The 135,674-nt window shown below is 53.2% G+C and overlaps 36 protein-coding genes across 36 annotated transcripts; 19 read left to right on the forward strand and 17 right to left on the reverse strand.

Annotated features, from left to right (window-relative positions):
- Window positions 1-3,499: 3,499 nt before the first annotated feature.
- CTRU02_213684 (binuclear zinc transcription factor) lies at window positions 3,500-6,440 on the forward strand (the record flags this gene model as incomplete). Its single annotated transcript, XM_036729980.2, has 6 exons — window positions 3,500-3,722; window positions 3,772-4,069; window positions 4,120-4,336; window positions 4,390-4,692; window positions 4,738-5,223; window positions 5,277-6,440. 6 exons carry the CDS (start codon window positions 3,500-3,502, stop codon window positions 6,438-6,440), a joined length of 2,691 nt encoding a protein of 896 aa, XP_036578241.2.
- An 810-nt stretch (window positions 6,441-7,250) lies between these two features.
- Window positions 7,251-9,760, forward strand: CTRU02_213685 (uncharacterized protein; the record flags this gene model as incomplete). Its single annotated transcript, XM_070206104.1, has 5 exons — window positions 7,251-7,364; window positions 7,842-8,167; window positions 8,225-8,662; window positions 8,712-8,968; window positions 9,018-9,760. 5 exons carry the CDS (start codon window positions 7,251-7,253, stop codon window positions 9,758-9,760), a joined length of 1,878 nt encoding a protein of 625 aa, XP_070060136.1.
- Window positions 9,761-10,025: 265 nt separating this feature from the next.
- On the reverse strand, window positions 10,026-10,769 carry CTRU02_213686 (uncharacterized protein; the record flags this gene model as incomplete). The annotated part of the gene is made up of 3 exons (XM_036729979.1): window positions 10,026-10,192; window positions 10,247-10,413; window positions 10,471-10,769. The coding sequence occupies 3 exons, from the start codon at window positions 10,767-10,769 to the stop codon at window positions 10,026-10,028; spliced, it is 633 nt and encodes a 210-aa protein (XP_036578240.1).
- Window positions 10,770-14,621: 3,852 nt separating this feature from the next.
- CTRU02_213687 (uncharacterized protein) lies at window positions 14,622-16,552 on the forward strand (the record flags this gene model as incomplete). Its single annotated transcript, XM_036729978.1, has 2 exons — window positions 14,622-15,523; window positions 15,577-16,552. The coding sequence occupies 2 exons, from the start codon at window positions 14,622-14,624 to the stop codon at window positions 16,550-16,552; spliced, it is 1,878 nt and encodes a 625-aa protein (XP_036578239.1).
- Window positions 16,553-17,860: 1,308 nt separating this feature from the next.
- Window positions 17,861-18,097, reverse strand: CTRU02_213688 (uncharacterized protein; the record flags this gene model as incomplete). Its single annotated transcript, XM_036729977.1, has 1 exon — window positions 17,861-18,097. The coding sequence occupies one exon, from the start codon at window positions 18,095-18,097 to the stop codon at window positions 17,861-17,863; it is 237 nt and encodes a 78-aa protein (XP_036578238.1).
- Window positions 18,098-23,054: 4,957 nt separating this feature from the next.
- CTRU02_213689 (AIG2 family protein) lies at window positions 23,055-23,690 on the forward strand (the record flags this gene model as incomplete). Its single annotated transcript, XM_036729976.1, has 1 exon — window positions 23,055-23,690. One exon carries the CDS (start codon window positions 23,055-23,057, stop codon window positions 23,688-23,690), a length of 636 nt encoding a protein of 211 aa, XP_036578237.1.
- A 735-nt stretch (window positions 23,691-24,425) lies between these two features.
- Window positions 24,426-25,880, reverse strand: CTRU02_213690 (eukaryotic aspartyl protease; the record flags this gene model as incomplete). The annotated part of the gene is made up of 2 exons (XM_036729975.1): window positions 24,426-25,637; window positions 25,689-25,880. The coding sequence occupies 2 exons, from the start codon at window positions 25,878-25,880 to the stop codon at window positions 24,426-24,428; spliced, it is 1,404 nt and encodes a 467-aa protein (XP_036578236.1).
- A 2,960-nt stretch (window positions 25,881-28,840) lies between these two features.
- CTRU02_213691 (vacuolar ATP synthase 16 kda proteolipid subunit) lies at window positions 28,841-29,366 on the forward strand (the record flags this gene model as incomplete). Its single annotated transcript, XM_036729974.1, has 2 exons — window positions 28,841-29,147; window positions 29,230-29,366. 2 exons carry the CDS (start codon window positions 28,841-28,843, stop codon window positions 29,364-29,366), a joined length of 444 nt encoding a protein of 147 aa, XP_036578235.1.
- Window positions 29,367-29,571: 205 nt separating this feature from the next.
- Window positions 29,572-32,571, reverse strand: CTRU02_213692 (pep3 vps18 deep orange family protein; the record flags this gene model as incomplete). The annotated part of the gene is made up of 3 exons (XM_036729973.1): window positions 29,572-29,656; window positions 29,718-32,298; window positions 32,355-32,571. The coding sequence occupies 3 exons, from the start codon at window positions 32,569-32,571 to the stop codon at window positions 29,572-29,574; spliced, it is 2,883 nt and encodes a 960-aa protein (XP_036578234.1).
- A 675-nt stretch (window positions 32,572-33,246) lies between these two features.
- On the reverse strand, window positions 33,247-34,708 carry CTRU02_213693 (methyltransferase; the record flags this gene model as incomplete). The annotated part of the gene is made up of 2 exons (XM_036729972.1): window positions 33,247-34,285; window positions 34,344-34,708. 2 exons carry the CDS (start codon window positions 34,706-34,708, stop codon window positions 33,247-33,249), a joined length of 1,404 nt encoding a protein of 467 aa, XP_036578233.1.
- A 3,022-nt stretch (window positions 34,709-37,730) lies between these two features.
- Window positions 37,731-39,167, reverse strand: CTRU02_213694 (dtdp-glucose -dehydratase; the record flags this gene model as incomplete). The annotated part of the gene is made up of 4 exons (XM_036729971.1): window positions 37,731-38,302; window positions 38,349-38,884; window positions 38,938-39,073; window positions 39,131-39,167. The coding sequence occupies 4 exons, from the start codon at window positions 39,165-39,167 to the stop codon at window positions 37,731-37,733; spliced, it is 1,281 nt and encodes a 426-aa protein (XP_036578232.1).
- A 1,894-nt stretch (window positions 39,168-41,061) lies between these two features.
- On the forward strand, window positions 41,062-41,343 carry CTRU02_213695 (uncharacterized protein; the record flags this gene model as incomplete). Its single annotated transcript, XM_036729970.1, has 1 exon — window positions 41,062-41,343. The coding sequence occupies one exon, from the start codon at window positions 41,062-41,064 to the stop codon at window positions 41,341-41,343; it is 282 nt and encodes a 93-aa protein (XP_036578231.1).
- A 510-nt stretch (window positions 41,344-41,853) lies between these two features.
- CTRU02_213696 (uncharacterized protein) lies at window positions 41,854-42,084 on the reverse strand (the record flags this gene model as incomplete). The annotated part of the gene is made up of 1 exon (XM_036729969.1): window positions 41,854-42,084. The coding sequence occupies one exon, from the start codon at window positions 42,082-42,084 to the stop codon at window positions 41,854-41,856; it is 231 nt and encodes a 76-aa protein (XP_036578230.1).
- Window positions 42,085-44,428: 2,344 nt separating this feature from the next.
- On the forward strand, window positions 44,429-45,709 carry CTRU02_213697 (uncharacterized protein; the record flags this gene model as incomplete). The annotated part of the gene is made up of 4 exons (XM_036729967.2): window positions 44,429-44,686; window positions 44,740-45,369; window positions 45,420-45,610; window positions 45,661-45,709. The coding sequence occupies 4 exons, from the start codon at window positions 44,429-44,431 to the stop codon at window positions 45,707-45,709; spliced, it is 1,128 nt and encodes a 375-aa protein (XP_036578229.2).
- Window positions 45,710-46,070: 361 nt separating this feature from the next.
- On the reverse strand, window positions 46,071-47,348 carry CTRU02_213698 (RNA processing factor 1; the record flags this gene model as incomplete). The annotated part of the gene is made up of 1 exon (XM_036729968.1): window positions 46,071-47,348. The coding sequence occupies one exon, from the start codon at window positions 47,346-47,348 to the stop codon at window positions 46,071-46,073; it is 1,278 nt and encodes a 425-aa protein (XP_036578228.1).
- Window positions 47,349-47,978: 630 nt separating this feature from the next.
- CTRU02_213699 (glycyl-tRNA synthetase) lies at window positions 47,979-50,294 on the forward strand (the record flags this gene model as incomplete). The annotated part of the gene is made up of 2 exons (XM_036729966.1): window positions 47,979-49,814; window positions 49,899-50,294. 2 exons carry the CDS (start codon window positions 47,979-47,981, stop codon window positions 50,292-50,294), a joined length of 2,232 nt encoding a protein of 743 aa, XP_036578227.1.
- Window positions 50,295-56,150: 5,856 nt separating this feature from the next.
- Window positions 56,151-58,809, forward strand: CTRU02_213700 (ste ste20 paka protein kinase; the record flags this gene model as incomplete). Its single annotated transcript, XM_036729965.1, has 3 exons — window positions 56,151-58,199; window positions 58,251-58,350; window positions 58,400-58,809. The coding sequence occupies 3 exons, from the start codon at window positions 56,151-56,153 to the stop codon at window positions 58,807-58,809; spliced, it is 2,559 nt and encodes an 852-aa protein (XP_036578226.1).
- Window positions 58,810-59,803: 994 nt separating this feature from the next.
- Window positions 59,804-61,360, forward strand: CTRU02_213701 (C6 zinc finger protein; the record flags this gene model as incomplete). Its single annotated transcript, XM_036729964.1, has 3 exons — window positions 59,804-60,040; window positions 60,197-60,713; window positions 60,771-61,360. The coding sequence occupies 3 exons, from the start codon at window positions 59,804-59,806 to the stop codon at window positions 61,358-61,360; spliced, it is 1,344 nt and encodes a 447-aa protein (XP_036578225.1).
- Window positions 61,361-63,492: 2,132 nt separating this feature from the next.
- CTRU02_213702 (uncharacterized protein) lies at window positions 63,493-64,849 on the reverse strand (the record flags this gene model as incomplete). The annotated part of the gene is made up of 3 exons (XM_070206105.1): window positions 63,493-63,963; window positions 64,016-64,681; window positions 64,709-64,849. The coding sequence occupies 3 exons, from the start codon at window positions 64,847-64,849 to the stop codon at window positions 63,493-63,495; spliced, it is 1,278 nt and encodes a 425-aa protein (XP_070060137.1).
- Window positions 64,850-66,433: 1,584 nt separating this feature from the next.
- Window positions 66,434-67,750, forward strand: CTRU02_213703 (carboxymethylenebutenolidase; the record flags this gene model as incomplete). Its single annotated transcript, XM_070206106.1, has 4 exons — window positions 66,434-66,701; window positions 66,758-67,152; window positions 67,202-67,389; window positions 67,441-67,750. The coding sequence occupies 4 exons, from the start codon at window positions 66,434-66,436 to the stop codon at window positions 67,748-67,750; spliced, it is 1,161 nt and encodes a 386-aa protein (XP_070060138.1).
- Window positions 67,751-67,891: 141 nt separating this feature from the next.
- CTRU02_213704 (uncharacterized protein) lies at window positions 67,892-69,294 on the reverse strand (the record flags this gene model as incomplete). The annotated part of the gene is made up of 5 exons (XM_070206107.1): window positions 67,892-68,370; window positions 68,417-68,481; window positions 68,530-68,971; window positions 69,027-69,063; window positions 69,121-69,294. The coding sequence occupies 5 exons, from the start codon at window positions 69,292-69,294 to the stop codon at window positions 67,892-67,894; spliced, it is 1,197 nt and encodes a 398-aa protein (XP_070060139.1).
- Window positions 69,295-70,136: 842 nt separating this feature from the next.
- CTRU02_213705 (uncharacterized protein) lies at window positions 70,137-71,097 on the forward strand (the record flags this gene model as incomplete). Its single annotated transcript, XM_070206108.1, has 2 exons — window positions 70,137-70,610; window positions 70,747-71,097. The coding sequence occupies 2 exons, from the start codon at window positions 70,137-70,139 to the stop codon at window positions 71,095-71,097; spliced, it is 825 nt and encodes a 274-aa protein (XP_070060140.1).
- Window positions 71,098-74,702: 3,605 nt separating this feature from the next.
- Window positions 74,703-77,458, reverse strand: CTRU02_213706 (MAP kinase kinase kinase ste11; the record flags this gene model as incomplete). The annotated part of the gene is made up of 2 exons (XM_036729959.1): window positions 74,703-76,991; window positions 77,042-77,458. 2 exons carry the CDS (start codon window positions 77,456-77,458, stop codon window positions 74,703-74,705), a joined length of 2,706 nt encoding a protein of 901 aa, XP_036578220.1.
- Window positions 77,459-83,877: 6,419 nt separating this feature from the next.
- Window positions 83,878-85,067, forward strand: CTRU02_213707 (chorismate mutase prephenate dehydratase; the record flags this gene model as incomplete). The annotated part of the gene is made up of 3 exons (XM_036729958.1): window positions 83,878-83,970; window positions 84,039-84,099; window positions 84,196-85,067. The coding sequence occupies 3 exons, from the start codon at window positions 83,878-83,880 to the stop codon at window positions 85,065-85,067; spliced, it is 1,026 nt and encodes a 341-aa protein (XP_036578219.1).
- A 3,201-nt stretch (window positions 85,068-88,268) lies between these two features.
- Window positions 88,269-89,808, forward strand: CTRU02_213708 (uncharacterized protein; the record flags this gene model as incomplete). Its single annotated transcript, XM_036729957.1, has 3 exons — window positions 88,269-88,445; window positions 88,964-89,497; window positions 89,668-89,808. The coding sequence occupies 3 exons, from the start codon at window positions 88,269-88,271 to the stop codon at window positions 89,806-89,808; spliced, it is 852 nt and encodes a 283-aa protein (XP_036578218.1).
- Window positions 89,809-90,213: 405 nt separating this feature from the next.
- Window positions 90,214-91,310, reverse strand: CTRU02_213709 (mitochondrial 54S ribosomal protein mL67; the record flags this gene model as incomplete). The annotated part of the gene is made up of 2 exons (XM_036729956.1): window positions 90,214-90,966; window positions 91,107-91,310. 2 exons carry the CDS (start codon window positions 91,308-91,310, stop codon window positions 90,214-90,216), a joined length of 957 nt encoding a protein of 318 aa, XP_036578217.1.
- A 651-nt stretch (window positions 91,311-91,961) lies between these two features.
- CTRU02_213710 (heat shock protein hsp98) lies at window positions 91,962-94,733 on the forward strand (the record flags this gene model as incomplete). The annotated part of the gene is made up of 1 exon (XM_036729954.1): window positions 91,962-94,733. One exon carries the CDS (start codon window positions 91,962-91,964, stop codon window positions 94,731-94,733), a length of 2,772 nt encoding a protein of 923 aa, XP_036578216.1.
- A 6,965-nt stretch (window positions 94,734-101,698) lies between these two features.
- CTRU02_213711 (uncharacterized protein) lies at window positions 101,699-105,329 on the forward strand (the record flags this gene model as incomplete). Its single annotated transcript, XM_036729953.1, has 2 exons — window positions 101,699-101,943; window positions 102,011-105,329. 2 exons carry the CDS (start codon window positions 101,699-101,701, stop codon window positions 105,327-105,329), a joined length of 3,564 nt encoding a protein of 1,187 aa, XP_036578214.1.
- Window positions 105,330-107,372: 2,043 nt separating this feature from the next.
- CTRU02_213712 (PHD-finger domain-containing protein) lies at window positions 107,373-111,620 on the reverse strand (the record flags this gene model as incomplete). The annotated part of the gene is made up of 7 exons (XM_070206109.1): window positions 107,373-107,783; window positions 107,833-108,016; window positions 108,071-108,511; window positions 108,601-108,929; window positions 109,214-109,307; window positions 109,537-111,548; window positions 111,600-111,620. The coding sequence occupies 7 exons, from the start codon at window positions 111,618-111,620 to the stop codon at window positions 107,373-107,375; spliced, it is 3,492 nt and encodes a 1,163-aa protein (XP_070060141.1).
- A 1,246-nt stretch (window positions 111,621-112,866) lies between these two features.
- CTRU02_213713 (curved dna-binding protein (42 kda protein)) lies at window positions 112,867-114,454 on the reverse strand (the record flags this gene model as incomplete). The annotated part of the gene is made up of 4 exons (XM_070206110.1): window positions 112,867-113,084; window positions 113,144-113,956; window positions 114,017-114,205; window positions 114,433-114,454. 4 exons carry the CDS (start codon window positions 114,452-114,454, stop codon window positions 112,867-112,869), a joined length of 1,242 nt encoding a protein of 413 aa, XP_070060142.1.
- A 1,436-nt stretch (window positions 114,455-115,890) lies between these two features.
- On the forward strand, window positions 115,891-118,159 carry CTRU02_213714 (swi-snf complex subunit; the record flags this gene model as incomplete). The annotated part of the gene is made up of 2 exons (XM_036729950.1): window positions 115,891-117,753; window positions 117,824-118,159. The coding sequence occupies 2 exons, from the start codon at window positions 115,891-115,893 to the stop codon at window positions 118,157-118,159; spliced, it is 2,199 nt and encodes a 732-aa protein (XP_036578211.1).
- A 1,652-nt stretch (window positions 118,160-119,811) lies between these two features.
- Window positions 119,812-120,741, forward strand: CTRU02_213715 (uncharacterized protein; the record flags this gene model as incomplete). Its single annotated transcript, XM_036729949.1, has 3 exons — window positions 119,812-120,360; window positions 120,455-120,677; window positions 120,734-120,741. 3 exons carry the CDS (start codon window positions 119,812-119,814, stop codon window positions 120,739-120,741), a joined length of 780 nt encoding a protein of 259 aa, XP_036578210.1.
- A 407-nt stretch (window positions 120,742-121,148) lies between these two features.
- Window positions 121,149-121,712, reverse strand: CTRU02_213716 (uncharacterized protein; the record flags this gene model as incomplete). Its single annotated transcript, XM_036729948.1, has 1 exon — window positions 121,149-121,712. The coding sequence occupies one exon, from the start codon at window positions 121,710-121,712 to the stop codon at window positions 121,149-121,151; it is 564 nt and encodes a 187-aa protein (XP_036578209.1).
- Window positions 121,713-122,717: 1,005 nt separating this feature from the next.
- On the reverse strand, window positions 122,718-123,223 carry CTRU02_213717 (uncharacterized protein; the record flags this gene model as incomplete). Its single annotated transcript, XM_070206111.1, has 2 exons — window positions 122,718-122,934; window positions 122,988-123,223. 2 exons carry the CDS (start codon window positions 123,221-123,223, stop codon window positions 122,718-122,720), a joined length of 453 nt encoding a protein of 150 aa, XP_070060143.1.
- Window positions 123,224-126,088: 2,865 nt separating this feature from the next.
- On the forward strand, window positions 126,089-131,501 carry CTRU02_213718 (chromatin modification-like protein VID21; the record flags this gene model as incomplete). Its single annotated transcript, XM_070206112.1, has 4 exons — window positions 126,089-126,150; window positions 126,228-126,380; window positions 126,473-129,728; window positions 129,783-131,501. 4 exons carry the CDS (start codon window positions 126,089-126,091, stop codon window positions 131,499-131,501), a joined length of 5,190 nt encoding a protein of 1,729 aa, XP_070060144.1.
- An 852-nt stretch (window positions 131,502-132,353) lies between these two features.
- Window positions 132,354-134,573, reverse strand: CTRU02_213719 (sodium hydrogen exchanger; the record flags this gene model as incomplete). The annotated part of the gene is made up of 5 exons (XM_036729945.2): window positions 132,354-133,453; window positions 133,509-134,168; window positions 134,223-134,369; window positions 134,437-134,466; window positions 134,528-134,573. The coding sequence occupies 5 exons, from the start codon at window positions 134,571-134,573 to the stop codon at window positions 132,354-132,356; spliced, it is 1,983 nt and encodes a 660-aa protein (XP_036578206.2).
- Between the last annotated feature and the right edge of the window lie 1,101 nt (window positions 134,574-135,674).

Below are 135,674 nucleotides of genomic sequence, written 5' to 3' on the forward strand. Positions count from 1 at the left end.
TCTTGCCAGTTGAGGCTGCCAAGACCCCTCTTTTTCCGCCTATCACCTACTATTTACACTACATTACACGAAGCCATAGTACATAGTGAGGCTAAGGCCTGGTCACGAAGATACGTACTTTGTACTTACTACGGCTTGCCAAGTTGCGCTCTCCTGCCCCGGAGTTGTGGATTTTTTCCACAATTGCTTCAAGCAACTCCCTCGTTCATACAGCACGACATCATGTCCACCGGAGTGTTTTTCCACCAGCCGCACTTTTCAGTGGGTTCAGCCACAGCAGGGAAACATTTTCACTTTATGTGCTCGAATGCAGGCTATCCTACCTATTCACATCCCAGTGCTTGGTCCGGGTATGATATGACTGCATTCCTAGCTCAAGGCACATCGTGTATCCGAGACTAGCTGCAGCTGCCTCCGCAGTAAGACCTCTCCACTGGGTCACTGAAGGCCTCAAAACTGTTCGACTTGATGAAAGAACGCATACTGCAGCGAGGCATGTACGTGTCGCCGCAGCTGGGTAATGTAAGGCAATGCAACGCTAATTCCCAGTCGTACATAGGATGCCCTGTTGGCAGCTCGCTAGTTTGCCTGTACATGCACAGAGTTGTGCTGTCTCCACGGACAATTACTCGACAGTAAGGAGCCTTCAAACTATCAGTGCTGTTGTTGTGCGTTTTGCCACAGGAATGGAGTCGTCCTCAGACCCTCCCTCAAAAGCACTGGCCAAGAGAAATCGCCGCGATGACCACAACTTGGCCGCCCTTCTGGCTACAGTTATGGCGGCTAACTTTTCTTGCAGCCAACCTTGACGGAAAAGTCGCCGCTTTACGACCACCTGGCAACGGGTTGTGGTATATCCTGGCACTACGCCATATGGTCATTACGTAGTAGGCAGGTCAAGTGCGTGACAGACCTCAAAGCTGTGAGTTGTCCATCCCACCCCTTTCAAAACATAGTTTGCCCTGACTTCCCTCCCGACTCACACCCGTCAGCCGCTGGTTCCACTCTGTTAGTACGACTGGTCATGCTTCCCCAACCTGACCAGCGCCCGGATCGTCTCTCTTCCACCAAGCTAGCGTCCAGTGAAGGGCTGCCCTGAATCGCAACGGCCGACGATCCCCGTTGCCCATCCGTTCCCCGACCTTGTAGCTGTCATCCCTCAAGTCTCATTAGCTGAGTTTTCAGTGCGAAAAGTGGCTGGATGGGCGATGTCGAGACCAAGAGGGCGCTCAGATGACAAGTCTGGTGGATAACTGGCAGCAAGCTGGGCAGCATATTTTTGGTGAAACCACCTAGCAGAGGCCCCTCTGCCCCTTTCATTCAACTTGAGTGCCGTGCCCTCGCCTGTGGTTGGGTGTACCGGTGCTGCCTGCGCACTGTCGCCGACAGCTGAGAAGGCTCTTTATCCATGCCGCAAATCTTCGAGAATGACCAGAATTACAGCTTGTCTGCGACCACGGGCCGAGAAAATCATGAGCCTGGACCGTCGTCGATCCTGATCTGCTAGTTGAGCACCAAAGACTGAATTCCCCGAGACCGGTGGGCTTGTCAAGCGTAGCTAGTGTTAACTCCCGTCAATCCCTCACGCCGAGTCTTCCTAGCCTGGATTCCCACAAGCCCACCAGCCATGCCCTTCCGAATCCACAACACCCACCGGCATCTCCTGGGTCGCGTCTGGTTCGGTTCCATGCGATGTTAGCCAAGTCATCAGGTGGCGACTAAATCCCATTCTTGTAGGGACTGAGGCTGTCGTTCAGTCAGGGTGTCATGGCCCCGTTTATGCAGTCATCAACCCCAACACTAATGTGTGTCAAATTCTCACCTGGGCCAGGCCTGATCGATCACCGGCCTTCAGCAGGAATCCCAATATTTCATCCGGCTCCCGGCGCTAGACCGGGATGCCGTCTGCAGCTGTCAATCGTCGGTGGCTGCGTGGTTTTATTTCCGAATGCTTTGCCGCATGTCCAGCTCCCCAGTCTCGCCTGATATGAATGCCGCCGTCTTCATGCTAAACAGAAGGGTTTATGAGAGTCACAGGCAAAAAGTGGACTCTGGCGCTTTCTTGAACACAACCTCTGCGCTTGTTTATGCGTTGGCTCAGAAGGGGCTAGTGACTAGTGGCAGCCTTTCAGGCGGGCTTGGAGGTCAATTTCCCGCCTTCGTTGCAAGAACCGCGTCAAGACGACTAGCAATGTGCGCTAATGGGGATTTAGCATGCTGGCCATCCCGGCGTGACACCCTCGTCAGCGGCTGCCTTTCTCTAACGACCTGTGCCGACAAGGCCGATGAGCTTCTCGTCATCCTTCGAGGACCAAAGTTTCAGACCACCAGACTCGACAAATGAGGGCCGATGCGATTACCCATTGATCATCCCACTAAGGTCTATCTGACCACCAGGGACGCTTGTCGAAGTCGCGCTGCACGCTCAGGTTGCTGCCACGGGCACAATTGGGATGGCAGTCGATCAGTACCCTGGCCTTGCCTGGGGGGTGCAGCGTGCAGAAAGTGTGCCCAGCCTTGTGGTGTCCGTTCCTGGGGGCGCCACGGAGAATTTTAGGGTTTTGACGAGTCCAACTCAAAACCTCGTCATCGACAATGCAGGATGTTTCCTCGGTTGCCACATCCACCTGATACATTAGCCCCTAGGAACACTGACAAGCCGGTTTTATGGTCCATGATTAGCTTTTGTCCTGTCGTGACAGATCATGGTGTGGCTAGGAGGAGTTGTCGTCGATCAGTCGACAGGTGCCTCAACCCCCGATAGTCTACGGGAGGCAATGTTATGATCAGCCCTGATTTACCTTGTGATCAGCGAATTGCCAAGGTTACTTGGTATGATCGTAATTCAGCAGTTCGGCCGAGACGGAACCGATATTGTCTAAAGTGATCGGACTCTCGCCGTGTCTCGGCCAGGCCATGTGGCATCCGTATGGAGTTGACGCAGACCCACAAATTCCCGGCGGCAGAGCGGAAGAACGGACGGCACATGGCCGATAAAGATCTTCAGCGGAACAACCATAGGCAAGTGAAGAAAACTTGGCGTAAGCATAACGGACATTATGTGGCTCGCGTGGGTCGCAGCTTGCTGGTTGGAATGTCCTCTATTATGGTGACTCATCATTTGCTCGTCAGCAGTGTTCAGACCAATAGGAGAAAGGCATTCGTAAGCGCAGAAACTCTCGGCCATCGGCGCAAAAACACTCCGTCTTTATCAAGACTGGGGGGGCGGACGCGCACTCCGCATTAAGACAGGCGCGACGACAGATAGGTATCTGCCTAACACTGACTTGCTGCTGCGAATGGACAAGTGACCGAAGCGGCCATCGTCAATGACTTTTACACTTCGAGTGACCTAATGTCCGTCAGTCTGCACACTGCGATTTCTTTTGCCTCTCTGTGACGAAGCTTCCCACTTTGGATGTAGGTTCGGACCTGAGACCCACTTCGGCACACTGATATCGCCTGCCGCAGTCTCGGATGCAAACTCTGGCCGCCCATCATGGATACCGACGGCGGCGAACAGGCGGAGCTGCCGGGCACTGCCGGCCAGGGGTCTGAGCCGTTAGCATGCGTCACCTGCCGTTCCCGGAAGCTCAAATGCGACCGTGTCAAACCGGCTTGCAGTCGATGCATGAAAGTAAAGGGAGAGTGCGTATATCCTGAGTCAAGGAGAAAACCTGCGTTCAAGCGGAGGAATGTGAAGGAGCTCGAGGAGAGGCTAGGTACCGCTCATGTCAAGTTCGGAAGGAGGACGTCGCTTACGATGCTTAGCCCAGGTGGAGGATCTGCTCAAAGAGGCCAGCAAGACTAATGGAGCTGGGCCAACGGCGGGAGATCTAGACAGTCGGATCAACGTCGGCATGGACGACTTTACCGTCGATGTGAACACCTTCCTTGCAATGCAGAATGGCTTAGCTGTTGAAACTCCCGACATACCGACCGGATTGCTAGGGGAACAAAATGTTCCGCCCACCGAGACTCAGGTTCCTAACCTTGGCGAGCCCTCTGGAGAGCTTATGGGGCTTGGGCTTTCAGAAGCCTTGCCCCCTTTTGAGATGATGGAGGATCTGTATGCTCAAAATGAAGCCCTTGTTATCAACGCATCTCTGACATGAGCAGTAACAAGAGTTTTTTCGAAAGGCAACAACATTTCATACCCATCATCCATCCAGGCCGGTATTTTCAGGCGTTCTATTCGGCGCCTCACAAACGACCGCCTATGTGCCTGCAGTATGCCGTTTGGGCCATGGCTTCAAATGGACACGAGAAGTACTCTCAATACCATGAGATATTTTACAAGCGGGCTCGGCAGTATGCGGATGCGGATGAGATGAGGGCGAGTGGCCATGGAAACTAAATTGAAAAGGCCAAGATGCTAACTGTGACCAGAGCTACGGCGAGCATTTCTTAACCGTCCAACACGCGCAAGCATGGGCTCTCATAGCCACAGACGAAGCGAGGTGCATGTTCTTTACAAGAGCAGCCATGAGTTCAGCAAAGTGTGTGCGTTTAGTAGAAATGATGGGTCTCCATCGAATCGATGGCGATGGCCAGGAAATGGCCCCGACACTCGCACCAGCAACGTCGTGGGTTGATTTGGAGGAGAGACGGAGGGCGTTCTGGGGTGCATACTGCATAGACTGCCATGCAAGTATCTCAACAGGTTGGCCGACTCTCATCGACCCCAATGAGGTAAGACATGTTCTCGCGTGCCCAAGGCTCATGCTGACCTGATAGATCACTACTCATCTACCGTCTTCCGAAGAAGCGTTCAACTCGGCCCGGGAAGAGAAAACTTCAAGCATGCAGGATGCTTTCAAGGGGGCATCGTATTCGACATTCGCTGGGGCTGTCATTATCTGTTACATCTTCAACATGCTTCTGAAGCACGTTCACTGGGAAAGGCCTAAGGATCGACCCGAAGACGTCGAGTATGGCGAGTTTTGGAAACGCCACAGAGATATTGACAACATGCTCTCAAGCGCCTTCATGTTCTTGCCTGAACGCTTCCGTCTGCCTCAGAGCATGAAGGATCCCACTGCGGTTCACACAAATCTCAACCTCCACGCGTCAATCATATGTTTGCACCATGCAGCGCTTGATAGGATCGAGGCGAACAGTCTTCCTGATCAACTGAAGGCTTCGTCACAACTTCGACTGCGAACTGCAGCGGAAGAGGTGGTCAGCATCGTTAAGCTGACGAGCCACATGAACTCTGGTTACGTAAGTGAACGCCCCTGGCTGATTCTGAGTCGCATGTCTGACGTCGTTTACAGAAGAGCCCTCTGGTCGCTTTGTCGCTGTACTGCGCCGCATCTGTATATGTTTACAATGCTAAATGCGACCCGCAGAACGGCCTGTCAATGACTGATTTACAAAACCTCAAATTCATCATCCAGGCAATGGAGGGCATCGGGCGCAGGCATCTCATCACGCAAGCCTTCCTCCAGCAAATTTATATGGACATTCAGCGCAACGGACTCTCGGGCATCATTGATGTGCCCAATTTGAACAATTACAAGAACACATTCGGCTGGACGTGCTCTAACATCCCGTTGCTTGCACGCAGCTCAATATCTAAACACACCGAGGTCCAGCCTCCTCTCCCTGGGAGGCTACCCCTCGGCAATCCCAGAGGGACTGCTTACGAGAACCACCCAAGGATGAACGAAAGATGGCACGGGTCAATGATACCCCAGTCGGCCTGCCCTACCTCTGCGGATTTCGCTCAGCTAGGCCATCCAGCATATCTCTCAGCAAGCGAGACCCCACCCGAGAATGCCTCCAATAAGCGGAAGCGGTCTTCGTTAACGGCGAGCCCCAGTGCAAACCATGCCAAGACTGGCGTCTTCAGCGGCACATTCTTTTCCGAGGGCAGTTCTAAAGCTGCGCCGGCGCCGACGTCAACAAGGAATGGCATCGACGGCATGGGCGGCTTCGGTACGGGGTTTCTGCGCGCCTCGGGGGTGATTCCAAAAAACGGGTCGGTGCCGCAGTTTAGCCTGCCGCACAGGACGAACTCAACATCACCATCTCCGTCTTCGGTTTTTAACAAGAGTACACCTTCACAATCGGCAGTCAGCAGCAACACTACGCCTCCTGATGAGGCAACGGGAAACAATACGCCAGATAACAGCGTCCAGAGCACCAATGGCAATATAAGAGACATGAATGGTGCAGCGAGTGGGAACGGCAGCAACGCCAATGGAAACGTGAACGAAATCATAGATATAACGAGCATCCAGACTCAACTCGCAGGCGCATCGTCGTCGACGTGGGACTCGAGGGGCCTCCAATATGCGCCTAGCATCGATCCAATTTCATTCATCGACTTTGACGCAGTAGGTGGGATCGATCCATGGAGCATGCTCACCAATATGAGCGAGATGGGTTGGGCAAATGCTGAAGGGGAAGTGACCGGTCCAGGGGCTAAGGAATGAAGAAAAGGGGTTGGTATTGTCGTAGGGGTACAAGCAGGGCATTAGGGCTTCCGGATTCTAGAGCTTATGGGATTCAGAGCATGAGGTTATTAGAAGGTTAGAGGATGGAAACGGGTATTACGGGCGGTGATGGGTGTAGGGGATGGATGGCGATGGATATGCGAGCGTACCAGTTCAGTTATTCGGGTGGTACGAATGATAGACAGCAACGTGACACGACGCATCTCACTCAGATCCAAAACACCACCAAAAAAAAAAAAAAAAAAAGTCTCACCACCATAAATCAACCTCCAACAGTGGAATGTAATTGCAGCGGCCAAGTTCAAAAGATTCATAATGATGCGAAAACCGCCGTTTTGGACAGACCAAACGTTAGCTTTGGCTCTTTGTCCCATGACAGGACCAGCGAATCCTTCGAGATGGAAGGCGCACGTGATCGGTCGAACCCATGACGACTGCTCCTGCTCCTCTTCCTACGCTCAACCCACAGCGCACCATCATATTTATCATCACTCTTTTGCCGAAACCGCACCGAGAGTTCTTACCACCCCCCATCTCTCTCCACACTTTCTCATCATCAATCACCAACACACAGTACTTGTGGCGGTAGAAACCCAACCGGAAACTGCGGAATGCAAATGAGCCGAACGATCGCGCTCAATTAATTACACAAAGAGTAATTCGATCGACTGGGTTCCTCAAGCCCCCCCCCCTGGCTCCCCGTCCGGGCGCACGCACGCGTGGGCGCACCCTACTCAGCGCGCCATCCCCCCCAAGAAAAAAAGAGAAGAAGCGGCACCAAACAAACTCATGGACCCGCCGCTCAAGAGTCCCCCGTCTGTACATGAGGACGCTTCACCGAGTCCCCCCGTGCCGAACCGGATCCGGCGCAATACAGCCTGCACGAGCTGTCGCGACTCCAAGGTGGGTTATGCTCCCCTTCTCCAAATATCCCCGTGCTTGCCTTCGTGTCTTTTTAAGTTATATTTGATGCTTGGTTTCCGGACCAAATGCTCTTCCGGGTTCGGTTCCAATTGGTCTCCTGGGCATGGTACCTTTACCACATGGTCTCAAACATTACCACCATACCGATCTACATACCCTACCTGCCTTAGTTTTGATGTTTTAATTTTCCGTATTAGACAAGTACATGGTCGCTAATTGGAGCCTTTGAACGACCACAATAGGTGAAGTGCAACGCAAGCTTGACCCCGAATAAGCCGTGTCAGCGTTGCGCGAAGCTCGGGATCCAATGTGTCATTGACAAGTCCCACAAGCGCATAACCCGGAGAAGGTGCATAAACTCCCTCCCTAATAAGAAAGAACAAAAGGTCCCCTATGAATTTTTTTAATGGATTTGTGGTCTGATTCCTTGCGTGGCATGGCAGTAAGCTGGAGCAGCTGGAGAAGGAGGTCCAGACCATCAAGAATGCGGTGAATCCCAACGCCGTCTCGGCTGCCGGCGTGGCCCCCCCGGCCGCCCTCCCGCTGCCGAGCCCAAGTACCGCTTACCCGGTAAGTGTCTTTGCGGATCGGCCGCCTCCTTCGGCCGGTCGTGTGAGTCTACCTGCTTTGTCACCTGTGCACTCCCGCCCGGCCGAGCAAGTTCCCACACCTACCCTCACTTCGCATACGACCCCGACGGGACCGGTGAGACCTCCGGCACAGCCGAGGGCGTTGGGGTCCAAAGTACTATCCAGCGAGGATATTGAGTTCTACTTTGACCAGTGAGTATCTCGCCCCCACGTCGGCCAACGTCTACTGCAGAAAACTTATGGCCATAGCTACTTTGAGCACTTCCACCCTTACTTTCCAGTTGTCCGGTCCCAAGACCCGGATAAGCTGTATAGGCTGAGCCCCATACTGTTCTGGACCATCATAGCCGTGTCATCACGGCGGTACGCCAAAGATCCCGGATTGTTCCAATTCCTGATCGACAATCTACCCAAGGAGGTTTTGTCTGCCGTGTCGAATCCGCCCATCAGCATATCGACCATCAATGCGCTGCTCGTGCTTTGTACGTGGCCGCTCCCCACCATCAGGTTTCTCAACGACCCGTCATCTTCCTATGTCGCCATTGCCCAGAATGCGGCCTTGTTGCTTGGCCTGCACACAGGGCGTGGTACCCATCCCGAGTTTTGCATCGGACCGAACCGACAGACAGATATCACGGACGAGGAAGCCTGCTTCACCTGGATGGGATACAACATCCAGGCTCAAAGGTACGGTTAACGGTTGCGTGCGGTTTATGGTTGGCTGACTCGAAAACAGGGTGGCATCGAGTAATGGATTTCCTCCACCGGCTGGCTTCTTCAACGAAGCTGTCAACAGAGCAGCTGGCGGTCGGTCGCTACCAGACGCTTTGGGATATTTCGGTCTGTTGTACGAGATGCAAAAGTTTTCGAACCGACTAAACCGTACCATGTTTTCTGTCGCTGAGGATGGCGAAGGAGTGTCGGACTCTGTTATACAGCTACTGGAGGACGAACTGAACAAACTGAGGCAGCTACAAGCTCGGCATAATACAGGTAGGCCAGTTGAATGCGAGCAAGAGAGATGCTAAGACCTTTTTCGCAGACCTTGATTTGTTCGCCATCCTGGCGGTCCAGTTCGAGCTGCAGTCGTATTATTTTATCCCCCTGTCGACTGCTGACAAGTCCACGTTCCGCCACAACGTGAACCGAGCATACAGCACGGCACAAGCCATCATAAACCTAAGTCTGCGTCTCGATAACTCCCAGCGCTTCTTGCACCACACCCCTCAGCACGCCTTTCGGACCGTGCTCGACGCCGCAGCCGTCGTCTTCGACGTGCTCATTTCCGGCTACGCGACAGATCTTGAGCTCGCCAACGCCGAGGTATCCATCAAAAACGCCCAGGAAGCGCTACGGAGGTGCTCGGTGCAAGAGGGCGATTTCGCCATGCGAATCCTGCGCATGAGCGAGTCATACTGGAGCTTACGGCATATAGTATCACCACTCGAGGCGCCGATTTCAAACTACCCCCATCGCACAGGTGCAGTCGTGTCATTCGGCACGCTGCGGCGGTGGAAGAAGGAGCTCGACCAGGCGAGGATGGGCCAGGCCCAGGCGGGCGGCGGCCAGGCGGGCGCGGCGGGGTCGACGCGTGAGTGTAGGGGAAGGGGGTTCGGCGTGAGTGTTGCTGACCTTGTGGTAGCGGCGGCGCCGGATGCGAGCGCGAACGCGAACGTCTTGCCGACGAATGATTTGCTGCAGGATATCGACTGGTCGATGCTGATGGACGACTTTGACTGGACGGCGGGCGGTGCGGGAGAACCGAACTTTTTAGGATTATCGTAACAGGCATCTGAGTTAGGGCTCATCTTTTTTTTTTTTTTCTCCCTCTTCCTTTTCTTCTTATTTTTATTTTATTTTTTATCCCAGCAGAGCCGGCGCATGGTTGGGAAGATGGCATGGCTGAAGAAGACCTGGGATGAGATGGCCGATGGGTCATTTTCATGTACATTCCCCCCGAGCAGATTGGTAAATAGGTAATTGATGGTAATGTTATTCAAATTTTAGGGAGTGGAAGACTTGGGTTAAGTGAGAAAATTAATGCGGCGACTTAGTCCTGCGTCGAGGCCATCGGCCATCTCCTTTCGCAACTTCCAACCCACAAACCCCACCCAAGTACCTTGCCTTTGACGGCCTCGGCAACTTGCTCTCTTGTTGCCCTTGCCTCCAACATCGTCCTGTCCAGGGGTTCACCCAGTGCCACAACCTCGAAGAAGTCTGCCATCGTCAGCATTCAGTCATTACTGATTTCTTGAGTGCCTCGCGACTTACACCGATGCGGGCCGTGGTTCATTAATGGCCGTGGTGGCACATATACGCCCTCTCTTCGCCCTTTCCCCCAGTGAAAGCCACCTTTGAGGAGCGATTTGGTCTCATCCTCAATTTCAAAGTCTTTCGGACTCACTTCCCTCCTACCTGACGGAATCCCACCGTATACTCTTAACCAAACGTTAGGTCCTCCCTGTAACTCAGTGACGTTTCCACGGCAAACTTACCCATGGCAGATGGGCGTTGGCAGGGGCGCATCCGGGTCCTCGGAAACAATGAGCCACTCCTTGACCTTTGAGTCGATATCTTCAGGCGCAGTCCACGAGAGTGCGGGCATCCTGCCGCCTCCCTCATTGATGTATTCCTTGCCAAGCGCGGCGGGCGACGGCCCACAATCCGGAGACGTCACGGTGATGGTCTGCTCTGCGTGTGAGACGAATGCCGGTGAAGCGTAAAAAGACTTGGAGTCATGGCCGCGGGAGCTTTTCAGGATCCGACTTAGAGTCAGCTCCACGTAAGGATGCATTGCTAACGTAGAAACTGGAGACGATGAGCTGTCGAGGTTGTTGTTGTTGGGAGCAGCTAGAAATAAGGTCGAATTCAGGGATGCCGAAGCTTGTTAAACCATTGGTTCGCAAATGGTCTCGAGTAGGCCATATTCTCTCCGGCACGGGTGCGAATCGGAATGTTGGTTTCCCGGTAGGAACTGAGAATCTGAATATCAGACGAATTGAGGAGCGAGCTCCGATAAGGCGGCGTTGCCGAGTGGTTCATGCCACGGGTGACATTGCTAGAAGTTCGCGGTTGAGCGTAAAAAGAACCTCGAAAAAAAGAAAAAAAAAAACACTTTGATTCTTGCCTTCATTATAAAATTTGATTTTACAGTGCTAAATCTGGAATTGGCTTACACAGGAAGGGAACGGGTTGCCCCCTTTCGAACACATTTGGTAGTACCTGGATCTAAACAGCACAACACTAAGACAGAGCAGTCAAACTCATAGTTTGATCAAAACAAGGTCTACGGGTGCAATGTTATACTGCCAGAACGATTGATAGCTTTGGAAGTCTTAGCCCTCCAAGTTAAGAACGCGCCAACTCTCTCACAAATCAGCTGTTTCGTTTCGAACAACTACGACTACCCATATCATGTATTGGATTCAGTGGAGTGCTTCGGGCTATGACGGCGACGGAGTTTGCCAAGCATTAAGGGTCGGACCAGGCCTGCCGGGGTCAAAGTAAAGTTTTAAACTTGCAACCTTCCGCTCTCCAGGTAACCAATTGCAAGTCGGACGGGCCAGACATCCATTGTTTTTCACTGCTACGTGGTACACATTAGATGTGTTCTAAAATAAAATACCTTTGGATAATCGCACAAACACTTTTTAGGTCGAGGTGCAATCAGCAGATTTGATTATAATGTACGAATGTCACCTAGTGTCTCAACTCTCAATCACTTCTCTCCAAAATTAGGGACTATGAATACTTCTCCAGACTCTTGAAGGGGCTTGGGGCTGGAGTCAGAGTTGAGCGGATGCAAATTCTAGATGCCTAACGGTACAGTTTAGCCAAATTGCGGAGGAGCACATAGAGCTCCTGCATCTCCCAAGGACACTACGCCACCTGTGGCTCAGCACTTCCGAATCTGGCGTTGCAGACCAAAATCGACGCCTTCTGCTCGCCTTCCTTGCCAATCAATCATTCCACCTGGTGCACACACACACTTTGACCAGTCGCCGCAATGTCGTCCTGCGGATCCAGATACTCCTTCCCCACAGTATAGGAATATTCGGGGTCCGTTGACAGGTTCTGGGATACCGGCCCTTCATATCCGCACTTTTCACTCTGGACCTCCACCATAGTCATCCGTCTTGTCCTTCATTGGCACGAATAACCATGGTGCTCCCGGGAAACGGCCGGCGCATCATGCTGACTAAATTCGCGGAGCATTGTAGCCTCGTCGACTTCCCAAGTTACCCCGGTCTCACCGCTGTCGTGGCTTGGTGTCCATGTGGGCTACGCCTCGGTCTCGGTAGACATTAAATGTGGCAGCCTGTAATGGATTTCCAGAAGTCTTGGCGAGGAGCTCGTTGCGGCTTGGGTGATGAGGAATCAACGATTATCAGTTTGCTGCTTGGCGCCTTCGATACCGACACCCCTGAAGCGATTGTGACCCGCGCAGAACATGTGGAATCCGGTTCGATAACTGTCCCTGCTGCAACTTAACCGTGGAACAGAACGTTGAACCCTAGAGAAGCCAAGACGAGCAATATCGTCTCTACTGGCAATACTTGCGATTGGTTGCGCTTATCGATGGTAGTACCAGAAAATCATCGCTGATAGACGCCAGCAAGCCGAGGCTCGTACCCAGGTCTTGGGACCGGGCATTCCTTCCACGTAATACGTGATGCCACAGGCCGTTGAGGTAACCACATATTTGGAGGCTAGGTCGGACGAAATCCGTTGAGCGGGGTCTCCTGGGATAGGTCTGCATCCCCGATGTGGAGGAGGACCCCAAGATCGTAACCCTCACCACATACTACTGACTCGGGCCGGGGTCTATGTTAAGAGAGACGATACCCATTTATGAGCGATGCTAAAACTATGGTCACGGTAGGGGTAAGCTGTCAATCGAATTAAGCACTTGGAGTCTGCCGCATTTCGGACACTGTTGATTAGCTCCTGGTATGTACTTGATGGTCTTATCTGGCTAAGCAAACTTATAATACTGAATAGATCCTAACAATGAGTAGCCTCCACCGTATTCCCAAACAACCACGCAAACACCAGCAGTCGTAACTAACAGTCTACCACCACAAAATCTAAACTTCTTTCTCTGCTGCTTGACCGAGAAGTGGACAGCATTTCGGGGGGGTTAAGTGTAAATGAAATACAATTCTTATCCGGTGGTCCTTGTGGACTGCCGTAGTAACCCTCCCAATGACACTTAATCGCCCGGGGTCAATCTTCGCTGCCTAGAGACATCCATGGTCGGGCCCACAAGGCTGTTCCCCTGACAGTTGCACCGTGTCTCGGCATCGTTAGCCAGATACCGGGAACTCTCGCCTGTTCGATTGTTGGCAGCAGCAGCCCAAGAGGATTCACCCTCATTGGTCGTCCGGAGTGAGCAGGCGGACGCAGGGTCCACGTTCAAGGACAATAAACTCAATTCGACAGATCACCTGTGCAGCACAAGTTTCGACCAAGAGACAAGACGCTTTATACCCACCCACAAGACAGACATCTGGCCCATCTACATCTCCAATACTATCGACGCAATACCGTAGCGGGGCCGGGTTGGCTCGTGTACCCGGGCCCGAGGAAGCGTGCCCTCTTCAGAACAAACAACTTTCAGACAGACGCAAGCCATAGTAGTGACGGAGATCGTGGCGAGGCGAGGAGCACCCCTCGACGATGCATGCGGCTGCGCGCTTGCAAATACGGAATTTCCATCTCAGGAGCCCTATCGCCTACATAGTCGACATTCGTCATTGCTCCAGCCACCCACGCACGAATCACCAATTCATGATAGCGAGTTGTGGGGAATGCTGGCACCGAACGGAATGGCTTCCGTCAACTGATTGACCGGCCACCATGCCGATTTGGAAATAAGAGACGAAACTTCATGACGAAAGACGGGATGTGGAGTACCAATGCCGTGTGGTGGAAGTTCCGCCAGCAAACTGGCCGACCGCCGAGCCAAGTCGGCAATAAGATACATTGCGCCTCTTGCTATGCCCAAACGCCCGACGTGCCCTAAGCAAATCTCGTGACCAGGGACGATTAGATTCTCACTGCATCGGGAACCCTGGCGATAGGGGGGGCCTGTACTACAGAATACTAGTACATGGTAAATGGCTCAACTTCGTGTTGACGGCTCTAGAACCCCGGCTCGCAGAAACCGGCCGGGGCATCAAGTTTGACCCTGGTCCACACTGGGAAACCGCAAACTAGGGTTGGGAGACGTCGAGCAGGCAGCAGCATTCTGAAAACATCAATCGATAAACTCCCCATACAAACACGATGCGTGGTTCGACAAAAACGACTTCAACCTCCCCGCACACAACCATGCATCCCGTAAGTGCAAGAATCTTTTTTACCAGGAAATCCTCCGCACGGGGCCGGAAGAGGAAACTTTTCCATTCCGGGTATAGCCGCCAGCCCTTCGGCCGTTACATGCACTATGTCCTTCACTCTGTCTTGGGTTCTCCTCCTCATTGGTCGAGCGTATTCTACTCTGTAAGTGTGTTCACATCCATTTGGGAAGTGATGCCATAAAGAGATGTTTGTACCCGTCGTGATAGAAGCCGTGTAGAGAGCCGTTTGGCGTAAAGAGATCAAAGAGAGTTTCGGCAGCTGTCCAACTGCATGCAGTTTTTCAATGTTTGTTACCAACATGGACCACTTCAACGCAACTGTCCTTAATGGGAATCTTGTCTCGATGCGGAGGGGACTGCAAGTCTGCAAGACAAAACACCAGGGCATCCAGTTTATCAATACCTCCGCCGCTTCAGACGACGCCTCGAATCCGAACGGTGCCAACTCTGCGGACCTCTCCCGGCCGCTAGAGCGGCGGATGAAGTTTGTCGGCCAGCCGAAAGAGCCGCGGAAGGGCGGATCGAAACACGGCAAGGGCTCGGCACAAGGTTCACAACACGACACAGAGCCTCGAGAACGAAGGGGGAGGTCGCCAAAAGAGCCCCAGGAGTCCGTCTTCTCCTGGGAGTCTTCCACGAGAGGGTCTCCCGAGAATGACGTATTCTATCCTGCCAGATTCGATGAGGCTTCTCGCATACCCCGAAGCCCTATTCCCTGGCTGAACTCGTGGATGGGGAAACTGTCTGAGAACGAACAGCGTCTCGTCCACCTCTATCTCAGAATCGTCCCGACAAAGATGTACCCGTACGAGCAGATCCTGGAGCACAACCCCGTTCGTAGTTCTGCGTTTCTGGAGAAACTCAAATCCAGCGATACCAGCCTCAGCTGCGTCATCATGACGGCGAGCAACGCCGAGACGTTCCTCAGAGGCGAGTGGGCATCTCCCGAACTTCTGTACTACGTTTCCAAGGTCTGCAGCCTCGTCAACGGCAGGCTGTCGGACCGCACGATGAAGAGGGAATTCGATCAGGGAATCCTCGAGTGTGTGGCCTCGATGGCCATGACGGGATGGAACGTGGGGAGATACGATCACTGGCATCTCCATATGAAGGGTCTCAAGCAGCTTATCGAACTAGAGGGGGGCATGAAGAGGGAATGGGGCTATCTCCTGAACAAAATCAGAAGGCAAGTGATCGTCCGCGCATGGAGTGAAACTTTTACTGACGCCTCAGTTGCAGGGCCGACGTGCAAGGGGCTGCCCACCTAGGTCTCCTGCCATATCTCGACTATCCCAGGTTTTTTGAGGCTCCAACGAACGCGTTGCCTTACCAGCTGCGCTCACGAATCGTCGAAGAAGTATCCGCAGTTCTTACCCCTTGCAGAATGCAGCTGTATCTCGTTAATGCAATCGCATCCGCATCTCTTTTTGCCGGTATCCTGCGGATGGCTTTTGTGAGCCCCAACAGGGAGGTGTTGCTTCATCCCGAGGCCTTCATTGAGGAGTGGCTATGGTGCGAGTACCAGCTTGTCTGGTGCTCCGGGCCTCTACGCTCCGACTGCGAAAACACCACACTTGGAGAGCCCGATGAGCTAACCACCGCCGCGGACCTGGGCAGCTCAGACGCGGTCGCGGCGGCCATGGTACGAAACCTGCACACGATAAAGCCCATTCCATCCCCAGCAGACAACCTCCTGGAGCCAGCGCTGCGTACTGCTGCGCTCGTTTACCTCGAGATTCTGGTCCCAGACGAGCCGCGCAACCCGATGTCTCACGCGGTACCCCTAAACCTCCTTTCCGCCTCGGTACGCAAGATCGTACAGAAACTACAAGAACGACAGTCACGAAAGGGACGACCCTGGGAAGATGATGACGACGACGATGAAGACAACGATGGTCTGCCTCACACAGACGCTCTCCGGCCGATAATGATATGGGTGTGTCTGGTGGGATCCGTAGTCTCGAAGCTCTGCGAGATGGACTTGGTCACGATGGGTATCGTATTCGACCGCGGCTGCTACGGACAGTGTCTTTCGATGCTCGTCGGTCCTGAACCAGAGCACGTCGACCTCCTCCCCGAACAAGATCTTGCTCTATGCAGACTCCTAGATGCGAGAGGCATGCGCCTCAGACAGCAAGACGAGCGGGTTCTCCTCAAAGATCTCCTGAGAGAGCATGCGTACGGGGTACCCCTGTTGGATTTGGCATACGTCTAAACCAACATGTACACAGCATATGGGGTGTCAAAAGTGGCTACGAGCCCTGATGTGGCGTCAGGGGGTTACGGGAAGGGGGAAGGGAATCCGGGCATACAGGACGGCGTTCTCCAGGCGTTTCACAGCACAGGTTTCTCTCTCCTTGCAAAGTAGAATAATGAAATGGGGAAGAATATATGATGACACGTGTAATGGGTACTCTTTCCGTGCAAAGTCTAGACTATCCAGGAGGAAGGTTCCATGTCGAAAAAAGACAGCGGTTCGAACTGTGCCGCCAAATGGGTGCATAATCTGGGAATTCGCGCCGCGTTCTGGCAGGGCGGCAGGCATGCTGCAGCCAGCCCACACACCCCCTCCCCCTCCCCCTCTGCCTACCTACCGTACCTACTACCTCCCCCTGAGGGGTTCACTAATGCATGTCCGGCCCTGTCAATGTCTGTGCGGGCCCTATAAGGTTGCAACCCCCGACATCCGTCGGTCGTGTTCCTCCAAAACCGGACATGGGGTCCCGGCATGAAGAAAAGACGAACAAAAAGCCGCTTATCAAGCCAGGTTCGACAAAGCTGGCAGTCGAAATGTCGCTGCCTTGAGTGTTTGTGACTTTTTTTTCTTTTTTTTTTTTGGAGGTCGGTGGCTGTCCGGACTATCTATATCGCTACCATTGATTTCAGTGGGAACAACTACTTTTACCCCTTATCCCCCCCGCCTCATGTTATAGATGTCCGCCCACTGCAATGTTGTTACCCATAGTATGAGAAATGGCAGTCGCAGGTATTGTTGTGTCTCATCTCCGTGCAGCAAAATCATTCACTATGCGAGAGAGAGGGTGTGTGAGGGAGAGAAAAGGGAGAAAGGGGACAAGATGGTGGTTCCATGGTTTGGGCTGTCTGGATTTCGCAAGCAGGCAACTTTAATTGGACGTTTGGAGAGAGGTGGTGATGGCTACTCGTCATGATGGCTACTGACGAATCAGATGCGGTGTGTGGTTAGAATCGGGCAACCAACCACAACCACTCCGAAGGAAATGGTTGGCGAATACGGCATCTAATGTTATATCTTGCTCAAAATAAAAAACCCCCAGATTAGAGGATTCAAAGTCTTGCCAGAAGTCGCAAAGTTTAACGAAAAAGAAGGAGAGACCAGAGAGATTTGGGGGTCAGAGCTGCTGTCCTTTGCTCCATGGGTGTTAGGCGAATTTGGTGGGGGGAAAGACAGGGCGGGGGAGCTCATGGGAGGTATGCTTCACCCCCGGTGCGGTTATAAGCGCTGGTCAGTGGCCCTTCCCGCCACGCCCCGAGGGCCCGGTAATCAGTTGGCAGACCGCTCTGCGTCTCTGCGGGTACGGTTCGAACCCCCGGCTCCTGCGGCCCATATGGCCTGGGGTGGTCGGTTCTCTGGTGGGTCCCCGAAGAGGAAGCCGTTGTAGGGGAAGAGGGAAGAGAAGAGCCAAGACAGCTTCCTCATGGCGATGCTGGGCCTCGAAGGATCGTGCGGTGGGATGGGATGGGGTTCATTTGTCGGGACGGCGATCATCTGTTCCCACATGTTCTCGTCCTGATGTAGCGGGCTTGTATGATCGCAGAGACTTGCGCAATGGAACTACAAAGAGTTTTGCAGGTTGATAGACCAGTTCCTTCAAAGTGGAAGGGTTTAGGTAGTTGTGTAGTTGCTGTTGGTCTAGACCGCCAAAGTCACTCTGCTAGTTCTCACTGTGATGTCTGTATACGTGCATTGCAAGGCAAACCACAACAACAAAAGACTTTCAAGTAGAGTTTCCAAAGATCGATTCTTGTTAATTACACTAGTAGCCTTATTGGACTTGCATATTCAACCTAGCCACGAGATGACTGCGCCTCGCTTGTCTTGGCTCCTCATGCATGCGGGATGTAGATATGCTGCCGGTGTACTGGCGCTAGCGATGGAACCAACAACATCATGACTGATAATACTTGCCCATTCTGAACGTTTGCAATTGCCCCTGTTCTCGGCGTGGTCTCGTGCCATTTAGAATACGGGATGTTCAGCTGCCATTTCCGGAAGCATTTCCTGAACATCGTTGCAGGTTAGAACTAGGCATGCACAAGCAAATGGTGGGCGATGCCTTGGAGCACTCTAGGGTGTGCCTGCCTAGAGCTATTGTTAGAAGCAGAATCGAGATGTCTGGAAGATGTACTTTTTATAAGCTGCAATCATCTGAGATGTTACACTAAATTATTGAGGCGATCTGTCATTACTTTTGTGCTACGGATTTTGGAGTTTAGTTACCAATCCGGGAAGGCGGCCGATATGTCAATGTTAGACGCGCGGCTGTCGCTCAACACGTCGACCTACATACACCCGCCAGCCCAGACCTCTTCTTCTGGTGGATCTGGTCTCGTATACTTTATTACTGACGTTTTAGGCTCGCCACATCACACCATCATGCATGCAACTCGACGGCGAAGGTGACTTGCGCCAAGGAACATTCCCTCCTTCGACAGGAATACTCGGGCATATATGTAGCCGAACACGACAAATATCATCAAGCTGTCTATGTATTCTCGGCCAGTCCCGAAAGGCACCCCGCTTCCCGAACTCTACCCACGACGTTGCCTATTCCTCCTCGCCCGCCTACAAGTGGGGTTTATCTCCCCGGTCCGGGGAGGCCAGAGGTATTCTCGGGCTAACATCCCGCCTTTACGGCCGTACAGTCTACTCACTAACCATAATGATTGCCCCGAATCTCGTACAAATCACTCCTAGCTCGCGGAAGTCATTCCGTTGCGGGATCCTCGAAATGCAGGTAGGAGGCCCAGCTGCCGTTTCAGGGCCGAACCCCTGCTCGAAATTCTAGGCAGACACATTTTCGCTACCCACGCATTCCCATTGGCACGATCCACCTTCCAACGTACAACACCAGTCTTCTCCCCTCACTCAAGACAGTTGTGTTGTTGATGGCTGGGATCCTGGTCTACCACCACGACGTACTAACTGAGCTTCTAGGACGGCCATCTGCATCTCTCCCATTGGGTGTTATGCTTAGGAATCATCATCATCGCCATGTATCCAACACATCTGGCTAAACACACTTCTACCGCCTAACAAGATGAAAATTCCTTCCTCAGAATCCTTAGAAGCCTGCTTGGTACGATCTCTTAGAGGGTTTTTTGTCCGCGTTGCTGCCGTCGCTGCGCCACGTGTTTGGTGGAGGAATCAAAAATCGCCGACAATGTCGCCGAAGGCACATTTTGACAATGACTCAACCAAGACGAGAACTGTTATTCATGGTTCAGTGGCTCTGATGAGAATGGACCCAGGTCGCCAGCTATTGCCCCTGCCTGACTCACTGCGAGAGCCCTATCGGAGGAAACAGCAGCTCAGTTCATGGCCATAGGAACGCATCAGTCGGGGCCACATCCAACGCATGAAGGATTATGCAATTCAAGGGATCCAAGATATATTGGAGGTTACCTTACGCAGCCGACGTAGTGTTATGCGATAGGGTGTTGGGATCGGAAGCAACATGACATCAGGGCTATACATCAGATCAAGGCCTCCAACGCTTTCGTATGCCAGGTTGCGGTTATTGATTTACCGTTGACATCTTCTGGCTCAATCTTGTGATGGTTCTAAGATAACGATGACGGCAAGCATTTTAAGAAGCACATGGAAACCGCAGCACAGCGTGATTCTGAACTCCTTAATGAATAGGGGACTAGAACATAACAGCAACATCAAAACTTGAAGCCGGTAATCCTTTCACACGAGTCCACCGAGACATGTATCCGGGAGTAAGTCAACTATCAAAGGCCAAAGTATTGCTTCCACTTAAATCAGTGCAGATCAAAGTATTGTAGGTCGTTAGTTTGACGACCGTTTTGTGAACATGAGCAGACGAAGCATGAGTCTCCCATATTCTGTCGGGAAGCCATGAAAAAAGTGTAATATTAACACTCGAACTAATGCCACCGAGCAAGTTGAGTCAAATCTAATAAATTACACAGAAAAGATGAAAAACCTCTAGTTTCTTGTGAACTATGTGAAGTCAAGCAGATAGCTTCTAATCTGTTACTTAGGCAACGTTGGTCGGGTCCTCCTCTATAGTAAGGGTTCATTGGCAACCTCATATCGGTCCACCAAGCTAGGCCTCCTCCCCTCGTATCATGGAACACATAACCCGGGTTTCTTTGACCTAAATTCCATTCTGAAATGACCGCACCAAATTTAACTCTAGCTCTTTCCGCGCGAAATTGGGTTATAAATGCGTTTTGCACAGGAAGGGTCAATTTGTTAAGTTGCGAAAACGCCGGTGTCGTCAATGTACCGTATGTCGAACTAGCCTTGGATTGACATAGACCAGGCCTCGAGCCCCTAGAAATTGAAGGGGTGTAAGCATTTGGTGGTGACCCGCAGCGAAGACATCAGTATCTCTCGTTGAACATGAATCAAGTAAATGCAAACCCAGGCACGTTGTAACGTAAGATTGATTGACATGGGAGACAAGCAATAGGGGGTCGTAAGCTGGCTGCACTTATCAACACTATCTTCGTGCTTATTCAATGAGGCTTATCCAGAAAAGGGCCAGTCCAAGCTAAGTGTGACGTACCCACGGCCGGAGGGAAGCGCCAAGAATCCGCGCCGGGCGGTGGCGTATTGCCTACTACGGAAAGTGGGGAAGTCATCAACGGCCGACGACAGGGGGGTTCGATTGACGTCTGCCGCCAATGAGTCCCCCCCTTGTCCCGGGGTGTGGCAGACGCACCTGGGACGAGCCGGCTGTGGGGCATAATTCGCTCTAGGGGCTCATGCTAAAGGTCAAGCTTTCGTGCGCTAATGTTGTGTTAATTTTGTCTGTTTTGGCCGAATCAGGCTGCCAGAGACGACGAGTGAAATTTGATACGAACTTAACCTGGAAGCGGACGATTGTGTGAAATTAGCGTGGCAAACAAAATGTGCTGTCGGGGTCCGTGATGAGCTGTGCCATAGGTCTTCCTGATGATAATTGATGTGCCGGTGCAATATCCACGAGCTTCTCCGGCTCATATTCTTACGTTCCTGCAATCTAATTTGTCCAGGCTTACGCCCCCTTTTCACAACCCCTTGTATACAGGCAAAGATTCATGGATAGCCAGTTTCCCAAGCCAGCAGTGCCAGGCTCAACGATGTTACGAGATGAAGAGGTACGAGCACCTTTTTTTTACTTATTTTTATTTTATTTTATGCAGCTCTCTGGACCGAGTTAATCCAGCACGGTGATGCGATAGATTGACGGAGGTAATGTGTGGTGTGAAGGGCTCAGCCACCAAAACGTGACAGGACGCCAATGGAGATGATTTTTCTATACACGGAATCGCCGACCTAACTTCCCAGCAGATTAAACCGTCTCTAAACAGTACTTGAATGTACTGGAAGTCGCCAACCATTGTTGAGTCGATGTTGTATGTCTGGGCGAGAAAGAAGCTGTATGTATGTTGTCGACGTCAGATTACCCTTGTCTTTTGGATCAATATGAAATTTCTTAGCTGCAATGTTTTTCTACCCGAAATCCTTCGATTGATTATTTTGAAACTCCTAGAGAAGGTGAAGGAAGCCCGGTTGGTATGTAGTCAACCATGTGCCTTCATATAGCAATGGCGGACTGGCGGGCTTTCACAGGTTTCTCCGTTGGTTGTCGACAATTTCATAGTATAACCTAAAAACCGATACCCTTAAAATTCATTGAGCCCTAGAAAAGCGATTTTGATAGGTTTGTTACGTTTTGAGGTCAATAGTTGCTTGCCATCGACGAATTCTGTTTAAGAAATCAGAGAACCATAATGCATTTAACTGTTTCATTTCCAATGAGATTAGTCGGTTTCGGACGCCATTTTGCAGAGGTAACCAATACTTGTTCATTTATATGTTTTTTTCAGCGACAAACAATGGATATGCCAAGCTGCAAAGACTGAGATGCATGGATGGTTGGAGGGTGTTGAGCATTCAAACCAGCTGAGAAGAATAACTCATCTGCCTAGCAAGCCTTTCAATTGTCATGTTGTACATGAAAGCCGTTCATGTCATCACCGTATTGCTATAAACGCAGCTTGAAAGAGATGAGCTTTTTTATCCACGAATGGTCCTTAGCCCTCGTGAAATTTTGCCTCATCGGATTTCAAACACGTCTTCCGCAAATTCAATTCTTAAATTCAAACTGCAAAAGCATGCCACCTAAAGAGAAAGAACGGGACGATAACTGTTGAAAGAGCTCAGATGCTTCCAATGCTGCCTGGCTATGCGCCTGTGGACTGCTTACAAACGTTGAAAGTCAGCATGCGCCCCGCATGAGCTCATCAACCATCTGCAGGCGTCTGACATAAACTTCTCCCTATCCACCTTCACCTCACAGTACAGTACTTGATTCACTCTACTGGACCAGGAAATTCAAACTATGAAAATCACACCCATGCCCTGGTCATCAACACCCATTGACGTCTTTTCCTAGCCTCACCACACCCATCAATCCTAACCACAACCGCCAACCATCATGTCCGAACCCCCAGTCCCCCGGCTCTACTTCGCCTACGGCTCCAACCTTTCCCCAACCCAAATGGCCCTCCGCTGTCCGTCTTCCGAACCGATCGGTCTCGCTCACCTCCCGGGGTACAACTTCATCATCAACGACCGACACTACGCCAACATCGTCCCGAGTCCGGGCCCCGCCGACCCCACCGACCCGGGCGTCTACGGCGTCGTCTACACTCTACCACCCGAAGACGAGGCCGCGCTAGACAGATGCGAAGGCGTACCCCACGCCTACCAGAAGCAAACTCTCGCCGTCGATTTGTCGGCTGTCGCCGACTTCGAGTCCGCACCGGAGCCGGCTGCCCCGCACGCGTCGGAATCCGCTGCAGATCCCACCACGGCAGCAGCAGCACCCCCGCTCCCCAAGGAAAAGAAAACGGTCAACGCACTCATCTACATCGACGGAGCCAGACAGACCCCGTCAACGCCTTACCCCGAATACATCGACCGCATGAACCGCGGCGTCCAGGAGGCGTCGTCCCGCTTCGGTCTGCCCGCATCGTACGTGGACGAGGTCATCCGGAAGTGGATACCAGCGTCAAATGCCCCCATCGTCGATGCGGGTGCCATCGAGGATCCCTTTCTGAGCAACGCTTGAGAGTTGTACCGGTTGTCGTGGGGAACAAATGCAGGAGGGCATGAATCGGACGCTGACCATCCGGTCGGGTCTCGATCTTTCTGCTCCATAATGTAGAAACTGCTCAAATCGTGAGCACGCCAAAAAAAGACCGAACCCCCCCCCCTACTCATACTCCGAATTAAACACATGGACATGATGCTCAAACGTGCAAACGACGCTCTGGAAACATACGACCTCTTGGCGCTCACCACGAGCCCATGCAGACCGAGACCTTCCTCCAGGGGTGAGCCCTCCACCGAACGCGAGACAGCAGCTGGAACCGGATCCCGTTTGGGGCTAACCCGCTTTCTGGAGGGGTCTCGGCCATCATCAGACGAAGAACTGCACTGCAGAAACAGTTAGAGTGGAAACGCGTAGAACCAAGAATAGAAGCAGATCATGAACAGGGGTTCATGGAGAATGGCGAACTGAACTGGGATAAGAAAAATCTTCTGAATTAGCCAATTATGTTGGCTCTAGGTATCTAAACTGGCAGCTGTGTCCGTTTCACCTTCTTCTTCGTCGTCTTTCGGCGCTATGCCCGCTGAGTGCTGCGCAAGTAATTCACGCTCCCCTCCTCTTGGAAAAGAAAGAAATAGGAAAAGTAAACGCCATGCTGATGCTCAGCTATGCCCTCCATTTTTGTAGTGAATTCCAACGCCGTCGCAATGCAATGCTAATGTATAATCGTAAACCCATTAAATCCTGAAATGATCAAAACAGTAGGCTGGAACCAGTGATAAATGCAGCGCCTGCTGCGAAGAGTGATGCGGCCATGGGGCCTAGTGAGGGCGCCGCGCTGGCACTGCCGCCGCCACGGGCAATTCCGGCAGTAGCAGCAACGGGGTTGGCGACGGCAACGGCGGACGGAACCGAGCCGCTGCCCTTGCCGATCTCTAACACGTTCGAGCTCGTGGCGTTGTACTTTGTCTGGGCAAGCGAGATCTCGTTGTTGTCCAGGTCGTAGACGACGTAGGCGGATCTCAAGAAGGTGTCGCCCAGAACGTTTGTGCCGTCGCCGGCGGGGGCAATGCCAAATAGGCAGGCCTCAACGCCGTTAGAGAAGGAGATGCGCTTGCCGGTGATGGGAACCAAATCCATGACCAGCTCGTCCATGGGTACCGTGATAACGGGGTCCGAGAAGGTAAAGGTCATGTTGCCGGAATTAGCAGCAGAGCACGGGATGAAAGCGACACCCTCGTCTTGCTGGTAGACAGCGCCCACCATGGAGAAAATGGTCGTTACCAGGTCATCGGGGAGGTATGTCAGCGAAGATCCAGAGTCGAGGAGGACGGCAAGCGCCATATTCTCGCTTAGCGTCTTGGAGCCCAGCGTCACTTTCGTGAGGGTGATGAGAAACTCGGAAAAGACATTGGACTGCTTCTGAACGGGAATCGTCTTGAGCTCGCCCACGTAGTGATCCGTGTCGACGCCTCCGAAAAGAATGCTGCCCGTGCTGGCGCTGAGATCGTTCAAGTACAAGCTGTAAGCATTGGATTTGATGAGCCCCTGTGCCACCATCTTGGCAGGTAGGTTGTCGTAGGGCTGAAGACCAGCGCGTCCGACTTGCACTTCGTTGACCCTGTAGCCCACACCCAAGATTCCCTGCGCGGAAGAGCTCGTGTAGCCGATACCGAACTGGAAGTCGGTAAGAGTTGACTTGCCGATGGAGAAGGTGTCGGTCGCGTAGTCGCCCGAGGCGCCGGATCCGTCGACGTATGAGATGTTAAACCAGCTGCCCACGTAGTTGTATGTCGAGGAAGAGTTGGCGCTGTAGGTGCCGGATACTGCGCATGGTGCGTTTTGTCCCTTGCATAGGTTGGAGCTGGCGGAGTTGACCCAGAGGTCGCTGCTGCCAGTGTCTAGGTGAAATCTCATCGGTTGCGCGGGTGTTCCGAGGGAACCATTAACAAAGTAGAGTGTTTCCTGAGCCTGTCAGTGACCGACATCTACATCACCAAGCGGAAGTAGACCTACCAAGTTGTCCAATGTGGCTTGCACCGTCCCTCGCTTTCTGAGCATATCCTTCTTGTTGCGGTTGTAGGGTATCGTCGTTCTGTGCAAATCTAGGCCAACCACCTTGGGCGCATCTAATTCATTCTTCCTCAAAACGAGTCCCTCCGTCGATAGCAACGAGGCCGCTAGGGCGATTAATGTTGTTGACCTCATCTTTTCCCTTTATGTTGTATACGTTTTCTTTTCGTAGGGCTGATTTGAACACGAAGGTCCAGATTGCCTGACCTACACAGGGGTGGGCCGGCCAGTATATAGCAAAGTGGGAAAAAGGATGACGGGTTTTCTGTCGTACTATGAAGTCATTGACGGCGGCACTAAGACAGTAAAAAGGAAGTTGCAAATGCAATGTTCGGCTTTCGATTCGGTCGCGGACCGGCACACGGCGGTGGGGAGAGGATTCGTCACCCACAATGGTGGCGGAGCTGCTTGTGATGATGGAGGCTTGGTCTTTTTGGGGGGCGAACTGTCACCGACCCAGACTAAGAGAGCGGAAGGAAAGGCACTGCATAAGCAGGGGGAAATCCGGCGATCCGGGGAATTTTAGTGATCGCCACCGATGAGGATTGAGTACCGTTAGTAAGGTCGGTAGAACAGAAGAAGGTTGGACGAGAAGGATGGTGCAACTGGGACATGAGATGCAGTTCCCCTATGTATCAAAGTTAAAATTCGGGGCCCAGTTCTTGGAATAGCAACAGCGCGGGCCATGCGAAAAGGCGAGAGCTGACACTGCCAAGCGCAGCATCTTGTCTAAAAGGTCTCACTTAGTCGCAGAATTGTCCATCGTCGTCATGCTCAGCGGGGCATCGGACGGTGCGCAGGCAGGGTCCGGGGTCGTGTATGTTGGGACGATGCCGGGAATGGTTGTGAAGCCACAGCAGTTGAAGACTGAGCGGAGGCGTCCACCTTAGTCACGCTTACACCGTGACACCAGCTTAAAGAAAACCTCTCTATTGGGAGGGCAGTATTTTGCCGGACGGAGCAGCGAATTAGTGCAGAGAGGCAGGGCAAGCAGGGGGAAAGCCCGAGAGGCTCCAGCTAAGATAACTGGGACGACCCCAGCGTCAACTTTTTCAAAGTACTGAGTTATCCCCTTTGGGGTTCGTGCGGCCGGGGCCATCGGGGGACGTTGGCAACGGAAGCTAGTCTGCATGTCAGGCGGAGCAGACGCGTGGACGCTGTGAAGTGGGAGGCCACGGGCTGGGCAGGAGAGCAATTCTGCAGTGCTTCCAAGTGCAGAAATCTGCAATAAGGAGAGAGGGAGAGAGAGAGCGAGAATACTGTTGTCTATGTTGCTTGTGCGGGCGTGAGGTTGCAGATGGCAGGGATGATGAAACGAGAGCACGATGGGGGGACCCCCCAAGCAGTATCTGACACGACTACGCAGAACATCAGACATCTCTGGAACCAACGGCACCAGCGCAGAGGGCGCCAGCGAGCACTCGCTTGCTGCGGCTTCTGCTGTGCTGTAGACTCCGGGTCCTAAGCAGGCGGGGGCGGCCTGTCAATATCTAGCTCAGCCATTGACACTGACGAACGGCGACGACCACCAACGATGGGAAAAAGCATGTAAGCACCCAAATTTGGTGTCACACGCTTACAGGTTGATGCCGCCAGAGCCGCACCAGCGTCACCTAAATGGCTGCGCAGAACCCCGTTCGCGGCCCCGGACGTCGGAAAAGGTGGCATTTTTCTTGCTCGTTGATTGCGCAATGAAGCTGTGTGCGTGTTAATCGCAAGCCGACAGAGCCGGTGTCCGTCGTCTGTTGCGGCTTGCCACGCACACGCAGCCCGGAAGCACCGAAGACGAAGAAGAACTGAAAGGGGGAAAAGAGTAATTAGGAAGAACAGGACAACAGGCCAGTCGTCATCCACCAGACTACCTTCATCCAAACCCCCCTCATCATTGATGCCGAGATCCGACGGCCGGGATGTGGCGTCGTCCGGGCCCCAGTGTGCCCCAACTCCCGGCGCTAGAAGAGGTATAGAGGGATCCAGTCAGATACCTAGTGCGCTGCGATCTAGCGATGACGAGGCGACGGGCTTGGCTATAATTTCTGTTCCTCGTGTTGTCGTATTTTCATGACCAAACAAAGTGGACAAAATCCGAGGAATGATTCACAAATATTCGACTTGAAGCTGATGACCCCCGCAACGCACAACACACCGAATAAGTATCCTCGCAGGTCGTGCAGACTCCTGACTCGTCAAACGATTGTGTTTGCTGCCCCCCCTTGAAGGTACGGGGGTTGTCTGACAGGAAGATCTTCCAAAAAAGGAACCTTTCGCAACGGATTCGATTAAGGAATTTCTCCATCCACTTGGTCCGTGCATCTGCTCTTGTCCGAACAAGTCATCAATTCACGTGACCCAGTAGTTGGCCGGATTAACCTCTCCCGAACCCGAATCACGGAAACCAGGAACTGATCGTTCCTTCCTCATCGTCGTCGCCGCGAACCAATCACAGCATCACTCCAAGACATGTAAGCCACGCGTTGCACTCGCCCGACGGCTGAACTTGTCACCTACATAATATTCGGACGTGGATTACGCCGCTGTACAATCTGCGCCTGTTGTTGGACTAGAGTACAAGAGCCAAGAGGTGCTATGCAGCCTTGATTGGCCGCCACAGGATGAATCCTCCAGCAACATACACTACGTAGCAGTAAAGAATGAACAGAAATGGCACGAATGACAGCCTCGCTGCGCGTGCGTTTAGGCAGCCAACCCGAGCACCGCAGCTCTGGCTGAAGGCCTCCCCGTAAGCGTAGATATAAAGTATGTGACGTGACAAGCACAGCCGCGAAAAAAAGGCAACCTGTGCCGTTCCTCACTCCCCTATCAGATCAATCAGATTACCCTCTGTCGACTGCCCGTCGTGAATCCCACTGCATTTTGCAGCACAGCCGCCAAGATGGACGTCGACTACATCTCTTTAGATCTCTGGTACGCGACCTGATAGATCCCACATGGGGCCCCTCCTGACCAAACTATGCTGACCTCTTCCTCCAGCCCGGCCTACTCCGTAAGCAAACCCCTCTCCAAAATGTGTCTAGCGCTGCGTAGCCGTGTGCCATGAAAACCCGGCTCACCCTCCGCAGTCCTTCTTCGGAGCCATGGGGTGCGCGGTGGCCATCATCTTCACCGTCTTCGGCGCCGCCTACGGCACGGCCAAATCCTCCTCCGCCATCTTCCACTGCGGCGTCCTCCGTCCGGAACGCCTGATGCAAAACATCATCTGCCCCATCATGGCGCAGATCCTCTCTATTTACGGTCTCGTCGTCGCCGTCATCATCTCCGGTCAGCTCAATAAACAAGGACTGGCCTTGCATAACGGCTTCCTCTTCCTGGCTGCCGGTCTCAGTGTCGGTTTGTGCGGTCTCGCTGCTGGCTTCGCCATCGGTGTCATTGGGGATTCGGGAGGTAAGTCTCCTCGCTCTTCTTCACTTGCTATGTTGTCTCGAGCTGTGCCATGGGTCGAGGTCTGGTTGTTAATGCACCCTAGTGAGGGCCAGCACCCAGCAGCCCCGTCTCTACGTCGGCATGATTCTTATTCTCATTTTTGCTGAGGTCCTGGGTCTCTACGGCACCATCATTGGCATTATGTTGGTGTCGAATGCAGTCTCCAATTGCGCAATTTGAGGGATCGACAGTACGTCGGACTACACGAATTCTAGCCCTCGCACACAAATAATAGCGTTTCAGGAGGCCGAGGATAACGGCCTGAAACATGCGGATTTTCATGGACTAATGGAACTGAATTAACGCCGGGTATTGCAGCCATTCCGCGCCTGCTCATGCAAGGGTACCGTACATGTACAAAAGATATGCATCTAATAGGCCCCATCTAAATCTTCCATTCATTCAGGTTATCCTGCGGCGTAACAAACGGCTCATTGATCCTCTTGATGGCGAATTCGCTGCAAAGAATACTACAGATCGTTAGAAAAGAAATTATAAAAAAAGGTCGATAAAGTCAAGACAAAAACTTACCACGCAGACGCCACCAACGAATCCAACTCTGTAATCATGGCCTCCCGCTTGGTCCCGCTGACCAGTCCCTTGCTAATTTGAACTTGAAGCTCGCGGATTCTCTTACCCGTGCCCACGCCAGCCTGTTCAAGCACCCTCTTGCCCAGACAATCGGAATGGAACGAGTGCTGACAAGGGAATACGAAAAATTGCCGGCTGAGTAGTGGCAACCCGCAAACATAGCACTTCTCGCCCGGCTCGACAATTGCATATCGGTGGTCCAGCGCAGCAATATCGATCTTGATATTAGTCGCCGTCTGAGAAGATTCGTCCATCTCCTTCTTCAGCGTGTCAATGTTGCGGCTGTAGTCCTCTAGCGCCGTGCAAATCTCCTCCTTGAAGTCGTCGATGACCACGAAATCAGGGAAGAAGGGAATAAGGTCCTCGATCTTGAGCAGCTCACATCGCTTGAGGAAGTCGATGGCCGTCTTGATGCCGTTTGACTGCGAAATCACCTTGCGGGCTACAGCGAGCCACAGCTTCTTCCGCAGAGGTGAGTCATTCATGGGCCGATCTGCAATGACCGATGCCAAGTCTACTTCGTTGTGCGACAGAGCCAAGTCGACGGCCTGCAGGTACTGGCCCATGCTGGTGTAGATGTGAACGCAGGAAAGCGTCCTGTGGTGCTGAATGCACAAACGGAGAGCAAAGTCCGGGTCGTAGCTTGGCTCAACCCCCTGCGACTCGAGATACGACAACAGGCCTGCCTCATCCTTGGAATTGTGTGATGCGTATATGGAGATAAGTGTGTTGTGTACTGCGGAATCCTTCGAATTGAGCTGGTTGATAACGTACTGGAGGTACCGAATAGCCTGATTCTGCAGCAAGCTACCCTCAAAGTTGCGGTTGTACTCAAGCAGCGCCGGAATCAACTTCCGAGGCTTCAGGTCCGAATGGCGCATAAGTATCTCAACCAGGTCCGAAGCGACGTGTGTCAAAAGAACGGTGCTGTACCTGTAGAACACCTCTGGGTCGGTCTGCTTCTTCAGCACCTTCAGCACCTCGTCCCACCTCTCACGCTGGACCCAGTACGAAAGAACGTAGTTGTAGTCGTTGACAGCGTTGGCAAAATGCAGCAGCTCCTGCTCGCGGCCGTGGCTGCTAATGACATCGTATACTGTCCGTCGGTCGAGATCGGACTTGTACTTGTTGACGAACTCTTGGAACTCGCCCTGGACAGCTTGCAGCTGCTCCTTTGACTGTGCTGGGTTTAGCCCATCCGCCAACTCGGCCTGTGTGATAATTGTGTCGTCCAACGAGTTGAGCTTCGCCATAAAAATCTCTACCAACCAACTAGCAATCATGATCCTCTGCATTATAGCAGCCTTCTTCAGAGTAGCCAACTTGGCCAAAAGGTATTTCCGTAAAGCATCGGGCTCGGCATTGTCGATAAAGGTCAGCGCTACCTCTTCGAACGGCTTGTTGCTCCGGCCGTATACTGCTGCCGCCTCCATGTACTGCTTCTTTTTGACGAGATAGTCGCCGTATGACGTGGCCACGGTTTCCCTCTGAACGGGTGTTTTAGCGTGCTGCAGAGCCGAGTCGAACTGTTGCAGTCTGAGCATAATCTGCCAGATATTTCGGTCCTCGTCGTTAACGACGACCTCAAAGATTTCTTGGCCGGTGAACAACCAAAATGTATTCTTTTGTAAGTCAACACTCAGGCTCACTGCCTTTTGCCCAGGCTCCAAAACAATTTGGTCATAGACCACTTCCCCAGTCAAACGATTCGTGGCGACCACGCGGCCACCAATGAGGCTGACAATATGCCATTGCGTCAGCGCTATCGCTTCGATATAATCCCCTGCGTTGTTGCGTTTGCCTGGCCCGTCAGACAAGCCGAGCTGTGATCTTGGCAGCATGCTTGATTCGCTAAAAATCTTGCTGCCTTCTGCACTCGAAGCAAGTTGCCCGTGGAAAACTCCTTGTGCGGACAGCCAAGCATAGGCTCTCTCATGTGCTTCGTTCTCGTATGGATTCTGGTCGGGAGGGTCGGGCGAGACCACCAGCGCCGAAGCTGCTGTGGCGGACGAGCGCGACAGCTCGTGAATTGTAGGCTGCTCCGACTCGAAGAGCTTCGTGTAAATTGAACCTCCACTTTCGTGGCCACTGCCAACCTTTCCAGCTAGGTGGAAGAGCCGGCTATGCGTCGCAATCAGCACCCGGCGCATGTCTGGCCGACCCGGAAGCGTGTCCGCCCACAAGCCTGTAATCGGCCCATCAGGCAACTTGTGTAGATTCTTGAGCTTAATGTCTTTTTTGTAGAACTCTGAGGTTGTTTCGATAAAGGCCTCGTAAATATTGCCGTCGGAGGCGCCGAGAAGGATCTCGCGGGTCGAGGCCGTCGGGAGTGAGGGGTTCCAGGCAACACTCTCGATTGAGACGCCGCGGAGGCGGGCGAGGGTTTTCGGGTGCTTATGCTGGGAGTGAAGATAATAGTTCTCGCCGAGCGCCGTGCAGATTAGGAGATGAGAGGCTGTAGGGTCGAGAAACATACGGCGGATGACGCCGATTTCTGCGGGTTTCTTGGGCAGGTCGATGTCTGTTGTGGAAATCAGCCAGCCGCCTACGAGCACACGCACGCCATTGGCGACTCACCATCAATGTCCTCAGGCCTGTTCAGATCTATACGCAGGATGCGACCGTTGGAAAGAGCCAGGACAAGGACGTTGTTCGCGACCTGGGCGGCAACGAAATCGGCAGCGATGGAGAACTGCAGTTGAACTCGCTCGACAATGAACATGGGCAACGCGGCATCTTCCAGGTCGAGCACCGCGTTGCCGGCGGCGAAGCCGTCAGACGGATTGAGAGCCATGATCGGATACAGAGCGCGTTCATGCAGTCATCGTCGCTCGGGTTGGGCTTTGTCACGAGTGCTGGCGAGGTCGCCCGCTGCAAATGCGCATGGAATGCAGCTCGTCGGAGGCTGGTGTTGATGCCGATCCGTCGCTGTTGGTTAGTGGAGGATGACATAGACAAGGAGCTCGTCGGCCCCCACTGTAACTTGATAGCTGTGGTACGTACCTACCACGCCCGGCCGAGCTCCATATGTGCCTGAAGCGTCAGTGTCGTCGAGTTTGAGGCAAACATTCGGCTTTACGTCCCAAGACAGTGGGATTTCTAAAGTGAGACAGACATCGGCTAATATTGTTCATCCATTGACTAGCTAATCTGACATGATGCCTGACATGAGTTGCCAAGGTCTCATAATGCGCCATCGGTCTGTCGACAGAAGGTCCAGTTGACCGCCGTGATGCTTTTTTTAGCCCGCCTGAGCCAGCCCAACCCAAGGGGAATATGATACGTGAAAAGAAAAGAAAAGAAAAAAAAAATATGCTAGATAGAATCGCTGATATAAGCGGCCATCATCAGCCAGCATGAGATGCGATATATGCAAGACATCAGAATAAATCGTGCTCTGCCGAGTTGCTCGTCACTCGGCGAGAGAGAATTACTTCACCAAAACTGCTCCTCCTATCTTTTTCCAGACTCAGCTTTCAATATCCGCCCTTGGCTCACGGGGATTATCCTCGCCCTTGTGTCGGCTGTGGTTATCCTCTCTGGCTGTATCGTCCGTTTCTGACGCATCGTCAAAGGACCTTTGGAACACCCTCGGCGGCTGCGGCGTCACCACGCCAGGTGGCTTCCTTCCGACCAATACACGGGCCTTGATAATGAGTCCATGGGATTTGACAGGGTCCCTTGCCAGGCGGGCCAGCTCCTTGGCGACATTATGGCATGCGGTCTTGACCCGGTCTGGCTCCCAGCCCATGTACTTCGTCAACGGCCTCAGGCACTCGGCCTCCAGTCCGTCAATGCATGCAATCAGCCATAGCTTGCCTTCGTTTGCCTCCACGTTGATTGGAATCATGTGCTCCGTCAACTTGATGTCCGTAAATCCGGCATCAGTCAACAGCTTTGGGTTCATGTGCGCGACACCGCGTGCCCGGCCCGACTTGGTGCCCGCGATCGTAACGTCTCTTGCCAGTTCGTGGATCTCGGATGTTGGGGGGAATTCCGACAAAAACTTCTTGAAACCTTGCTGGTCATCCCAATCCAACAGCTCAATCCAACCGCCGGGACGGATGACTTTGAATGCCTCTTTGTAGATGAAGCTCCAGTCCGTAAAAGATGCCATCATATGTCGGAAATGCACAAGGTCGAACGAGTTGAGTTCGCGCTCCCACTCCAGCTCAGCATCGTCGACCTCGAAGAAGCAGTTCATCGGTATTGACGTGGGCGCAATGGCGGAAATATCCGTGCCAATGACCTCGCAGTTGGGGTACTCGTCCGCCATGCCTATCGCCCACTCGCCGATGCCCGTGCCGATGTCCAGTATCCTCTGAGGGCTGTCCAATGGCACCGTGCTCAACTTGCCATCGAAAACGTGTAGGTAAACTCGGTGAATCAAGCTCATGCGGCACATTTCCCACTCGTCGTTGGGGAGATGGTAGTGCGGGCCACAATACCGACGGCCGTTCTCCCACTGGTAATCTAATTCTCGCTCCATGAAAGACCGCGTCGATGACCTACAGTTCAGTCAGCCGGGCGTTCTTCAGAAAGTCTCTTGAGACAGGTTCCACTTACATGTCTTGATGATTCTGCATCATACTATAGGGCATCTCGGACCTATGCGACTCGCTCGGTCGGGGATAGTGACTGGGCGCGAACACGGAAAAGTTGTCATCGTCATCTTCGGCCTCCATCAGTTCTTCCTCCTGCGAATTCCAGTCGTCGTCGGCCTCGAGACCACCCTGCGACGTCTCTTCGGTGCCCATAATACTTGTCATCTCGGTGGCAGCACTCTCGCTCTCGCGCAAGCCGCTCGATAGGCCGTCGCTCGAGTGCGAGGCAAGTTCGTCCGTTGTCGACATGCTGGAAGATGCGCCCTGGGCGGGGTCTTGTCGTGTTCTGGTTCCCTTCCGCTTCTTGGTGCGCCGCTTCTTGGCCATGGGCGGCGGCCGATACCCGTGTGTCTGTGCCACCCGCGGGTCGAGATCCTATCGCAGTCAAAAGTGTCGGCGGCCCCGGAAAGTCATGTCATGGCCCACGAGGAGGAGGCAGAGGGGTATGTGCAAGCGGGCGGATGGACGGCCAGGCGTCGGTGGTGGTTTTTTTTTTAACGGAATAAAGGGGCGGGTGGGTTCGCCGAACTCCTAGAAGGGACAGGACTGCAGATGATTTCTAGTTTTGGACGAGTCGAAATATGAGCCGTCGGCTAGTTCGGTGGGTGGACAACGAGCGAAAGGAAGCTTTGTGCGGATGGCGTCGATGAACAAAGAAGAAGCAAAATGAACGGGTGCGGTAGGAGAAGAAGAATACAGTTGAGAGGGACAAGATCTAGAGAGAATCGGGGCCCGTTTTGAGGATAATCAGGCGACGACTTGTCAATCGGGTAGGATTGGAACTGAAGAGGAATGGCTGCTTCGGGGGAGACGTCCTAGTGTGGTGACTGATGGTGGCCAATGTACGAACATGCGGCGCAGGATCCTGACAGGTGCTGGGATAGGATGTGGGAACTAGTGAATGGATTAGGAGTAACGGACGGGGTTTGTATGTGGAGAGAGAGGGCCTTCAAGGGTCCCTTTTGGCTTTTCGGGTGTTGGACCGTGATGCGTAAAGGTGCCAAAGGCGGCAGAGGCCGTGACTCTGCCGTGGAGATCGTCGGGCTACTTCGGAAATCTGACTGGCTGATGAGGATATTTCAAAAAAGGAGATGAATGATGCCCATGTCAATAAACGGCCTCTTAAGGGGGGAAAGGGAAGGGAGGGGGAGAGAGCGTAGACATGAGGTATCATTTTCCAAATGCTGGGTTAGCTCTGCTTTTGTTCTGCGCAAACAAGGTCGCCAATATGCAAGGTCAATCTGCAGCGTCCAGGACATGTGCAAAAACGACAAAAAACAAACAAACAAGAAGCTGTCAGTACCACCATAACCAACACCAAGTAATCTTCCAAAAGGGCCCAACACATGCAATGCTTGCAGCATCACCCCCTCGCGTCTGGGCCTCTCAACTGCATGAGAGAACAGACGAGAGGGGATGCTGATTCGATTCTTTGCAAGCGGACGCAACGGGATAAAAAGCTACTGCAGTCTGATGCAGCTCCCCTATGCACGATGAAATCCTCATTCCATTTCCCAAGGCAGGGCCAGGGCCTAGCCTCAGCGCGTTCAGTGAGTGGTTCAGGGTCTCCCCCCGTGAGAGATGCGCTTTCAGTGTTCCAGCAAGCCCCGAACGACGGGGAAGCACCCCCGCCGTTGGGAGCCAGAACTGCTCCCTACCCGGCCCCGGAGTCTCCACCGCAGCATCTCTGGTTGGCCCGGCTGGCGGGGTGGCTGGGTCCCGTGTGTGGGTAAACCAAGTGCACCCCCGCCCACAGTCACTCGCTACCTGACAAACACCAGTCCTACAAACCACCAACAGCAATGACTTCAATGACCAGCCCTCCCTCACCAGCACACCCAACCCAGCCAGCACGAGGAAGGGCAAAATGATCTGTAGTTGCATGTGTATATGAAGTGTTCTTGAAGTCTAGATTGAGTCGGGGGGCGAATGGCTGTGTGACTGCGCGCGCCTTTAATGCCGTTGCAGAAATGGCACCCTGTCTGTTGGGTTCCAGTAGCGTCGCCGGGCGTCAAATACCGGGGTTTGACATTCTTTTCCTCTCCATCAGCGGAGATACAGCCACAGGCAGATTCGACAGGCGCGCCAGGGTTACCAACAGCGCACACACACCAGCAGGAGCAATAACAATAAGAAAAGAGCGAGTCTCTCCGCTGGTAAAATATTACCCCGTTCCTGCGTAGGAATACGACCCGTCTGCATGGTTCCCAAAATGAAGCGAATACCGCCCGCGTGGGCCGAGGCCCTTTCTGCCATCGTTCCCTTTCTAACCCCCCCCCCCCCCCCATCTTGCTCTTCCCGCTTATGCTACGCCGCAGGAATTAGAAAAAGTAATTATGCTGCGCGCAATCAACAAGGGGGGAGGGCCCGAACGGACGGCCGGGTGTTCGGAAGGTCTGGATTTGTGTGGACGATCAGCAACGTGGTCTGGCCATGCCTTAAGAAGAAACAATGAAACACCTCACAGCACGAGGTAAAAGTCTCCGTGTGGCACAGCAGACTGCTCGCTGGTAGTACGAATACAGGCCGAGCAGCGCCAGCTCTTCCACCAAATCAAGCAGCCAGCCCTTCGTCGATTACCGGCTAACGACCTTGAATGCTACCTCGCTTCTGTGATTAGATATTCGCATGGAAACAACAAACACTGGCGCAAGAGGGATGACAGTGCAGGGATACATACAGGTGGACTCATTTGTTGTGAGGCGTCTCCACGACCTCGCATCACGAACCAAACAAAGCCTCGTAGCGGAACCGTTACCCATCATCATTATTATTAGAGTCTACACGCCCCGTCGCTTGCAAACGCCCCGGTCGAACGGGCACCGCCAGGAGGGGTTCGTGTGGGTGGCCAGATCCGCATTTGCACGGTCTTTGGTTGAGATGAAGTCATGGCTCACATGGCAAGATCGACTCTAGCCTTGCCAAACCTCTTCATCGACCTCAGTTCATCGACTGATATACCATTCGATGCCGGATTAACATCTGTTACAGCCGATCAATTGAACGGTGGGCAACCCTACTATGAATATCCCGCTTTAAACATCCTACTTCACACCTGTGAAGAGCTCTCTACCGGACGACGACTTTGATCGCAGTCGGTGCAATGAGTCCATTCTAACTGTCAATTGATCGGATAGTTTGAAATGATGTCCATTCACTCTCAATGAATAACTCCATAGGGTCCATATGCCTCCTTCCAGCGCCAAAATCACATGCAAATTGCAATGCAAACCTTGTGGCCCAGTCACAGGCTTCGCAAGTCTATAGATTTACATCATAATGAACCGGGCATTTCGTCGTCTGCCCTCATGCCTGTAGCCCATGTCTCCTCAGTCCATGTTAATGATACCTAAGCCGTAACGGCATGGCCATTTCCGTGGCCGTTGACCCCTTCAACAGCCTTTCTCTTTTTGTTCTCAGGAGTAAGAGGCGAGTCACCAATGGGCTCTTGGTCTCCAGACACGTCCAGACCTTGAACAACTGGGAAAGGTGTCAGAACCTGGCTGATATCACCCCACCATTCCTCACCGAACTGGCGGTACCAGTTGACAGTGATCTTCAGACCTTCGGCGAAGCTGGTCTTCTGGTCCCATCCGAGCTGACGCAGCTTAGTGCCGTCAACAGCGTAGCGATGATCGTTGAAGGGACGATCATGGGTATACTTGACCCAATTCTTGAACTCTTCCTTGGTGTTGTGAGGGATACCCATCTCCTTGAGGAGGTGACCGCAGAGATCAATGTTGGAGATTTCATCATAGGAGCCCACATTGTAGATCTGGCCCATCTGGCCCTTGTGCAGAATGGTATCAAAGGCATCGGCAGCGTCTCCTGCGAATAGATACCTCCGAGTGGGACTTCCGTCACCGTGGAGCACAACGGGCTGGCCCCGGTTCAGTAGGCAGGTGAACTTCGGAATGATTTCTGCGCATGTTAGTCAGGATTCTCAAGATTAAATTGTGCAACCTACTCTCGGGGAATTGGTGCGGTCCGTAGACGTTGTTACTGCGAACAATAATAACAGGAAGCTTGAAGCTCTTCTGGTACGATTGTACCAACATCTCCGCGGCGGCTTTGCTGGCGGCATAGGGATTGGTGGGGGCGAGGATGCTCGTCTCAAGGAGATCGTCATCGTCGTCGTTTACTTCTCCATAAACCTCGTCCGTTGAGATGTGAATAAATCGCTTAATATTGACGCTCTTGGCACTCTCCAAAAGTACGTGAGTGCCATAAACGTTGGTGTGTGTGAAGCCGTATGAGTTGCCAAAGCTCAAGTCGACGTGGGACTGGGCGGCAAAGTGGAAAATAGTATCGATGTTGTATCTCTTCAAGCAGTTGACGACTTCCGTAGGGTTGGTGATGTCGCCGTGGACGAAGGTGAAATTGCTCTTCTCATTCAGGACACGAGTGTTGTTGAGGGAGGAGCAGTAATCCAGCTTATCAAAGGACACGATGTTGTAGTGGTCAGGATAAGTGAGAGTGAGATGGCGAACCAGCCAGCATGCGCTGAGGCATTTGTTAGTCCAACAAATCGGGACGATGCCAAGACCGCGACTTACATGAAGCCAGCACCACCTGTAATCATGATGTTCTTGACATCGGGAAGAGGCTCAAACTTGGTGCTTCCCTTTAGGAGAGGTGCCTCCTTCCAGACACCAAAGTCCTCGAAGAACTTGCGGTGGCCGTTGAGGTAGGCTGGAAAAGTCTTAGTTGCCATTTCATTAACTGGCGTAGTATCACGACAAGACTTACTGCCTGGCTGCCGGCTCTGTCCGTTAAGTTGAGTCATTTTGACCGTTTGACCGTCGATACTGCCTCTCGTTTTGATTGCTCAATGAGTGCGGGAAACCGAAAGCTCTTTGGTGTCGGAAGCTCGAAGAAGGTTTGAGGTTCGGGGTAAGCTGCGAGTCAGTTCGGGCGATCTGTAGTACAAATACGCAGAGCGAACTGCCTTTTTTTCAAGGGAGGATGAAGGTGGCCCTAAACTCACTTTAAGCCAGATGCCCACACACAAGACACGCTCCTGTCGGGAATTAATCTTACCTCAGATATGGGATATCCCTATCACGTCTAGAGCGAGGCCATTGGCGATCTGTGCCCGGCCTGTCTCACACCACCCAAGTCACACTGAGGCAAGGGAGGTCCGGTGTGGGCCACGATGGTCGGTAGTCCACGGGATAGGTCCAAAAGGATCCGCTGACCTCAGCAAACCAGGCTGGTTTGCACTCTTTGCGAATAACGGAAGGGCGGCAATGGTATGAAAAAGAATTTAAGAGGCTCGACTGAGACTATTCCGTCACTGACAGCAGTTGGTTCGTATGGTTTGTGTTCTGTCGAGGGTATGCCCATGCGTGGAGATAGGTGGCACGGAGGGTTTTGAAGGCAAGAATCGGTAGCCCGGACACCTGCCACCTTTTTTAAGTACGCGGCACTGATAGGCCAAGTTCAGGTAGGTTCGGCAAGGTACGCAAGTACGACGTCGGTAGGTGGCCCAGTCGCGAGATGGTGTGTAGCCAGACTTCGCACCGCACCGAGATGAGTTGGATGGTGGACAAATAGATCAACAAGGGCCGAGATTATTGGCGTAAGCTGGATTGGGACAACGGAACAGGAGGACAGGTACAGCTCGGGTAGTTATGGATATAGAGCAGAAAGTACCGTGTCGAGCTGTGGGAAGTACTTGGCAATGATTTTGATGTCGCCCTTTGGTGTAGGTTTGGTGCTGCAGATAGTAAAATGGAGTTGTTCGGATACGGTTGCGTAGGCAGGGCAGGTACAAACAGGTCTGTCGTATGCAAAGCGACTAGGTGGCTTCCTTGCGATTACGACTGCGGCTACATTTGGGACGGGATTTCAATAGAGTGCAGACGCAAGCAAGTGCAAGTGCAGTTAGCTGCCGTGCAGCGTGGGTATTTGCCCCGAGTACTTGGGCACAAGAGCAATAGCAGCGGATCTAGCCTGAGTGGAAGGTGGGCGCGGCCCCCCAATAACTTACTGGTAGTAGTAGTGGGTGGATGGGGGATGATGGATGGTGGGGGTGGGCTTTAAGAGGGTCTTGGCAAGGAAGCAACATTTTGAAACATGATGCTCACTGTGTTTCTGAGGCAGCTTCAATCCAGCATTGTTTGCTTTTCTCTCTGTCTCTCTCTCTCACACCTCTCTCTCTCAATTTCTGGCAACGAGCCATGCGTGAGCAAGGGCAACCTTGAATGGCTGTCAGGCACAGCATTACATTATTACCCCCCTGCTTGACAACCAAAATACTTGAAATTCAGCAACACGAAGTAGACCACAAAACTGGTGCACCAGTTCCAGTTGCTATCACCATGTCATGTTACCCGTCCTTTGGTGACTTGGAGGACAGCTGATGGCGATTGCGGGCGCTAGTATACGATGCTGCGTATTACAGTGCACGTCGAAATCAAACTAAAGCCAGGGGACCACTGGCGATGAGAAGCAATAATCGAACGCATTATGAGTCCTGCCAACCAGCCAGTCATCCACCTGTGGAATTTCCCATTTTTGATGTGGGTTGCCAACCATGGACTGGACTGGCCTACGTAGTTTGAGGTACGTACCCCTCTCCTAGTTCCATATCCAATACTTCGTCGGTACTTAGACCCTTACCCTACAGCTATGCCCGTCCGGAGCCGCTCTATCTAGAGATGCCGTACTCTTGACAGATGCAACCTCAATCTAACCGAAACTCCCAGTGGAATGGGGCCCTTACTTTCCGTGCAAAGCTAATGGAAGCTAGGGAGAGCGACTACGTACCTCCCAGGCGTGGGTTTGACGGGTATCAACGCGGCGCAGACCACCACGAGGTGTCGACGCTGATAGTTAGTGCTAGTGCAAGACTTCGTCGAAATCAGGTCTCAGCTGCCCTCAGCCGTGGAATGTCGCAGTTTGTCAACGCCTCCAGACCGGCCACTAAATCACTTTCGGCCTACACAGTCATTTGTTAGTCTGTCAGTTACTCCGAAAGGGATAAGTCTGCGTGTCCACTCTCTTCGTTATTCTTCTAGCCTCCAAGAAGAAGGAGAAGGAAAAATAAAATAAAAATCCTCCCCGTTTTGGACACTTGCTCGTCAGGGAGACTTAGAATGGCGACACTAAGATCAGGGGCAAAGGAATGTTGGACCGCTCAATCTGCCATGCTCCGATAGATCGCCTAGGTAGCTTTCCAACCACGCGAAGGCCTTGGTTTTGTTTTTGTCAAGCCACACGCAGCTGACTGCATCGAACCTACAGCCTCCAACATGGCCATGTCCTCGAATCTGCAGAATAGACGAAAGAGATCAACTCGTACTTTCGAGGAGGCTTCCAAGACTGTTTGTGAGCGGTCCGTGACGAACGCCACAGACAACCACAAACATTTGTAAACATTTAACACGAACAGCCATGTTTTTTTTTCGATGTTCGCGGACAAAACTGCAAGCCTTCCCGCTAGTTGATGATTCTTCATTGGGCGACGACTAACGGGTCGGGGGCTCCCACTCTCCCGGTTTCTCAAGTATACAGCTGCGATAGACAGAACCGTCACCAGCTCCGGCAGCACGCGCGGACGCTATCAGGACCGGGGCGGCTGCGCGTCTCTTGTGGCTTTCAATGGTCCATGTGGGGACTCTCTGCGCAAGAATGCGGTGCTTATCCTTCGCTCTCCCCTCCATATCTTCAAATAGGCCCATCCACTTACACAGCCTCATGGTGTCCGGGGAATGCTGAAACGCTCGAATATGAATTCTTGGAGCGACAGGGAAACATTGGCCTATCCCATTAAGATACGGAACGAACGGTAATCAGATTCCACGCAACCACTGACATGTTCATCGCGAGGGATATGCGCCTGATGATCCGACGATTGATTGCCAGCAGGAAAGAAAGGGGGGCACATCCAAACTCTGACAAAAGTCAACAGAGTCTAATTTTGGCCACCGACTTCCAAGGGAGCCATCGAACGAGCCCCCCGTCTTCCCAGCGGCGTGGACTTGCATGCTTGCGTCTTCAGACGAGATTAACGCAGGGGCATTGATGATCATGGATCAGGAGATGGCTCTTTCGTGGATGGCCAATAATGCTCGATGCACTTGTACGCAACATTGCCAGTAGTACACAACACTCTGCCTGATCAGATGTTTCAACTCATTATATCCTGAACATTCGAGATTCTTGTCAACGGTTAACCGTAGCACGATTACGCCAAACAAATGGGGCAGGGCGGATATACGGGCGGGCAGACTGTGCCGGGTTTTCATGTCATTGCTGTTGCATTGCTGGAATGAGGTGCGACAGTGGCCAAGACAATGGGAATTTTCGTGCGGATTGAGAGACATCGAGTAGCGAGCTGGTAGACAGGGACGGACGCTTGAAAGCTGATCGCTTGGCAGTACGAGCGTTGCTTGACTCTCTGGAGATTCGCTGTCTCAGGGAGTAAACTTTCCACTCCGGGCGTTAGTTGTTCTGCCAAACTCTATCCAACGATACAGATGGAAGTGATCGACTTCGCTGGGAACGTCCAGCCCGAAGGTGCCGAGAGAGGCCAGGAAAACGGCAGCGACAGAACAGCAGCCATCCTAGGCCAGCCAGGTCAAGTTGCTCCGTCGAAACCAACTTTGTGTCAAGGCCGATGGCCACGGTCCACAGGGCGACGTGGGTCTATATTGGACCACTTCACAGAAGGTTCGCCGGGATGGCAGCAAAAGCGAAAGAGAACAATAAAAGAGAGTTGGCGTGGTTGCCGCAGGCAGCAGGGCGCTCGTCGGGCTGTCCGTTGTATTGCGCGTTGCCAGACCCGTACCTTTCAGGCGACAGCCATGCTGCGTTCATCGACACTCTTTGGTTGGTGTAACAATGAGGTAGGTGGTCTCGTATACTGCCCTACGGTCCTGCGGCCCATAAACCAGACGGAACGGTGACATCTGAATACCTGATATGTGTCTTTCGTATGCAGTAAACAAAAGTGAGGGCTGCCATCCTGTATGTTGCAGAGTTGATGGGGAAAGAGAAACTTGCAGAAGGGTCTGCCGAGTCTGATTGGGTTAGAGGAGGGCTGAAGGCTACGAATTGTTAGTTGGCTTGGCGCTAAGATATGCGGTGCCACTAGAGGGCTCTGTTTTGGGAGGAAAAGGAAGCCATGAGTGGATAGACATTATGGAACTGGAAAAAGGAAAGAAAAGAAAATCCCTTGGAAAAAATGAAACAAAAAATAATAATAATAGGGGACGTCAGGCTCCGAGGGCCCAAGTGCTCCGTCAGGGACTCGTTCGGAGTCGGGTCTTGTGTGAGGTCTGTGATCGCGATCTAGGCTAATAGTCGAAATGGTTATCCAAGCTATTCGTTTACTCGTACTACTACAAACCAACGTCCGACAAATCCCACTTCACAAGTTTGCTGTCCCCAGTTTCAATCCCAGGAAAATGGACAGCCAAGTCGCGTTTTCCGCTCTTCTAGGGCCCAAGAAGAAAAGAGCCGGACGTGGGCCACCAGGCCAGTTCAGGCCATGCAGAGCCTAGCCTGGCCCCCGACGCAATACCAGTAGTCGCCCGCTCCCACGATACAATGTCAATGCCCAGTTCCCTTAGACTGAACAAATATGCGCCAGAGCTTGCGTGCCAGAATGCTAATCCCCCTCCCAAGTCCCAGTACTCGTACCCGCTCTTTCCCTGCCCTACTAGGAACTTGCGTCTCCCTCCCACCTTCCACGTCCCATACCCCTGCCCCTGCTGCTTTCAGCCCGGGGTAGGTGCGACTACGTCCGCCGAGACCTGGCAAGTGAGCGCCTCGGACCTTCTCATGCGAATCATTATATCTGCACCCGTCTACTCCTCCCCGTAAATTCCGCCATCTGCACACCGGAATTTGATAAGACGAGCCGCCTCCCTTTGCTGCATTCCAGCACACACCCGATACTCCCTTGGTGTCACTACTCATGGTGGACTGAAAAAGGACCGCCAGCCCCCGGTGATCATTTTGTCCTGCACCAACCACGCCTCAAATCACGCATCGTCGCTCAGTCACCCAATAAACACAAACTGACAGCTTTGCCTCACAATGACTGACAACTACCGAACCGAGCGAGCGGGTTCTTTCGCCTCTTCCTCTACCGAGACCGCGACTCTTCACGAGCTGACCAAATTGGACCCCATGGAGGACAGCGTGCACAATCTCAAGGCCCAGAACGATGAAGAGGCCGCTGAGGAAAATGAGAAACTGTTGCCCAAGGCGAACGAGAAGGAGGACCCCGCGAAGGCCAGCTTTTCTTCCGCCGTCGTGTGGATGGTTGTCAACACCTTGGCGACTATCGGAATCGTAAGTTGAAAAAAAAATCTCCTACTTTTGCGACTGCGGCTAACATCGCGCAGGTCTTCACAAACAAGGCCATCTTCTCCGACCCTCAATGGAAGTTGTGTCAACTCACGTTTGCGAGTTTTCACTTCCTCGTTACGTTTCTGACGCTCCACATTCTCTCGCGTCCTACCTTTGCCTACTTCACCCCGCGCCGGGCTGCGATCAAGGACCTCCTCCCCCTGTCTATCGCCATGTGTCTGAACGTCATCTTGCCGAACTTGTCGCTGGCCTTTTCCTCTGTTACCTTCTACCAGATTGCACGTATTCTCCTGACGCCAACCGTCGCCCTTATGAACTTTATCTTGTACAAGGCGACCCTGCCTCGAAATGCGATCATGGCTCTCATTCCTGCTTGCCTCGGCGTCGGAATGGTGTCTTACTACGACTCACTGCCTACCAACGACGACAAGATCAAGGCGACCTCGGGATTGGGCGTTTTCTTCGCCTTCTCTGGTATTTTCGCTTCCTCACTGTACACAGTTTGGATTGCTAGCTACCACCGCAAGCTTCAAATGTCGAGCATGCAGCTCCTGTACAATCAGGCGCCTATTGCCTCGTTCATGCTGCTTTATGTCATTCCCTTTGTTGACACCTTCCCCGATTGGATGACCGTTCCTGGCAACCGCTGGCTCATGATTGCCATGGTGAGTCCGATTTTCCTAAACAAGACGTGCAATCATGCTAATATCTGCAGTCTGGCGCCTTTGCTTCGCTCATCAACATTTCTCAATTTTTCATTATCGCTCAGACCGGACCAGTGTCAAGTACCGTTGTTGGCCACCTCAAGACCTGTACCATTGTCGCCCTCGGTTGGATGGTCTCTGGACGGGCAATTGGTGACAAGTCGATCATGGGTGTCTTTGTTGCCATTGGTGGTATCATCGGGTAAGTCCCCGTGCAAATTGCGCGGATGTGCACATGCTGACATTACACAGCTACTCTGTAGTCATGCTTCAGCACCAGAAGCAGCAGCAGCGCAAGTAGGCTGTGAGCATTGCAGTCTTGCCTCACTTTATAACTTTTTTCTTCTCGTGCATTTGGAGCGCACATGTCGTGATGGCGTTGTGTAGATTGGGACCGTCGGAATTAGAAAGGGTCTATGGATGATACCTCTTATGTGAAACCAAACCTATCATGGCTCGGCGTCTGGGGGATAAGGGTAATTGAATTAACACAATGGATAAGAACTTTTATTTTTCGGTCCGAGATTATACACCTGACTTCGTACCGTTCGTCTGGTACGGCCTATTCAATGCAGAAAAACGCCAATACGGGGGTAGTCCCTGACCAAAACCATGCATACTGTATCTGAATCTTGCATTCCACATCTCCAGATAGACTCCCGTTACAAGTTGAAGCGCTTCCGGTCTTTCTCCATCCTGGCCTTCCACTCCCATGGCTGGGCATCATCACCGTCGCTGCCTGCCCTGCCAATACCCTTATCCACTCTCCGAAGCTTTGCCGTGAAGCGCGGGCCAACCTCCTGCAGACCGACACGGATGCCTTCGACACCCTTCATCTCATTGCCTTCCGCTGTAACAATGTTTTTCTCCGTCTCACGCTTCTCGCGGAAAACATAGCGGTGGCGCCGCCAGAAGAGGTAGTCGCGCTGGTTGTGAATCGTCAGCACCTGGCGGCCCTCAAGCTCGGGCTGGGGCGGGAATAGGCGCTGGAAAAGGGCCGCCGTCAGGAGACCAAGGGGTGTCTTGAAGTTGTTGAGCAGTAGCTCTGGGTAATGGTTTGTAGGGTTTCCGTGGCCGGGCAGCTTCTTTCCCTCCATGAAGTTTGTGATGGAGAATGTGAAAGTCGGGCCGGTGGGGAGGTGGACGATGCTCATACCCGTGAGCTTCTTCTGGTCCTCCTTCAACAGGACGACGGCTGTGTAATCGCGGTTGGCGGCGAACTTGCTGATCTCGCGGAGGGAATACTTGTGGCCGTAGCGATGGGCAGAGCGCGGCACGTAAGTTGCGTTGGGGAAGACGGTGCGGAAGATGTTGGCCTCGTAGTGGAGATTCGAGTTGAGGGAGGTGGTGATGAGAATCTTGGGAACGGGCGGCGGAGTGTCGGTGAAGAGCGAGGGGAACTTGAGAGAGAGGGAGGATGGCGTGAGGTCGAGGTTCGTGCTGGTCGTCGAGGGCGCCGTCGAGTCGTCTCTGCGCGCGCGCCTCTTCTCTTCACGTTTCCTTTCGCGCTCCGCCTTCTTTGCCTCTGCCGCTTCCTCGTCATCGTCGTCGTCGGAGGCCAACATACTGTCTGCGTCATCATCGTCGTCCCCTTCCTCTTGGTCCAGCTCCCGGTCCAGCTCTGCGTTCGCCGCCGCCTCTTCCTCTTCTATCCTCCGCCTCTTGAGCTTCTCTACGTCCACCTGCATGCCCAGGCTGTCGTCGTCGACATCGTCCCATACTCGTTTCGAGTCGAGCGTTCTGGTCTTGTTCTTGGCAAGTCTTTGAGCTTTCAACTCAGGGTCCTTATCTTCTTCCTTCTTTCGGCGGAAGCGCAATTCACGCTGCGCCTTGTCCTTGTCCTTCTTCTGTAACACGTAAAGCTCCTGTCGCTTGAGCTTGTTCGACGTCTTGGTTGAGAGCGAAGCCCCCATGGACTTGCCCGGCTTCGAGTAACCCATGTTACCAGTTCGATTGGAGGCTTGCTGAAATATTCTGTAACCAATTGAGTGTGTGTATGGATTATTATTTGAGTTGGCAAGACAGTCGTAAGGAACGTACTGAGATGCCCAAAAGAGAAAGGAAAAAAACCGTTCGAAATCGAGTCCTGGCCAACGCTCGGTGAAAATCAGTTTAGAGAAATTTTGGCGGGGCATCGACCAATCCTTGCGGTAGATGCATCTGAACGGGCCCAGGCTCGCGGGGGCAGGGGTGTCATCGGCGAATTGAATTTTCCGCTATAATTTTTTTTTTGCCCTTCAGCTTTGCGGGAGGGGTCTGTTCGGTACCTGAGGTGGGCTGGGTCGATCGCACGACAGGGCATTGATGGGCCAATGAATTTTTGGGGGTGAAAAGAAGGGCAGACGACATTAAGAGTCACAGTTTAGACTCGAACCGCAAACCGCCCCCCCTCCAGATAGAGAGCAACACACAGCACGCGCGCTTGCTTTCTCTACTCTTGAATTGACCCTTACAGCTGTCGCAGCGAGCCCTCCCCCTCCACCTTACGGGGGACTCATAGGGACACACAGCGCTCTGTGGCTAAGGCCTCTGGATGACTCACGCTCTGTAACCCCACCAAACCAGCGTTGATGAAGCCTTTTCGCTTTATCGCACACCAATCACCTTCTATTCGTTCCACAGCTAGCTTCTGTGCAATTCGGCAGGCCGCTTTTTCACATTCCCACTTTCAGAACTACCCCTCCCCCTCCTCTTCCCTTTCCTCCCACCACTACCTCTTGCGCAACCGCAACCGTACCCTCACCACCTCACGTCACCTCTACAGGGCCGAAGTCTTAGTCTCCAAGAAGAAGCCCACCGCTGCCTCCAAGATGACGACCACCGCGACGACCCTCAAGGGCCAGCCCCTCGACCGGCCGACGCTGGACGCCATGCTGCGCCGCCGTCTGTTCTTCACGCCCGCCTTCGAAATCTATGGCGGCGTTGGCGGTCTCTTCGACTACGGCCCCCCTGGCTGCTCTCTGCAGGCCAACATTATTGACCTATGGCGCAAGCACTTCATCCTCGAGGAGGACATGCTCGAGATCGACTGCACCGTCCTGACTCCTCACGAGGTTCTCAAGACCTCCGGCCATGTCGACAAGTTCGCCGACTGGATGTGCAAGGATCCCAAGAACGGTGACATCCTGCGTGCCGACCACTTCGTTGAGGATGTGCTTGAGGCCCGTCTCAAGGGTGACAAGGAGGCTCGCGGCGAGAAGGTCGAGGAGGCGGACGACCCCACGAAGAAGAAGAAGAGGAAGCAGAAGACCGTGGCCGTCAAGCTTGATGATGCCGTGGTCCAGGAGTACAGCGAGATCCTGGCCAAGATTGACAACTACAATGGCGAGGAGCTCGGCGAGCTCATCAAGAAGTACGACCTCAGGAACCCGGCCACCGACGTCCAGCCCTCCCCTCCTGTCTCCTTCAACCTCATGTTCCAGACTGCCATTGGCCCCTCTAGCAACCTTCCTGGCTACCTGCGCCCTGAGACCGCCCAGGGTCAGTTCCTTAACTTCGCCAAGCTCCTCGATTTCAACATGCAGCAGATGCCCTTCGCATCCGCCTCTATTGGTCGCTCTTACCGCAACGAGATCTCCCCCAGAGCCGGTCTCCTGAGAGTCCGCGAGTTCCTCATGGCCGAAATCGAGCACTTTGTTGACCCCGAGGGCGGCAAGAAGCACTCCCGCTTCGTTGAGGTCGAGGACCTTGAGCTTACCCTGCTGGACCGCAACACACAGCTTTCCGGCAAAACGGATCTCCGCAAGATGACGATTGGCGACGCCGTGCGCAATAAGGTCGTTGACAACGAGACTCTTGGCTACTTCATCGCCCGTATCCACCTCTTCCTCCAGAAGATTGGTGTTGACATGACCAAAGTCCGCTTCCGCCAGCACATGCAGAACGAGATGGCCCACTACGCTGCCGACTGCTGGGATGCCGAGCTCCTCACGTCCTCCGGCTGGATCGAGTGTGTCGGCTGCGCTGACCGTAGCGCCTACGATCTGTCTGTCCATGCCAAGAAGACCGGTGCTCCTCTGCTCGTCCGCGAGCGTCTCGACGAGCCCCGCGTCATCGAGGAGTGGCAGGTCGAGATCGAGAAGAAGAAATTCGGTCCCCAGTTCAAGAAGGATGGCAAGACCGTCGAGGCCGCCCTCGAGGCGACCACGCAGGAGCAGCGTGAGAAACTCTCCAAGCAGCTGGCGGATAACGGCGAGCTCGAGCTCGAGGTCGCCGGTGTTGCCGACGGCAAGGTTAAGGTCAGCAAGGACCTCGTCAAGATCGAGTTCAGGAAACGCGTTGAGAACACCAGGGAGTACACTCCCAACGTTATTGAGCCGTCCTTCGGTATCGGCCGTATCCTCTACTCGCTCATTGAGCACTGCTACTGGAACCGTTCCACGGATGGTGGCGACGAGGCTCGTGGTGTAAGTTAAACCACTCCTCCCTTTTCCCCTGATTTACTAGAACGATAGATGATGGACATGAGACGCTGACATCTTCACGCTTAGGTTCTCTCCTTCCCTCCCACAATTGCCCCTACTAAGGTCCTGATCGTGCCCCTCTCGGCCAACGCTCAGTTCAAGCCTTTCATCAAGAAGATCTCGCAGAAGCTCCGCAAGATTGGCATTTCCGCCCGTGTGGACGACTCCTCCGCGACCATCGGCAAGCGCTACAGCCGCAACGACGAGCTTGGTACGCCACTGGGCATTACTATCGACTTCCAGACTGTCAAGGACAGCACCATCACGCTCAGAGATCGTGACTCCACGAAGCAGGTCCGCGCGGACGAGGACACCATTGTGTCTGCTATCCAGAGCCTGGTTGACGGCTCCAAGGAGTGGAAGGACATTGAGGCCACTCTCCCGGCGTTTGAGGGTCAGGAGGTTGAGGTCGCTGTGCGATAAGCAGTTTATTTCATACCCCTCGATGTAATGAACTATGAAGAGAGAGACGGAGGAACGAGAGGAGAGAAGAAGAAAAAAAAGGCGGCAGTAGCAAAAGTCGCATGTGTAGCGGCATCTGTAGACATCTCAATTGAGCAACGTGGACTTGAAACTCCAATTTCTTTTTTTTTTCCCCTTTCCCCCTCTTAGGCACGTGTGCATAAGCCGTGTTTGTGAAAACATCTCTATAAAATAATGCAGTACTACAAGCTTTCAGTTCTGGTCGAACAAGAAGGAACGAACAGCAACGCCGCACCTAGAAGCAACAGTTATCCCAGCGTGCTTGCAAACGTCCTGTGAGACCACTTCCCGCATGAGTATAGATGAAGTAGATAGAACATGACTGAGAAAGCTTGTGCGGTGGCTGGGCTGGCATCAGTTTTGGGATTGGGGCCAATGAGTGGTGACGGCCCGCGCGGGAGGGGGGAGTGCCGGCTTGAGCTTCGTCAATGGAGAGGGAGGGCGAGGGAAAGGGAAAAAGGAAGATGGAGTCATCACCAGCGCCGGCATGACGTGCAGTAGTCACATCGCAGGTAGGGTAGCAGAGGTATTATGGCCCCGGCAGTTTTTCGCATGGGAGGCCTAGCACAAAGATCAGGCACTCTCTCATGGCTCGCTTGTGTTCTCGTCAGGCGCTTTCCCACATGGCACTCGGACATAGGATCAAGGTAGTAATAGTGGCGGCAAGGCCGACTTATACCATCCCAGGACGTCAACAAAGATTCCAGAAGAATATGTGATAATGCAAAGAAAACCGTGACGTTGGCAGATCATACTTCTTCGTCTCATCGCTGTCCTTGCTTCCCGGCACCGACGGAAAACGATACGGGGGGCTTTTCCCTACTGCAGGTGAACTCAGGGGCGAACCGAAGGCATGAACCTGCGACAGATCCGCGCATTGGAAACAAAACTGCGCAGTCTGTTCACACATCGTTTCGGCTGACCTCTGCCAGAGGTAGAGAGGCTGCGGTGGACGTTTGTAATCGAACGTTGGCAACATGGGTACCAAACATTGCATTGCTTCATTGATAAATTGATATTCAGATAATATAGGGAAGACGAAGATAGAGATACTAGCAAGAAACAATGTCTTCTACGCATAGTCTTCTCTATAGGCCACCCGCTTATCTTTCAGCAGGCTTTCTTCATCCGGGCAGTCTGACAAGGAGCACCTCCGGTCCACCTTCCGTGGAACATCTGCTTCTAGAATACGACATGGATCCTGCTCATCTCTAAGGGGTGGTGTGTTCTTGGGCATATATATGTTCGACAGGTGATTGATCTGCTTATGGCTTAGCTGCAGGCAGTCGATCTAGAAACATCAATGCTGATGATGCGGACTGCAGTGCTGCGTGTTTAGTATGTACGCTTTATAGCTAGATCTGCGGGGTCCGCAGGAGCCCTCCTGTCCTGTCCTTACCCTGATCCCCGCTTCTCTGAACGGAAATGGTGTGGAAAATTGTGAAACATGCCCACAATCTTGGTGAGAGGGATGAATCGTTGGCAGGAAGACGCTACTCCCAACTGCAAGGCACGTGCTTCACACCCGGCAGGGTCTGGTTCAAGCATGTAGGTTAACCCACAGATGGGAGTTCAAACCTTCAGCTCTTCAGAGTAGGGTCCTGGGCGGTTGAGGTTCGGCCGATGCCGATTCATAGAAAGTTATTGATCTCGAACTGTGACTGAGAGCTAATCCGTTACGACCTCCTCTGGGCCTGGCCTTGATATCGGCTTTCTTTGTCGGCAACCTTGTCCGATTTTAGCATGCAAGAGTTTATTGGGCAAGAATACTACAAGTTGAGAGTGTAAATAAGAATGTCAGTCTGGATTCGTCAGTTCGGGCCTCGTCAAAGAATTTTCGATCCGGTGGTTCGCAGCCTGACTGGGCAGGTAAAAAAGGTGTGCGACAATAACTGGGAACAAGGATCAAGGACCCAACCAACTCCGGGGCTCCAATTGTCTGGCAAAGATTGCGAGGGCAACTAGATGCTAAATGGTTGGTATGGGTTTGAGTTTGAATTGTAGCCTGATAGCTCGGAACTGCGTCCGGCACGGCCTTGCAGATTGACAGCAGCCACGGGAAACATGCATTCTGCGCAGGCTGCTTTGAACTGGCGTGTCAAGCATAGGCTGGGTACGAGGTTCTTTAGTTGGCCCTAGGCTTGTCAAATTTGAAGTGACGACTGGTGGCTGGCTGTTGTCGGCTGCATACGGTCAACTCCTTTGTGCTTGTCTCAATTACAGCAATTGGCGAAAACAGGTTAACCGTTCAGGTGTTGAGTGCTTTCCTTCGTTCGGTTTTGCAGGTGATCGGTGGCTTATTTGGGCTGCTAGAAGCTAACCTTTCATGATGAGCAACGCAGTCTCAAGGCGATAGTTTGTTGATCGTCAAGTTTATCCTTTTTCGCACGTGCAATGTAAGGTGCTGCAACCTTCGGTTCACCATTCGGTATAGGCATTAGCTCATTCCTTCTTGCAAGAAACAAGAGAAGGTTCATATGATGTGAAATGGCCCGGAATGGCCTTAGTCAAGTCTAGAGAGTCATGGGCTGGTGCTGCGGTTACCCGCAGTGGGGGCCGCATTGCGTGGGCTGCTCTTGTCTGTGTCCGTATTTGTCTATTCGTAATTTGATGCTGGAGCTTTGAGTTTGTAGCTGAGCGGTTCTGACGTCGCATCAGCGGGAAACAGATAACTAACGCCGAGTCGTGTGGTGTTAGACAAGGCGTCAAAAGACCGACACCGGGCGAAAGGGCAGGCCTGACAACCGGCGATGTAGACCGGACGACAGTATGTTGCTGTCTTGGGAAGTTGGACATTCATGTCAATGTGTCTGGAACGCAGAGATGGCGGAGGCAAACAGGCAAACAAGCGTGTCGGAGTCCCAGCCGTGGGGGAAACGAGCAGGGACGTTGTCGCATCAAAAGTGCCCCCTCAGAATTGTGGATGCTCTGGGAGGATGAACGAAAACAGAGGGCCAAGTGACAAGTGGGTGAAGCAGTTGCGACTTGAGTCCGGTGGTGTGGCTTGCTTTGACACGACATCATTCCCTCACCGAGTATGTGCAGTAAGAGGCAAGAGGTTGAGAGGAAGCGCCGCAGGCATCAACCCTTGTCGCCAGGCAAAACTCGGATTGGAACAAGTCTGCCGTCTCTGAGGGAGGAGAAGCATGTACCCTGCACAGTGCCTGTCTCCCTATATCGGAAACAGCGTAGAGAGAAACGGGGACTCGCCTGGGGCAGCTTGAAGGACAGGACCATACTTGGGGCAGTTTGGGGGCAGTTTCCCCGCTATGACGTCCCACGACCCAGAGAGAGTTATCCGTGCCGAGACGGAGGGAGTCACTGTGCGGGATACTTTATTTAAATTCTCAGGGACCTGGGGATTGGGAGGGTCTGGCCGAGGGGTCAGGGGCCACATTTTGCAGCATAGATCAAAACAGGAGGAAAGCAATCAGCACCAGTAGGCGACAGCTAGCCAAGCTGGCAAGCTACCTTACAGTGTGATACGGCGTCAGAAAGAAGGAAGGAGGTGCCATCGCTCCTCCTACTGTTGCTGTTATTGGTGGTCCTACAGTCAGGAAAGAACGTAGCAATCGACGTTGGGGTAGGGGAAACCAACAGGCACACACTCGTTCCTGCCCAACCAGGGCCGACCATCAAAAGGGTGTCATGGTGATGGTCAGCGTTCCCCTTCATGTTCCACCACCTCCCGGCCGGACCTTGAGCTCCACCTTTGGATGCAGCTTTCTCATTCGCCAGCAGGACGGGAGGCCTTCACTTAGGCGTCTTGCCTTCCTCAGTGTGACTTTCCGTCGTGCAGCACCTCCACTTCCCTCCAGGGTTAGGCACGTCGCCTCCACTTGGGCTGTTCTTTCCTTCTCTTGCCCATGCCCATGCCTTTTGGCCTGGCTTCCCTTGGGGACGTGCCTCCTTTAGAGCGACTCCCCTGCATTTTCCCCTCCACTAGCTACCGCGCTATGTGAGGAAGCAGCAAGGTATCCCGTGAGAAAGGTACCAGCTGGGTCACCTTCCCGCAGCAGCGTCTACCAAATATCCGTTATCAGTGCCGTTCTGGAGTCAGATAGGCCCTTAATTCTCCTAGTGCTCCTGCCAAACGATCCATTTTGGCCAATCTCCATATCTTCGTAGTACTCCTGTTCCGTGTTGTCTCCTGCCGAGTCTTACTGTTCATAAACCCGTCCTTGTGTAAATTGGCGCATATCTGATCAGTCCTGACCAACGTCCCGTGCCGCTGGGTATTCTGTACGAAACGAGAACAGAGAAGGCCAAGACTACCAAAGATAGGTCCCTTGACGCCCTACGTCTCCCCCCCAAATAGCTTCGACGCATCAATTCTTGGCTCTGGGTCCAGTTCCCAATTGTTCAACTGCACCGCATCAGCCAGCCCTGCCCGGCATCACATTGCGGGATCCGACTCTATACCTGGGACTGAGGAAAAAGCAGTGGCATTCTTCATCTTGTGCAACAATCTGAAGCTGAAGTGGATAGACTGGAGTTGTACACCCGCTTGACTTGCATAGCACATGTCCCTCCCCTCCTTTTGGCTGATCGACAGCAACCAAAGGCGTCCGAGGCGTGTCGCCCCTTTCCTCCAGACCACAGACCAGACCACGACTAGACAAGAATTCCATCCACCCCTCCTAGAACCACCCGCCTCCGAAAGGGAAATCCCACCCCCATCCGATTTTCGTCCTTGAATTTCGCTGCTCGCTTGCTTACTCCCTCGCTCTCCTCTGTTCATTTCCTCCTCCTTTTCCTTCTTCTGTCTGCTCCTCCTTCGTCAGTCTCTTGCTAGCACAGCTGCACTCGTGGTCCGGCAATCACTTTTGGCACCCCCCTATTTGCTCTGCTCAGTGCTGTCGTCAAAGAAGGACAAGACACCTTCTGGAAGCAGGCAACATTGTCTCCCTCATTTACCCGCATACCCTTGTTCCATCCTTCATTCTAAAGATACCTGGGGGGAAAAAAAGAAAGCAAAAAACCAGGAGCTGGACATCCGAACCAAACCGTAACCGTAACCATAGCCCATAGCCCACAGCCCACTGCAGGCCAGCAGATTAGCGGAGACCCAGGAGGCACGAGTACAGAGTACCAACAAGTCTACGAAACATCGTGTGTTCCATACCTTAAGCCATTGCCCGGGGCCTCACATCCGAGGCCAGCCACAGAAACAACCCGCCTCTATTAAACTGTAATCATCTGCCATTTCCCTGCCCGACACTGGAGGAAAAGAGATGGCGACACAAAATAGGTAAGCATCTCTCCTGCTTGGTTTTTGCCCGTTACTGCTTGCGACTTCACCAATACCAGCACCAGCGTTGCTATATCCCGTCCCCATCCCACACCCATCCCCCCCATTCCTGTCCCATCTCCACTACAAACAAGCAGGTCTTTCAGGCTTGTAGGCACCACTACACAGCACACAGCACACATTAGCAGCAGCAGCAGCAGTGGTCCTGTGCCACACAGCAGCACACCCACCCACAAATAAGCAGCGACTCGACTCGATTCCTCCAGTGAGGCTAGAAGTGGGGTTAATTTCGACTCGAACTGTCATGGCGCACCTCACCGATTGTCAACAGCCAACAGCCTGCTAATTGTGCTGCTCCCATTCCACACTTCCCATCTCTCCATACTCCAAGCCCCCTTTTCGCCATCGTTCGCTTCATTCGCCCGTGGTCGGCCATTTCATTGCTTCCTTTCCATTTGATTGCAACCACCGAGTCAAACCTCATTTCGAGTCCTTTGTCGCATGCAGATCAAACCAGCCGCCGTCGTCGTCCACGCTGCGCAATCATGGCTAACGAACGCAGTGTGTACTCGTCCGGCCAGTTCATGAACCCAGGCCCGGCGCCACGACCACCGACCGATCGACCTCGTCTTAACCTCGTCCCCAATAACAACCTACCTGGCAGCATGGCGAATATGGCCATCTCGCCCATCAGGAGCACGGCGACCTCGACGTACACCGGCTCCACCATCTCCCTACCGATTGCCCGCCAACAGTCGAACCAAATGGATGGTATGGGAGGCGTTGCCGTCAAGAAGGAGGGTTGGGCATCGGTGAAGGAATCCAAAAACTTCATTAACCCATGGAAGCAAAAATACCTCATTCTGCGCAAAGAGTCGCTCGACTTCCACAAGGCCGAGGGCGGCAAGGTTTCGTACACTCTCTACCTAAAAGATGTTGTCAACGTCGGCCGTGTTGAGGCTGCGGGCACTATCTTTGAGATCAAGAGAAACCCTAGCGGCGCTTCCAACAGCCCCGGCGAGGATGATGGGCAGACCAAGACCCTGCAGATTCGCGTCAAGAGCGACGACGACCTGTACGAATGGATTGACCTCATCTATGGCGCCTGCCCTGGAATGGGCGGTGTCAGCAACCCCACCAACTTCTCCCATGCAGTGCACGTTGGTTTTGACCCCCAAACCGGCGAGTTCGTTGGCCTGCCACCCGAGTGGTCGAAGCTCCTTAATTCGTCTGCCATCACTAAGGAGGACTATGAGCGCAACCCCCAGGCCGTATTCGAGGTCCTCGACTTCTACTCCGACTTGACCAAGCGCGCCGAGAACCCCCAGCAGTACTCCAGCCTTACTCCCACCCCGCCTGCCGCCAGCCAGCAGAACAAGCAGCTGGGCTATGGCGGTGGCACCGGTGTTGCGCCGCCTCGGCCTCTCCCACCTTCACAGACGCAGCGTCAACCCAGCTATAACACCCAGCCCTCGTCACAAAACCAGGCGCGACGGCCGTCGCCAACTGAGCAGCAACAGCAACGCCAACAGATGCAGGGCATGGCCTCCAACTACCAGCCGGATCCTCGCGAAGAGCAACGTCTTAAGCAGCTGGAGGCGCAGCGTGCGAGGGAACGGGAGATTGAAGAGCAGAACCGACGTGACCTGGAGGTCTTCAACTCTTCTATTCCCAAGACGAAGACGCCGACGGCTCAACAGGAGATTGGTGGTTTCAGTGGCAGTTCTTCCATCCCCCCCACAGACAGGTACAACCCCTCAAGAGCAGCCCCCCCGGCGCCAAAGTCGTCACAACAGCAACAGGTCAACGGCCTTCGTGCCCAGCGCCCAGCACCTTCACCGCCCACTGCTGGCACCCCTACTCGCCCGCCAATGACGTCGCAGCAGAGCTCGAGCTCTATGCGGGACCCCAACCAGCAGCAGCGTGTGCCTCGGCCAGACCAGTCCAGTCAGCAGCAGAGGTATCCCAATGGAAGCCCGCAACAGCCCAGGCAACCTCCTCAAGCTCAACCTCAACCACCGTCTCGCCTACCCGCCCCTGTCAAGCCGTTGAATGTGTCCAAGGCCCAGCCCGCGCCTCAGAGCGATGCCGTCAAGGCCGCAGAGGCTGCTCTTACGGCCAAGCCTCCCGCACAGGAGCGCCAGAAGGACGTTCGCATGTCGACCATGTCCGAAAGCGAAGTCATGGCCAAGCTCAAGGAGGCTGTCTCCAAGGACGACCCGAACCTCTCCTATTCCAAGCAGAAGAAGATCGGACAGGGTGCTTCCGGCTCCGTCTACGTCGCCAAGGTCAAGGAGGGCGCTGTTTCGCCCATCGCTCGCGAGGTTCTGCGTGCTCAGGGTATCAAGGCTCAAGTCGCCATTAAGCAGATGGACCTTGCTCACCAGCCCAGAAAAGAACTGATTGTTAACGAGATTATGGTCATGAAGGACAGCAGACACCGCAACATTGTTAACTTCCTCGATGCCTTCTTGCGCAACAACAACGCCGAACTTTGGGTTGTCATGGAATACATGGAGGGAGGTGCTTTGACAGATGTCATTGACAACAACCCCAGCATCACGGAAGAGCAAATCTCCACAATTTGCCTTGAGGTAAGACATAACTTACTATGCAGTTACAGGCGATGACACTAACACCTACAGACTTGTCGTGGCCTGCAACATTTGCACTCTCAAAACATCATCCACCGTGATATCAAGAGTGACAACGTACTTTTGGACGCTCGTGGCAATGTAAAAATTAGTGAGTAGACCCCAAACCTCCCTAAGGCGCCTTGACTAACCGGGAATAGCCGATTTCGGTTTCTGTGCCAAGCTCACCGAGACTAAGTCGAAGCGTGCGACGATGGTGGGAACGCCATACTGGATGGCACCAGAGGTTGTCAAGCAGAAGGAGTACGGACCCAAGGTTGATATCTGGTCGCTGGGTATCATGGCTATTGAGATGATCGAGTCCGAACCGCCCTACCTGAATGAGGAGCCTCTGAAGGCTCTCTATCTCATCGCAACCAACGGCACGCCGCGCCTCAAGAAGCCCGAGAAGCTGAGCAAGGAACTCAAGGCCTTTCTGTCGGTCTGCTTGTGTGTGGACGTCAAGAGTAGAGCATCTGCTGACGAGCTCCTGGCACACGATTTCCTCAAGCACGGCTGCCCGCTCGGCAGCTTGTCTGAGCTTCTCGCCTTCAAGAAGCACGCGAAATAAGCTGGCATGCAAGGGACTGAACATTTACAGTTCAGATGCACTGCATCCATAGTGAGAAGCGGCGTTTATGGAACCGGTGATTTTGTGCAATATCTGGCACTGAAACAAGGCCTCAATCTGCGACCTTGCATGAGACTTCCCCTCGCCCATTCACTATGACGTACTCATGACTTTCACCATTTGAATCGACGCGGATATCCTCAACACCCTTCGGACTCACGGGGGACGACAAAATGTTTCGTTCAACCCATTTTTATGGCGGCATGGGAATCTTTTGCTAATGGTCTCGGTCACATTGCATAGTTGTTTAGTCACTGAAGGGGAGGCGAGGGCGAGCGGTAATTTAAAGGGAACGAATGGCCCGTGATATCTGTGACTCCATTGATCGAGGGGAATAAAACAATCCGAGACGGGCGAAGCGGACATGCTGTTCGCGTTTCACAGGAGCAACATCATGAGTAGAGGGGCCAGGCAGCGCTGATAGATAGTCTCAATGAAAAGGATCAACGAATAACGACCCTAGTTGGTGAGAAACAAAATGAGATGACTTTTTGTTTGATAAATAATCCAGTGTTGTAGATGCCACAAGGTTATGTCGGAGGTGAGTTGCTTATATCTCAACCTAGGTTTATACCGTACTGACTGACCAACACATTTGCTTGGTTGAGTCGAAGAAGATCTAAGCAACCCCTCAAAGTCACCAGTCGCGGTAAAGATTCGGCCCGCTCGGCCCCTGTCTTCGTCTTGTGAAACCCCGCTGGTCTCGTATTCGCATTTCCTCGTAGTGCGGCATCCGAGAAAAACGAGGCCGCCGCCAACCACATCCAACGAATTGTTTCCTTCTCTGCAACTTGAACCCCGGTGCCGTTTGTTTTTACCAGCTGCCTGGCTGCCGAGTGTGCGCCAGTCGATTTTCGATCACTACTGCAGGGCCGATCCGCTAGGTGGCATTAGATCGTACGGCCCCCGGCTGGCTGACAGTTCAGCCCCCGGGATGGAAAGCCCAATGGATGGGTCCGGAGGGTCGTCGTGCTCAGCGCCGGACTCGACACCGACAGCCATGGCGACGACACCTAATGCGGCCATGACGGCCGCAGTGAGTGGTTCCGCCATAGCCTCGACATCAGTAGGGAATGTCGTTGGCGGTTTGGGTGCGACATCTGTCGTCTCGCGACGCTCGCATCCCAAATCAAGGACTGGGTGTAGGACATGTAAGAACCGGAAAATCAAGGTGAGTTCAGACCTCGTGCGAGAGGCTTGACGGTGGAGGAGTGAGACCGTTCAGCCATTTATCTCCAAGGTCTCTCATATCACCGTTATGACGCCCCGATCGAACGCCGCTTGTCTCTCATCAAGGTAGCACAGACACAGACTAACACAACCCTAGTGTGATGAACACAAGCCATCCTGCCGGAACTGCATCAAGCACGCCGTTCCGTGTGACTTTCTCCAATCTCAACGCCATTCATCATCGTCATCTGTTCCCCGTTCACCGGGCGGTACTCAGACGTCGGGTCCCAGTAACGGCACACACGGCGCCATCACGGGTTTCGGAGGTGGCGGCGGGATTGACGACCTTTCACTTAATCTTATCGACCTGGAATTGATGCATAACTTTACTACGTTTGCCTACAACACGCTCTCGACAGACCCCTTGGTGCGGCAGATGTGGAAAGTGCCTGTTGTCAGACTCGCTCTTGAGTGTGACTATGTAATGCGCGCTTTGCTGGCCGTCTCGGCACTTCATCTCGCCCATCATCGGCCGGAGAGGCGCGATTTTTTCATCAGTAGGGCACTGACATACCATCAGATGGCAAGTCGAACAGCCATGGGCCTGATGGGTGCTCTGGATAGCGAGAACTGCGAGAAGCTTTACCTTTTCTCAGTGCTCACCATTTTCTTTGGTATGCCTTACTCCCCCCAATAGTCGTCAAGCTGGCCATAGTGACTGATGATTGCAGCTCTTGCATGTCCCCGCAGATCCTCCGATTCCCTAATTATGGGCGAGTCCTCTTTTCCGGATTGGATGTTCCTCCTTCGCGGCACCCGAGGCCTGATTAAGATTCTGGACCCCCGGTCTTACACCGGCCCCTTGCTCCCCATGTTTACTCACGGCCGTGAGCGGTTCATACACACTCGCGACGAATCCAAGGTCCAGTCGGACTTGTTGGCTGACCTTCAACGGCTCGTCAACAAGACATGCGCGAACCCGGAGCTGTTGCCGATCTACAACCGCGCCATCGATGAGCTGCGGCGGACGTTGAGCGTGTTTCTCTGGGACGGTGGGCGCGGTATGGACATCACCGACGCGTTCGTGTGGAAGTACCTCATGGCCGAAGAGTTTTTACCCTTGTTGAAGTCACCAGGGGCGACGCAAGAGGCCGTGGCCATCTTTTCGCACTTTTGCATCCTTCTCAAGAGGCTCGAGAATGAGTGGTGGCTTCAAGGGTGGGCGACGCATCTAATTTCGAGGGCGTGGACCTTGTTGGATCAGGATCATCGGCTCTGGATCCAGTGGCCTATTGAGGAGCTCGGATGGGTGCCCCCGTGATGAAATTTGTTTCGTTGTGGTGTGGCTGATGTACTATGAATGAAGTATGTATGGTGTTCACGGCAACATGTATAGGCGGGATGCCAAACGAGGCTGAGGCAGAGGCGGTCTTGCTGCTTGATATCGTCGATGTATTTTATTCCCTTTTCCAAAAAACGTCCCCTTGACGCCAAATGACTGTTGTTGCAAGGTGACATGAGTGATTGAGCCGGGTCTTGATTATATTCTCTAATGGCGCTTCAACGTTGAGGTTTTTAAATAAATGCAGCTCGACTCCTCCGTTCCCCCCCTTTCCCTCGGAAATATAACTATGGAGACGCAGTTGGCGCAGCATGAATCTTGGATATACGCGGTTAAATGGTCGGTTCCTGACACACAGGGGAGCCCCCATTCAGTCAAATCGTTCAGTCCCAGAACGCCACAGAGACGATAATAGATCGTAGAAGGGCTAAGCGCCATTACATTGTCACCGTACAACAAGCTGGAATACTGGTATATGCTAGTGATTTTGAGACATGCCCAAGTGCCCTTCAATTGCTGCCTCAGCGCGTCGTCTGCCGCGCAGATCCATACCATCAATGACCTGGTACCATGTATTGAGACTGTTGGTATACCCCATGTCTTTCCGACAAGCCATCAACCATGACGACTTCGGCCTTAAATAAAGCCAGACAATACATGTGTGCATGCCATCTATAAGCCAGAGATAGTTGCCAGTTGTTCTCAGTATTATGTACGTATAGTATTATTATTCAGAGGCTTGTAGATTGGAACAGCCAAGGAAACATGTGTGGAATTTGAGTGATGCCACCTAGCCTGAGCCTGATTGTTTCCAACTCCACGCCCGGCCCGTACTTGGGAAGGCGGGTTGGACGGGGGAAACATCATTTACGGTATCTCCCGATAATAAGCTTTCATATAACGTTTCTTCGAAAAAATGCAAACTCGGATTTATGACGGCAATATCTGTTAGTTCGGTTTTCTTTTAAGATTCCGTTGAAACCGAGACTTGCACCATGTTTGCCAGACTTTGCATTGAACGGGCAACCACTTTACCTTTAATGAATTAGCAACAAGATAGACGTTTTTATTTTATTTTTAATAGTGTTGAGTCAGACAAACAAACATGAAAGAGATGGGTCTCGACCATGCCACGCACACCATAATATCAAAATCTTCATTGACGCGTGTTCACAGCACATATGCCGTATTTTCGCGGCCCTGGTGCCATTGTTTCTTAGCTTTGCAATGGGGCTGGCCCAAGTAGTTCAGCCAAGAACACCACGGGCCTGCGAGATGCTCGTTTCGGAAGTATTCTTCAACCAGTTCAGAGACCTTTGTCTCAGCCTTCAAGCTACCGCCAAGTTGCCTCTGTTGTAGCCTCAATGGATACGGTAGCTTCCTTTCTTTTCTTCTTTATCAGAGACCAAAACGTCACTCCAAAAACCCATAATTTCACACCTTCAGAGCGGGCCTTAGAGGAAACATTATCTCAGAGGTCTGAGACACTACCATGATTCGTAGTAATTTCCGCAATATAGCAAGGCATGTAAGGGCACTAGCCATTCTAGGGATGAAACAGAACCCGAGGTCATTGTGCTGGATGAATTTTAGGACATGTACTATTGAGACGCCAATGCAGACGATGGCCTTAGAGCCACTCTCGAGACGCATGCACAGCTGAACAATAGGACCTGAGGAGATCATACCAATAATTAGCGCTCCATTTACACGATGGCCTGCAGGGCTTTTAGTTGGACCCATAACCAGAGAGGCGAAAGGCTCGTTTTCCAACAAGCATGTAGTTGTGACGCCGGTGGTTTGTTTCTCTACTCGAAACGCCCCAAGAGCTGTCAAGTGAGCACGTTCCACTTCAAAGGGTGAGGGGTTCACGAAATAGAAGCTACTGAATGGATTCCACACCAAAAAAAAAAAAAGGAAAAAAAAAGGGGGGGGAGGTAGCATGTTGTCACTAGGTTGCAACGATGTAACCTTGACTGCCATTATAAAGTGTAGATTCCAAAATCCCATATCCTTCCAAGCCTCAATTTCCCGTCCGTGGATGGCATCAATACATGGTCCTCCAACTCCAAGCGCCTGAATGAAACAACAGTACCAACTAGACAATATCGCTAAGAACTTGTGCCACAAACATCGTAACTGCTGTAGCCCGAGGCCTGTTGCCACGTCGTCAAGTGATCAATAAGCACAGGGTCGATGTTTCGGTTGGCTTTGATGAAAATCGTCTCGTATGGATGCACGTTCGTCCCAAAATACGCGCCATTCCAAAGTACGTCCCCGTTATGAGAAGTGTCGCACTCCTCAATATACTTCTTGGAGCTGTGAAAAGCCGTCATCATCAGATCTACCTCATATCCTTGCTTCGTGAAGAGGCCCGTAGCACCAACTTCAGCATGCACCGCATGGTTCCAGCCATCGTAGCAGCCAGCGAGGCCAACCGCGTCATTTTCGTTGCCGAATTGATCAGGATCAGAGGAGTTTGGAGGAGGATGGAGGAGCAAATCAATGCCAATATCGTCCGTGGCCCAGATCATGGATTGTACGTGGAACCGGGGCCAACAGTTGCCGGTCATACCAACCAACTAGATCACATCAGGATCGGTGCGCAGTTGCACAGTTTCAGGGGGGTCTTACCTTGATCTTGTCGGTAACACGATCCAAGTACAGGTCACTCCAGCAGGATTTGGCCCAGTGAGGGAGGAATGGACCGCGAATGCTCGCATTCATCATGATGAATCGCTTGTATTTCTTGTACAAGTCATTCTCCCGAAGGACCTCCCCGTAAGCGCCGAGATCGAAGCAGGTGTTGTCACGTTTGACAACCCTAATGTTTTTCTTCTCGGGTATAATGCTCGATGCGTTTGTCTCGCCATTAAGGAGAAACACAAAATCGGCGGCGTCATGCAAACCCTGCTTGATAAAGAATTGGAGGTTGTCGAGGGCAGGAGCGGACTCGGCGAAGGCGTAGAGGATCAGTGTCTTGCCTTTGGCAGGCGAAGACGCGGGCTTGGACGAGTCAGAAGATGATGAGCCAGGCTTGTTCGAGCTGCCTGCCGCACCATCTACTGCGGACGGCGTCGCCTTTTCGGGCTGATTGGAAGCCTTAGCATCGGCCTTTTCATCATCTTCCTTATACCATGGCGGAAGCGAGACCTGGGGCGCCTTATCTGGATGGGATGCGCCCGGGGGTGACTTCGATTTATCTGGTGATGGCTTGCCGGTTTTACTGTTGGATTTGCTGTCGGACTGGGAATCAGGATTCCGTAAGGGCGCGATGGCGTCTCCAGACTGCTGATGTGTCTACAGAGAGAATGTCAGAGACCTCGACGGGAACGCCCTTGGGATACTTACAATACGCGCGGGCGTGTTCGGTGTTGTCTGCGTAAACGTTGATAGCGTCCAAAGGACGAGGAGAAACATGAGTAGCCCAACGACAGTTTGTTTGTTGGCCGGAAAGCTCGACGCCATGGTTTCGGCTGTGTTGATGGGCGAAAAACTAAACTCGGAATTCGAAAAAGTGCTCGGGCCCAATGCTCGCCGATCCAGAAGCTCGTGGCCACAGCCGCTGTTAACTGACCAAATGAGCAAATAAACAAAAGGAACAGGTGACTAGAGGGCTCGAAGGCAGAAGCAAAAGTCACAAGGCGACTCTGTCTGGATAACGGTGGTAATTGGAAGGAGAGCACTCGAAAATGAAAGTGGAAAGTTGGAGTGAGTTGGTCTCTTGTCAGAGGAAAGTCGCATCAGAACAAGGGACCCAAGTCGATGCATGACGGACGCCAGGGAGCTCCATCTGGCATCCATCTAGCGTCCGCGTTGCGTAGCGTGTGTGACAGCAGCTATTTAGGGAGGGGTGGGCTAGACTGATGGGAATTAAAGGGAAGGAATGCTGTTTAGAGTTCATGGGTTGAAAGATGGTTCACCCTCGCCTGGGCTAGCTGGTCTCCCACTACTGGTAGTGGCAGCCAGGAAAGTCGTCAGGAGCTGTCACAGTGGTGTGGTACGTGGCCGGACGATAAGACAGCCAGCACCAACATCGAGAATGAGGATGTCCATAATCTGTGGCTCTGAAGGTTCGAAGGATATGCAATGTGGTGGGGGCGCTTCGTGCCGGATACACATCGACATATGACATCTCTCCACCCACCCGGCGACTTACCAAGAGCCAGAATTCTATGTACACCACTGTCCGCGTTTCCTGTGGAACCCTCCGATCTGGCGGCCGGGACACCCCACAGACCCGGCGGGGCGGCACTCGCAATGCACGTACCCTTTACCGAGGAACAGTTGAAGGTGATGTTCTTCAATGGGCTGTTCCCTGGCCCCCAATCAGCGGGTTTGGTCTTAGGAGCTTTCTTTTTTTCCCTTCGCGGGTGTTGTTGCACGCAGAATCCCCATTAGGGGTGTGCCGCCCGCTCTGTGATACCCCTGCATTCGTCCCTTGCATTCTGCATCTGGCCAGTGTCATATCGTACCAATTGCGCAACGCCATTTACACTAGTGATCAGGTTTGCAGTTCGCCGACGAAACTGTGCCCTATGAAGAACAAACAATGACATGTTTAATAGGGCATTGTGCCGAGACTCTGGCTAGCCTTGGCTAGTAGTGTGTTCCTGGAGTGGCTTATTATACCCCCTACTGGCGCCAAACTTTGAGAGAAACATTAGATGCACGTCAAAGATGTCATTGTTGACGACCGCCAACCATCACCTGGAAAGAGAAATCTGAATTGACACTACCCAAAATCCTGCGATGACCTCACCTACAACTGCTGCAGCCGCTAGTGAGCGATAGACAATGCAGACCGCGACGAACGCTGCAGTGGTCGGGGTAGTTGCATAGAGGGGTGCTTGCCGACCCGGAGCTGCCTTATCTGGAATGGAGTTGGAAGGAGTCGCTACGTCGAGCGGGGGTTGCATCAAGTGGAGGCCTATCTCACCTTCCTCTGGATGAACAGAAGAGAAGGAAGCTGCGTAACGACTCACGCTTTCAACACCAATTCTCGACGAACAAGGAATCTCTCGAAGCTGCAAAATCCGAATTTAATGTACCATGTCTGCCATCACGATCCAGCCGCCACTCTCCCGACGCGGTCACGGCCCCGGCCTCATCATATTGATTGAACAAGGGATCGATCTGACCAAGCATGATGAGATCTTGGATCCTCCGCCGGCTCAGAAATGGGCCGAAGAGGGTTATGCAATCGCTCAAGTTGTTGTAACGCCTGAAGACAACCAAGTTGCCCAGAACGTCAGTTCTGCAATCGAAAAACTCAGAGCCCTCGATAGCTGTGATGACAAGTACAAGTTCGGTGTTATCGGTGAGTTCTCTGTAACGATAAATACGCCGAGTTGACCACCTAATCACATTTGGCAGCCTGTCTTGCCGCACCGTCTCCGCATGTTGTCAAAGCATTGGAGAAGTATCCCGAAATCAAGGCCGCTGTATTCTTCAACTTCTCTCAGTCTCTTAACATTCCCACTCTATCACATCTTATCGGGGCCGAAATCGACATCCCTCAGACAAACCCACCATCCAAAGCATACTCTTATGCCTCAACTCGGGCAGGCGAATTCTTTTTAATCCCGAGACACCCCAATTTCAATGCCAATGCTGCCGGTTTAGCCCATACCCGCACGTTGACTTTTTTGAAACCCATCCTCGGAGGGCCCTATTTCGATCTTGAGGCTGTCTGGGAAGAGCACACTCTCTTCGAGTTTGGAGAACGAAATGTCGAGAAAACCATGGCCACCATGGTGGAGCAGCCCTATGTAGGTGTCTCGAATCTAGGTGAATGTATGCAGCACTGACAGCTAGGAGGTCAACCACATCCCTACGCTCACTGGCGGTATAGGTCGAGCCCATCTTTCCAGCTTTTACAGAGATCATTTCGTCTTCAACAACCCCGATGACACTGAGCTGGAGTTGGTAAGCCGTACAATCGGCATTGATCGAGTGATCGACGAGTTTGTTTTCAAGTGTACCCACGATAGGGTCATAGACTGGCTGTAAGCGCGCTCCGATAACATGCCATTCTGTTTGTTCTGATTTGTCGATAGCCTTCCCGGGGTTCCACCAACTGGAAAACACCTTTCCATCCCATTCACCAGTGTTGTCAATGTCCGAGGAGACCACCTCCATCACGAGCACATTGCATGGGACCAGGCAACCGCATTGCGCCAGCTCGGTCTGCTTCCGGAGTATCTTCCCTTCCCATACCAAACCAACGGTAACGGCCCGTCTAGTGGTAAAAAGTTCGAGTACCGGTTGCCCGTGGCCGGCGTGGAGTCTGCGCAGAAGCTTGTGGACGAGGGCGCGGTTAAGTCGAATAGTATGTTTGAATACAGGACGAGAGAAGTCGACGCTTAGTCGGCCCTTGTGATTTGCTCAATATTGAACGGAGGTGAGTCACTTTAAACGATGGATTGTTTAGTCTAATGACGAGGACTTTCTGTTTAGTTTATTAGGTTCGGCTATTGTTCTACATACCACTCATCAGCAAATCATGATCTACATTCTAGGGCCAGAAGGTGAAGTGCTTCTCGAGGAAGCCTGGTAATGTGACCCCTGATACTTCTTGTTTTCCTCGCCCCAGCGTACCTCCTGATCGACCTTGATGCGGATGCCGCCTTGAATCGTAAGGTCTTCGTCTGAATCAAATTCGTTTTGGTCCTTAACAGTCCGTTCGGTTCGTCCGGTGACACTTGTTGTGACACCGTACTTGCCGTCTTCAGTCCCGAGACGCTTGAAACCTTTATCGGCCGATTTGCCACCGGTCCCTCCGATTGTTATGAGTTCCGTAGGACCACGACTGCCCATTTTGGTGGCACGACCACCACTCTGTCCACCAGAAAGGTTGTATTTGGTTGCTATGCTTCCAAATTGCGAAGAGACCTTGACCATGAGCGGCCGGAGTGTTGGCAGGCATGCACTAATCACACCACAAGCGCACTCAACGACACACCATGTGCATGCCGTTGCAAGAGTCCCTAGAGAGGTTAGCACTGAGTATAGCCTCCAGCATCGGTTGCTTACATGTTGTGTCCGCGATTTCGAATTGCATAATCGTCGTGAAGCGGTAGATACTAGCGAACAGGACACTACTCTCGTTAGCCACTTCCTCCTTACCAAGAATTACCGGGACTTACAATCCACCTAACAAAAACATGAAGCATAGCGACAGGCGCTGCACAAGTGTTACCTGAAGCCTCCATACCTGACCGATGGGCAGGCAGAGAATCGCGACGTCCGTCAGGATGTTAGGAATGGCGTTCCCAATGAACGAGGCCTTGAGGTCTATACAAGTGCCATCTATCCATGGCATGTATGCTTTGGCTACTGGCGTACACTGGAAGACACAGACTAGGACAATCGATATCCACCAAGCAATGGTGATGGCTCCCAAAATTATGGCCGAGATTTTGAAACCCCTAGACGGGAAGATACGGCGATACATCAGCAGCAGCGAGAGCTTGACGAACATGACGGCGGTGACATATATGCACTCGAATGCTAGCAGAAGCTTGAGGAATTCCACCTGTTGGTTCAGGGATAGAGTTACGGCATGACGTCCCAGACCTTGCGCGATCACTATCATCAAGTAAGTCGATATTCCACCTAAAGGTTTTGTGGCTTCTTCGCTTACTAGCATAGTTGAGAGCTCCGGCAACAAAGGTAAACAACTGATAGACGATTCATTAGCCTCCTTTTGTCACTCTGTATAAGACCGCAGGGCGCACCAATCCAACCACCATGAACCAGTCATCGAGGCCGTAGTGAAACCCAACCGTCCATCGCGCCCAGAACCGCAATCCTACGAATACCGTCGCGAGAACAAGTAGCGCCGTGGTGGTGCCACTCAGTTCTGGCCCTCTATCCGCTAGAGGGTCTTGTAGAGGCGCAGTGTCGGCCATGTAAACTGAAACAAGGCAAGCTGGAAACCGGGATGGTCGGCGGAAAAACAAATATCTGAGCGCTGGCAATAAAATATAAAGAGATGAAATGAGACGTGGACGAAATCAACTCGAACAGGAACAAAATGGGCCCCAATAGGAGAGCTGTTGGCGCATTCTCCAAGTCCTTATACATGTTTTTGTCGACACCATGCTGGGATAAAAAGTGGTGAGGTGCAACTGACTCGACATTCGAAGGGCGACGGCATGCCGGACGGCAGCGACAGAATGGCCCATCGGCCCCTTTGAGGGGCATGTCGCACTGGGATACCCAATGACACTGCAATACAACGGCGATGAGGAGCCCTTGTCCTTACAAGGTGGCACCTCACGACCCTGGACACCGAATGCGACGTCTGATCGCAGCAACTATCTACAGAGAACGACCCATCGTCAGTACTACTGTCGATATGCCCCATTCGACAGCTCAATCAGGACGTCATCTCCAATATTCACTCTTCATTGGGAAAGGGGGAACATCATGGGTTGCGTGGACACATGGGCCACGGCATTGAGCAGATATCGGGCTTGGCTCAACTACAGTATTGTTGATGAGGATAAAACCACCTACTTCGTCGCTCCTGATGACAGCTGCTTCTTGGCTTTCTTCACGCTCGGCGCCCCTAATTGTTTCTCCTTTCCGCCTCGTCTGACAAGTCACTGGATTATCCAATCCCAACTTGATTGTTCTTTAAACGTCTCCTTGCGCCTCTACACCATACTTCTTAATTAATACGTCTTTATCAAGTATCGATCGGCAGTTATCTGTGTCATCCCACCCTTGGCAAACCACTCTATCCAAAATGTTCCGCAACATTGCCCTCCTCCTCACCTCGGCCCTTGCGGTGTCCGCAGCCGTTCTGCCCGCAGCCGAGCTGCCCACTGTGGTCTTCACCCCGGGTGCCTGGCACGGCCCGCAGTCCTTCGATCTTGTTCGCGCCGGTCTCACGCTCAAGGGATATGCCTCCGAGGCTGTGACGCTTCCATCAGTCGGTGCCGAGCCTGCTACCGTGGGTCTCGAGGAGGATGCTGCCGCTCTGCGTGCAACTCTCGAGACTCTCGCCGATGCTGGCAAGCAGATCGTGCTCGTCGTCCACTCGTACGGCGGCTTGGTCGGCAGCAACGCCGTCAAGGATCTCGGCTGGCAGCAGCGCGCTGCCGCCAACGAGACAGGTGGTATCATCATGATGGTGTACCTGAGCGCCTTTGCTGCGCCCAGCGGCACCAGCCTTGTGGATATGCTGAGTGGAGAGTTTCTTCCCTGGATGAGAATTGATGTAAGTCTTGATACGCCCCGCCAGTTTCTTGACGTTTTCTTGTGTACATTTGCCGTTCTGTATATCCTAGCCCTCGTACAACATGTAAAAATGCAGAGGCTGCAGGAGCGTTAACCAAGACAACTACTAACACCATCAACAGGGTGAGAAGGTCTACGCCGACACACCCGAGACCATCTTCTACGCCGATGTCGACCCTATTCTCAAGGCCAAGGCGATTGCTGAGCTGAGTTGGGAGTCGAAGCGTGTTTTCTCCGACCCTGCCACCTATGAGCCTTGGAACCAGGGCATCGAGGTCATGTACTTCCACTGCGAGGCGGACCAGGCCATCCCCTTGGCCACGCAGGAGGCTATGGCCGCTCAGTTCCCGTCTGGCTACACCACGTTCTACGCCAACACTTCGCACTCGCCCTTCCTGTCCCGTCCGGACCTCGTTATCGAGGGCGTCGAGCTGGCGGTCAAGAACGGCCAGGCCAAGCTCTCGTAAGCATGCGAAGGATGGGGCGGAAATAAGGCCGTGTAGTGGAATCCAGTGACTTGTTATTTGAAGCTTTGGGGCAGTATTTCCTCGGCGTTGCCGACCAGACAAGTTGTGGATAGAGGCCCTTGGTAGAAGGAATAATAAGCAATAATTAACCAGCTGCGCCTAGCCTAGTTGGAAAAAAAATATCTACTGCGGAATCATTCGTGAATCGTTCGAGGATAGCTTCATTGAGCAGTTCCCCAAATGTTCGTCTGTGCGTGAGCGCCGCCGGACGTTGCCCGTAGTATTTCCATACTGGTCGCCGACTACAAGGTATGTTCTCAGGATGCGGAAATGCGCCTGCGAAGCCTCAGAAACCTTCCCCTGCAGGAGACAGGGACCAGATGCAACCTGGGGAAAAAATAGAAAAAAAGATTGCATTGCCTCCCTCTTTCGTCCGGATTCCTCTTCACAAACCACCCAAAAAGGGTCCCGTAACCGATGAACAGACGATTGGGAGGCAGAAAACAGCCCACCTCTTCATCTCAGGAACCGGAGGATCGGGGAACAGTCGCAATCAGTAAGCTGGTACCCTACCGCCCACGTGCGTGTTGCCTTTTTTTTATTTCCCCTTCTTTTTCTTTCTCATTTTCAAAATTTATTTATCTCCTAAAGAACGGGTCCTTGCGAGATCTCCGGTGTCTATCCCCCGGCAGGCACCGCTCCACAATCCTCATGGCATCGTACGCAGTATATCCTTCTCTACGAAGGGTCCCCGGCAGTTTCAGTGGAGATGTGGAATCTTCTACCCAGGTTTCCCTGAAGAAAAGGGGGGTTTTTCCCGGTTTGATGGGTGGAACAAATGCAGACCAATGGAAGTGATATATGGATGGATGCAAACCCACCGAGAGAGTTCTTTGCACTCACCAACTTTTAGGGTTTGTGATGGAACGTACTGGTTGGTGAAGCAGATGTAGTTGGAAGAAAGGTGGCGGCCAAAACGGCTCGGCAGTTGTGTCTGGGATATCCGGAACCGAGTCTTGGTGGTGTTGGTTCGCGGTTCACGTCTAGAGAGAAAGAAGAAAAGGTTTCCGGCTTCTTTTGCTTTTTTCGGTTGGCGCCACGGCGGCCGCGCGCCGTATCGGTACACCCAAACTGCTGCAGATATGCACAATCACCTCACTATTGTGCAGCCAACTACATACTACGTAGTACTGCCAAAACTGGTGCTACACCGCAATCAGCAGAACAACAACGGGTGGGGGCGCCGCCAGGGGCCCGGCCCAAAATGGGACGAACCCCGAGCCGCAGACTACCGCATGAACGGTACGGAAATCACAACCCGCTTCGCAATCGTCAGAGCGCTCGCCATCGGTAGTATTCTTCACTGCTTTTCGATGAGCGACGTTACGTCGCTGCTGCCCTTGCTTGCGTATGTCGTGCTTCGTAGTATCGGCCCTCAGACACTGCTCCACCCCTTTGCCCATGAATCGAAATGCAGATACGACTGAGGATGAAGTCTAGAACGTGTGTATGTTCTCAGCCAACCAGCTCGAAGGCAGAGAGTCATGCTTCTGCTTAGGAATGTTTCCATTCAGGTAGACGTGTTGGGCGCATGCCTTGTTTCGTGCGGATCAACTCGTAATTTAAGTTACGGACGGGGAGGATGTCAGGCTTAATTCTCTCTACTAAAAAGAGATGGGGAAAGCATAAAGAAGGAGGAAAAAGCAGGCAACTGCCGACCGTGGCCCCTGGGGTTGCGTAGTAGACAGGCATCGATGCTGACAGTAGAAACCGTGATACCTGGAGATCAATCCTCGCAACATCCCCCCCCCCCTCTCTCTCTCTCTTTCCTAATACTGCTCACTCCTATACTAGCGCGGACGAGATCGTTTCACCAAAGATGCAGCCCAACCCGGTTTTAGGAACCTTGCTCTCCACGGAACAGGCTAGGTTATGCGCTTCATCAAGACCATTCATTTCCAATCCTGACAGAAAACGGCCCCCCCACAGACTTAACTTCCCCTAACCCCCCCTGCTAAACTTCGCTGTCAAATCTCCTGTGACGTCGAGCTATCCTTTGACAGGTATATTGACAGGACGATCGTGTTTCAATGGATGAACCTACGGTGGTTCCCCGGGAATAGCGTCGGGATCCTCCGCGCGGCGGGCGCGGCCAGCGGCCTTTCGTGGTCCGTTGTGTTGATCTTCTGTAACCTAGTTTCTCTGAACCAAACGGACCCTTTTGGATGTGAGGTAAACGAAGCTTTAAGGCTAAAAGTTAGTCTTTTTATTCGTTTCCTTCTGCCGAAGATTCTAGTGTGGTTCTAGGTGATCTTCTCTCCAGGTTGAGCAGTTGCGAATGACGCCGTGGGACGGGTAACCATCCGTTTGATCAAATAGATAACGGACCTTGGGTTTTCACTTCGTAAAATAAAGGCTCTAAAGAAGCCCCCAAGTCTCTCTCTGCCTGTCATCCCTCCCCTCCCTGCCCTCTGCAAACCCCGGAGATATTCCCGCAAGACTCACACATGGCAGCAGCGGTGTGCTTCCTCCTCAACCGGAACGCGACTGCCGTGCTGCCCCCGTCCGACGAGGGAACTCCGGCACAAACAGCAGTGGCCATGTAAGAACAGGGGTCGCCGCAGAAAGCAAAGGCATCAGCAAATCAACCTTTTCCGACTCACTCGCGAACACGGGAAAAAAAAAAGCCCCACCCGCTTGAGCGCCGATCTGTATTTTAAACAAACAGCCGAGACGTAGCAACGGCGATGAAAAGACCAATCTTTACCGCAACTCATGTCGTTAAGGCTCCGAGGAAAACAAATTAATGGAGACATGAAATAAGGCCCCAAGGAATCTGACCAAACAGATAGGGCACATATTGAAGGCTAAAAACGGTCGCTGTTTAATCGCCGAAAAGGGCTGAAATGTCCTGCTTGGGGCTGTTTGATATTGACGGGTAATTACTAAGAGATGAAGTAAAGCTTGGCCTCGGAGGAAATGTTACTGACAGCTTGGGAAACGGAGTCTCTCTCGCATGGCGGAATGGCCGGGACATGGGCGATGCCCATATAGGCTATCATGTGGCTCGCTGTTCTTGACACAAATGTCATGGGGTGATGATCTCATTTAACATGACTGGGCCTTGAGCCCAAGTCACATTTGCTCGATTGAGTACATTCATGGCCCACTCACAGGTTACTTTAAAAAAAAAAAAGATTGATACTGCTGACTCAAGTTTCATTATTCTCCGTCTTGGTTCATTCGTCGTTGAGATATTATTATACACTCTTACTTCATGCCCTGGTGCACCCGTAAAATGCCAAAGCTTCACCTCTCCTTTCGCCAGCCCATGCGTGATATAAAAAATACCAAAGGAAAAAAAAAAAAAAAGAAGAAGAAAGCCCAACCATGTTCATGCTTCATCGTCGGGTCCTTCCAGCGGCCACTCGCACGTACAGAAACAGTTGACTGCCTCCTTTCTGGTATAGGGGCCACGGTTCGGGCACGTAGGTTTTCAAGGGTTGTAAGAAAAATAGATACAAAAAGGACTGCGCTACATGTCGTCAAGAGACATGACACCGCAGCCCAGAGAAGAGAAGGGGTATCGGTTGCGCCGCCGCAATTTATGTGATGGGCGTAAGGAAGGGGCTGAGCATGAGCTCATCCGCACTTGGGCGCAGGTTGTGATCGATCTCGAACGTTTGCGAAAGGAATGTCTTTGCGTCGTCTGACGCGTGGTCTGGAATCGTGGGGGCAGCTTTGCCACCGCCAATCTTGAAGATGGCTTGCAGCTGGCTGCAGTCAGGGTAAGGATGGGTGCCCGTCATCATCTCTACGACCAGGCAGCCAAGAGACCAAATGTCGGCCTTGCGGGTGTACGACGTCTGCTTAACAACCTCAGGGGCCATCCAGAATACAGAGCCCTGAAGCGACGGACGGTGCTTGTTGTTGTTGGCGCCACTGAGGATGTTGGATGCCTCAAGCTTCTTTGAGATGCCAAAGTCGGAAATCTTGATAGTTCCCTTATTGTCGACAAGAATATTGGCACCCTTAATATCTCGGTGGATGATGTCTTGATTGTGTAGATACGACAGACCGGTAAGAATCTGGCGCACGAAGCTACGGACGAGAGGTTCAGGCAGCGCGCCGTAAGAGTTGAGCATCGTCTGCACTGAGCCACCAGGAACGTATTCCAGGAAAATGTTGAGGTAATCAGAAGACGAACTGCAACCGAGATACTGAACAATATTCGGGTGTCGAAGGTCGCGGAGCAAGCTGATTTCCCGCTTAAGGGCTTCAATCATGCTCTTCTTGCGTGCGTCATTCTGGCTGTTGGCACCAGGAGCGGGTGCCTCAACCTGCTTCACCGCCAGGAGTTCACCAGTGACGGCGTGCAGAGCGAGGTAGACACAACCAAACGAGCCCTGGCCGATCATGGCTCCCTTCATCCATTTGTCGTCGGACCAGGACTCACCAGCGAGGAAGCTCTCGAGTTCCTCATCCGCGTCCTCGCCATCCTCGTTGAGTGCCTGAGCGAGATCCTTAAGAGATCCGGATCCGGTTGAGCCATCAGCATCGAAATAGCTCCGTCTTGTAATGTTGCCGTCGGGATCCGTAACGCTCAGGGCAGCGGCACTAGCACCGTCAGAGCTGTCTGCAAACGAAACGTACGACTTGCGGTTCGGCTCGACGGGAGACTCCTCCTGGAGAGTGTCAAGCATTGATGAGGCGACTGAGTCGCGGAAGGCATGGGTGGTGCGCAGGCCGGATCGCGGCTTGGCCATGTTGTTCGAGGCATTGAGCCAGCTATCGGCAATTGTAGGAATAGGAGGAGCATCCTGAATGCTGGAAGCAAAGCTTAGGTTGCTAGCTACACTAAGTCGACTGTTGACCTTGCTCATGCGAGTAGACCTTCTCATGGACAGGCGGGCAGTGCGATCAATCTCCTCTCTGGGGTGGTCAGGGAAGTAGGATGTAAGATCAGAAGCGATAAGCTCGCTGGGAGGTCGGAGACCACCAAAGGATCGCAGGGTTCCTTTGTTCCTCCGTGGGCCCGATCGAGGGCCGTCGTTGGATGCCGGGCGCTCCAGTTCTTTGACAGTGTTGTAAACGTTGCGTTCTCGGTCATGGAACGAGACAGGGGATAAGGGGCTCTGGAGCTGATCGTTCCACCTCTCACCGAGAAGTTTCTGTACCTTCATCTGGCTTCTCTTATCGACGCTCTCAAGTGCCCGGCTGTGGTTCTGTTGTGCCTCCTCAATGGCGATGCCCGCGGCTCTCTCGAGCTCGGGCATGCCCGGCTCACCGGCAGGCACGCGGCGCAATATCAAACGGTTGCGCTCGGGGCGCTTCTGGTCCTTGATGATGCGCCAGAGCTCTGTGTCGCCAAGTCGTCTGCACTGGTTGGGATCCGGCTCGATGCCGGCCAGTACCCAAAAGCAGTAATTTCTCTCGTGGTCCTCTCGCAAAGCGAATTTCCTCAAGGTGACTCGCATAACTTCTTCACACGTATTGCAATCGGCAATTTTGACAACTTTAGTGACGCCTCCCGTTGAAATGACACGAATGACATCCTGATTCTGCGGTAGGCCGGCCATCAGTGAACCATCCATACTGGAGTTGTTCCTCGTATGGGAAGTTACCAATCGGCCAGTCTGGGGGGCTGAAGCTCCGGCGTTGCTTGCATAGCCGGGGCTCTGTCCATATCGCGGACGTAATGGGCGTATGGCATCTGAGTTGGGTAGCGGGGATGTAGGGCGGGAAGATGACGTGCCCTCGATGGGCAGTGTGTCGTATTGCCTCGAGTACCGCTTGTTGAGGGACGGAGTCGGCATGGTCCGGGCACTCGTTGCAGAGGGCCGCGGAGAGCCGCCCGAGGATGGCGTGTACTGCTCGAGTCCGCCGAAGGAATCCTATTGTGCGTCAGCAACTGTCAACAAATCGGGGGTTCACGATGACCTACCCTATTTCGTTTCTTCTGGTTCGCGTATGCCTTGGTCCTCAACTTCTTAATTCCCAAGAACAGGCGAACGCGATCGCCGACCTTTTCAATGCCCATCTCTTTGAGCACATCCTTGTCGAGCTCGAGAAGGTTCTCACCGTTGATGTGGTTCTTGCGGAAGAGCTTCTCGTACTCGCCGCATTTTACGCTTCTGAGGTATTCACACACCTTGTCCTCGTCCCAGTTCTTGACGGCATCGGGGCCATCACTGTCGGAGAATTCGGATTCGGTCGGGCTGGCGAAGGAGGTAGACTGGTTCTGGATTGTGGGCGCCCGTCTCGAGGGCGGGATGCCGCCGGCCGAGACGCTGGGGACCATGGGGTTGTTGGTGTTTAGGGGTGCCGGAAAAGCGGCGGTCTTGGGAGCCAGCATTGCCATCTTTGCAAAGTTTTAAATATTTCAGACAAGCATTGACTGGGTTCGAAATGACTATCGTGGTGTCTTCGCGCGGGGTTTGTCTCAGCTGCCTCTCCTGGAGCGCGTTGTGCCGAGAGAGAGGATTCCGTTAAACAGTGCAGGTGCCCGAGACAAGGAACGAGACGTGGGGGCCGGATAGGCTGATGTGAAGTCGTTGGCGGGGGAGGAATGCGAATTATCGAGGATATAGACGAAGGAAGGTTCTCGCTGTGCGGAATGTTGGCCTCTCACTGCCGGACCGCGAAGGTCTGGTTCTGCTGTGTCCTTGCAGCAGAAGAGAATTTGGAAGAACGAAAGTCGTGTGTGGAATTACGGGTACGCCGGCCGGTGGGAAAGAGAGGAGGGAGAGAAGGGTTAATGACGGATTTTTGGGGGTGCAGGGAAGCTGTAGGGGGGGTGTCTGGGGGGGAAAAAGTATGGGCGACCTAGTCAGCAAGCAGCCTCAGGTAAGGTACAGGACAGGGCGAGGCCAAGGAGGGTACCCAAGACGCCCAGCTGTGCCGCAGCTTAAGGTAAGGTACCCAGAGATCCTTTCCCCTAACCTCAGACGGCCGCCGCGGGCGCGGGAGGCATCTTTGCCTGAGTTTAAAAAGATACTAGAAGCGAGCCATAAGCTTCCCGTGCTTCCTTTGTGAGTCTTGTGTGTGTACGTGTACTGTCGCAGCAGGCCGTGAAAGGAAAGCAACCCAATGCAATGAGCGTGGTACCACTGAAGCAAGCAATGGGTTACAAAGGACGGCAGAGCTACAAAACACAACGGACCGCACTGTCCTCCCAGTGATCCTGCAGCGTCTGTTCGCTTTGTCCAAGACTAAGATGGAATGAAGGAACAGAGCTTCTGGCAGAGTGGAAACTCATTTGCTCATTCTCTCTGTCTCTCGTATCTCTATTGCATCCTTAATAGTACATAACACATTATCGAGCGGCCGTTTACCGGTTTCCTCGGGGCCATTCGTTGTGCTGTTGTAGCGCCATGCCCTGCCCTGACCTGCTAGCAGAGTGGGACCGTTTAGGCGGTAACATGGCAATATATTACCACTCGATTCATGTGGACTTTTCTTCAGATTTGCATCCGTTGATCTTTCTGGCTTCTGTTCGCCACAGTGTATCCGTACTGAAGACTCACGGATAGAGTCCGTAGGCGTTCTCTTTTCTCGTGTTTCCCGAGCATGATGGTAATGGAGACCCCTAGTCGCTCGCCTTGGCCCTTGGCAGCATCCACTTGAAGGGGGTGTGTGGTGCTGCAAGGGTAAAGCGACGGCGGCGGCTTGATGAAACTGGCTCAAGCAGGGTAGGGTGCACGTCCCCACCTAAACTTTGGCTCTGCAGAGCATCAATAGCACCACCCACCAACACCGCCAGGTGGGTCCCCCCCAAAGCTGCCGCTATACCGCTGCAACTGAGGGAACCTCCCATCAAGCAGAAACACGCTTCCCCAGGCTGCTGCCGCCCAGAGTCCAATGTGCCTGAGGAATTACTCAGCCGTACCATTTTACATCTAATTTGCCCAGCTCAATGCATCCAAGCACCACTTCCCCTTTCCGCCAATCCCCGTTAGTCTGACATGCCGCGTTTTCCACTGCACCAAAAGACCAAGATAGCTCCATGCGACAGTTAATCAATTCCTTGATGGTTCCAACCGGGCGACATTTTGAGGATCACGACCCTCTGTACGCTCTCTCCTAGTACCACGAGTCATCAGAGGAGAGTGTCCCGGATCTGGTAATAGATAGCAAGCCATCTAAGCCGAAGGAACGCAGCGTTATCGACGTCGTTTTTGGACATCTGAGTTCACCCATCACCTCGTTCTCAAATTAGTACAATGGCGGCTTGATGAAGAGTCTGAAATGCGCCGCCCTACGTGAACACTGCTATTCTAGGATTTTCACGCCCCTTGCTGGTGCGAGGTTGTTCTCTAAAAGGCACTCAAGCGCCCTTCCGACAGCCACCGTTCAACGCCTCTGCTGTCACTGTTAAGCTACGACAAAGATAGAAAGAAAAGTTCTATCTTTGTCCCTCGACGACGGCTCCGGCCATACCACGGAGGGCGGACGGCGAAGGGCGGAGCAAGGGCCATGCGAAAATAGTAGATACGCCGTTGTTGTAACGCAGACGTCGTCCTGTCGTCAATCTACCCAGCCGCGATCATCAAACTTGACCAGACGAATATACCTTGTACGCGATACTCTGTTCCTTGCTATCGGCCGCGACAGGCGAGACGATCACCCACGATTGTCGGCATGGCATGGGCCATAAGGCATGGGATTCTGCCAGCTCCCCCCCACAATAACATCACCCAGCTGCCTGGAAGTCTCCATCGCAACCGGGAGCTTTCAGCCAAAACATCAACAACAACCGAAATCGCAATGTCTGGCCGTCTCGCCTAGATCAGAAGAGGGTCCCCGCCGCGATGATACCTCCGCCGGTTCCACCATCAGTGGGTGAAGGGGGAAACGACCAAAGACAGTGACGACCACCAACAAAGTCCGCCTTGTCCGTTGACTGGAGATACACTGACCCCGTGATCCATCTTCAGGCCGATCCAACCTGAGGGCCATACCAGACTTTCTTCCTTCTGCTAGGGGGAGCATCGCCACCGACCATCGTGAACGGTGATCCAAGGATGCCACGCACAATCAATCCACAATTTGCTGAGGACAACGCACTCGCAAACACGCCGTTGTAGAGCCAGACAACGCCCACGGAGGATTCGCCATGGTTGCAAATACTAGTATGATAGGGCCGCGTCTGCTGGTGATTGGCTCTAAAGGACCGCATTCACTCAAGGGCTGGCTCGCTTGAAACCAGTCGTGTCGCACATCTTGACACCCACTCCGCTGCCCTGCATCCCTTGAGTTCCTGGGCGCCAACGTCCGTCCTATGATGCGCTCACCATTGACACCTAGTCTCCAGACGTAAGCACGTTGGCTCGGCTAGGCTGGGCGCACAATTCTGCTAACCTTTCGGCGTTGGCGTCCTCAGGTTGATTAACACGACAACGCCAGTCTAAGCTTGTTGACACTTTAGCTGCGGGGAGAACGCTCACCGTTACTTTCGAAGTCGTGTGTTCGTGGATCATCCCGGCTTCGTGTCTTTTCCTGAGCCTCAGTAGGCATCTCTTACCTACATTTGGCCAATCATGACTTGCTTTCATTTACTGTTCCTACTGACTTTTTTTTTTTTTTTTTTCGTTCTCCTTCGTACAAGCCGCCATGTAACCTGCATGGCACGGCGTTGAGGAAGGAGACGCACGGATAGGTGACCTCGCGTTCGGAAACAGATGGTGACATTTTCTGCTTTTTTTCTTATTTTCTTTTCCCCATGGCCTGCGAAATAACAGTATCAGGCGGAATACTGCCCTGACGATGCTATTTTCAAAAAATTGCAACTATTTATGCCACAGTCGCACAGCATCGTGCAGTACAATCTAGTGGGCTTGCACATCGCCATCTACTCCGTATACTTTCTCCTGCTTAGCATCGACTGTGGGGATGTGGCAGTCACGCGAAGCAAATAACTTATGGCCCGATCATCGTCAAGTCGCCACCCTGAAAGAGGGGACACCGTGCAGAGAAGGGCTTGGCGTTTACCACGATGAGGATGACTCCTCGACTGACGGTATTCACGATGTGTACTGACGATGCACCTTGAACGTTTCACACTACATCGAAAAGAGCTTCCCTTCAGCTGAACTCTGAAGAGGAGCACCAGATGCGGCCACCTGGTCAGGTAATGAAGCCTAGAAGGCCTGGTCGGAGCGGGCGCCAGCCAGCCTGAAACATGAAACCTTGCAAGATCTTCCTTGCATACCCAGTCCCAACCCTCCAAAAAGCCTTCGTCCCAAGCTGCCCTGCAGACCAACGGAGATCGGCTTGTGGGAAGCGTCTCCCGGTGCGCCGGCACCTCACCATCCTTCCTGTCGCTCATCACAGACGGAACCCTGGCAATTTTTGCGTGTTTGCCTGGATTTCTGGCCTGTGCGACTTTGCACTTCCACGAATTCCACGTGGACGGAAGCTTATGGGCAGAAACAAGACGCGAGGCCGTGACGCGCCCTGTTCTCGCGACAATCCTTCTCATTTGGCTCTAGAGTTTGGTAGAGGGCAATTCGGATGCCGAAAGCGAGGCCCGAGCAAAATGGAGTGATGATTGTGTGATTGTTTACACTAGCATATGAGACTGCGACTACCAGCAGAGTGTGTGCAACACCAGTCGTTGCTCGTATTATTAGTTATGTCTGTTTCTAAACCATGAGACTGAACCAATTTCCCCTGCATTTGGGGTGACTCGTGACTCGTACCACAGAACGACCAAGATTTTTTGCTTGTCTAGAAGGCCAAAGGGGGCATTTCTTGATGCTTTTCACTAATGTATATGGAAAAGTTTACTAAAATTGCAGGACATGACGTGACGAACACCTGCCAGGGTGGAGGCGAAAGTGAAAACCAGGATAGGCAGTTCGGCACTCTCCAGAACTCCGCCGCCACCGATACATCATCTGTCAGGGCCCGGCAGCCATTTTTTGTAGTAATAGGCTTTCGGCATGTCGGGAGGGTCGACGGTCTCCGCACGGTCGGCTGTCGGACTCAGTCCCGGCCTCAACCGATCGAGTTTCGGCTGCCGAGGAACGGGCTGTTGACGGCGAATTGTCCGCTTACGATGACACCGCGCCGTACGCATAAGTCACCATTGTTTGTGACTCAACCAGTGTTTCGAACCCCGCAGCTCCGGATTCTTCGGTCAACGCCCCAGGGTTTCGCTCCGGGCCCAAATCCTAGAGTTTTCTGTCAATCACGCGTAGCTTCACTTCAGCGTTTACCAAGACCGACAGCCCGAGATTTCCACCATAGACGCCGCGCACAACTTCTGTCTCCCGGTGAAAATACTTGCCAATGCGAGAGCGAAACTTACGCCGTTTCGGGCACATATGTCACCCCGGTGGCTGATGATTCTCACTAGCTGTGGTATTTGTAACATGCTTAGCCGTCATGCTGCAAGGCATATCGAGTCTACAGCTGGACATCTGGACATTTATTCTCATACCATCCGGGGTCCTTATCATGATGTAGACGACTTCGTGTTCGGTTTCGTAGAGGGCGCATCCTAGGTCGACCTAGGCATGATGACATGTGCCATGATTGACAGGACGCGATCCCCATCGGCGAAGGATGAGGAAGGTAAGCTGGCGGGCAGGATTTTTTTCTTTTTTTTTTTTTTGCTATCATGGTGACTGTTCACCGATGCATGGAAATCAGCTGTATTATCATCCTCCCCAAGTTCAAGCGCACGCATGTGACAACATATGCCGTCGGGCTGATGTTCCAAGAGGCTTTCAAGAGTCCTGGTGAAGGGGGCTTAAAGTGCTCTGTCAGGAAGTGCTCTGTCAGGCCCACGTACACACCGGCAACAGGGGCTCGGTGCGTCTGGCGGAGTGGATGGGCTTCCGCGAAGAAGGTATCAGAAGATGGCATATGACTGTTTCCTCGGGGCCGACTACAGGGTAAAAGAGGCAACGGCCAGCCGCTGCCGCCAGATATTGATCCGGATGACACCTGGCAGGACAGCATTTGTCTCTGCTGGGGCGATTGCATAGATGGGGTTGACAAAAAGGTGCAAGAGGCAATGGATCGAATTAGCTGACAACTCGTGCGACTATGCTGATCTTTTTTCTTTCCCTTTATCCATTTCAGTGTGTAGAGCGGCGACAGCGGCATGCCATTCAGGGTGGTGATTCGAAAGTTCAGCGTTTGATGGGTCGGATCAGAGCTTCTCAATGATTGGCCTAGACAAGTGTGTGCTATCAGATGACGTTCCCGTATTTTTTTTCATCACTGGCTACAACTAAATATGTTCATGATTGTATTTCGTATTGGCGTGACCAAAGTAGAGACAGTCGTAATTGTCCCCGTCTTACTCGCGCAAGTTTGGCCTGGAGTGCAAATAACGGTGCGGGCTCTTGCACAATCCTAACTGCGGGTGGAGCTTCCCCCGTGCCCCGCGAAAAACCCCTCCAACAGGGGCGCCCACTCAGTCGCTCAACCTCCGATGTACGGCTTGCTCAACCTCTTTCATCAAACCACAAACCCACCACCACCGCTCCGGCCGTCGATGCTCGCCAGTGAGACAGTACGGGCTTATTAAATGAAGCTGCTTCGTATTTACGACATCACGAGGAACGTATGTGCAGTTGATCGACCGTAGGTGGTGCTACTTTGACGCCGCCACCCGGGGACGAAAATAGACACCTTGAGTTCCACGACACTTGTGATGAGCCATCAATTCATCTGCCACTTACCGACCTCGCACTGAACCAACTCGGGGAAAGAAAAAGAAGACGAAGAAATTTAAAGGCCGTCTCATCGGAGGAGAGATCTCGAGCCATGGGTGACACGTCTCAGGTTCCGGTAGAGCATGCAAGTGGCAGCAAGCCGCTGGTGGCCTTCCTGGGCCCCCAGGCCTCGTACACTCACCAGGTATCACGAACCTGAACCACATACATCGCATGGAAAGCGCAAGAGTTATCCTCTAACAATGTCTCCAGGCTTCATTGCAGGCTTTTCCTGAGGACCAGTGGGACCTGAGGCCGGTAGTCACCATCACGGGTGAGTAGCCTTCCCTACCTCATCTTTGCTTCGTTACCATGTCTATCCTGTTTCCACCGCCGCCCCCTCCGAGAGCCGACTCCTGATGAGACTCAGACATTTTCGAGGTCGTCCAAGCCGGAGAGGTCGCCTTTGGCGTCGTGCCTGTCGAGAACTCGACGAATGGCTCCGTGGTGTTTTCGTTTGACAACTTCGCCGACCGCAACAGCTTGTACCCGGACCTATCGGTCTGCGGTGAGATCTACCTGGACGTGCACCACTTCCTTGTCGGCCGCCGCCCGCCCCGTGCCCTCGATGACGCGACCGGCCCAGGTGACGGCTCCGGTGCCTGCACACCGACAGCTTCGGACCCGAACCCACTCAAGCCTCGGACCAAACCGCTGTGCAGTCTCAAGCACATCCAGCGGCTGTACTCGCACCCGCAGGCCTGGGGCCAGTGTGTCGCCTTCCTCCAGACATATCTGAAGGGCATCGAGGCCATTGACGTCAGCTCGACGAGCCGCGCCGCGGAACTGGTGTCCATGGATGAGACAGGCACGAGCGCCGCCATCTCGAGTGAGATCGCCGCGCGCATGCACGGCATCGACGTGCTGGCGCGGAGCATTGAGGATCGCGAGGACAACACGACTCGCTTCTTCATCATCCGCAAGGGTCTCCAGGGCAAGATGCCGGACCACTGTGAGCGGAAGAGGGGCAAAACCAAGTCGATGGTGTCATTCACGGTCCCACACGAAGCCCCCGGCGCGCTGGCCGACGTGCTCGAGTGTTTCCGCAAGTTCAAGCTCAACCTCACGAGCATCAACAGCAGGCCGAGCCTGACGGGGCCTTTCACATACGTCTTCTTCGTCGAGTTTGAGGGGCACAGGTTCCAAGACCCCGAGGGAAGGGTAAAGGGGGCTCTCGAAGGGGTGGCTCAGGTGGCGGAGAAGTTACGGTGGCTAGGGAGCTGGGAGGACCAGCGATCGTGAAAGGGGGCGATACTTGTTTTGACTACCCACCGTTACAAAAAGTTTCTCTCTCTATTCCTCTCTCTCTCTCTCTTTGTTGCCTCCCCGAAGTTCCTCTTGACACCCGGGAAACCCCCACGACGCATGGCCCGGCTTCGGGGACTTGAGTGGATGTCGGGATGGTGGCGAGACCATCTGATGATGCAGCAGCAGCAGCAGCAACAGCACCCCTCCCCTGAGACCCTGAACATGCTTCAGGGCTACCCGCGAATATTTTCGGTCCTTGAGGGCGCTTTTCGGTGTCACACAAGGAAGTCGATTGGACGGGACAGGGCTGAAGTGGCTGACGATATTGAAGCTATGTCTATTCGAGATAAAGAGGTACGTCGTGGGCTCGACAAGGAGCGTGGGATTTCCCACCCCTTTTAGCCATTGTGTAATGGAAACAGCGAGTGCCGCCGTGGAAGTCTCTTTCCCCCCCCCATGAGCTCGGCAACTTGTTGAGGCTTTTTTTTGGGAGGGGGTGTTTTGTGTGTTTTTCCTTGTTTCTTTCTCTATCTCTCTGCTACCCCTGGTTCCGTGATGGATGCTTCTTAAGAGAATTTTTTTTCTCTCCCCATCTTGCGGCGAGTGGTGGCGTTGTGACAACCTGATCAGAGCCAGAAAGGAGGCCCTCCGACAATCCCACCCAGCTTAGGAGGGGCTTAGTCAAAAGGTAAGAGAGAGCGGCTCGGATGAGGTGTCATTTTACATTCCGCAAGTGGTTTTTGTTGGAAGAGTAAAAGCGACGGAGGACCGACGGATCAACTTTTACGGCTACATGTGATGATATCTCAAGATGAACGAAAGCTGGTCGCGTGCCTATGTGTCTCACAACGCCCATCCCGCGGGGCTGGGCAGATAAACGAAGGAGGAGGCCGTCCCAAGCCGCATGCAACTTCTATGCTCTACGGCAACCCGGCGCGGAGATAGGTGGTGTGAAGGGGATAGTAACCCACCCCTTTACTTCAGCTCAACTAGCTGGCAAGGTTTCCTTTCGAAGCTCTGTAAGGTAAGGGAGGCAGGCAAGAGGAAAGGGGAGAGGGAGGGGGAAAAGCTCTGCAACTTTAGCGCGACTGGTTGAGGGGGTTGCCGAAGCTCTTGCAGAAGCTCTTGCAGAAGCTCTGCAAGTGTTGCGCGGATTTTACCAAAACCATGTCACTCACATTTGCCAACCACCCCCTCCCTCCCTTTCTTACTGCTCCTATGTCGGCCACATATTACCTAGACCTTTTGACGGTCCCCCCTTCATCTTCTTTGTTGATAGAATGGGTTGTTCCGCTGAGGGAACATTTCCATGGTGGACCGATAACTCCACGTCCATTACGTGCACATTACATGGGCATCGAAGAGGACCCTGGACGGAACTGGCCGCTTTTTTTCTTGTGTGTTCCCCGTTCAAACTGATGGGTTTGTCCCATTTCTTTCTTGCCTGCTGGCTCTTGTTACAAGCGCAGATGCCGAGCATGTCCCGCGATGAGTTGTGGAATGCAGGCAAGGGGAAAACAGGGTGGCCCAGGCCTCTCAGAATACTTACCATTACGGCCATTTCTGTTGCCTGATGGAGTCTGTTGGAATAGTCATGCTGGAGTCGATATCCACCCATCGACACACGTTCCACCGCGGAATGTCTCCATTTGCCCTGTATTTAGCATGCAAAACCCCATCAGATTCAGCAGAATTCCAAGCGGAATCCCAGTAGGAAACCCCACCGTTTCCCGCATTTACCCTTTTTTTTTCTTTCCTTTTTTTCTTTTTTTCTTTTTACCCTTACTCTTACTGCATTCTCCTTCAGTGTCCTGCAGCTCAGAGTTTGGTACAGAGTTTTTCCAACTCTCATCCTAGTCGACAAAAGCGGGCTTGCAACACTCGGCACCGACCCTAGCGTTGCCGGGCGCAGATGCGCTGAGGTGCAATTGGACTGTGTCGGCTCAGGTCCTTGTGCTATGACGTGTAGTGCACGTAGTAAGACAAGGTTCGCAACAAGAGCGCCTCAAGGTACCAGGCGAGAACCGTCTGGTTTCCGGGAACAGGTACCTCGTCGACATGTGTCGAAGGACGTTTTTGCCCATACTCAGTCGTACTTTTTGCCTGCGCCGCAGCTGGGTTCGGTACTTTGATCCCACCTCTCTTGTACATACGCTGGGCTTTATCGAGTGACTTACAGGCACAAGGCCAGGGACCCGAAGTGGGAGAGAGAGTGGGAATCTTTGGTTTTGAAAGAGGGGTGGGCGTTCCATGATCTGTGGCCAGACTGACAAGATACGCAGCCAAATGGACTCTCTACGTAGCTACTTTCTTGAACCGGCTGTCGGCTAAGGCAGTCGGGAAGACGAGGGGGGAGGGCGTGAAGCCGTGAAGGTGTGAGGAAAGAAGGGACGGGCAAACGTATTGCGTGTGAAGGGCAGAAAAAAGAGTGACTGGCCGTCGGCGGCAATGGCGAGTTGCAGAGCTTCGGGCAACCTAGAAGACAGCTGAGCTGAAGAAGGGACTTGGTGAACAATTTATAACCCAAAAGCCCGCACCTCTCGTTCCCTCCCCCATTCCTCTCTCTCGATTTCGCCATCGATACCTTGTACTGTCGACATTGACGATTCCTCCCATTACACCAATTTGTTGTTTAGCCTCGACGACAAGAGCTTCTCACAACGGTCCGGTCCGCATAGTGTTTGCTGCAAGTTCAGCTTCCCCGAAGCTCTGCAACTTCCGGATCCCCTGTTCCGCCCGCCCGCGCAGCCCTGTCTCTGTGCGCCTATTCGATCTTTCCCATAGTAAATTCCCCATCTTCGTGGTGAGGTGCTTCATCATGGCTATCACGCCTTCGAAGCCAATCTTCTGTGCGACCCACCCCAGGGCCTGCTCTACAGCCTTTGAAAGGGTAAACCTCCCTGAAAGCAAACTGCTGGCGCAATGCTTACCGCACGCCAAATCCCTCCTAAACCCCCCAATTTCCCCTCCCAAACTCCCCTCTAAGACAGACACATGGAGAGACAGGATGGTGAGCACGCAATCGACCGGCCCTGCGAAAACAAGGTTCAGGGTCCTGAATCGTGTGGAAGCAACCCGGACGAATGGTGTTTTGCTGTGTCTCGTCCAGAATCTATTCTACCGCTGGCTGTCTGCCCGTAATGGTTGAAAAAAGCTTAGCTGACGATTGGTGTTGTGCTGCTTCTACAGGTTTTCATGGCCCGCCGAGACAAGTTGGCGTGTGTCCATGAGCCTTTTGGCGATGCATTCTACTACGGTCCCGAGCGTATGGGAGAGCGTTTTGAGAATGATGCCGACGGAAGGGAAAAGTCTGGCTTCTCTGGAACGACATACGCCGACGTTTTGAAGCAGATTGAGGCCGCTGGTAAAGAGGTTAGTATTGATCTTCCCCCCTTCTGTTGCAATCCGATCGCATTTTGCTGCCCACCACCACTACCACTACCACCTACTATTACCCCCCCTGTGCCTGTTTTTGGGGGTTGCAGAGCTTCTGCCAACCCGCAAATATGGCAGTTTCACCCCATCAATCCATTACTTGACAACCCCCATCGAAAATCGATCAAATTTTAAATCGCAGAGGTTCTTGATACCCCCAAACAGAGCTTCTCGAAATTCCCAATTGAATTAAGCTGAAGTTCGGTCGGTTGTGGCGGGTCTGTCGAGCGACCGTGGAAGCTTTGCGGAGCAGCCACCAAGTGCCTACTGCGTCCCCCCCTCCTTTCCTTCCCTTCCCTCCCTCAAACACCCCACCAGCCTCAGCGGGCAGTCTTGGTAGTGGATTATTCCCATAATATCCCCCCCTCGATCAACCAACCAGCTTTCAATCACCAGAAACAAGAGATGCATGGAATCGGTCCCATCAGCCGCTAACATGAAAAACAAAATGACAGGGCAACAAGCGCGTTTTCGTCAAGGATATGGCGCAGTACCTGCTACCTCCCAATGATGGCAAGGCCGCTATCGCTCCTTCGGTCGGCTCCGTGCCTGAGCCCGGCAACCCCACCGTGCTGCCGATCGACACCCTCCGCAAGTTTCAGTGGACGTTCCTCATCCGGCACCCGCGCCGCTCTATCCCCTCCTACTACCGGTGCACCGTCCCTCCCCTGGACGAGATGACCGGTTTCTTCAACTTCATGCCCAGCGAGGCCGGTTACGAGGAGCTGCGCCGCCTCTTCGACTTCCTCGTCAAGGAGGGTATCGTCGACCAGAACAACCTCATGGTCGTTGACGCCGACGACCTGCTCGACAACCCCGAGGGCATCATCCGCGCCTACTGCGAGCATGTCGGCCTCGACTTCACCGACAACATGCTCAACTGGGGCGAGGAGGACACCAAGATCGCCCAGGAGAAGTTTGCCAAGTGGACCGGCTTCCACGAGGACGCCCTCGGCAGCACCTCGCTGAAGCCGCGCAACAAGGCCCATGTAAGTCACCCTATTCCCCCCGCACTAGTTGCTTTCCAGCCTCTGCCCTATTCCTTCCTAAATCCGTTGGAATCCTCTCTCTCCCCCAATGCCGTTTTTGTGGTTTGCCCACCTCGGGGCATGCTGGACGGCGACCGTGTGTACTACGCACGATGCTAATTCCCCGCGAGAAAAAGGTCATCACTCGCGAGTCCGAGGAAGCCGAATGGAAGCAAAAGTTCGGCGACAAGGGTCTCGAGGAGATCCGCGAGTGCGTCGACGCCAACGTCAAGGATTACGAATATCTCAAGAAGTTTGCTATCCGCGTCTAACTGACAACCTGGGCTGTGTTGGCGCCTCCTCCCTTTTTTTTATGATGTTGATGACAAAAGAGCACTATTACGATTTTGTTCCAGGGTCTACAGGGTCTTTTTTCTTTTTAAATTGTTACTTTTTTTTTTTCATGTTTTTTAAACAGGGAAATGGGTTTTTTCTCTCAGGGGTTTCGGTCTATCATGGTTCATGTAACCGTATTGGTACAGTAGTCTACATGGCAAAGCCGCCCAGCCAACCTTTTGAAGGGGCTGCGGATGGCAACTAGTAAAATAACAACAACGTCCTTTTTTTGTCAAATGTACAATCCTCACACACACGCACATTCCTCTCATCCCACGTGACATGACTGGTCCCAGCCAACTTAGATATCAGGAGGACGTATTATCTACCCCCTTCTCCGTTTATGCCTTGGCTTCAACGACCTTGTAATCCATCACCGGGCTGTTGGCGATCTCCTCCTTCTGCTCGACGACCTCCGCCTCATACTGCGCCGTCAGCTCGACGGCGTTGTCCAACAGGTCGTGCGTGACGTTGTCGGACCACTTCTCCGCAAAGTTACGGTCAGTGTCGATGGCCCAGTATATCGTCGCAGGAAGAAGCTCGTCGGGGCCATCGGCGACCTCGACGACGTTGCCTTCACTGTCGGCGACAGTCTCTGTCGCGGCTCCCTCGACGAGTTTGCTCGCGGCCTCGGCCTTGCCCTTCTTACCGGCCACCGCCGCCGTCGGCACAGGGGGGATCTTTGACCACTTGCGGCCCAGCAAGGGCACGCCCTGCTCGAGCAGGGCCTTCTCCTTGGGGCTCACGTGCAGGCGGTTACCGCGGCCAATGCCGGCAAGGACGGCGGCCATGTCGGCGATGGCGTTGTTGCGCTGGTCGTTCAGGGCCTGGCCACGCTCGAAGCGGCCGCGGACGCGCTTCGTCTCGATCTCGGGGTTCGCCTCGGTGGCATTGGAGGCGAAAAGGAGGGAGTCGTCCCAGCACAGCTCGTGCAGCCTGCGGAACTCACGCAGCTTCTGGAAGACGGACTGGCCTGCCGCACCCGCGCCCTTGGGCAGCTGGATCAGGGCCAATGGTTGCCAGTAGTCGCGGCGGAGCTTTGCGGGCTTGGACTTCTTTCCGTTGAAGGGGAGTTGGCGGAGTGCGCGGTTAGACTGTGACCAAAAGAAAAAGAACGTGTTAATATCGTGATACAAAGAAGCTGCATGGCGACATCAGGAACCCGATTGCGTCCCCAACCCCATTGAGGGTTGCAATTGAGCCCGAATGGCACTTTGGGAAATTGTAAACGTACGTCGAGTTGCTTTGTGTGAGAGTAGATGACCTGGTTCGAGGTCAGGTGGCTCCAGACCCAGATCTGCTCGCCGTGTCCCTCCGGGAACTTGGTGAGCTCAGGCTGAGGCACCCTGCGGCGCGACTGTACGTGGCCATGCCGTATGCTTGTCCGGGAGACGCCGAAGGACAGCTGTGAAAACCTAAAGACCGGAACCGAATTCATCTTCGCTTTCTGCGTGCGCCGTCGCGTTGTCACCGGCGATGTCGCTGTCGGTTTCGTCGTCGTCCCCTCGAGCTTCGTTGCAGCTTGACCTTGCAAAATTTCCCGAAGCTTTGGAACCAGGGCGCGCGAGAGGCGTGGCTGAGAGATGTGGCTGGTGCTACAGAGTCACCTGACTTTTGAGAAAAAGCCACACCCCACGAGAGATTAGATAAGATAACTTATCGTTATCGCGATTGGTCGGCGTGGGGCGCTGACGGACCCGCGCCCAATGCGACCCCGCGGTTTAGGCTCGGTGGTGCACTGGCTTCCAGTGACGTCGCGGAACTTCCACAAGTTTCTGGTCGCTGCCCTACAACTCCCGGCCTTACCAGACAACTCTCGATCAGTCGATTCTACGGCCCACTTCCTTGGTTACACCCAAGAGGAGCTTCACTTTCCAAGCATAAATTCAGCGTCGAGAACCGTTGTGCAAGTAGCCTTTTCTTTCTTCATCAAGCTTAATTCTGAACATAGAAAGATACCCCAGTTGATGATAGACTCTTCAACTTGAAGTCTCATATTTCTGAGCTTCGTCTACCTACCTACCTACCATACATACAACAACACAACTCAACACTCTCTTAATCACCACAAGAAACAACAACCGTCAACATGAATTCACGAATGGAATTCACCGACAGAGGCGAGAAGGCCGTGCAGGATGCCATGGCCCTCGCCGAGCAGTACGCACACTCACAACTGCTCCCCGTACACCTAGCAGTCTCGTTGCTCGACCCTCCGGCAGATCAGTCAAAAGATCAACAAAATGCTCCGCCCCAGACGTCTTCAATGTTCCGACAGGTCATTGAGCGCGCCCACGGCGACCCACAACTGTTCGATAGAGCACTCAAGAAGACGCTCGTCCGCCTGCCGAGCCAAGACCCACCCCCGGACCAGGTCTCTGTGGCGCCGACCTTCCACGCCGTATTGAGGAAGGCCCAGGACCTTCAGAAGACCCAAAAGGATACCTTCATTGCAATCGACCACCTTATCCAGGCCCTCGCTGAGGACCACACGATACAGGCAGCTCTCAAGGAGGCCAACATCCCCAAGCCGAAGTTGGTCCACGATGCTGTCTCACAGATCCGTGGCACGAAGCGGGTGGATAGCAAGAACGCTGATACGGAGGAGGAGCACGAGAACCTTGCCAAGTTCACCATCGACATGACGGCCATGGCCCGCGACAAGAAGATCGACCCGGTCATCGGTCGAGAGGAGGAGATCCGCAGAGTTGTGCGGATTCTCTCCCGCCGGACGAAGAACAACCCCGTCCTCATCGGTGAGCCCGGTGTCGGTAAGACAACCGTCGTCGAGGGCCTGGCCCAGCGAATTGTCAACCGCGACGTACCTGACAACCTGAAGGCCTGCAAGCTGCTGTCGCTTGACGTCGGCGCCTTGGTGGCCGGTAGCAAGTACCGCGGAGAATTCGAGGAGAGGATGAAGGGTGTCCTCAAGGAGATCGAGGATTCCAAGGAGATGATCGTCCTCTTCGTCGACGAAATCCACTTGCTTATGGGTGCTGGTGCCTCCGGCGAGGGCGGCATGGACGCTGCCAACCTGCTCAAGCCCATGCTTGCCCGTGGTCAGCTGCACTGCATTGGTGCAACGACCCTCGCCGAGTACCGCAAGTACATCGAGAAGGACGCCGCTTTCGAGCGCCGTTTCCAACAGGTGCTGGTGAAGGAGCCCAGCATCGGCGAGACCATTTCCATTCTCCGTGGTCTCAAGGAGAGATACGACAGACACCACCGTGTTACCATTCTCGATAACGCCCTCGTAGCCGCCGCCAACCTTGCCGGCCGCTACCTCACTTCCCGCAGACTTCCCGACTCGGCCATCGACTTGGTCGATGAGGCTGCGGCTGCCGTTCGCGTTGCGAGAGAGTCGCAACCCGAAATCATTGACTCTCTTGAGCGCAAGCTGCGTCAAATCATGATTGAGATTGCAGCCTTGGAGAAGGAGAAGGACGAGGCGTCCCAGACTCGTCTGGTCCAGGCGAGAAAGGATGCCAAGAACGTTGAGGAGGAGCTTGAGCCTCTCAGACAGAAGTACCTCTCTGAAATCAAGAGAGGTGAGGAGATTCACTTGGCCAAGCTCAAGCTCGACGACCTCGAGAAGCGTCTTGAGCAAGCCATCAATGATGGTGACCACGCCAAGGCTGCCGACCTCCAGTACGGCGCCATCCCCGAGCAGCGCGCAGTCATCAAGGAGCTCGAGGCCAAGAAGGCCGCGGCCGACGCTGCTCTCAACGCCACCGGCCAGGACCACGGAGCCATGGTCACTGATGTCGTCACTTCCGACCACATCAACGAGATCGTGTCCCGCTGGACCGGTATTCCCGTCACCCGTCTCAAGACTACCGAGAAGGAGAAGCTTATCCACATGGAGAAGCACCTCGGCAAGATCGTTGTTGGTCAGAAGGAAGCTGTCCAGGCCGTTTCCAACGCCATCCGCCTGCAGCGGTCTGGTCTTAGCAACCCCAACCAGCCACCTAGCTTCCTGTTCTGCGGTCCCTCGGGTACCGGTAAGACTCTCCTGACCAAGGCCCTTGCCGAGTTCCTCTTCGATGACTCGAAGGCCATGATCCGCTTCGACATGTCCGAGTACCAGGAGCGTCACGCTCTTAGCAGGATGATTGGTGCCCCGCCCGGATACGTCGGACACGATGCTGGTGGCCAGCTTACTGAGGCTCTCCGCCGCAAGCCGTTCTCCATCCTCCTCTTCGATGAGGTCGAGAAGGCGGCCAAGGAGATCCTTACTGTCCTCCTACAGCTCATGGACGATGGTCGCATCACCGACGGCCAGGGCCGTGTGGTGGACGCCAAGAACTGTATCGTCGTCATGACCTCCAACTTGGGAGCCGAATATCTCACCAAGTCTACCAACCGCGAGGGCAAGGTCGACGCTACCACTCGCGAGCTCGTCATGAACGCTCTCCGCAACTGGTTCCTGCCTGAGTTCCTCAACCGTATCAACTCGACGGTCATCTTCAACCGGCTCACCCGCCGCGAGATTCGCAGGATCGTCGACATCCGTCTGCAGGAGATCCAGAAGCGGTTGGCCGACAACAACCGCAAGGTCACTATCGACGTGTCAGAGGAAGCCAAAGACTACCTGGGCAACGCAGGCTACTCACCTGCCTACGGTGCCCGTCCGTTGTCTCGTCTGATCGAGAAGGAGGTCCTCAACAAGCTGGCCATTCTCATTTTGAGAGGCAATGTCCGCGATGGCGAGACCGCCCGCGTGGAACTTATCAATGGCAGGATCACCGTCCTGCCCAACCACCAAGACAGCGAGCTCAACACCGACGACGAAGACATGGACGAGGATGACGCCGTGGATGAGCTCGTTGCTGACGAGATGGATGAGGACATTTACGATTAAGGAGTGCATAGAGAAACGGAATGATTCATGAAGCATGGGTCTTTTAATGGATTAATGGGTTAATGTAAGGTTCGCATTGTTTATGGAGTTTAAGGGCATTGGGAATTAGGTAAAACTAGTATTTCATACCAAGTGTATAGAACTTTGGAAAAGTTCAATAAAATTAAAAAAAATTCAAAAAAATAATAATAATGCGTGTCTCTTGTTGAGTTGTGATGTGACCACGAGTGACCATGATTACCGGAAATAAAAGTGATGAAAAAAGAAGTAGGAAATCAAGAATGAAAAGGAGAAGAGAAAAAAAAAATAAAAAAGAGAAGTGAGGCTGAATGCCATAAACTTAGATATCTACAGCCTCACGGCAATACCTGGCTGCCTCTTCAGCGTGTCACATCTCCCTAAGCGTTTTGCTTGATTAGTTGACACAAGGTTCTACAAGAGGACGTGTTTTATACCATCGACTTTCCGCTTAAGTATATAGGGGGGAAAAAAATCGAGTCTCAAAACCTGGGGGTTCTCCTTTTCTTCTACTATGGCGACCGTGAGTATTTCAACTGCTTTCATGACTTAAGTCACATGCTAAATGTTATATAAATACACAAGACAACTTCTGTTTCCAAACGTTTTTAGTTGGCAAAGGTCACAATAGAGTTCGAGTTGAGCACTGAGGCGGTCTTGGATCACTCTAGATGCAGTACCAGAAGCATACCTGAATGCCACTCCACGCGCCTGTTTGTATAGGCAACGTCAAGATAACCGGTCCTCTTACAGAGTTGCGCCGTTTTTCTCACGCCAGAGGTTGGCTTTGATCGCTGGCAACATTGGAGCTATTTGTCATAACATACCGCAGCCGTTATACAAGGGCTCAGCTTGCTGGTATTTGAGAGGTCGATGCATAGCCGTGTGGTGGTAGGGAGTATCAACCTGACCGCCCTAATTACCTTGTCAGTGGCTTTTTCATTACCAAGTTAATCCATACTTGTGGCTCGTTTGCCCTGTTGAACTGGGGGCCGTCCCGAAATCGACTTGAAAACACACTCTTTGTTTGGTTTCTTATGTTTGAATTAAGTAACGCTGTTTGTTGTACGCCAGACTGTACATGGCAGTCTCGCTTTGCTGTTAATTTTCATGAAATGCAATGCGCGCGAGATCTGCAAAATTTAGGTGGGATGGCTGGATAGTCCAGCAATGGTTGCGATGCTATTTTTACCTGTCGCGACCCCAGTGATCGCCCTGGTCGGGGAAGGGGGGATCCCCGACAGAGAGGTTTGTCGGTTGTCACCCTCTCTGAGCCTCACCCAAGAAACCGGGGCAGTAGGCGAATGAAGGAGAGGGGGCCCTGCTGTGGCGCCCGCCCGTACCCCCATCCCCAAGCATGGGACCGTAGTGCATGAGGGGATAGATTGCTCCGTCAAGTGCCGGAGAATCGACTATTTTCCCAGTGTTGCATGCCAGGTCAGGATGAGCTTGGAACGGTTGCTGATCCCTTCATGAAGATGGAATAAGAGCCGCTTCGGTGATGCGGGCGATTATTGCGGCGTTGACCGACCGATCATGCCGCAGGCGGTAATGCATTGAAACTGCGCAGCGGAACGCGTCACTGGCAGGACGGACGTGGCGGAAGAGGGCACTGGCGCAAGTTTCGACGGAGGCCGCGGCGGTAAAGTTGAGGCTGGTCAGGTCCGTGTCGTGTTGCACATGGACAATGTGCGTAGGACATTTCGTCCTGAATCTGGGACGAGAGAGAGGGGATGAAGTCCGATGTCCGATGGAAAAGACAACGGAGTGTACGTGAACGGGGAGAAGGGCCCCCTTGCTCTCAACCGCAGGCGTAAAGCATCGACACACAACCTGTGGGGGGGCGGCACAGAATAGGGGTCGATGAAACGGCCTGGTGCAGAAGAAGGGGATTCAAAGTCTCTCATCAATATGCTCGTATGAGCTGCTATCGGTGTAGCAGTTTGACGACAAGTCCAGGTCCAAGAGCTGCGATGGCAGATGCCTTTTTCTGTCAATCCTAGACGTTTGAGGGCGGCAACAAGGACGGGATGGATGAAAGCCTGGCCACCAACCAGACCAACAAACCATTTCTCGGCGGACAGGTGTCCTTGGGATGGACACGTCGGACCGTAGTTTGTTCTACCATTTACCCGTCCGGCAGACGTCAGTACGGTAAAAGCTTAAAGGTCAGTAACAAATGCTAGACTTTTTGGGAATGTAGGTTCTCCCCAGCACCAAAGTCCCCGTAGCGTGCTTTCCAAGGGGAAGGCCAGCTCCTCCCATGGCTAAATCGGGGAGGGGGCTGCGGGTAGCCACCCAGTAGGCTACGAAGCGATAGTAGAATTACGACGTAGTATGTCAAGGAAACATTGGATACTGAACAGGCTTGAGTAGCTTAAGAACATGATTGTCATTTCCACGCTGTCCTTCAACTAGGTGAGGACTGAACAGTGATTACCTTTACAGCGACAGAGCCATATACAAGGAGAGAAGAGGAGAGCTCCAAAAGTGGTGGAAGCCGTTGGCGGGAAATCGTGGCGTGGGCGTGTGCATAAGACATCACGGCCGTGGATGTAGCTTGGATAAGGCAGGCTAAAGCCGTGTTTCAGAATTTTTAGCAGATCCTCTGACAAGAGCCATCCAAGCTCGTGATTGGACAGTGTGCCAAAGGGCGCAAAGCTGGAGCATAAATTACCAGCATCTCCATCACGCCTTTACAGTCGTGCACCTGGTGGCCTGGCTTAGGCTAGCCTTGGCCGTTGATGTCAATGGCCCCATTGGGAAACACGTCGCAAGCTTGCTGGCTCTCTGGCGGTGGCCCCTTCCCCTTTTTTATTTTTTTTATTCTCTGTGAGGGAAAGTCTCTTTTATCAGACTGATGATTCGACCGAAGACTGCGGATTAAAGTGCAGAGAGAGTGTGAGGGGCCGTGCTCGAGTCAGTAGATGACAGCGAGGCGCTGTCCTTCGTCAAGTCGTTTATGCATGAGAGTGCGGAGTTCGTGTTGCAGTGGTCAAATAGGGACGAATATTGTGTGCTCTGGGTAAGCAACACCCGAGGACCCGAGTTCCCAGTTTGAAGGCAGACGTGGTTCGTGACATTTTGCTGTTGAACCCCTAAATCAACTCAATCGAGGGGCAGAACAGAGCCTCCCAAAGATGATATCCGGCATGCCCTAGAGTTTGTGTTGGTACGCATGTGGCTTCGGTCAATTTATCCATGACAACAAGTCAGCACTCTGGCAGATGCTGCACAAAGCATTGAAACCATAAGACAGCATAACGGGATCAGCGAATCAACTACGAAGCCGTTGTGATGCACATGGGTTCGTGCTTTATGTTGTCAAAGTAGTCCTATTACAAGTTGACTGGCGATGACATGTCGCCTTGTTGGTTAAGCACAAACAAACTGTGTTCCTCGTTCCTTTTCTTTTTGGCCGATATCAAATTGTGAAGCTGGCCTAGTATTGCCGAAGGTGTCATCTGCTCATGGAACGAGTTTGTGAGATACTCCGTGATTCTCGCTTTCCGCATTTCCCCTCGGTCGGACGGTTTCTCGAGGGTCAGCCGTAGTTCCCGAAAAAGGTTGACGGACTGTGGGGGCCGGTCATACTGTCCTGAAGTGTCGCCTCTTGCTTTTGGCTGGGCTGGCGATTGTAGCGGCACCCCGGCTAGTTGATGAGGGATGACCGCACTGCGCTGTAACTCTGGACTGTCTCCGTGGGAATGAGGTGGTGTGGTAAGGGCCGACTTGTCAGTGGAGGACAGTTCTTTCTGACGGACGAATTTGAGCCAACATCAAGTCAGTTCGGCCACCATCTCGGGTCGCTTGACAGGCCGGACCCCTATTCTTCAGTTTGAACCGTCCGGTCGGCTACTCAAGCTCGGTGAAAAGTGAGGCGCTGTTGGCGGGGACGAATCGGGGCATTGGGCAAGCGTGTAGGAAGTAAGGGACGGGATCCCAGCGACAATGGAGGGATGGCATGCGAATGACAGTTTGGAGGCTTTGGTTCCATCGCATTGGGTAGATGGAATGCGTTTAGGGAGGATGACGGAATAGGCGAGTTGATGGGGTGAGCGGAGGGATGCGCATCTTAGGAAGAGCCGGTATTAAGACAAGACTCAAGGATGGTATCGCAGTGTCGCGTACGACTGGAGCAGTTGAGGTACGTGAATCATCCTAGAACGTCCGGCTTATAGAAGAGACCGGGGTTGTAGGGCTGTTCATTCTGTTGTATGTGCTGTATAGTAGAAGCTCAGACTTCTTATTATTATTGCGTGCCGCGGTGATGATTGCGGTGCAAGGCAATGGAAGAAGGAAGGGCACCTTAAAAGTTGATGTCCGGTATTGGAAGGACAAGTGGCGCGCGGCCTGAGTGCAGCGAAGGTAGGTTATTGCCCACTAGGAGGCGTTGGTGCATTCCAACCAGATTAGCGTCTTAGTGGGCGAGGTCCTTCCCGAAGTCTAGACCAACTCTTTCTCAATGGCACACTCTTTTTTGCTGTGTGTTTTCTCCCTCTGTTTAGGTGCTACAAAATATCCCCTTTCTAAATGTTCATCTACAAGAAACGACCTTGGGCGGTTTCAAGCTGCATCTCACGGCAGAAGGCACCAGCCATGACCATGACCATGACTTACTACCAAGCCCATAGCCGCTGTTCTCGATTTTGTCCCACCCTGACTGACCATCTGTGATATTCTTTGGGGAAGCGACGTGGAAGGTGCAAAGTGGGAAAATGTGGAGAGCAATTGCGGGTACGTACAGGTGCCCACACACCCACGGCAGCCCTCCCTGGCCACTCACTCCCGGCTCCACTTCCATCTGGTTGAGGAAAGAAGGGGAAAGGGACGAGGGAGGGGGAAGGACAGGAGCAACAGGGAGAAGACGACGACGAAGGCGCGAAGGGGAAAAGCGGCAATTCCATTCCGAGGGGGCCTAAAACGGGAGAGGGACACAACACTATCAAAGGGCTGAAAGAAAAAGAAGGCCTCATAAAGACAAATTGACGAAAGGGCAAAAGAGTAGATTACTTGATTGGCATGACATCTGGCTGGACTAGGCAAAGCTGTGTGCTGGGTGCGGTTAGTGATGGGGTCTTTCCCCCCTAAAAGAGTGTGCTAAAGTCGATCGGCTGCCGTTTCACACTGACCTCAACCCTCCGCTTAGCCCCGTTGTGGGCGCTGTCGTGTCAGCCAGTCCCTGTCTGGGCTCCTCCTGCCCTGGTCAAACCGAGGAGGGGGAGAGAGAGAAGAGGAGGAGCGGTGCAAGGGATGTACCTGCCGTGGGCCGATAGCTGGGGAGGATACCTTGGATGTGACGGTGGTCTTCCCCGTAAAGTCATGTACCCTCTCCACCAGGAAACCTGATCCTGCCCTGCCCTGAGAGAGAAAGAGAGGGTATGTGTGTGTGTGTGTGTAGGAAAAGTAAACTGGCGGCGGGCGGCGGCGACTGCCCTGCCAGGCACACACCGGCTGGGCCAGGTACCTTTCCCTGCTTCGCCTTGTCTTTTGCCTTTACCTCATACTTGGCTTCCATGCCTGAAAGTGAACTAAACTGCATCTGCACTTGGAGCTGCGCTGCATGCTGCACTTGCACTATACGAATACTGTTGCTGCCATTCGTACTCTTACTGTTTGCTTCTCTGCTGCTTCGCTGCGCTGTACCCTGCCGCTGCTGCCACTACCGTCCGAGGTAAGGCACACCTCAATCTAAGGTAAGGTACCTGTGCCCTACCTTAACCCCCCCGTCCCCTTTAACCTGCTGCCGCATACACACACCTAGGCCTAAGTACCTTCCTTACCTACCTCAACTCTTTCTTTGCCTGACCGTCCCGTCCTAAACTGGCCAGCGACCCTGCTCGAACTCCAACTCGCATTGCACTGTACCGCACCTATTCCTTTCACCGTTCCATCAACCACCAAACCTCACACCTCTCTTTTTTCACTCCTCTCTTCTTCCTCATCTTCTTCCCCTCTCCCACTCCCACTCTTCCACTCCCCAAGCCCCTATCCCTTTCTCCAGGCCTCATCTACCCTATACTAATGAAGTCTGTATATTGAGATCGTTTACTTTTTGTTTCTTTCCCCTCTCTTTTTTTTGTGTCTCGCTCAAAAGAATACTGGAGGAAAGGACAGCTAGTTTGTATTGGCTCCTGCTGCTGCTGCTTTGCTATCTATACAAATTCGCCTGCGTTGGGAATTCCGGACCTGGTGGAATCTGATCCGAAAACCGACCAGACGACACCGCAACGCTCCGCAAACGCACTGCATCGCTTCGTATCGCAGCACCCACAATCAAAAGACCGCCCACCGCTACGCGACCACAACGGCTATCGAGTGACGGAAGGAGAAATCTTCCCTTCACCCCAGCGCCCAAAATCGTTCGTAGCCCACAAGTGCCCCGACATTCCTTGACCTCACAACTCAAGTCCCGACCGACGTCGAACTCTCCTTTTTATTTTCTCCGAGCACCCAGCAGCCATCTACCAACTGTCTGTCTGGCGTGGCGTACCTTGTAATACCTGGAAATACGCACACAAGACTTTTTTTCCCACCCCCTTGGACCGTTCGATCAACATTCCTTACGCAACTCCTCCCACCGAGTCACCTCCGTTTTGCGCTGCCTCTGCCCCCGGTGATTCTATCCCCCCTCTCTGCCCTCTCGTGCTCGACAGGTTGGCAGACCGCCCCGGACAGTCGCTCAACGCACCGCTCCACCGGAAGAAACTCTGGGAATTTGACGCAGCATCGCGCTGTCGCCCTCCTCGTTCGACCCGTCCAACTTGGTAACACGAGACGCCGTGGTCCCCCTCCAGGCTGTCCACAATTGGTCGGATTCAATTCTCCGCCGCGCGTGTCCATTGTCTCCTAGGAGGACACCATCCAATTCGACAGCCCCAGCATTTCATCGGGCTAATTCGGTTGTCACAAATTTCTCTGATGAGGTCCGGCCTAGATAATTGATAATGTCAACTAGATCCGATCACTTGGCTATTGGTTACCCGCCCCAATCTGCCACACAGCCCCAGTCGACTTCTCCATCCACAAACAACACATCCCCCATTGATTCTGCCGCTGGTTCCTCGGTCAGATCTCCGTTCGGCCTGCCAGGCAGTTTGAACCACACCAGCAAGATGGCTAGCACTTCGCGATCAGGGACTGGCTCTCCGTCGCACGAGATGCCCGGTTCCAGCAGGCTGTTCTCCAAGAGGTATGTCAATGACCTATTCCAATCCAGGCCAGCCTCCAAAAGCCGTACACTAATCCAATTCCCTCAGAGCCCGGGAAATCCAAGCTCAGGAAGGCGTCCCAGGACTGCCGTTAAATCCTTGGGGTGGTCCGCCCACCAGCGGCAACTCCACGCCTCTCCGCGAGAACATCCCCGAATCACCAACCGATGGCTTCCCCGACTTTGCTCAGCTCCCTACACCTGATTCTCTGCCTCAGGCGAGACGCGCTCGTGCAGGTACCGTTCCTTCGCGGTTCTCGCCCGGTGGTGTGGGCAACGGCCTGCTCAGCGTCCCCGCGATGGCTCCCAAGTCATCCCGACCGACGCCCTCCCACAGCCCTTTCAAGTCCTCATCTCCCGGCCTCGAGCCGACCGAAACTGCGTCCAATAACTCGGCGCTGCTTTCACGTCTTCGTGCAGGATCGATGCCTCAGCGCAGCCCTTTCGCGCAGATTCCAGGCACCAGCTCACCCTTCGGACCCTCCATTTTCAGCAGCTGGAACCCCACCGGAACCGGTCGTGACCGCGGAATGACACTTGCCAGCATTGCGAGCATTGGCTCTACTAACGGCCCAAGCTCGCCAACACAGTCTCAGATCTCCAGAGAAGGTGGCGGAGAGAGTGATGTCCATATGAGGACGCTTGATTACCTTGGACTGGCGGAGACCCCACAGCCCCCTCGCGCGCAGTTGGCGACTCCGTACATCCCAAGCTTCAACGGTTTTACTAAGGCTAACCGTTTCCGTTCGTACTCTGTTAACAACAAGGACAAGTACGCCGACGAAGAGGAGGATGACTTTGAGGACAACATGACTCTTGAAAGCCAGTATGTTGCCCATCTTCAGGACCAGCTCGCGGCCACGAACGCAGCGATTCACAGCCACAACTTGGCCGTGCAAGCGTTCGCTAGTCAAGCGACTCGTCCCCGAGCTCGCACTGCTGGTGTTCTTGACACTCCTGGATCCCGACTTATGCGCACCTATCTCTCTGGCAACGTCGGTATGGGCAACGCTGTCCCTCCCGCCGAGATCCGTCTGCCAGATGAGAAAGAATTTGACGACTTGCCTCAGGCTGTTGCTGCTATGAACCTTGGACGGTCAAGCAGCCGCAACGCAAATTTGCTCAATGCCGAAGACCAAGGCCTCGAGGGGCCCACGAGCGCGCTCTGGCTAGGCAGCATTCCTACATCTACCACCACGTCGACTCTGACCGAGATGTTCAAGTCGTATGGTCCTATTCTGTCTGCTCGTGTCCTTACACACAAGAACTGCGGCTTCGTGAATTTTGAGCGCATGGAGAGTGCCATCACTGCCAAGGCTAGCATGAACGGCAAGGAAATCTTTCCTGGAGCTGGCCCAATCCGCATCAACTTTGCCAAGCCTCCGTCTGCCTCAAACACTCCTGGCCACGATGGTGTCTTCCCATCTCCCAGCCCCGACCCTTTTGCGAAGAACCAGGACAGCGTATCTGGCGGCGCCTCCGGTGCTGCCGCTGACAATGCCCCCGCGGCCGCCCAGCCGGCGAACGCTGCTCCAACCGTCCCCCCTCTGCCCGAGATGACGAGCGACATCATGCGCATCGTGAAGCAGTTCCAGGCCTCTGACGATGATTCCGCCAAAATCTCCCAAAGTCTCCAATCTGCCATCCAATTCACCAACTTCATTGATGAGATCCCTCCCATCCGGGAGCCCGCCCACACACGTGTTCACGACGCCCCGAGACTCAGGGACATCAGGAAGCGAATCGACAACCAGAGCTTGTCCCAGGCCGAGATCGAAACTACTGCTCTTGACATGCTACCCGAAATTGCTGAGCTGTCCTCGGACTACCTCGGTAACACCGTCGTGCAGAAGCTCTTCGAGCACTGCTCCGATGACCTCCGGGATGCTATGCTTGCTGAGATTGCACCTCATATGGCAGAAATTGGTGTGCACAAGAACGGTACCTGGGCTGCCCAGAAAATCATTGACGTCTGCAAGACTCCTCACCAGATGTCCTTGATCGTAGAGCACCTGCGACCCTATACCATCCCGCTTTTCCTGGACCAGTACGGCAACTATGTTCTCCAAGGATGTCTCAAGTTCGGCTCACCCTACAATGATTTCATCTTCGAGACCATGCTTAGCCGTATGTGGGAGGTTTCTCAGGGTCGCTATGGTGCTCGCGCCATGCGCGCCTGCTTGGAGAGCCACCATGCTACCAAGGAGCAGCAGCGCATGCTCGCTGCCGCCATTGCCCTGCACAGTGTACAACTTGCGACCAATGCTAACGGAGCCTTGCTTCTGACCTGGTTTTTGGACACCTGCACGTTCCCTCAGCGCCGGACTGTTTTGTCACCACAGCTCGTTCCCTGTCTGGTCCACTTGTGCACGCACAAGGTCGCGTACCTCACGGTGTTGAAGGTTATTAATCAAAAGGCCGAGCCCGAGGCACGGGATACGATCCTCAAGGCTCTATTCTTCACACCCAATGACCAGGTTCTTGAGGCGATCTTGAGTGATCATGCCTGCGGTGCGACCCTGATTTTCAAGGTCCTCACTACGCCCTTTTTCGATGAGAGCATCCGCAGCCAGGTTGTCGAGAACGTAAAGAACGTATTGGTTCGTATCAAGGCTCAGCCGGGCCAAGGCTACAAGCGCCTGATGGACGAGGTTGGCCTGTCTACCCGCAACAGCGGCGGAGGTGCCCGCGACCATGGACACGGAAGCAACAACAACAACAACAGCAGCAGCAACAACAATGAGCCGCGACAGCGACCGGCCTCTCGCCAGGCCAACATGAACAGCCACCACCAGCAGGGGGCTCACATGAACAAGCAGCAATTCTACAACCCGCTGAACGCGCCTGTCAATGCGCCCAACTATGAGTTGGGCTTTGGCGGTCAACGCAATGAGCCTGCTGACTCCAACATGCCGCCCTTCCCTCCGTATGGTGCGCAGAACTCATTGTACAACCCGTCGAACTCACCGATGCCGACTCCTGCCAACTTGCAACAGTTGCAATACCAGCAGAACATGCTGAACCGCGCCACGCCACCCATCAACAATTTTTTCCCCCAGATGCAGGCAGGCTTTGGCGGCTACAACAGCCCGAGTCCGTCAATCGACCAGTACCGTAGCCAGAACTTGGCCAATGGCAGCCCCATCCAGCCGCCGACCCAACTTCCTCAGATGCCTCCCGGTCAGGCACCGTACGCACCTCCTGGATTTGGTATGAACATGGGCATGGGAGGGTTCGGCTATGGCAACATGGGTGGCGGTGGTGGCATGCAGAACATGGGATACATGCAACAGGAGCAGGTCAATGGAAGACGTGGCCGAGTAGGTCAACCCCTGCCTACCCCCATTGGTGTCAAGAGACATCACTAACTCGATAACAAGAGATGATCTGAACGTCAATTGTACAGACGCAATGCTGGTCAGCGACGGTCTGACTGGCTCATGCCGCTCTTTTTGCTTGTTAAGGGATGGCTTGGTATGGAATCGGCACAGGAGTTTGGTGGATCTGGATCGTCATGTAAGAATGTTTGCAGGAGTACACGCCGCCCAATGTGTCAAGAAAATGCGCAAGCCACTCCCATTGAGGAGGGGGCCATGTCTCGATGATAGACAGGGCACAAACGGAACTGCCCCCGGATAGTGGTCGCAGCAACGAGAGAGGGTTCTATTTTTTTTTTCTTTGCTTCACCTGGTGGCTCCAGTGGCTTCCAAATAGCTCTTCATCCTTCCTGTTGTTGTTCACCTGGAAGTTTCTTCTTTACAACTACTATTGCTGCCCTCAGTTTGCTTGTGGCGTGGTACATAGAATGAGCGGGCGGCGGCGGAGGAGGCGGCGGATGTACCGGGTAACAAAATCCCCCCAAGATCTTCCGCCCACCTGCGAGGAAGTCGGTCGAGAAAATCAATCCCCCACCAAAAAAAATGCATCGCTTTTGAGTACTGCAAAGTCATCAACGGAGTCTCAAACGATAGGCGGGCATTGTTTTGTTTGTTTCCCTGTTTTTACTTGGTTTATGGATTTTTATTTCTCTATTTTCTATTTTCCCTTTTTGAGCATCTCTCTTTTCTTGTAGAAACCTTGGGTCTTTGGGGCTTCGAGTCTTTCATTACGACTGTGACATCCTCCTGTCCGGGGTCGCTCATGACAGATAGATCCTGGGTTGTCTCGGCAGGTTGTATAGATAGATAGCAGGAGGTAGTGTTTGCATTGTAGTAAAAGCTATTGGTATTCCACTTTATCTATATGATTCTCCTTTTTCCCCTAGTCGTCTACTTCCTTTTTCTATGGCAGCCGAGACCGTTCTTGCTGCTTAGATCACCACATGGGGGAATTGGACCGCGTTGATCATCTCCCGGACTGACTGGTACAGAGAGGGCACACAGGCGGCGGACTTGGCTGATGCGGTGTAGCATTCTATTTGATGGCCTCTTCCCCCTCCCTTCCTCCCGCACCACCCCCCCTAACTCTGCATCTCCTGGGTAGGCTAGCTTAGCCTAATCTTTACCTACCAGGTCATCATCCATCTGTCTCCCGCTGCATATCTCTCCACCTTGATCGGTTGAATCTTGGCACCCAACCCTCCCGCGCCTTAGAGACCATACTTCATCCAGGACCTCTAAAAAAAAGAAGAATTACGACCAAGGGTCTGATATGTGTGCATGCGTGTGCGTATGATACAATATGAGGCACAAGAGTAAATGAAGAAGAGAGCGAGCACCAAAAAGAAAAGGGGGTGGGGAGGAGGGCCAGACCAAGCAACCCCCACGCTTTCACCCTGATACAGACAGGTCTTAACCAGAGTTGCCCACTCTTCCTTTTTCCATCCCACCACCACTGCTAAAAATCAGCACGCAGAGCGGACGCTATCGTGCTTAATCGCAAGACAAGACAGGAAAGGTTGAAAAGGGTGAAAAAAAGGGGGTGTTAATAATAAATGATGATAAAAATAAAAGAGAGACATAAAATGCCTCCTTCCGCCCCTCCCACTGTGCTCGAAACTTGTGCGAACTCGTTTCCTCTCGCTGCGATCCGTCTAAGTATGACCTGGCGTGTGTGTGTGTGTGTGTGTGTGTGTGTGTGTTTGTGTGTGTGAGTGTGGTTTTGCGGGCGGTCTGTCTTCATTCAATCGCTAATGCCTGATTTCCTCCAAAACTCCGGGATTCGCGCAAACGGATGTTCCTTGGGAATCAAATTGACAAAGATATGAAAACTGGAAGAGGAAAAATAATGGTGATATCAATGGTAAACGTGTCGTGGTTTCGCCTCGTTCTCGACGGACGAAACCATGCACTCTCTAATAATCATACATGAAAAGCCGTGTATGTCGTCATTAGACTTTCGCATGTGTTTTATAGGGTTTGAGGGTGCGATGATAATCCATATTGGACAGCTGTACGAATAGTGACGTTGGCCTAGTCGATATCCATGATGGCCAAGTCATCGTCGTTATTGTCGTCAGGCACCTCCTGTGACGACTTCTCCCCAAGACCACTGACGGGCTCTGGGTTTTCCTGGGTAGTAGTTGCTGGGGTAGGCAAGTCGGCCGGCGGCTCTACGGACTCGTTCTTTATAGACAAGACATCGTCGTCGATATTGTCGCTGTCGGCGGTCGCACCAATACCAGGCGTATTTAGTCCCAAGGCGGGGCCAGCGACGTCTTGCGGCTCGTTTCCTAACAAGTCCTTGATACGGTCGGACATGGCCTCCATGTGAGCAAGCATAGCGCGGAGACTTTGCTTGTCATTGGCGTTGAGGTCGCCGCTTGCAAAATTCTCCGCATTGCCACGCGCCATGAGGCCTAGCACATCGGGGTCGGCGCTCACCTGTACGCTTGTCAGTCTCGTTTCTTCCATATGTCATGTAGATTCTTACCAAGAGAGCCTGTGTCAGATTATCGAGCTTGCTCTTGGGTTGGGTGGAGGCCAGCTCAACCATGTTCAAAACTGCCTGTTGCTCTGCGAGCGTGCGAGCGTCCATTGGAGGGCTCCTTGGTTTTGGCTGGAGGCTGGCCAATGGTGGCGAACCGGAGATGTAGCCTGCGCCATCTTTCCGAAGCCTGTACCAAAGGTTAAAATCCCCGCATACTTCGGAAAACGTGGGTGGCACTGACTGAGAGATAAAATCCAGCACAACGCCCTTTGCCGGTAACTTGTAGACTCGGCCGAAAGTTTTGACATCGTTCCAGCCCGTTTCGTCCCCTGATTGTTCGTCTTCAATCTCGATGAATCCATTGTTTCTCATGCCACGGCTGAAGGCAGGAGTGATGGCTGGAGCTCCTTTGATCTTCCGGAAGCGGTGAGCTGGTGCGAGTTGTTCTGGTAGCGTGGCCAACAAGTCATCCGCGTGAACCGGACAGCGCCATGTCCGCACGACTGGCGGTATCGCCAAGGGAGGATCAAGGCAGTCCAGATGCCAGTAAAGGCCGCAGAGACTACAAGGAATGATGGCTCGATTGTCGGCTGCTGGGTGCTGACAATTATGGCAGAGGACAGGAGAACCGTCGGCATCCCTGACCTTGAAGAAGTCGGGTGCTTCCTCATAACCCTTTTTTCTGTAGTAACTGTCAGCTGACTCAGTCCCTAAAATGGCCGTGATACCAAGTGCCATGGCACCTGTGAATCAACGAGATTTAACACCTACTTGGGCTTAGTCGGCACCACAACGTCCTCGTACTCGCCCTCGGCGCCAATCTTGACGCCCTCGAAGTAAAGCTGGACTCGATGGGGAAGCTTAAAAGCCTGGGGGTTCGTCTTCTCCAGGCTGTTGAGCAGACCGCCAAAGGGACCCTTGTGTTCGGGCACCCTGGTGGGGTACCTATTGCTGAAACAGACGTTGCAAAACCACTCCTCCGGGAGAGTATCGCCTAGGCCAAGATCGACGCACTCAAAGTGGAACGATCTGGAGCAATTCTCACAGCAAACGAGGTCCCCAACACCACTGCAGGCCGAGCAGTAGTCGTCGTTCTCATCCTGGCGGGTTGTCAGCGATGCATTTCTTTGAAAGCAATTCATTACAAGTTGGTAAGAAAAGTTGTGTAGACAGTGTTGAGGAAAATGGCAGGACTGGCGTCGCTAGAGTCGGCGTTGCGACAAGCGCCTTCAAGACCTGTGTCCGGTCATACTGCTAAACGCTCTTGTCTGCTCTTATCGTGCCATCTCATCAACCAGCAGTGCTGAATGCGCGCAAGACAAACCGAAGGTCGGACTTCAGGTGAAGGCCTTGTATAGTGATAAAATACGCGAAATAAACCTACCTGATTTGATGGGCCCCCATTTGCGACAGAAGTGTTGCCTTCTCCGCTGGCACGAGGCACGCCAGCTGCAGTGCCTCCCTTCTTCTTCATAGGACTGTGATGGAATGTATTAGCAACTAGACATCTGCAAGTGTCGATGTGTCCTGCGACAGTCTTCGGATGAAATTGATGGCGACAGCGATGAGATCAATCCGCTGCCGTGCAACACTGCTCAGCGTGCCGCTCAAGGGCTGGAATTCTCATCCCATCACACAACGTCATCATCACCATGCATCGATAAAGGATGGTCAAAACTACAGTGCATCAGGGGCAAGGCAACTCACGACGTCTTGATACGCAGGCCAGTTCGCTGCTTCTTCGTCGGGCGCAGATTCGTGGGCGTCGCAGCTCTTGAGCTCGCCGTCGGTGTGACGTCCTCGATGAAGGATGGCGCGGTCGGTGAGCTATTGTCTATCTCGTCGTGGGTCCTCTTGGCTGATCTCGTGGTCCTCGTGCTTGGATTCAGACTCAGGTTTGGCGCAGGTGTCCGAAGCGACTTGCGCAGATGCACCGCCGGCGACGATGCAATCACGGATCCTGCCCTGCCTCTCATATCCGATCCGCGAATGTGGCTTTCTGGCTGGGGCGTCTGGCTGATGGTGCTGTCGCGTGCATTTCTCCTGCGAGTGGTCGTTGCATCGTCGCTGGGCAAGGTGCGAGCCGCCTTGTCCTTGTTGGCGTTCTTCTTGCCGGTCGCCTTTGTTGTTGTGGCCGTCGATGACAGGTTGGGGAAAATGGGCGAAGAAAGTCGACCAGGCATGTTGCCGGCCCCTGCAGCTTGAGATGCGTTTGGGGGGAGGGTGGGTGAGTTTGGGTTGGATGCGTCAGACACGCTCGACTTAGCAGCAAGGGATCTGCCGCGCCTCTTCAGTGGCTGGGGGTCGTTTGGCGGTGGTGCAGCGGTCGTAGTGGTGTCGGTGTTGGCCCCAGTAGCCGTGGCAGCCGTCGTGGCACTGTGACGGCGACTGTGGCTGGCCGCTCGAAATCCCGCGGGAACAGGCGGAGAGCTGGGAGATGGCGAGTCGGGTGGTAGGGACGGCGAAGCAGAGAGTTCCGACAGGGACGAGTCGCTGCTTGCAGAATCCCGTCGTGTGCGCTTGCGCGACGGCGTAACAGCCGTCGCAGTCGCGCTCTCCCCCTCCATCATTGACTCATCCATGTCAAGGGGTGATTCTGGTACCTTCCGTCGCCTGCCTTTCTTTTTTGTCGGCGTCTGGGTTGGACTCTCGGACTTTGCAGGGTCGAGGGAAAGAAGCCTGCTGTACGGCGCTGCCTTGGGCTTGTGAGGGGTGAACCGGGAGTTGGTGGACGGGGGCACAAAATAGTAGCAAGCTTGGTTGTCCTTCTTGCCCTCCTTCTTCTTCTCCTCCATGAGGCGGGAAAATTCGTCAAGCGTGTCAGCGTCGGCTGTTTGGTTGTAGACCTCCTCTAACATGGTTAAGAAGGCTGGGTTCGAAGAATTTTCGTCGTAGAGGGTCCTCAGTGCCCACGCGGTGGGATAGCGGTAATGCCGGAGCGCCTCGTCAACCGCGACCTCCACAACCTGATCAACAGACTCCTTGTTCTCGGGAACAGGATCAGGTGTAGGAGTAGGAGTAGGCTCCCGAGGCTGCACAGCATCACTCGACGCATGCTGGAGTGATATCGAGGAACGGCGTCCTGCCGAAGGTCGTGACAAGCTCTTGCGCGGCAGTGATGCACGATTCGCCGCATTCTTCCCTGTAGCCGCCTTGGGCGTGTAGTCCTCATCTTCATCATCGTCGTCCAGACCTCTAGCTGGCACCGATTTTCTGCCCATTTTGGGACCTGCCAAAGGTGGTGAGGGAAGGGCAGGAGGTGGCGTCTCTGAGCGCTTTGGTGCCGATGCACTCGCTGCCGTTGCCGCCGCCGCTGCCGCTGCAGCAGCAGCAGCAGAACTTGCCGAACTCGACTTGATAATGATCTTCCTGATGGGCGTCGCGCCCTCCTGGCCCTGCTTCTTCGGCGCTGCCGCCTTGGGAAGCGTCCCCAGAGGCGCCATGTTCTCCGTTACGCCATATCGCATCAATCCAGCCTCCTCAAAGCTCGGCTTGCTCTGCACGGCCGGCTCCAACCATTTCTGCAAAAACGTCTTTGGCGGCTCATTTGCTCCATTCGTCTTCTTGACCGGTTCCGCCCCTCCATTGGGGAGCTGGTGCGGACTAGAAAATCGCGACCTCGTGGCTCTTGTGCTTGTAGGCATCATAGCAGCTGGGCTCTCGATGGCCCCTGACCTCCTTGCCTTCGACCAGACTGGCAGACGCTCCGACTCGGTCGCCTGTGATCGCGTTAGTTCGTGTCTTTGTAGTGAAAAACGGGTCTTGATTACTTCTCTGGTCTTGGAGGGCATTCAATAATGTATTTCGGGCGCGTTCCCTCCACTTGCGACGCGAGTGACTTGGTGGGAAGGAGGAATGGGAAGAAAAAGGGTGCGAAGCTGCGGGATTGGCCTCGAGGATTTTCGGAGACAATGGACTGGGGGCTAAAGGAGCTACGGCACGATACAAAGCTACTTTACCACGGCGGGCGCGGGGGCAGCGCGAATGCCTGTGGCAGGGGGGTCGGGGGCGAGCCACAGTGCTCTTGGGACCAGTAGCTCAGTGCCAATAGCACTACCCTAACTCGCTGTCGGCCCTGTGACTTATACACACTTTACTGCACGTTGGCGTCAATCCCCAGGTTGCCTTCTCCGCCCTATTGCCCAGGCAAGTTGGGTAAACAATTCAAAGACGTCACTTGATTTTTTGTCTTCAGCTATATACAGAATCGGCGATCTGGGTGAGTATATGCTATATCAGGGCACTCCTGGCCTCACCTCGCTCTGCCCTGAAGCCTGATGTTTGGATGCTCAGGCGTCCAGTTTCGCTTTCCAAGGGGCTGGGTTCCGCGGGGGCTCACCACATTCGCCATCTGTCCAGGCGGGTCTCTGCCGTGTCAACGACGACCAGGGTGGGAAGCAGGAGACCTCTGGAATTGGGCAATTTGTTCCACCGATCCTCGTGGTAACTTTTTCTTCCCCCGGTCGACGGGCTCTCCTGGCGTGTCGGGTCTCATGAACAGACGCCCCCAACTCACCATGGCCCTTCACACCTATCACTTTGCGATGGCCCTGGAACACATCAATTCCCCTCTTTTCTACGCTGCTGGACAGTCACTCGGGTATCAGGTCAGCCGGAGGGGTAAGAATGGCCCTTGAGTTGCGTGTATGCATGCAGATGACTTGTATTTGTTGGGGAGAGCTCTTGCATCAGGCTTTCAACCTATCCTCTGCCTGCCAACCAACCGGCGCGTCAGGGCTGTTTATCTCCAAAGGGGTGAATACCCACGTTACAGGTGAGGCAGGCTGAGGCTCCCATCGAGCAGTTGCCTCGCCAGTATTCCAGCATACATTTACGAAACCAGTCAGCCAGCCAGCATTGACAGGCACGGTAAGGCGTTCATCTTCCTGGCCTCATTCTGGCCATACGGTCATATCGTCTGCCCCCGGAGTAAATCACACATTTGACTTTCACGAACGAAAAAATTTTTGTGGGTGCAAAACCGGACCGACCCCTTGCTCGTCTGATTGACAGTCATTGCCTTTTGACATTCTTTGCCTACTCTTCGTCGCTCTCCTCCTCCTCGCCAGCAGCAGCCTTCTTGGCGGGCTTCTTCTTCTTCTTCTTGTTCTTGCTCTTGCTACCAGTATTTCTGGCGAGGGGCTGCTCCAGAATCTTGAGAATCTCCTCGTCCTCAATCTTCTTGTCCGACTTGACCTTGCTGAGGTCAAGAGCGGGAGGCGCACCAAGCTTGGTGATGCCGTTCTTGGTGATGGCTAAACAAACGTTAACAGACTGACAGCAGGCAACTGCACATAGGAGGGGGGAGTCTTACCAATGGTGGTCAGGTAGCGAGCAACGGGGGAGTTATCCTTGTCACCAACGACCTCGTACGCACGGAAGACGTTACCACGGACGCACTCGACGACACCAGACTTGGCATCACGCTCATCTTCGAGCTGGCGCAAGCTGAAGGGGAAAGTTCCGAACTTCTTCTGGACCTCGGAGAGGATCTTGCGGGAAGTCGGGCGCTTGAGACCGTAGGTGTTGAGAGTGCGGCGGTGCAGAGTAGTTCTCTGGTCGAGGGTCTTGACCTTGCCGGCACCCAAGCTCACGCCCATCTCAACGCCCCAGACCTCACCGATCTCGGGAACGCCGTCGCCCTTGCTGCCCTCGGAGGGAGCAAGGACAATCTTCTTCTTGCCCTCAATCTCGTTGCGCTCGAACAACCATGACGTGGTGCTCTCAACGAGGTTGCAGTCGAAGCTCTTGACAACCTTCTCGAGAAGGCTGGTGATCTTAGCCTGGGTAGGGGCCTTGGCTGCGGCAGCCTTAGCCTTCTCCTCGTCGGTGCCGGAAGCCAGCAGGCCGGGGGGAAGCATCAAGCGGAGAAGAAGCTCATTGGCGTAGTAGTTGGCAAGGATCAGGTCGGCAGAGCGGCCAGTGATCTCCTCGCCGGCCTTCTCCTTGGGAGCAGCGATGATGGTGTCGCAAACAATGGAGCCGAAGCCGTCAATCTGGGCACCAAGCTGGATCTTGATGGGCTCGCCAGCCTGGATCTCAACGTTGGCCTCGGCCTCATCGGAGGTCAGAGGGGTGTAAGGAGTGACGAAGGAGGCCGGGGAGACCGTGGTAGGGTGAGAGAAGCCTGGACAGCACAATTGGGGTCAGCAAGACTCAAAAAATGGGCAGGAGGTCGGTGACAGACCCTTGTTGACCTTCTTTCCGCGGTAGACCTTGGCAAGCTCCTCCTCGATGAGCTTGTCACCCTTCTCGCAGATGGTGACAATCTTCTCGCCAGGAACGCAGAGCTCGGCGACGGCAGCCAGGACCTTCTCAGAGATCTGAGCGGCGGTCTTGTACTTGGTCAAAGTATCAGGGTTGTTGAGGGTGTAGTCTGGCAGGTGGTTAGCTTCATGATCAAGGTCGATGTGGGTGCGCATCTCGAGTTCCGCGAGTCTCGTGAGCCCGATCAGCCTCTCCTGTGGTTTGGCTCGGGCCGTGGCGGGGTAGCAGCGTGGGCTGTTTTGGTGTGTGACGCAAATGCAGCAGGACCAGAGTAGGAGCAGCAGCAACCACAGCAAAAACAGCAGCAACAACAAGCACCAAAATGGGGTAGCTTACCGATCTCCTTGTCGTCCGACATCTTGGCGGTGTTTTCGGTCAATGAATTGCCTAAAAAACCAAAATGATATCTCAAGCGATTGTGGTGCACTTGTCCAGGATCTCGAGAAAGAGGCTGGAACTGCTGGATGTGCGGGAAGATGCAGTGCAGAGTTGGTGTGTTCGGGGCTGGTATTTTTGACGACGAATACGTCGATTTTCTGGGCGGGGAAGGAGGGGCTAACTGCTGTTTGTGGGTGCTCGGGCAGGTCAAGCAGGTGCAGTTCCAAGGTCCAATCTGATGTACCTTTGGTGGAGAATTTGCGCCAGGATCGCTTAAAATCCGTTACGTAGGTTGGCACGCCTCATGTTCACGCGTGCCCGGCCAGGCGTCACAGACAAGCTCTTTTATTTTTTATTTTTTTTTATTTTTTTTATTTCGTATTTTCTCCCCTTCTGTTAATTTTGCCTAGATCCCTTGCATAAAGTATGCATCTTGTTCATTTCAGGTAACATACGGATACATCCAAGGTGAGAGCGGGAAAGCCGGAATAAACCTAATGTGGGCATCGGTGAACAAGAGCAACCTATTTGGCTCAGCTCAAGCTGAGGCTGTTGATGCTCAGGGCAACCCGTCATCCCACCAAGCTCAAACCGGCAAAAGCTCGGGCCGTACCGCCTCAAAGCCACACGGTATTTGCTCTGGCAAGATTCGACCTATTTTTCCCCCCTTCCCTCAACGGCTGAGCATGGCTGTGAATCTGTCGAGTATTAGTTGTCTAGACCATTATCAAGAAATATGCCGTAACGGACCACAATTTGGGCCGTGGCCTTGTAGTCGAATCGATATGCAAACGTGCTGTTGGTGCTCGCTTGATGAGATCACGAGATTGTTGCCCTGGGAATGGCTTCGTGGATCAGCCTCACTGAAAGTCGGTCAGGTGTGGCGCCATTGAGATTTTGAGGCGGTGCGATGTGGATGTTCATGTCGAGGCCAGGACGCGGTCAGATCGTAAAGACACGCTTGGTGCAAGCCATGCAGGTCGAAGGGACACAATGTACCCTCCACTATACTTTGTATGGCAGAGTACAAGTGCAGGTTCAGTAGAAAAAATATAGTGTAAGGTGTCTTGCAACTTCCCCTGGAAGCCTGGCATTGGTCCATCGAGACTAACATAGATAAGTCTCTTTGCCGAGTCTCTTGCCCACAAATACAGCCAAACACATGTCTGAGTGACTTACGATGCGTTAGCTACCTTGTGGTAGCCTTCCCATCCAACACCAACACGAAGCAGGAGGCTACGCCAGACGTAGCAGAATCCACCTCGCACCTCTTGATCGAAGTTTAGAGGCATCGCCAATTGGCATCCGCCACGACACGCGCGCATATCGAATTCGGGTCTCATTGCGCGTCATATCCACGACTTCGCGCCCGTCGCATCGCGGCGGCGATTCGAGACCCTGCACTTTTCCTTCACCATGGCTGCTCAGCCATCCACGTCTACGCCCACCGCGGCAGGCGCGACAGCCTCATCATCGGCATCCACGTCTGCCAACAACCATGATGGCACGCCGCAGTCCGCCAGCGCAAAAGCGCTCCCTGTCCGGGATAAGGACTCGTTCAATAAGTTGCAGGTCGAGCGCTATGTCACGCGCGATTGGCAGCAATCGATCGCGATGAAGGAGGCGCATGCAAAGTTCGAGAAGGATATGGAGCAAATGAGGGACAAGATTGATGACTACAGTGTCGTCAAGAATCAGCGCATATTCTTCCCGCCGAGCAAGCTGTACGGCGAAGGCTATCGCGGCTTTGGGAACGGCTACACCGACATCGATCCACGCATGAGAGCACCCTTCCCTGCTCAAGTCATCTATCCTAGCCAAAAACCGCGGCCGGGGAAGCGCCAGTCGCATCCGCTGAGGTGGAAAAAAAGGGACTTGAAGAAGCAGGCTGAACAGCACGAGGAGCTCGTGCCGATACGGATAGATGTGGACTGGGAGAAGATTAAACTCCGTGATACCTTCACATGGAACCTTCACGACAGGGTTATTCCAGCCGAACTATTCGCGCAGCATCTTGTCGAGGACTTGGGCATCCCACTGGACGCAGCGCACAAACCCGTTCTGGATCAGGTCATTTTGCAAATGCGCGACCAGCTCAACGACTTTTATCCACTTGTTTTCTCCGAAGAGGACGCACTCGACCCCGAGCTGCCCTACTCTGCGTACAAGAACGACGAAATGAGGATACTGATCAAGCTGAACATCACCGTCGGTCTGCACACTTTGGTCGATCAATTTGAGTGGGACATTAACAATCCTCTGAACTCACCAGAGGATTTTGCCGCCACCATGGCCCGTGACCTGTCTCTTTCTGGCGAGTTTACCACCGCCATCGCACACAGCATTCGAGAGCAATGCCAGTTGTTCACACGCAGCCTGTATAGCGTCGGCCACCCCTTTGACGGCCGCCCGGTTGAGGATCCCGACCTTATCGCCGCCTTTCTACCTTCCCCTCTCAGCTCTGTCTTCCGACCCCAGCAGCAAGCGAAGGATTATGCGCCGTATCTGTATGAGCTCAGTGATGCTGATTTGGATCGGAACGAGGTTATTTTCTCCCGTGAGCAAAGGAGGCAAAAGCGCTCCATCAATCGCCGCGGTGGTCCTCAACTGCCCGATCTCAGAGAAAGACAACGGACCATCAGAACCCTTCTGGTATCTTCGGTGCTCCCCGGAGCTGCTCCAAACATTGAGGAGACCACCCTGTACAAGCGCGTTGCTGGCGCCCCCAGCACCCGCAAGAGGCCGGGAGCCCGCGATGGCGAGATCTCCGACTCTGACTCCAGTGACGACTCCGGACCAGACTCACCCGGCGTGTCCCAGCTCGGCGGCACGGCCAGAACGAGAGGCCTTCGTGGCGCAGCTACTGCTGCTCAACAACGTATTACGAACCTGGGCCGTTCCGAAACCCCTGAAGCAAGCGTTATCCACCACCATGAGACGCGGCGGAATGTTGGTCGCTTTGGCGGCCGTGAGACTCGCGACGAGACTGAGGAACCGTCTCAGTTGATTGTGACACTCAAGGTCAACAAGGACAAGTTGCGGAGACTTCTCCAGAACCCCAGGGCCAGAGTTACGCCGAGCGGTTCACAGACTCCTTCGACACCCGCGCATACCCGTATCCCCAGTGCCGCGGCTGCAGCGAACGCAATGCCTCCTCCCACCACCCCAGCATCTAATAGCCAAGCGCTTCCCACAAAGCTTGGTACTCCTCTTCCTCAAGGCCAGATCGGTCGTCAACCTGCGCCGCCACCTGTTGCTGGCCAACCGCCACCACCTCCTGTAAGTGACCTCGAGCAATGTTGATGAACGAAGTATAGTGTGATTATGAACGAATTCTAAGACCGTCTAGCCTCCTCCGCCTGAGTGGCTCAAGAACTGCCTTCAGCAGCTCAAAAACACGTATACATACGACAATTTTGAAGGCATGATGAAGTACTCAGCTGTCAATCCAGACACAGAAATGCCGGTGCCTGTCCCGGCCGGCTCTCAACCACCAGAGGGCGTCAGGTGGATGTTCCTTCCCCGAATCCGCTGTCTCGATTGCCCAGGCAAGCTTTACACGCCTGGTCCCGAGATGACAGCCGGTAATTTTGAAGTCCATCTGAAGAACAAGCAACACCGTCAGAAGGTGGACGCCAGAGAAGGCAAAGACACCGCGCCTCCAGTCTCCGCAACTACATCTTAAAGGACTGCTGTTAAAGTACTGGCAAGGCCGATGTTGGAGAGTGACCTGCACGAATGATGGCAACACGGCACGAAGTATATGATTAGCTACCTAACGTTGAAGATATTGCTTCCCGGTAGCTCTTGCGGAAGATCAGACGTTGTAGCTCAGATGCGATTAACACGACCAGCGGCCAGCCTCCGTTCTTGGGGGCAGAACGCTGCCTCGTGCACCATAAAGTCCTGCTTTTCGCTCTTCACGGCCGCTGCGGTTAAGGAAGAAGCTACCTGTCCGACAGTAAACGATAACTTCCGACAGCTGGCGCATCCCCGCTTTGTACAAGGTATCTTGTTTTATTTCTCGTTCCTGTTCTTTGCTTGTAGAAAAAACACTATTACATAGGCATCACGCCTCAGCTGCCTTTCAAGCTGCGGAGGCAAAAGAGGGGTTCTAGAACGTTGTTTCTTTAAAGGAGCTTATGGTTAGGGAGTTCAGATCCTGCTGGTCTGGCAGGGAAAGGATGGTGGAGTTTCGAATTTGGATTTTGGATTGAGAGGAGCGAGTTCATCGGAGAGGTGCTAGCAAATGTAAACTCGACCTACACAAGCGTGGCTTTTGAGTCGTTGACGCTGCAAACCCGTAGTAAGAATAATACTACAAAAGAGCTGAAACTCCTCTATAGTGCTAATGTGCCATGTGCTTTTGGCTGATGTCAAGGGGGTGGGCCACTTTGGTCGGCTGGACCAAGCCATGCTGAAATTCAAGGAGTCGACATGCAGACTACTGTCGCTTCAGACATGGACATTAAGAAGCCAGTATTCTGACGCCCAATCGTTGTGCTCGCTCTCCTTCCCTTCCCGCGGATCCTGCCCTCTGCGTAAGCCGCAATGACTTCTTCCGGATGTAACCATCACGACGTGTCCCGCACAACACCCAAGACAAATGACCCTAAAAGTGCCGGACATTTTTCTCTACCTTTTCTTTTCCTGTTCCTGGAGGCAGAGGCAAATTTAAGCTTTCTTGGCACACAGTGGTCCTTCTTCAGAGTTTTCTTGCCAACCTGAACGAATGTTCTCCCCTCTGGACAGCTTCAGAATCGTCAAGACAAAATATGTGAAGAAAGTAACCGTCACAGGGTCTCGGGCCTCGACGTTTTTACCGATGTTATAATCCTACCGGCCCCCCCCCCTGGATTGAGCGATTTGAGTTCTCGCGAAACTAGCGGGGTCCTTGTCTCACGGCATACTTTGTTTGCTTGCTTGTGGGGTGGAATGCTTTAAACTCTATACAGGCTAAATTTCCCCGTCCGCCCAAATTCCCCAAATCACTGCCCTCGCCGATAGTGAATTGCATCGGAGGGTGCTGTCCGAATTAAATACGACGGCACAAATGGTCCCCTTCCAACGGGCAAGTCCCTGGGTTCTCGGTCCGTTCGGACGAGGTTCATATTGCTCGTGACCCTTTTATGTAACTGAATGTCTTTCCAGCAGTTCGCCATAGAGACTATTCAAGGTCGTAATTTCGGGGCCAAGACTCCTCCTCTCTTTAATACAGTATCAGTCAGAGATGGTATAAAGTCCACGGGTCTGCTTTCCCCGTAGCTGTTTGTCTGAATTCTGTTACTCATACCTTTCTTGGATCTTCATCAGAGCCCTCGTGACGCCCGCCAAAATATGAAGGCTACCGCTCTCCTCTCCCTTCTTCCCCTGGCCTCGGGCAAGGTCCTCTGGGACGGCCGGTTCAACGACCTCACCTCCTCGTCCGACCTCAACAAGTGGTCGTGGGCAAACCAGGTCGGCCCCTACCAGTACTACATCCACGGCTCGGGCGACGTGACCAAGTACGTCAACCTGTCGCCCAGCTACAAGAACCCCAACGACACGGCGTCGAAGCAGGGCGTCAAGATCACGCTGGATAGCACGGCCTACTGGAACGGCCAGAACATGCGGCGCACCGAGCTGATCCCGCAGACCAAGGCGCCCATCGCCTCGGGCAAGGTGTGGTACCACTTCTCCATCTCGCGCAAGGACACCAACGCGCCGTCCATCTACCGCGAGCACCAGATCGCCTTCTTCGAGAGCCACTTCACAGAGCTCAAGTCCGGCTGGATCAGCGGCGAGCAGGCCGTCAGCAACCCTAACCTGCAGTTTATGGTGCAACAGCGCAGCCTCTGGAAGACGGAGTGGAAGCCGAACGTTTGGCACAACATTGCCTACGAGATTGTATGTTTTCGATCTACGTCTCTCTTTTGAATCGACTTTCTGGTTGCTCTTTAAACCACAACGGATGATGAAAACTGACCATGTGACACGGCAGAACTTCTCCAGTGGCAGTGTTGGCTTCTGGCACTCCGAGGGCGGCGCGCCGCTGCAGCAGGTTGTCGCTCCTATTTCGGCTTCGACATCTTCCAACGGCGCGGACTGGCACTTGGGTGTTCTCGAGCTTCCCCGCAGCGGGTACTCCGATACTGATGAGGACTTTTATTTCTCTGGTGTGTACATTGAGGATGGTGCCATCACAACCTCTGTCACGGGACCTGGTGAGTCTTCACAAGAGTGTTGGGGTGACATTTGATATCTAACTCGAGTGACGCAGCTGCATAAAAGGGAATACACGAGATATGAGCGTGCAATGATATGGAATTCAACGACGTGACGGACGACTTCAGGGCGGTAATGCGTACATATGATGCCAACACGTACATAGTCTTTCGCTGCACATATGATAACTTGGGATTGTTAAATTTGATTCCGTATCAACTATCTGAGTGACGGCTGACTTCTCGAGCTGTCTTCGCCTGTGTCATGATCCACCTGGATTTCTGAACCCCCCCACGTTAGATTGGCTGAGAATAACTTCTAGCGGGTAAAGTCGTTAGCACGAATATAGGAAACCGTTTTCAAGAGGGTGAGATTCCTTGAGAGTCTTAGCAGGATCATAGTTATAGGCTGGAACATTGAGACGAGACTAATAGCTTACCTAAAATCGTTGGTAGACATAACTTTGAGTTTCAGTAGCGCTCTGGATGCCCAGCCTGAGTGGCCAAAGTTGACATTGCGTTGTTTGACGGTGTGAACGAAGGCGCAACTGCAATTGGAACTACGCAAGAGCCCAGTGAAGTGCGTGTCATGCCAGGTATGGGACCGAGCGAGATATCGAAGCCTGTAACACCAGCCCAATACATACAGTACTGGATGCTGTTGTCGCAGTACTTGTGGCTGCAGCTGATGGTGGACGTTGGGGCAGGAGTGATGAACGCCTTGTTTCCTTGTAACTCCCGCGGGACTAAGTCCATAGTGCCAGTGGACGAGGAACAGGAGCCCAGTACAGTATGGGTTTCGCCGGGAATGGGTCCCTGGAAAGGATCCCAACCGGTGACACCAGCCCAGTAGAGGCACATTGAGCTTCCATTCTGGCACCATCTGTGGTCGCACTTGATGGAGGGACTTGGCATTGCATGAGAAGTTATGGTGGCAAAGACAGGCTCGACTTGTGTGATTGTAGTAGGAAGAACGGCAGCCATGACCAATGCGACCATAGGAGCAGAGATAACGAGGGCGCTGAGAGGAGACATATTTAGTTTCAACGCAAGTTGGTTAAATAGTTGTTGAATGGTGCCGGTTTATTAGATAAGGTTGAGGGCCCTCGTCCCTTAGCTTGTAGTATCGTGCGTGAAACTGGAAACTTGGTAACGAATGAAATGTGATGGAGAAGAGAAGACCGGGCTTGCAATCTAAAAAGCCCGAGGAGCAACTTCAAGAGAGGTCTTGGGGGCTTTAAGGACGCTGCAAAGGGGGAAGGAAGGTAGTTGTGGCTGGGAAGGAGTAGCGGAAACAGTCGGCCTACATACCTCTCCATCGAGATGGGAAAGAACGCCTTGAGAAAGAAAGAGGGTTTTAGAAACATTACTAGTTATGTTTGTGTTATGGCAAGACACGAGAAGTTCTGAGCAAGGGGTAAAGAGCGTACGTAGGACACTACACTCGTCAAAGGAATTTAACTCAGATGTAAGTTTGCTTTGCGCATCAGATGGTACAATACTGTGAGACCTGTGGATAGTTTCTTTATACTTGTAAGATCACATCCTTGGAGCCGTTATAGAGTACGCTCTGATTGATCTGAGCCTAAGACAAGACAATTTTTCAAACCCTCCCTAGTCCATTCTGGTGTCAGGTGGCTTTCTACCCATTTGGGTAATAGAAGGTACAGGATTTCCAGCTTCCAGGAGGGCGGTTGACTACTGCTTTGGGTACGGTTGTGTGCAGCTTGGGAGGCACAGGGTTGACCAGTTTGTGTGAGAACTGAATGAGTGATTTATTCATGAGCCTTACGACAACAGCATGTCGCCTTCGTTCTGTGAACACGTCAGGCAGCATTGCAAGCCGAGAAACGTACAATCAATGGGCTCCATACTGCCGGCGGTGTTTCCTTTTACTGGTATACAAGCTTGCAGAGATTGCCAAGGTAGCTTTGTATTGATACGAATGTATCATTGATGGGACTAGAAATTAAGAAGCAGCAAACTTGGAAGCTGCCGCCAGGTATAATGAAAATGTGAGAGCCAAGCCGCTTATCCACGTCAGACTACGGGCCGGAGCCCAGGCGCGGTTGTCTTGCAGGCGTATGTAGATAATGTTGTACAAAATGCGGCTACCAATATAGCCGAATGACAACAAGTTGACATAGTAAGGGTCAACACCGGCAGCGTTGGCGGCGGCGACACCAGCCGAGAACATACCCAGGGTTTCCCAGGCGTTCTGAGCGGCGGACCGCGCACGGAGGATACGGTTCTTAAGCTAGAAGAAGGGTCAAACTGGTGCTCTGATAAGGCTCTGCCACAGACACTCACAATCTTATCCACCTTGTCGTCGCTTTCAATGGTGGCTTGCAGCCTTCGAGGGTTTGCAGGATCGTAGAGCTTCCCCGCGGCAGCGGCAGCATATCCATGGGCTGACATGGCCGACGCAAATGCGGCGGGTATCTATCTGTAGTGAGTATTGTGATGAAGCGAGACGATGGTGAAAGGCAGCTTACCGCGTACAGGGAGAGACCCTTTTGGGTCAGATCCAATCCGAACAAGGACATGATCACGGTTTAGAATGATTATAATTATCAATCAAATTAGATGCAAAAATACAATTTAAATTTGTGGTTGTCGATTTAAGTGGCGGTGATGTTAGTATGATGACTTGAATCACTCAACGTCTAGCAGGTCAATTGGGGTTACAGGTATATTTATCAAATGGAAACACGGCAAGTCGAAACGGACACATACACGTCCGCCGCAGTCTCGGAGGTCAGCAGGGGAGCGCTGCGGCACATATGTTGACCCGAATTGAGATGCATGCGTTTTCGAGCAGGCAGGTTGACTACGTACACTCGTATATGACATTTGCGTTATGCAACCCAATGTTTAAGCTCTCGAGTCCAGCAGCTCATTGGCAGCCAGAGCTCGGCCCCTGCACAGAGTCCATCTCCAAACGGAGCAACTGCGCAGGTGGGAATAGTGATGTCACACCAAAAAAACAAAACGACAATTGTCACACCCAGCCAATCCGTGGCCGCCGAGCTGAGCTCCGGACTTTCAAACACCATGTTAGGTAAAAAACATCTCTCATTGGGCAACGGTTTCACACCGTGGGACACGCGTAGATGCGATTTCTTTTCTCCGGACCTGTGGCCTGGAACACCCACACGAACAGTCACCAGCTCAAAGATGAAAATATTTCCTTGCTGATGAACTCAAGCTTTACAAAAGAGGCCAAAATAATCATTTCAATCATCCCTCCTCGCTGTTACTGTTTTTTTTTTCTTCTTTTCTCTCCTTTCTTCTCCTTCTCCTTCTCCTTCTCCTCCTCCTCCTTCTTTTCTTTCCCTTTTCCCTCGAAATATCCTCACTGCCTGGATGCAACAATAACTTGGCAAATGCACGAGCACATCGAGGCGGCATTGGCTCAACTTCCTCTAAGCCTTTCAGTTATTGATGGCCCTGCGGCAGCTGCCCGCCATAACACGACATATCATCTTAGCTTTACGACTATTACTAGATGACGATCAGCTCAGCCTAGCCCACGGGCCCTTAGGATGCAACCCTTGAGGGCACTAGTTGACAGCTTTGCCAAAATTGTGAGGATTTTCGGCTGCCCAGGAGTACAAGGTCCAGCCAATGAGCATCTAAGGACTCGACCCTGGGCGGTCGCTGCCCTGCAGCTCCCACACTCATACATCCATGGGGCCCCGGCGCAAAACAAAAGGTAGGGGGAAGGTTAAGAGGGAGAAAAAAAAAAAAAGATGAGGGAAACCGAATCTCGGCTATGGGTTGGGATAAGTCATGAGCTGCCCGTGTGGCCAACGGTCTGATCACATACACCCGAAGTCCTTGACGAAAACTCTTCTGGAACTGGCGACTTTTCGCTAGGGCGGCTGCTCGGAGTGTTGGGGGTGTAACTGACTCGAGGCTCGCGAACCTTTGGCAGTACCGGTGTCGCTGGGCAAAGATTTGCTGAAAGTTGGGCGGTTTTTTACTCCCGAATCTGCGACTATCGGGAAGGGCTTCTTTCGAGTTCCCTGTCTCCCGACTCACGCTCACAGCCTATCCCCCGCTCAGGCCTCACAAACGTCAGAATAAACGAGCAGTCTTTTCGATTTTATCACAGCAAATCAAGCGATTTCTACTCCCAGGGCCTTCTCTCGTTAAGGCAGACTTTACCAGCCACACCCCAGATTCCAGCTCTCAAGTGATGACGGAGACCAGTGGTGGAGGACCCTTTGGCGTCATTGGCGTCTTTTCGTTATTCGTTCTTTTGCCACAGTCGCTCACTGCCCGTTTGCCATCATACGTATTGGTCAAGCGACCAGCCAGACACTTTCTAGGCAAAAGGGTCGCTTGTCGTCGGGTTGTGATGGAAGGTGGGTGCAAACTTCCGTGCCGTGCAAAATTTTTTGACGCCTGCTATCACGCCTGGCTATTGGAAGCAACCCAAGAAACAAGACGCTTAAAGTCTCCCCAACCACTACGCATTGCGCATAATGTGCAGGGAACAGCCCGACAATGCACCAAAGATATTGGTGGATGATGCCTGGTTCAATTATCGGGAAAGAAAATGTAAGAGGAGATCAAGTGAGATCCGTATTCGAACAAACAACATGCATGCTGGAGCAAAGTGAATCCGGATGCACCTGTGGAATGTAAATGGAGCAGGGATACTGATGAGATTGGCTGCTAGACTACACAGGAATTGGCTTGGTCTAGACGAATGCAGCACGCTTGCAGAACGCGTACTCTGAATTAGGCAGATGGGCTTAACTGACAGGCAAAGATACCTTCCAAGGTCGTTTTTAGGAACTTGTCTAGTAAGGTAGTCCAGGTACCTCTACCCAACGTTAATTAACTGTGACGGGGAACGGGCGCGTTACTGAGCGCTGGGAAAAAGCACTGAACATCCTCTACAGACATTGCTGCGTGGGAGAAGCGTGCGCTCCTGGAAGTTGGAGGGTCCGGTCCAGGCGTCCCCATTGGAGAGGCTTATCGCATGAGATATTAGCACTTGGCACTGTGCCGCTTCTCCTTTTTGCCCCAGTCTTTTATCTTGCTAGCGCCCAAGCTATATGGAGGAATGTTAAGCATAGACCAGGCGCGCACAGTGTCTTCTTCCCTTACCCCAAGTTAGCGATAACATTTTTTCCTTGGTCCATCAACACCCCCCCCCATCTGGCACCCGCCTGTCGGCCTGTGACTTCCAGAATCACCTACTCGCTCAGCGCCCGTAGACCGACAAAATTCTGGACGAGCCTCCACGCCTCCACGACGAACTTCAATCGCGATCAATTACCACGACTCAACACCACCCCTTCCATCACCTGCGATCGTTGATTTCATCTCTGCAAGTTACCAAAAATACTGTTGACAGTCCGTTTTTTCCCAAAACGGATGTCGCGGCAGCTCATGACATGACTGAGGTCGGGCCTGCCGACCGCTCCAGGCTTTTGCGATCCAAACGCGATGAATTTAGGTCCGTAATGTCACAGTTGATAGAGCTCGCTTTTCCGATTCCAGCGATACCGATTTCGTGGTGCTGACAATTTTTAGTTCAATTGTAACGTCGAGAAAGCGAAAGCTCCGTCAGCTTTTCGCTGTCGCGACCGAGGGCGATGCACTCCCAGCGAACGATTTCGCGAACCCAGACGCGCCGCCTGCCACAACAGGAGAAATCCAGTTTTTGCAGGGTTGCGACATCTTACAGTACGTGCAAACCTTTACTCGACGTCTTTGTGAAATTATCTTGGTCGCGTTTGATATGTTTGTCACCAGACCGTCGCTAACACGACTTACAGAGGAAGGAAACTCAATGAATTGAATATTCCTGCCCGGCCCCAACTTCGCTACGATGTCTTAAAGCTCTCCCTCGATAGCTCTGGTCTCTTTGCACCAGATGTTGCACCGACTCCTCCTCCGAAGCAGGATGCTGTCGCCGAACCACAAGCGAAGTCCGTACCTACGCCGTCGCAGCAGCCGTTTGTCGCATCTACCGACACGAATGGCGCCGTCCCATCCCCTCAACCTCATTCGAACCTTTCCGCTCAGTCTACCACTCCAGCAAAGCTCCCAACACCACCCGTAGCCATCTCGACTTCGAATCGGTCCGATGTCGTCAAACCGCCTGCAGTAAATGCTCAAAATCCTTCGCTATCTCCGGCAACTGTCACAACCAAGGACCCCTCACATGCGTCGCGACAGGAAGCAAGCGACCCGGTGGAGGGTGACGCTGTCGGAAAGTCTGTAGCATCTCCTGCGAGAGAAGAACCTACTGTCATCTCGAAGCAAATCGAGTCTAGGCCTGTCGACGCGCCTCCAGCGACTGCTACTCAGACGATTTCGGAACCTCTAGCAGCTCAAACACCCGCTCAACAGGAAGTGAAGAAATTCGATGAGGCAACTTCTGTGCCCATTAAGTTACCGTCTGATACTGCCAAGGCAGTGGATGCTCTCTCATCACCTGGGTCAACCACACAGACCGCCGCCACACCGATAGTCCACGATGTTTCTACGGATACCAGCCCTGATAACGAGGGACCTCATTATGTTGAACGCAGAGAGCCGAGAGATGAATTGGAGACTCGACAGAAGACTGGAGAGGAGCCCAAAGCCCCTGAGCCGGCAAGCTCTGCAGAGGCGAATTCGTTCGATGGCAGAATCCCTGATGGGCTAGAAGCACAGTTGTTGCAAGAATCCATGGCGATGGATTCGACACCATCAGCACCTATAGTGGACACTCCCATGAAGGTGGACACACCTCCGACTACGTCCGCTGTTTCTGTTGTGCAAGACGCCGAGGTGAAGCCATCCGAGCCTGTGGTAACGAAACCTACTACTTCCAGTGTCACCCCTGATGTTTCCGTCGTAGCGGCTGAACATGATTCGGCAACCCTAGTGAAGGAGATTCCGGATAGCCAAGAGGAGCCTTCGACCACGGAACAGATGGATGTGGATCAGCCAAACTCGAGCCAAGCCGAAAACAAGGTTTCTCCTGCCCATGGCAAAGATGATGATTCTGAACCTGCCCCAGCGGAGACTAAGACCCCCCAACACCGGCCGCAAACACCTGCGGAACTCTCGCAGGATCCCGAACGTGCAGTCACTCGAACAGCATCTGGTGCAATGAGGCAGAAGTCGGTGTCTGAGATTCTGGGAGAGTCAAGGCCAGACGCTGTTAAAACAGGTGATAACGATGATGCACCACCGAGTCGACTTACTCCGGTCACATCCACCCCTCAGTCCCCGGCCGCTAGATCGAGAACTTTTGCAAACAAGAAGAAAGACAAGACTAAGAACAAGCCCTCCGCAGTGGTCTTCGGTAAGACTACGAAACGGTCGACCGACAAATCCCTGGTACCTAGTCAACCAAAACAGAGTTTCCTACCAACCGACGATTATTTCACGCCACTCTTCGTTCAGGGTTTTACACAGACATCTAAGTGGATGAAGCCGATTGAGGTCATACTAAATCAATCTCATAAGACTGTCTCTACCCCTGACGCATATGTGGCCATCCAGGACAATCAGGCGTGTCGAGTGTTGCGACGTGTGTACCACCTGCAACAGCATGACAAGTGGTCGTTACGGCAACCTAAGAGATGTCCCGAGCCAGTTCGACCGGAATCCCATTGGGACGTGTTGCTTCAAGAGATGAAATGGATGAGGACGGATTTCCGGGAGGAAAGGAAGTGGAAGATGGCCGTGGCACGTAACCTGGCTCAAGCATGCGCTGAATGGATTGCATCTAATGAGGAGGAACGTAAGGAACTTCAGGTTTCTGCATTTATTCCTCCAAAGCCTCAGCCGGCTGACTCGGAGGTCGACACTTCAATGGCCGAAGCCTCACTGGACGCGGTCGACACCCAGACCCCAGAGTTGATACCCTCCGAGGATCTGGATTCTCCCGAGCATCTAGACGAACTTCGTGAAGAGATCCTTGAAACAGTTGCACCTTCTGCTATTTTCGCCCTTGAGGACGACGATGTTGTTTTCGAGCTGCGAAGCTCTCCAACTGCAGACCAGCTACTTCAGGAGCTACCCATGTATGGCGCGCCTCTAAAAGTTCCTTCATTCGACTTTGCTGGCCCGGAGTTCGACCCCGATGCGCATTGGCGTCGCCCTGCTCTTCCTCTTAGCAAGTATGTTGAAGGCGAAATGAAGCTTTTGACAGATGGACCTCCTCGGAAGCGAAGTCGGTTCCAGTACGAGGAGGAGGAGGACGATGACGATGAAAAGGTTGTTTTTGGTTCTCAGCCTATCAAGAGAATGAGATTGCCGCCTCAGAATAGCGACGTGGCTCTCTTTAACCCCGAGATGAAGCCGATTAGGGACCGTCTTCACGCAGGTCACCAGTTCCGTCCTCCAGCGGAGTACCAGATGCCCATGCAAAGCTTCTACGAGTGTCGCAGCCCGTCACAGTGGACCTTGACCGAAGACGATGAATTGCGAGGGCTTGTGCGAGAGTACTCGTACAACTGGTCACTCATTTCCAGTCTGCTTACGACAAGATCTGCGTTCGCTTCTGGAGCTGAGCGGAGGACACCTTGGGAATGCTTCGAACGATGGATTAACCTCGAGGGCTTACCTACGGACATGCAGAAAACGCAGTACTTCAAGGCATACCAGAACAGGATTGATGCTGCAAACCGAGTGATCATGCAACAGAACCAGCTGGCGCAACAGCAACAACAACAGCAGCAGCAACAACAACAACAACAGCAACAACAACAAACACCAGCTGCTGGCGCGACAACGCCGGCAACACCGATTGCTAGGCGTAGGCCATCGACGCCTCTGCGAGTTGAGCGCCGGCGCAACCAAAAGCACTTGACACTGATTGATGCGATGAGGAAGCTTGCCAAGAAACGAGAGACCGCAGCTCAGAAACAACAGCATGCCTCTCAGATGGCGGCCATGCGGAAGGCCAACGAGTCTGCTCAACCCAGAGGACCGGTTAAGACCCCAAGGGATTACAGTTTGATGAGATGGGAGCGTGACCAGCAACTCGCTGAGAAGGTGGCCCAGTTCCACCAGCGTCAAGAAACTCAGCGGAGGGTATGTTTTGAGAATACTGAATGTTTTGATCCTACTAATACGTACTGTTTACAGATGGCCATGCAGGCTCGTGTTCAAGGCCAAGCGGCAGCTCAGATGGCCACTACTCCAGGCGCGGGACAGATGCAGCCGAATGGCGCGGCAGCGGCCCAGGCCAACGGCAACATGGCTAGGTCTAACATGCCAAACCAGCTCGCCGTTCCAGGCCAGGGTCGAGGCCGTTTGCCGATGCAGGCCCCGACGGCCAACATGGGTGGTGTTCCGGCCCAGATAAGCGGTCTCGTTCCACCAATGCAAATGAACGGAGTGCCGCAGGCGCAAATGCAAGCTGCCATCCAGGCCCAGGCCCAGGCTCAGGCCCAAGCTCAGCATAGGATGCCCGTACCAAACCCGCAGCCAGAAGTCAACGTCAACCTGTTGATGCAAGCCCGTCGCATTTCAGACCAACAGCGCCACGCTGTCCAAATGCAACAGGCCCAGCAGCAACAAGCTCAGCAACAGAGTCCTCATCCACAGCCGCAGCAAGCCCAGCAGGGCCAGCAGAGCCAACAAGGTCAGATACATCAAGGCACACCGGCTTCGCAGTCTCACTCGCCGCCTAACATGCGGCCTGCAGTCAACGGTGTCAACGGCACCAACGGCGTGAATGGGGTCAATCAACAGAACTTCATTGCCAATGCACAGGCTATGATGGCTTCGTTCAACGCTGCTAACGGTGGAGGGATGTCTACGCCTCCTGCTGGTGGTCTTCATATGCCAAACGGCGCCTCGGGCTCTCCTCGTCCACAAATGCCAGCCAGTATACAGGCACAGCTAAATGCTATCGAAGCTCAGTTTCGAGCTAAGAACCCGAACCTGACACCAGAACAAGCTCGCCAAGCTGCCACTGACCATCTCACGCGGCTGATGATAGCCCAGCGAACAACCATGTCCCAGAACGCCATGAACGCGGCCGCTGGTGGCGGAGGTGCCTCTTCACCTGGTATGCCCAACGGCATTGCAGCCACGACAAGCCCGCACCAGTATGCTGCTCTTCTTAGGCAGCAGCAGCAGCAACAGCAAGCGGCTCAGGCTGCAGCTCAGGCTGGGCAACAAAACGGACAACACCAGCAAGGGCATCAGCAGCAGCACCATGGTCAGCAGCAGCAGCAGCAACAACAGGCACAACATCATGCTCAGCAGCAACACGTTCAGCATCATCAGCAACATGCTCAGCAACAACATCACGCTCAGCAGCAACATCAGGCTCACTCTCGGGCCACATCTCAGCCTCAATCCACACCTCAACCGCAATCAACACCACGACCACAATCTACACCTCAATCCCAGGCCACGCCACGACCTCAACCCACACCTCGACCGCAGTCTACACCTCAACCTCAACCTCAACCTCAACATCAACCACAGCCTCAAGCCCAGCCTCAGCCTCAGCCTCAGCCCCAGCAGCAGCAGCAGAAACCACAAGCGCACCTCCAACAGCAGCATGCTCAGCCTGCCCAGCAGCCTCCAAAGATCCAGCAACCTCAGCAACCCCAGCAACCTCAGCAACCCCAGCAACCCCAACAACCCCAGCAGGCCAAACAGGTCCAGCCGGCTCAGCAAACTCAGCAGCTTCAGCAGGTCCAACAGGCTCAGCAGGCCCAGCAGACTCAGCAGGCTCAGCAGGCTCAGCAGCATGCCCAGCAGCAATCGCAGCAACAGCAACAACAACAGCAGCAGCAGCAGCGCCAGGCCAGCGGAAGTGCCACCCCATCTGCTACCACTGCGACATAGGCTAAGCTGGTGGGGGGAAGGGCGTTTGACCCTTTTGATGACATCATCATACTATCATAACCAAACAAATGGCCATGTCCAGAAGAGGCAGATATTAGTGCCTGAACATGGTGACGGAAGATGACGCAGATGAGGCGGTGTCGCGGGAGGCGCGGATGGATACCCATCGGGGACGGTAAAAGGGTTATCCCCGCAATGTCGTCGCGTCGTTCGCCTCCCGGTCGTCCAGCACCTTGTTTGGTGCGTAAGAGACGACTGCGATAGGAGCCAACGACGCGAGCAGACGATTTGTACATAGAATTAAAAAAAGAAGTATTGTGAAATTCTTGCTGTCAATGGAGCATGGCATTAAAGGTTGTATATAACCACTTTGTAATGCGAAGATGAGACGAGGGCAGACGAGCTACTTAGACAAGGACTGCCGACGAGGAAAGACTAAATGAAAAAAGAATAGCCACTCCACCAATTGGTCATGATATTCTCGCGCGTGAGGTGAAATAGGTAATCACTCCTGAGATTCGGGATTGCAGGACGTCATTCTGTGTGTTTGTCGTCCTATGTGTATGTATGTTCGAAATCACTCGAGTTCTGCCTTGGATCAACAACATTACGATTCCATGAGGAGACAAGATTCCAGTCATTTGGAAGCACTACAATATAAATTCAGGCCCCTGTCCCATGTGTGAGAGAGAGAGGTCCTTTGCTCTATAGTTTACGCCTATAACGCCGCTGATGCCCACCCTCCTAGTACCGTTAGGAGCGCATACAAAACCGGTCCTTTGAGAATAAAAAAACAGAACCCCCAGATTCATATACAACATGGATCTCGACGCCGCTATGCGTCGACCGCTTTTAGGCGGGTCCAGAACCGTTGCCACGGTTATTGTTGTTACCGCCGTCAAGGAGCAACTTGGGCTTGATGAAATCCTCGTCCAACTGCCGGAACAGGCCTGCCGGGTCTTCAGCGCTGAAGAGCTGTCTGATGGCAGACGTCGCGGAGACGTGAGGTGCCGCCGGCGAGGGTTCCGCTTGCAATATCGCGGATGACGTTGCTGAATTCGATGCGCCGGGCGTGAGCATTGGACTCGCCCGTCGTGTGTCCCGACGGGCCGGGGGCGGGAGGTCAGATGTGTCAATGTCGCTTCCCACGTCCGAGTCCGTCGTATTACCGCTGCGGCCTAGCAGATCGCCCCTCTCAAGCTCAGAGTTCTTGCGGCTGAGACTCGACCCTCGCTTGATCGGGTTCGGCGAGTGATGGCCGGAAACGTAACTGCCCCGTTCCGATGCAACACCCGGGCGGTTGCCGTTACGTGTGATATTGTCCAGCGACATGCCGCCGTTTCGGCGCCCCGGAGTGTAGCCGATGCCGGTTCCGGCGCGCTTGTAGTAGTTGCCGCCAAACGACTCAATGTCAAACTCATCGTCGCTGTCGATCTCATCGACGACTCCGGTGCGAATTCCCAATATTTCCAGCATGCGCGCGGTTGTACCGCCAAATATGATAACTGTAAGTACCACCACTACAAGAACGGTGGCTTTGAGCGCGTAAGAGTTCTCGCCTGTAAGCAGAGCTGCAAGTGCCACGCCCACCGCACCGCGTAGGCCAGCCCAGAACAGCATGGCTTGGTAGTTGTAAGGAAGCTCGTCGCTAAGATCTCCGCCTCTCCGCTGTGCTCTATACCGGATGACCCAGTTGATGGCGCGAGAGAGGGGAAAGACTGCGACCCATCGTGCAGCACAGACTGCTGCAACGGTGATGATAATGAGCAGTGGACGGAACAGCAGGGCGTTATCAGTAAACAGTGCTAGACCGAGATAGATAAAGATGAAGTTCTCAGACAACTGGGCCAGAATCTGAAAGATGAACTTGGTCGTAAGCTGGGTTCGTCTGGACATGTTGAAGTAGGCATAGTGCTTCAGCGTAATACCGCAGAAAAGCAAAGAGACGATACCTGCCAGCTATTAGTATCGGAAATGTAACTGATAAGGGCAGCAATATTGGCTTACCTGACATGTGGATGCCATGAGAGAAAAAGTACGTAGCGTAGGCGATCAAGACTACCAAACAGCTCTCCGTCTTGGGATACCGACGGATGTAGGTGAGTTTCAGAAGTAGCGCCGTCAAGACGCCAACAAGCACACCAATCAACAAGCTGCCGAAGAAGATAATCAAGAAGATGCCGATACCCTCAAAGAAGCTCAAGAAACCCAGTTTTGAAGCATCTCCTTTCTTGTACTTCTGTGCCGTCTCGAATATGACAATGGCGATGGCGTCGTTCAGAATCGACTCGCCAAAAATAATGGTATAGAGCTTCGGGTCAACTTTATACGAGTTGAAGATGGCCAGAATAGTCACAGGATCGGTGGCCGACAGTGTAGCACCCACGGAAATGGCGTCAACAAAAGACATGCTGATAGACTCCAATCCGGTCAGCGCATAGAGCCATAAGATGAGCCCAATAACGACGGCAGATAGGAACGTTCCGGCGAATGCAAATGTCAAGATCGTGCCAATGTTTCGGAAGAAATTAGCTTGGTGTAGCTCATATCCCGATGCCAAGATAATCGGCGGCAGTAATAGGTTAAAGAAGATTTGGTAGTCGAAGCTGATAAGGTTTCGAATCGAGTCTCCAGGGGACACGAGCAATAGCAAGCCAACAGTCATGCCTAGATATAGCCGTCAGAAACCTTGAAACAGGGCATAAATTGAAGGCGACGAACCTGCAAAGATGGAGATGACGGTTTCGTGAACGGCCTCAATCTTCCTCTCTTGTAGAAAGTAGCTTGTAAGAAATGCGATGATGAGCAACATAATGGAGATGAACAACGCCCATGCGGCGAAGATTTCCTTTTGAGAGCCATCGGAGCCTAGGTTATTCGGTCAGTCGCAATCGGTGGCAGCGCAAGGGATGTAGAGCTTGTATCGGCAACGTACTCTCAGGATCGCCTTCTTCAGTGGCACGTTCTGGATTGATTGTCAGCTTGCGCATTCTGCTGAACGCGATCGATGGATCAAGACGACATACTAAGGAGTTGCAGAGACGCCCCCGCGATGTCACTAGCGGAGAACATATTGATAGAGAACAGTTTTAGGGCGACCGCGACGTTCACGGATTGGTGACAGAGTAAGATCCAGAATCAAGAGGGAAGCAGGCTGACCGGTGGCTCGCGCATGAGCTCCGAAGTTTGCGGATGGCGATCATGAACAGGATCAGGTCGCCGGGTGCCGCAAGGTCGAAGAGGGTCGTTCGCCGTGATATCGCGGATTGGCGACGACGAAGAAAGGGAGCTCTCGATGTCGCCAGATTTCAAGCCAAAAGATAGCAATCGTAAAAGTGTCCACTGGAAGGTGCAACAGAATAAGAACCAGCCACTGCTCGGAAGCTGCGACAATGCACTGCGGTGGCTCTGTACATGTCCGTTGATTGGCCGACTGATGTTTGACGGGCGGTTTTGCTTGCGTAGCCTCGGCGGGGTGGTAGAGTTACAATTGAAGGCAGCCAAATGTCAGTGCCTTTTGGCGGAAACTTGGCCGCCAAGCGCCGATCGTTAGGTACTGGGTACTGTCGACCAACAGGTGAAGCTCCCGAATACGGCTAGCCCCGATTGTGGGCCCCTTGTATCAACGGGGATAGTTCTCCTCCTTGCCTGGATGGCTGGAGTTCACGGATACTGTTTAGTTGGTTGACCTACTTAAAGTACTAGGCTACTACCTCACATATTGCATTTGAGAATCACCTCAGGCAGTCGAATTGGACCGAGCGTGGCCGCTGAAAGCATGACTTCATTTGACATAACACGTGCCTTTTCGAGCCCCCTCCATCCGGTCTAGACCGCGGGCAATTTTGGGGCAATGCAGCTGGATAGGTCCCCATTAATTTTTGTTTCCCCAGCCCAGCGGCCGTGGCCGAGGGGCCTTGGGAGGTTGAGGGGATCGCCCCAAGAACCACACTGAGGGTGTCGTGGATGGTGCACTGCCGGTAAGACATCTGACACTCGGGGTCCTTGTTGGGGCCTGTTGGGTAGCTAGGGTAACACTTGACCAGATCCTCGTGAGGGTTTCTCAGCCGGGTGGATGGCACCGTCAGCCGGGGCGCTGCTGTTTCGGTCAGATTGTGCCCTACCGTGTCTGTACCTTGCTTAAAGATTTTTTATTGTGCAGCGCACCTGAAG

The sequence above is a fragment of the Colletotrichum truncatum genome (genome assembly GCF_014235925.2).
Source record: "Colletotrichum truncatum strain CMES1059 chromosome Unknown Contig_0010, whole genome shotgun sequence".
Lineage (NCBI taxonomy): Eukaryota > Fungi > Ascomycota > Sordariomycetes > Glomerellales > Glomerellaceae > Colletotrichum > Colletotrichum truncatum.